A 144,179-nucleotide genomic window follows, 5' to 3' on the forward strand; every position below is an offset into this window, starting at 1 on the left:
GCAAGTTTTCCACTCATGGGCACGCAAGATGGTATCGATCATGCACTCAAATGTGGCGATGGTGGTTTCGCGGTTGGTAAACCAAAGCTTAGCTACGTCTGCCAATTAAAAGATAACGTAGGCGAGCTTAGAGTCGTTGTCCCACTTGTTGCTGGCGCTTACGCGTTCGTACAAGGAAAGCGAGTCTTCGACGTCTTGCTCACCACTGCCGCTGAAGATTGGTGGGTCCCGTTGGCGAGTAGTGCCGGGGCAGGTAGACGGGACAGCCGGTGGTGCTGGCTGGGCTGGAATGGGCTGGTTGGCGACTGCATCAGTCATGTTTCGTGGTAGTCTCTCGGGCAACTTGAGAGAGCGGAGCTCCAGGTCTGCTTAGGGATCTCAGCAGCCTCCACTAAATGTGATGACGTTTATTGAACCAGAGAAGTCGCAACGATGTCGCAACAAAAAATGGCCGAACGACAAGTCTGGCAAAGGCGGCCCAGGTTCTCGTGTAATCAGAGCACGGGGTTTTCAGTTCTCTTTGGAAGGCGCATAGGCGTTAGTGCGTATGCTCCACTACATGAGTAAGAAAGCGTTTTATAACAACAAAAGAACAACCAGGTGTCACACAATGCGAATAGGGTAACCAGTGGGTCATCCAATGTTCCAACCCCGTACAAAAGCTTGTTCTTGATCACCCATTGACTGTGGCACATGCGCACTTCAGGCAAAATTCGTTATCACCATTAGCTACTGAACGAACAATTGGCACAAACTTCTTTGCAAGTGTCTAGCGGATACCACACTTCTTAAAAGAACATTGAAGGATAGCATAGTGAATACCGGCCTAATATGCAGAACATATTATTATTCATGCCATAAGATGCTCCCAGCAAGTGAGCTTGCAGCAGTTACCCAAGGAATGTTTAAACAAGGTTCTGAAAGGCCGCTCTTCTAGCTTTTATATTGACTGTTCTGTGCCTTCCACGCATGTCTGGCGTTTTGTTTTTCTAGAGGCTGGCTTTGTAGAATCAAGTAGTGCATGTCACAAACAGTGAGCATCACTGTGCTTGCCACCAGACTTGTGTACAGCCATTATGTCTTATTCCTGCAGTCGTAGGTTTCATCTCGCTAGACGCCCGGATAGCTATTCTCTCTGCTATCCTTCACCATTCTTCAGAGAAGCGTGCTGTCCGCTACACACCTGCTAGCAATATTATGAAATATTTTTATGCAGTGGCTGAACATGATGTGTAATTCTGCTTGAAGTGCGTATGTGCCACAAGAGGCGCATACTCATAGGCGAACAAGAACAAGGTTTTTGCATTGGGTTGGATCATTGGACAACTCACTGTTTACGCAATTCTTTTGTTCGACGCGTGGTTGATCCTATGATGTTGAAAGCGCCTTATTACACACGTTAGCACGTTTCTTTTGCTGCATCAAGCCTGCCTAAAGCCAGTTTCGAAATGAGTTTCAATCGCCGTCATGGTTGAGTGTTAGAATACTCAGCTAACATGCAGTGAAACCGGGTTGGAATGTTATTGTGTATTGCTAAGTTTGTTCTTACTTATTGCAACATCGGTTGCGGATACCAGCGGCCGCGATGGCAACTATGGTGCCACGCGTAATCTCAAACCAGCTTTTGCTGTAAATAGAGTTCTTTGAAGCTGAGGTGGCATTTCTGTGGGTTTATCGTCAGATCTGCCGAACCTACAACTCTGATCACAGATCGCAGTCGTTCAACATGCTGCTCGAAGGTAGCAGGAAGAACCACAGCATCAAGGTAAACGAGGCTGGACTACCAGTTCAGTCTGGAGAACACACTGTTCATGATCCGCTGAAACTACCTGGTTTTCGACCATTCACCAATCGTGGGCGTGAGCCACAGATTCAACGTTCCCTTTCTACTACTTGCAGACATGGGCGGAAATAATTTTGGAGCTGAGGAGCGGAATTCGGCAATTTGTTATGATGGTTGATACTGGAAGCGCCCAATAATCAGATGACGAACTTTCGAGTGGAGTGAGAAGCTGTGGATATTTTAGTAACTGAGAGTAATTGGTGGTTGCTACGTGCTATTTTGACAATGACTATAGGGCTAACTAGGTAAAATATATAGGAATACTTAAGTTCACCTAATTAGATTTTACATTCACTGAGCCCTGATCTTCTATATTAGAACATGGTGCCATTTCTCCTGTATGTATATTGATATGTGGGACTTCACGCCCCAAAACCAACATATTATGATAGACGCTATAGTGGAGGGCTTCGGGAAATTCGACCGTTTGGGCTAATGCTTTATGCTCGCATGCTCGCATGCAAAGCGAGTGCTGAGAATAAATTGTCTTTGTGCCATTGGGGTTGTAGTAAAACAAAATAAACGAGAAACGAAAATCTGTCTTTGTTAAAAAATGCAGAGCTGAATGGGGTAATCATTATTCAGTCATTAGTCATGGACTTTATTCGTCAGGGGGGGGGGATGTATGACTAGGCGTCAACGTGTATGTCTTTATGAAAAACGGGGCTGAATTGTAACTGTCGAGAACCATTATTATTGTATAAGCTCACTTCTATCAATTACAGTAAGCACTAAACTACTTCTGTGAGGAAACGTTTCACTTTCGTGTTATACTGATTTCTACGAAGTAGGCAAGACCCATATAATTTCCTATTTATCGCATTCAATCTCACTGCTATTTGTTTGTCACTCAAGATTTGGTTAGACTCATTTTGGGATTTTTAAATCACCTGATGAAATATTTTATACCTTTCGGAAAATATATCTCTCTTTGGCACTTGTCGTTTGTGGAAATTTCGGTACCTTTCAAACATTCACGAATAATTACAGAACTCGTACTAGAATCAGTAGTCTATGTGTATTTGTATAGATAATTATAAAAAAAGTTGTAGGTGGCAAATTTCTTACATCTAGAATAACTTAGAAGCAATAAATGTAGATTTTGTTTTATGCTCGCATTTTTCGTTCCACATCTGCTAAGGTGGATTACAATACGCCAGAGCCATCACATCTTTTGAAAAAAAGAAATACACATAGGTAGAAAAAAACAAGAATGCTATTTGTAATTGTAAAAATATTATGACCTCTATTGCAACGTGCGCCTACGCTTAGAATAGCTTGCAAACTTAATACGGATATATTCATCAGCGTTGCTGTGGAGCCAAACTTAGAAGTCACTTTCCAAAGCTCTGTTCACCGTAACTATGACGCACAGCCGTGTAGGCATGAGGGATGTACAGGGAAATAGGAGGGGAGAGGCAATGGCAGGGGTGACCTCCTTAATCATCCAATGAGGGCCCGAGGTCTGCCAGCCACCTTCGAAAGGTAGACATGTCCTGTCCCTGTTTACTTTCTAAGGTTGTGGTCATGCATTCTTTCAAAACATCCTAAGCCGGAAAACCTCAATATTTCATTGAGAAATCTTCATGCTCTCACCTGTAACCCCAAAATGCCGGATATTACCGACAGACGGATTGTAACATCACTTCATCGCTAAATTATCGAATTTGAATCCATTGCGAATATGTATTTTTCTTTGAAAGTCGAGAAATCGTCAGTGCTGCGGTGAATATCAAAGTTTCCTTTCCGAATGCAGACCAATCTGAATGTGTGGAGACCTTTCAGGAGTTAAAGTTGGCGTCGTGTAGGAAAAAAAAACGTGTTCGTTTGATTTAGTTGTCGTTAAAGGTAAAAATACGAAACGCTGCTCAAGGCATTCGACAGCTCGCTCACGCGCACGAAAGAAATTTCTCTAAAGCGCCGTCTTTCAGAAATGTATGAATAACGACCACATTTAAAGGCTTACACAACACCACCACAATGGTTTTTTTTCTGGTTTTATGCTTTCGGCTTGAAAAATAAGGACCAAATATGCACTCTAAAAAAAGTACCTTCACTCTTTTTTGCAACGTCCATTACTCTTTACATGCAACTCCTTTGAAAGAAACTTGTTAGCTCTCTTTTGAAGAGTCACTCATGCCTTAACACTCGAAACGTAAGTTATCACGCCTTTGGCTGCATATATAATCGTAATATACGTCACCAAGGCAATTCGACAGAGCTCAATTTTTTTCAGTGGTTTCGGAAACGCATTCATTATGTTGTCACTTAAAGAAGGACGCTTTTTTATTATGCTTTGAGGGACATCAAAACGGAGATTGTACGTATGTGCGCTGCGATTTCTCGTATTGTAAACACAATCTAATTCAGAACCTGAGCAGCTTACGTTCCCGATAAGTGAAAAGAAGAGACGCTTAATAAGTATTTAACAACGTGCTCATAGCTATAGAAAACATCAGGGAAATTTCACGTAATGTTCATGTTGCTAAAATGCGAAAGAGTACGCTACATAGAACATTTTGTTGGCTAAAGACAAAGAAATGCATTATTCTCATGAAGTCTTGTTCACTATCGTAATTTCGTCTTGCACGTATGCATGTAAAATGTGGTGTATACCGTGTTAATGAACATTATATTCTGGCACATACCAATCGCGCTCTGTAAATTACGTTCGTTATGCCTATACGAAGCAAAGTATAATACAAATAAAATCATACAAAGGCCTCGAAAGCACATACAATATGCCATGTAAATCAAGACATACCCATAGGTACATCAATTTTCATGTCTTGTCCTGATTCTTTCCTCATAGACTCATGTTATGGCCAAATTTTGCATGCTATGGCTAATGTGAAAACGTAATTAAGTGGGCGCTAAGAGACAAAGGCCTTGTTACGTAAATCATGGCATCCATGCCGTCTATTTTAATATTTTCATGTTGGGAGCTTTAAATTGGTTTTGCTGTTCTGGGACAGCCTTGGTGGATAAGGCGGTACGGTGCTCTGCTGCTTACCCGCAGGTCGCGGGTGCGATTCTGGCCACGGCGGTTGCATTTTCGTGAAAGCAAAACGGTTCAGGGCCACGTGCTCTCGATTTCCAGGCTCGTTAAAGAATTTCCGGGGCTCTCCCCCACGGTGTCTCTCATTATCGACGTAAAACCTAAAATAATAATGATGTCTCTCCAGTTTTCGTACATATGACGCTAACCGAAAGGCTATCAAAGCAAGTCTTGAGCGGCTAGAGAGATAGATGCGCTTAAAGGAAAGCCGCTTCGAAAAAAAATGGGAACACTGATTGATTCAAAAACAAAATATAAAACGCTTCGCATTTCAATACGCCTGCACATGTGGAACTCAATACGGCAAGCTACGCAAGTGCAATCGCGACCAGAATGGCGGATTTATAGTGCCTGCGAGACGCGGCACAGGTTTTTTTTTACACGTATTTTCAGCAACAACTGTCAGTGTCAAGACCCACTTAAGCAAGATTCATTCCTGAATCCATGCAAGACAGAGCGTTGGTTTTTTTTGTGGAAGCCGTAAGCTTAAAATACGGGGCTTAGCAACAAGCCGGAACATCGTTCTCAAGGATTCTGGGCCGTTGCGAATCTCTTGACGACACCGCTTGCAAATGGAAATGATGCGTTCGAAGGGGATCATGATTTGGAGCTTGTGGCTGCTCTGTCCCATAGTGCTTGCTGATGATTCCGAGTTACATCCATGTTTTTCCATAATTTTTGGTAAGTACAGCCAGTTCTCTGTTGAAGTAGAACAAAAGATAAATAAACGAAGCGTTTGAATCTCGCAGGACTGATGCCACAGTTGATTGATGTGTGGGGTTTAACGTCCCTAAACCACCATATCATTATGAGAAACGCGGTAGTAGAGGGCTCCGCAAATTTTCACCACCTGGCGTTTTTTAACGTGCACCCAAATCTGAGCACACGGGCTTGCTGCATTTCCGCCTCCATCGGAAAGACAGCCACTACCGCCGGGATTCAACCCCGCGACCTGCGGGTCAGCAGTCAAGTGCCTTTGCCACTAGACCACCACGGTGAGGCTAATACCACAGATTGAACGAGAAGTTAACCTTCAAGTCTTAAACAAGCTAGTATCGTTCCCTCAAGTCTTAAACAAGCTAGTATTGTTTATGTCCTCTATAAATGTGAACTGCTGAATAATTTGAACGAAAAGTTAATCCTAAAGTCTGAAACAAGGTATTAATGTTTGGGGCCTCCAGAAATGCAAACTGCTGCATAATTTATTGCGATGGGTGGTAAAATGTAGAGTGCTAAAATAATCAATGAAACAGTCGAATACGCTTGAGCTTCGCCTTGAAGGGCAGAACGTGATAGCGTAATCTCCGTTCACGTGTTCTCCTCAATCACTAGTATAGCTTCGGTTGCTAGACGACCTCTCAACCAAGGGGAAATGAAAGTAGCGTTGGTGCACTTGACTTTGACTGTTTCAAAGTGTCCTGTGACACTTACTGCAAGTACAGTTTCGATGTGCCCAGAATGCGATAGTTATCTCTTTCGCGTATGGGCGAAATAACCACTAGACGTCTAGTAGGCAATGCATTTATTAGCACAGGTACGTGCTTGCTGTTACTGATAATGATGACTCATTACGCCTGCGAGCTTTAGAGTTGGTGGACATTTAATCCAACAAATCCTTGCGCAATTTACGTGCTTTAAAGCCTCGGGTTATTTCATGCTACTGGCACGCATGCATTAGGCACACTCGTCGGGGTACATGAAATTCTTGTAGGTGTTCTTTCTTGCAGCAGTTTAAGCCATCTGCATTTATATGTGATACATCAACTACTTGACAGCAAAAGGCCTGGTTTCAATCACCAATGTATCGAAAGATCTTTAAATATTTGTTCACATCTCTAAAGAGCATCTTGCTAGGAAGCGCGGCCACTATTACAAAGAACACACAACACAAGCGCTTAACTTCAACTAAACGTTTATTGCAAACGTCAGAGTTTATAAAGGGGGTAAAAAGAGAAAAAAAGAATAAAAAAATGGTAGACAACAAAAAGCACACGTGCCAGTCCCGTACATTACTATCCGTTATTGTCTATCCCCCCATCCAAAAAACATAGTTCTTTCCGCGTGAGCGAGATCGGGACAGAGATTTATTAGCCCGTTTGATAGTAGAAGCGGCTGAAATGACACGCGATGATTTTGATTTTGTTAGTGCACCCTTTATCTCGCTCACGCGGAAAGAGCTATGTTTTTGGATGGGGTGATAGATAATAACGGATAGTAATGTACGGGACTGGCACGTGTGCTTTTTGTTGTCTACCAGTTTTTATTCTTTTTTCTCTTTTCCCCTCCTTTATAAACTCTGACGTTTGCAATAAACGTTTAGTCGAAGTTAAGCGCTTGTGTTGTGCGTTCTTTGTAATAGTGGCTGCGCTTCCTAGCAAGAGGGATCCTCACCAACTGGTCTGATACAATTGTTTATTGTTCTAAAGAGCATTCGCTCACAGAGTGTGCTGATTTTGTGTTGACACCCAACGGCATCAACACCAACACTCTAAACATAAAAGGAGCTGTTAAACGCTATTCCATGAATACCTATGCCAAGTAGTCGGACAATAGGACTAGTGTCAGTGTTGCAAATAAGAAGTCATCATGGCTAGTTAAAGAAATAACGTGAACCTTGAATTAAACTTCAAGAAGTTGGAGAATGAGCGTAAAGATTTGCAGTGACACCATAGGGCGCATTCAACAGAAACGTGAAGTATGGCTTCTGAAATTTTTGCGAGCACAGATTCGAAACGAGACTTGATATTTTACTCTTTTTAGTGTAATCTAGCTATGAGTAACACTGACCTCTTTTTTTGTTTTCTACATGTGTAGCATGTTTATATTATTTATTTATTTAAACGTACTGCGGACAAATATTTCGGTCCTGGCAGGAGAGGAAACAGAGACATGAAGTGAATTGTAACAGCCCCAATAAAAAGCCTACATTCGTAATTTGAACGAATTTTTTACGGACCAAAAGCTTCATGCTTCCATAAAAAAACTTATTTTGCGAAGCGTGTCTGTGCAATCATTTGCGGTGTGCATCTGCCAATAGTAATGTGTAAATAGTCATGATTATCTACTTGCGAAAGTGCACTATCATGAAAGATACAGCTAGAAGTGATGGGAGCTTACTTCCTCATAACGATTAAGAGAACTGCTCTCTCAGAATTCAGCACCAACTACTCCACTCATAAATGGCCATAAGAGCAGTGTGTAGTACATACTAATCTTTTTTGAAGCATATTTTGAGACAAATTACAGTCATCTGCATAAATTTGAATTCTTACTTCCTGGAACATGACATCGACCAAGTCATTTACAGAGATTATAAGTAACAATCAAACCTGGAGACATTACTGGGTCCACTTGTATATTATGAAGTAGATAACTTTTGCTTCTATGCTTTCGAATGTACCGGATGTCGAATGAGGTGACGAAGGGACGCAAGCCAATTTGAGCTGTTCCGACGCGGTAGAGCTCAGAGAAAAACGGCGCGGTGAGACAATTGCGCTTCTCAGCCAAAGGTAAGCACACTTTTTGTCCAGTCGTTTCAAGTAGGAAGCATTATCCTAATCAGAACAGCTGTAGGACGGAACTAAAGAAGTTTGCATTTCTTTTCTAGTAAACATAATTTTTTCTTTCGGAATAGTGCGTTTTCTGCGGTGTAATAACCTAGAGAAACTTTATATCATTTTTCCTAACCGATTGATTCTATAGCTGATGGGAAGACAGAAATGTTTTCTATGCTATCAAGCGGGCACTTTCATTTGCTTCACTAAAACACACCATGTGGTTTATGTTTGTTGAATAGAGGTAAAGGCTTTATATACATAATGCTTCAGCAAGAAAACGTTCGTCTGACCAGTCTGAAGTTTCAGGAATCGGCACTCCGGAATATTCGTTAGCAGATAGAATGAAATATGAAAGAAAATGCTGCGACAATTTCATTTCTAAATGGCGTTGAGTATGAGCTAAGGCTTTGTGACGACCAAATTGGGCTTCGCTTTTCTGTCTGTGCCCAGAATGACAGAATGTTTTTGTCGATTCAGCGTATTCGAACCTTCAGTGTAACGTTTGCTCCTTGTTTATGCATTTTCACTGCAGTACTTATTCATTTGCTAGGTGCATCACAAAGTGTCGCATAAATGGAGAAGATCTGGTGAAGCGGACACGCAAGCAAATGTACTACGAACCCGGCTCTCTTAGGATCGCTTCACAGAAAAGGCTTGCACCAACCTGACAAAATCAAGAAGCCCTGCTGTTGCGAGCAGTCCTACGGAAGACTGAACATCAGAAGAGTGGCTTGCTGGGCGCTACGCGTCTTCAACTAGCGAAGTAATGCTCTAAGCCGCATAAAGCACGTCGGAATTTTTTAGCTGCCCTAAAACGTGGGCAATTCTTCAAATTGCCAAATGAAATTGCTCTAAATACCGACTATGGAGAAAAATCTTCAATATAAACTTGCTAGACCAGAGATAATTTTTTTTCAATCTGCGGTAACATAACTGCGCTTATTAACACGAGCACCGAAATTACCTAACAACTAGCCGAAAGCACGTTTTATGCCTCAAGATTCTATTCAATGCAGCCACATATTCACGGGAAGATGCACGAAGACGCTTTCAAAGAAGTAGCTGAGATGAGCATGACTTTGACCACGACGTTCAGGATAGGACCATGAACAGTAGCGCTGGGCCTACAACGGGACGACTTCTCGACACTCCCAACCTTCTGCAAGGTCTTTCTTTAATCGGCACCACACTGATCATCGCAGAATGTAGATGTTCATTTGCCTTCCTCTTACCACACCTACCTACCAGTGGCTAGGCGGAAGGACCTTCTGTTTCGTGCCGCCCACCTCACCCATCTCATGAACGCAGTTTTTCGCTTCGTTTGAGAGAATGTGCTTGGCAACCAGGTGTGGAAGCCACCCACTGCGTCCGTAGCCATCAGTGCCACTCTGCTTTTCTCCTTCTTTCTCCTTTCTATCTTTATTTGCCATTTCCCTTTCTCCTGCAATCTCTTCAGCGTTCTCTAATAAAAGGACAAAATACCAGTGGCCACATAACATACATACATGGTGTTTGACTCCACTTAAAGAAAGCGGAAGAGATGTACAGATATAATGTTTTCTTTCCGGCTGGCAACCATTTAGGCAGTGTTTACGCGGCTGTGGAGAGGAAGATCGATGGTGAGGAGCAGGGCAAGGGCATTGGACGGGCCAGGCACAGAGTCAAAGAGGTAACATGCGCCTTTGGGGATGTGCACGAAATCCCACTGAGCTGTGGAAAATGTTGCATCGGAAAAACCGGGCGTTGTGTAAATATTGGAATAATAGATCGCTTAGCTTCGCTAAAGGAACAACCATGCTATAACCTTTCTTCCCATTGCAGAAAATGTGGCTGCTTGCCCTTTTCAGTGGTACAACAGTAAAATCTAAATTCAGGAACAGGTTAAGGCGTGAAATCGAAGAGCCGTATTTTACCAACAAAGCCGGTGATGCGTGTGTCGCGTAACCTTCGCTGTTGTTAAGTACTACTGAGTTAGCTTTCCTAAAAGGACGACAATAAAACAATATTTGTTTCCTAATCATTTTTTCGATAACTGTTCAAGTAACCACGCAAATACACACACACGAAGTATAGGAAGATACAGGATACAACTGCTTGCCCAGGATCGCGTGCAGTCTCTGTCTGCTTCCTTACAATATATATATATATATATATATATATATATATATATATATATATATATATATATATATATATATATATATATATATATATATATATATATATATATATATATATATATATATATATATATATATATATATATATATATATATATATATATTGTCGCGGTGCAGCGCGAACCAAGGGCAGATGAACGCTGACAGAGCGACTCTCAGCAGCCAAACAGCAAGACTGCCTTCTTTTTCTTCAATCAGCCAGAGCTCCACTACCTGGTGTCCGCCAAATCCCCTTATTGTCGTTTTGGTCCACCAGTACACACGCGTCATTTGCCCCCCCTCCCCCCCCCCCTCTTAATGAGCATCGCCCCGATGCTAAACCAGTAGTGCAGTTTTTTTTCTGTTCTTTAAGAAGTGTCTTGCGCAGTCACTACCTTTCATAAGGCTTCATGCGCACAACGTGAACTAGTTCAGGACGGTGCTGGCGAAGCCTCGTACTATATGAACTGTCGGGGACGACCTCGTAGGTAGCATCACTCAGTCGTCGCAGTACTAGATATGGCCCAAAGTATCTCCTCAGGAGCTTTTCAGAGAGTCCTCGTTTCCGTATGGGCGTCCAAACCCATACTCTGTCGCCGGTCTCGTAAGCGACTGTTCTGCGGCGAGAATTGTAGCGGCTCGCGTCGTACTCTTGTTGTTGCTGGATTCGCAGGCGTGCTAGTTGCCTTGCTTCTTCCGCTCGTTCTGTAAACATCTCGGCGTCCGGTTCGATGTCGTGCCATTCGTGCGCTAGCATCGCATCTAACATGGTTCGTACTTCCCTTCCGTGAATTAGGCTGAACGGGGTCATCTGGGTTGTTTCTTGCTTGGCAGTGTTGTATGCAAACGTGATATATGGCAAGATTTCGTCCCAATTTTTGTGTTCGACGTCTACGTACATTGAAAGCATGTCTTCAATTGTTTTGTTCAGACGCTCTGTAAGCCCGCTCGTTTGCGGGTGGTAGGCGGTGGTCTTGCGATGGGTTGTTCCACTCAGCATGAGGACTTGTTCCAAAAGAGCTGCCGTAAATGCGGTTCCTCTGTCTGTGATTACGACGCTTGGTGCACCATGCCGCAGGACAACGTTCTCGATGAAAAATTGTGCCACCTCCGCTGCTGTACCTCTCTGGATAGCCTTTGTCTCAGCATAACGAGTAAGGTAATCAGTCGCGACAATAACCCAGCGGTTCCCAGCAGTAGAAGTAGGAAGTGGGCCCAAAATATCCATGCAAAGCTGGTCGAATGGTGTTCTTGGGACCTGCACGGGCTGCAGAAGGCCAGCTGGTTTAGTCGGTGGTGACTTCCGTCGCTGGCAGTCGAGGCAAGTACGAACATGGTGTTTTACGGCTACGGTCAGTCTTGGCCAGAAGTAGGGCTGCCGTACTCTGGCCAACGTTCTTGCGTAACCTAAGTGGCCTGAAGTCACCTCGTTGTGGCATGCTTCGAGTACTTCGGAGCGAAGGGCTGCTGGGATGACGAGCAAATACGCAGATCCTGTCGAAGAGAAGTTTCTTTTGTATAGCACTCCGCTCCGTAAGCAAATGATGACAGCGCTTTTACGAAAACAGTTGGTGCCTTCTGAGATCTTCCCTCCAGGTAATTAATTAAGGCAAGTAACTCAGGGTCGCCACGTTGTTGCTGTGCAATAGCGGTTGAGTCAAGCACACCGAGAAATGCTGTTTCCTCCTCATCGGATAGAGTTGCCGATTCAATGGGTGAGCGGGATAGACAGTCGGCGTCCATGTGGCGCTTTCCTGACTTGTGTACGACAGTCATGTCGTACTCCTGCAGCCTGAGACTCCAACGCGCTAATCTCCCGGTAGGATCTTTAAGATTTGTCAACCAACACAGTGAGTGGTGGTCGCTGATGACTTTGAAAGGGTGGCCGTATAAATACGGGCGAAATTTTGTGACCGCCCATACCACGGCGAGGCATACCTTCTCAGTCGTGGAGTAATTAGTCTCGGCGCGTGTTAGTGTTCGGCTTGCATAGGCGATTACTCTTTCTGTGTCCTCTTGCAGCTGCACAAGCACAGCTCCCAAACCAATATTGCTGGCATCCGTGTGTAGCATCGCTGGGGCTTTCTCATCAAAGTGGGCAAGCACTGGAGGCGTCTGTAGTCGCTGGCGGAGGTTCTTAAAAGCAGCTTCCTCTTCGTTGCTCCATTGGAAAGCAACGTCTTCTCTCGTGAGGCGGGTCAACGGTGATGCGATGCGTGCGAAGTTCGCGATGAATCGCCTATAATACGCACATAGTCCGAGGAATCGTCGGACAGCCTTCTTATCAGTCGGCACGGGGAACTATGCAACAGCTGCGATCTTTTCAGGATCAGGATGAACGCCTGCGTGACTGACAACGTGGCCAAGAAATTGCAGCTCTTCATAGCAAAAGTGGCATTTTTCAGGCTTCAACGTCAAGCCCGCAGACCGTATGGCTTGTAAAACTGCCTCAAGTCTTTTAAGGTGCTGGTCAAATGTTGCGGCAAAAACTACGACATCATCAAGGTATACCAAGCAGGTTTTCCACTTCAACCCAGAAAGTACGGGATCCATAAGTCTTTGAAAAGTAGCAGGCGCTGAACATAAACCAAAGGGCAAGACTTTAAATTCATATAAGCCATCTGGTGTCACAAAAGCAGTCTTCTCGCGGTCTCTTGGGTCTACCTCGATTTGCCAATACCCACTCCTCAAGTCCATCGATGAAAAGTAACGAACATGTCGAAGTCTGTCGAGAGAGTCATCTATACGAGGAAGTGGATACACATCTCTCTTTGTCACCTGATTGAGTTTTCGGTAATCTACACAGAAGCGCAGGCTGCCATCTTTTTTTTAACGAGGACTACAGGTGACGCCCAGGGGCTTTTTGAGGGCTGAATGACGTCATCTTCTAGCATTTTGTCGACTTGCTCTTGTATCACTTCGCGTTCCCTTGCAGCCACGCGATAGGGGTTTTGGTGAATTGGTCTCGCAATGCCCTCGGTAATTATACGATGCTTGGTTAGAGGTGTGCGGCCAACTCTTGATGTTGTCGAAAAGCAGTCTTTGAATTCGGCCAGTAGTTCAAAAAGCCTCTTTCTCTCGTTCTTAAGCAAAGTAGTGCTAACGTCAAGAACTGGTGTCGAATCAAGTTTTGGCGCCTCGTCGACTACTGCCAAGCAGCCTTCTGCGTCTGTGATATCGTCGAAGTAAGCGACGGCCATGTCTTTTGGAAGGTGCCGGCGCTCATCACTAAAATTTGTCAGAAGCAAGTGCGTGCGTCCAGTGGCGACACTGACGATACCTCTTGCGACGGAAATGCCGTGTGCGAAGAGGAGCGAGGTTATTCGGTCTGCTACTCCTTCGCCGTCAAACTGGACAGCGGCTGCCACAGAAACAAGCGTGCATGACCGAGGAGGGAGAACCACATCGTCATCAGTTAGACGCAATTGGTTTGGTCGCGCTTGTGTACAATCAGGTGTGCCCGAACTGTTGCGGAATGTAATCAAACTGTCTGGGATATTGAAGACGGCGCCGTACTCTCGTAAGAAGTCCATACCAATAATTAGATTCTTGCAGCATGCGGCGAGAACGACGAACGACGCAACAAAAGGAGAACCTTCTATGTCAATTCTCGCTGTGCATCTCCCAGAGGGCATCAATAACTGACCACCTGCCGTCCTTATTTTTAGGGCCTGTCCACGGTGTCTTCACTTTCTTGAGGCACATGGCGAGATCCTGACTGATGATAGAAAGGCGGCACCGGTGTCGACTAAGGCTGTTACTTTCTGGCCGTCAAGAAAAACACTCAGGTCAGCGGTCACAATGTCGTTGCTCTCACGTCTTGTCGGATTTAAAGCCTCGTGTAATGGGGGCTTTTCGTCGTCATCTTCGTGGCCTGCAACCTTACCCCCGGAGGTCGCCGCCCTCAGTTTCCCCGTCGCGGGCTGGGCGACCTTCATGCGTTAAGGTCCGAGGAGGTACGTCGGTGTGACGAAGGTGAATGAGCGGGAGAAGGAGAGCGGGATTGACGTCCCAAACCTGGCTGGCGGGTAGGTATTGCCTCCTCGTCAGAAGTACGGTATTCGTAAAAGTGAGAACGGGCTCCATGGAAAGAGGTGTCCTCCCGGCGTGGTGTGTATTCTTCGTTCGCACGTCGATCGTCAGACCATGTTCGAAGCGGGCGGAACGAATCATTGCGGTGCCAGCAATGACGGGCAATATGACCTGCACCTCCGCAGTTAAAGCATAGTGGACGTCGATCGATTGTGCGCCATGCGTCTGTTCTTCGGAGCGGTGGACGTCTGAGCCTCCCTTCTTGCGACGATGTCCATGGTGCTGCTGTGGACGCCTGGTGGTACGTCGGTTGGCTTGGCGGTCGGCTCAGGGTCTGCTCTTGCCGCGGTGACCAAGGGGCGGTCGGCACTGGGTGATATGGCGGCGATGTACCAGATGGTGAACGTCGCAGAGCATCGGCATAGCTCATGGGGCGGTGCTCGTCACCAGGACCAGCGGTAGAAAAGGCATGGTGGATTTCGTCGCGTACCAGTTCAGCGACGGACGCAACGGGGGTTTGAGCAACTGGATTCCGGAACTTTTGAAGTTCTTCGCGAACTATCTCCCTAATGAGGTCTCGCAGGGAGCTTTGATCCTCAGGTATGGCGGCAGCATTGATTGGGGCGCTGCTAGACATTCGATGATACTGCCTGCATCGTTGATGGAGCGCCCGCTCGATAGCCGTAGCCTCCTTGATAAAGTCAACTACGGTACTTGGAGGGTGGCGCAGTAGCCTGGCGAAAAGTTGCTCCTTAACGCCGCGCATGAGGTAGCTCAACTTCCTATCTTCAATCAAGTTTGGGTCAGCTCGACGAAAAAGACGAGTCATATCTTCAGCAAACATAGTAACGCTTTCGTTGGGTTTTTGAACCCGTAGCTCCAACAGCTGCTGCGCACGGTCGCGTCGATCGATATTGGTGAACGTATCGACAAGCTGTTGTCGGAAGTCGCCCCAAGTTAACAGACCGGCTTCTCTGTTCTCATACGAAATTTTCGCACCGCCGTCAAGGTAGAAATAGGCGCGCGAGAGCTTTTCTTGTTCAGACCACAGATTAATCTTGGCGACACGCTCGTAGTGCTCAAGCCAGTCGTCCACGTTCTCATGGGCGCCGCCACTAAAGTGATAGGGAACCAGCGGTTAAAAGATGGTTACCTGTGAAGGCTGTGTTGGCGGGGGGCCTTGGGGTGCCGGTTGCGGACTGGCGTTGGCCATTTGGAGAGGTAGTCGGCACTTGCGAGGTTCTGTAAAAGGCGTGAACTCTGGAGCGAGGCCTATCAGCCGCCGACTGAACTGGTGCACGGGAGTTGCAATGGGTGACAATGCGTCCGAGCTAGATGAACGGCTCCCAGTGGGAGTATGGAGCATTAGGTAGGGTTGCGTTTCAGCACTTCCACCAGTGTCGCGGTGCAGCGCGAACCAAGGGCAGATGAAAGTTGACAGAGCGACTCTCAGCAGCCAAACAGCAAGATTGCCTTCTTTTTCTTCAATCAGCCAGAGCTCCACTACCTGGTGTCCGCCAAATCCCCTTATTGTCGTTTTGGTCCACCAGTACACACGCGTCACAGCTTTCCTAAAAGGACGACAATAAAACAATATTTGTTTCCTAATCATTTTTTCGATAACTGTTCATGCAACCACGCAAATACACACACACGAAATATAGGAAGATACAGGATACAACTGCTTGCCCAGGATCGCGTGCAGTGTCTGTCTGCTTCCTTACAATATATACATGTTTATATATATATATATATATATATATATATATATATATATATAAGGGAGAGAAGTGAGAAGTGTATACCTAAGAACTCGTATTTCCGTGTTTTAACACAATATAAATGAGATAAAACAGACAGTAATGCCAAGGAATGTACAGGGGAAGTTATTAGAACCAATGGAATGTAAATAAGAAGAAAGAAGAAAGAAAAGTGGATGAAAAAATTACCAGCTGTGAGCAGGAATCGAACCCACGACCTTCGAATAACGCGTTCGATGCTCTAACCACTGAGCTATCACAGCGGCCGTCCCTCTATCCACTTTTTGGGGTTTATATGTGAATTTAGAAGTAGGAGTGACAGTCAGCGCCATCTATAAGCCAAACAACGAGTGTGAAAACACTCTTATTTGCATGTTTGGCGTCACGTAGCACGTGAACTTATTATGAGCGGGCAGCTGATTAATTGTCCCTCTTATACAACCTAACACACCAAGTCTGCCAGTACGAGACCCTCGTTCAATGAAAAAAGGGAGAGAAGTGTATACCTAAGGACTCGTATTTCCGTGTTTTAACACAATATTAATGAGATATAACAGACAGTAATGCCAAGGAATGTACAGGGGAAGTTATTAGAACCAGTGGAATGTAAATAAGAAGAAAGAAGAAAGAAAAGTGGATGAAAAAATTACCAGCTGTGAGCAGGAATCGAACCCACGACCTTCGAATAACGCGTTGGATGCTCTAACCACTGAGCTATCACAGCGGCCGTCCCTCTATCAACTTTTTGGGGTTTATATGTGAATTTAGAAGTAGGAGTGACAGTCAGCGCCATCTATAAGCCAAACATTGAGTGTGAAAACACTCTTATTCGCATGTTTGGCGTCACGTAGCACGTGAACTTATTATGAGCGGGCAGCTGATTAATTGTCCCTCTTATACAACCTAACACACCAAGTCTGCCAGTACGAGACCCTCGTTCAATGAAATAAGGGAGAGAAGTGTATACCTAAGGACTCGTATTTCCGTGTTTTAACACAATATTAATGAGATATAACAGACAGTAATGCCAAGGAATGTACAGGGGAAGTTAATAGAACCAATGGAATGTAAATAAGAAGAAAGAAGAAAGAAAAGTGGATGAAAAAATTACCAGCTGTGAGCAGGAATCGAACCCACGACCTTCGAATAACGCGTTCGATGCTCTAACCACTGAGCTATCACAGCGGCCGTCCCTCTATCCACTTTTTGGGGTTTATATGTGAATTTAGAAGTAGGAGTGACAGTCAGCGCCATCTATAAGCCAAACAACGAGTGTGAAAACACTCTTATTCGCATGTTTGGCGTCACGTAGCACGTGAACTTATTATTAGCGGGCAGCTGATTAATTGTCCCTCTTATACAACCTAACACACCAAGTCTGCCAGTACGAGACCCTCGTTCAATGAAATAAGGGAGAGAAGTGTATACCTAAGGACTCGTATTTCCGTGTTTTAACACAATATTAATGAGATATAACAGACAGTAATGCCAAGGAATGTACAGGGGAAGTTATTAGAACCAATGGAATGTAAATAAGAAGAAAGAAGAAAGAAAAGTGGATGAAAAAATTACCAGCTGTGAGCAGGAATCGAACCCACGACCTTCGAATAACGCGTTCGATGCTCTAACCACTGAGCTATCACAGCGGCCGTCCCTCTATCCACTTTTTGGGGTTTATATGTGAATTTAGAAGTAGGAGTGACAGTCAGCGCCATCTATAAGCCAAACAACGAGTGTGAAAACACTCTTATTCGCATGTTTGGCGTCACGTAGCACGTAAACTTATTATGAGCGGGCAGCTGATTAATTGTCCCTCTTATACAACCTAACACACCAAGTCTGCCAGTACGAGACCCTCGTTCAATGAAATAAGGGAGAGAAGTGTATACCTAAGGACTCGTATTTCCGTGTTTTAACACAATATTAATGAGATATAACACACAGTAATGCCAAGGAATGTACAGGGAAAGTTATTAGAACCAATGGAATGTAAATAAGAAAAAAGAAGAAAGAAAAGTGGATGAAAATTTACCAGCTGTGAGCAGGAATCGAACCCACGACCTTCGAATAACGCGTTCGATGCTCTAACCACTGAGCTATCACAGCGGCCGTCCCTCTATCCACTTTTTGGGGTTTATATGTGAATTTAGAAGTAGGAGTGACAGTCAGCGCCATCTATAAGCCAAACAACGAGTGTGAAAACACTCTTATTCGCATGTTTGGCGTCACGTAGCACGTGAACTTATTATGAGCGGGCAGCTGATTAATTGTCCCTCTTATACAACCTAACACACCAAGTCTGCCAGTACGAGACCCTCGTTCAATGAAATAAGGGAGAGAAGTGTATACCTAAGGACTCGTATTTCCGTGTTTTAACACAATAATAATGAGATATAACAGACAGTAATGCCAAGGAATGTACAGGGGAAGTTAATAGAACCAATGGAATGTAAATAGGAAGAAAGAAGAAAGAAAAGTGGATGAAACAATTACCAGCTGTGAGCAGGAATCGAACCCACGACCTTCGAATAACGCGTTCGATGCTCTAACCACTGAGCTATCACAGCGGCCGTCCCTCTATCCACTTTTTGGGGTTTATATGTGAATTTAGAAGTAGGAGTGACAGTCAGCGCCATCTAAGAGCCAAACAACGAGTGTGAAAACACTCTTATTCGCATGTTTGGCGTCACGTAGCACGTGAACTTATTATGAGCGGGCAGCTGATTAATTGTCCCTCTTATACAACCTAACACACCAAGTCTGCCAGTACGAGACCCTCGTTCAATGAAATAAGGGAGAGAAGTGTATACCTAAGGACTCGTATTTCCGTGTTTTAACACAATATTAATGAGGTATAACAGACAGTAATGCCAAGGAATGTACAGGGGAAGTTAATAGAACCAATGGAATGTAAATAAGAAGGAAGAAGAAAGAAAAGTGGATGAAACAATTACCAGCTGTGAGCAGGAATCGAACCCACGACCTTCGAATAACGCGTTCGATGCTCTAACCACTGAGCTATCACAGCGGCCATCCCTCTATCCACTTTTTGGGGTTTATATGTGAATTTAGAAGTAGGAGTGACAGTCAGCGCCATCTATGGGCCAAACAACGAGTGTGAAAACACTCTTATTCGCATGTTTGGCGTCACGTAGCACGTGAACTCATTATGAGCGGGCAGCTGATTAATTGTCCCTCTTATACAACCTAACACACCAAGTCTGCCAGTACGAGACCCTCGTTCAATGAAATAAGGGAGAGAAGTGTATACCTAAGGACTCGTATTTCCGTGTTTTAACACAATATTAATGAGATATAAAAGACAGTAATGCCAAGGAATGTACAGGGAAAGTTATTAGAACCAATGGAATGTAAATAGGAAGAAAGAAGAAAGAAAAGTGGATGAAACAATTACCAGCTGTGAGCAGGAATCGAACCCACGACCTTCGAATAACGCGTTCGATGCTCTAACCACTGAGCTATCACAGCGGCCATCCCTCTATCCACTTTTTGGGGTTTATATGTGAATTTAGAAGTAGGAGTGACAGTCAGCGCCATCTATGGGCCAAACAACGAGTGTGAAAACACTCTTATTCGCATGTTTGGCGTCACGTAGCACGTGAACTTATTATGAGCGGGCAGCTGATTAATTGTCCCTCTTATACAACCTAACACACCAAGTCTGCCAGTACGAGACCCTCGTTCAATGAAATAAGGGAGAGAAGTGTATACCTAAGGACTCGTATTTCCGTCTTTTAACACAATATTAATGAGATATAAAAGACAGTAATGCCAAGGAATGTACAGTGGAAGTTATTAGAACCAATGGAATGTAAATAAGAAGAAAGAAGAAAGAAAAGTGGATGAAAAAATTACCAGCTGTGAGCAGGAATCGAACCCACGACCTTCGAATAACGCGTTCGATGCTCTAACCACTGAGCTATCACAGCGGCCGTCCCTCTATCCACTTTTTGGGGTTTATATGTGAATTTAGAAGTAGGAGTGACAGTCAGCGCCATCTAAGAGCCAAACAACGAGTGTGAAAACACTCTTATTCGCATGTTTGGCGTCACGTAGCACGTGAACTTATTATGAGCGGGCAGCTGATTAATTGTCCCTCTTAAACAACCTAACACACCTAGTCTGCCAGTACGAGACCTTCGTTCAATGAAATAAGGGAGAGAAGTGTATACCTAAGGACTCGTATTTCCGTGTTTTAACACAATATTAATGAGATATAACAGACAGTAATGCCAAGGAATGTACAGGGGAAGTTATTAGAACCAATGGAATGTAAATAAGAAGAAAGAAGAAAGAAAAGTGGATGAAAAAATTACCAGCTGTGAGCAGGAATCGAACCCACGACCTTCGAATAACGCGTTCGATGCTCTAACCACTGAGCTATCACAGCGGCCGTCCCTCAATCCACTTTTTGGGGTTTATATGTGAATTTAGAAGTAGGAGTGACAGTCAGCGCCATCTATAAGCCAAACAACGAGTGTGAAAACACTCTTATTCGCATGTTTGGCGTCACGTAGCACGTGAACTTATTATGAGCGGGCAGCTGATTAATTGTCCCTCTTATACAACCTAACACACCAAGTCTGCCAGTACGAGACCCTCGTTCAATGAAATAACGCAGAGAAGTGTATACCTAAGAACTCGTATTTCCGTGTTTTAACACAATATTAATGAGATATAACAGACAGTAATGCCAAGGAATGTACAGGGGAAGTTATTAGAACCAATGGAATGTAAATAAGAAGAAAGAAGAAAGAAAAGTGGATGAAAAATTACCAGCTGTGAGCAGGAATCGAACCCACGACCTTCGAATAACGCGTTCGATGCTCTAACCACTGAGCTATCACAGCGGCCGTCCCTCTATCCACTTTTTGGGGTTTATATGTGAATTTAGAAGTAGGAGTGACAGTCAGCGCCATCTATAAGCCAAACAACGAGTGTGAAAACACTCTTATTTGCATGTTTGGCGTCACGTAGCACGTGAACTTATTATGAGCGGGCAGCTGATTAATTGTCCCTCTTATACAACCTAACACACCAAGTCTGCCAGTACGAGACCCTCGTTCAATGAAATAAGGGAGAGAAGTGTATACCTAAGGACTCGTATTTCCGTGTTTTAACACAATATAATGAGATATAACAGACAGTAATGCCAAGGAATGTACAGGGGAAGGTATTAGAACCAATGAAATGTAAATAAGAAGAAAGAAGAAAGAAAAGTGGATGAAAAAATTACCAGCTGTGAGCAGGAACCGAACCCACGACCTTCGAATAACGCGTTCGATGCTCTAACCACTGAGCTATCACAGCGGCCGTCCCTCTATCCACTTTTTGGGGTTTAGATGTGAATTTAGAAGTAGGAGTGACAGTCAGCGCCATCTATAAGCCAAACAACGAGTGTGAAAACACTCTTATTCGCATGTTTGGCGTCACGTAGCACGTATATATATATATATATATATATATATATATATATATATATATATATATATATATATATATGTATATATATATATATATATATATATATATATATATATATATATATATATATATATATATATATATATATATATATATATATATATGTCTGTTGCAATAAACTTTCAGTTGGTGGCGTGCGCTGTGTATATGTTGCTTACCTTCAGTGTTTCTTAGCTAAGATTGCTGAAGTAGCGTCTCTTCGTTTTTTCCTCCCCTTTTGTCAAATAATTAGGGGCATAGGGTTAATAGTGTTCCTACTAACAATTCATGCAAGTAGCTCTAAAGCTTCTAAAATCTTTTGCAGCATAAAGTGACAAAAATAGTTCACGAAACGCAGCTAAATTGTGAAAAAATTGGGATATGAAACATTAGCATCATGTCTTTACAGTTAATTCTGTTGTTATTGCAACCAATTTAGGACATCAGTGACAAAATCTCAAGCTGTAATTGAGGAATATACATAATTATCTTTTCATATAATAAAAGTAGGTGAATATAAAAAGATAAAAGTTGAAGTACTTCCTTCGAAAAAGTATCGCGACTTTCAATATTACGTGAAAAAGTGGCATTTAGTAATATTAAACGCGAAGCAATAGCATTCCCCCAGGTTCAGCGGTGAAGCCGATACAAGAAATGGATTGACTGCCGTTCTCTTGCCCCACCGCGATGGTCTAGTGGCTAAGGTACTCGGCTGCTGATCCGCAGGTCTCGGGTTCAAATCCCGGCTGTGGCGGCTGCATTTCCTATGGAGGCGGAAATGTTGTAGGCCCGTGGCCTCAGATTTGGGTGCACGTTAAAAAACCCCAGGTGGTCGAAATTTCCGGAGCCCTCCACTATGGCGTTTCTCATAATCATAGGATGGTTTTGGAACGTTAAACCTCACATATCAATCAATCAATCAATCAATCAATCAATCAATCAATCAAATCATGCCATTCTCTTCTGAGGCATGCGGAATAAGGGAGCGTCATTCTATCTGCGATCAACCGACTTTGTTGTGTGGGTGTGCGGCCCGAGCTTGAGGTATACCACGCATGACACAAATACATTATTGAGCGTGGAAGGACTACAACTGTGTCACCATGGTTTAGAACAGTGACGTGTTTCAGATCGTATGCTTGTGCTCATCAATGCTTCAATTTTGTTTTCTTCTTTGACTTTGGTTGCACTTTGATACGTCAAAATAATACCTAGACGCTACGTTTTTCACTATATCCACTATTACTTTTTTACATTCAGAACTTTATTCTCCTAATTTGACATAACCACTTAACTTCAGTAAATTTATTTTAAGTGATTTACCTTACCTAATGAGTGACCGAAACGATGTCCTTAATGAACTTAATGTGCTTGCGGTACAGGGAAATAAATTAAGAAATTATCAAGCTAATATCGGATTTTCTTGATTTCGAAAGAATTCGGGGACCTTTTTTGAACCACCTTAATATTTTCTGCTACTATCGTGGCCTTTGATTCTTCTGCTGCTGGAATACCAGTGTAATACATCCGTAATCTGCAGTTGAAACTCCCTTAAAAACAAGCTCCAACTGACGCTTTCTGTGGCGCAGGTAGCAGAATGGAGGAATGTGGGGAGCGCCTTGGTTTCACTTATAAATTGGGATATAACAACCAACATGTAAGTATGCCCTTTCGCTCACCTTCTACGTGATTTCAAGCAGTGTAAATGACAAAAATAAACCTTTAATTGCATGCAGAGTACCCAAGTAATTTGCACTGAGTGGCTCAGAACGCACTAGCAATGAGGCAGCTGCTGATGACTAAGAAAAAAAGCTAGGTGAGAGCAGCTATCACCAAAAGAAGTCTTTTTCTTATAACTATGCATTATAGCGCATAAAGAACATGCATACCTAGTACACGAGTGAACAAAAAAGTCTATGTTCAGAGGAAAAGGCATTGATTTAGATGGGAAAGAGCGCATTCGGCTGCGCGACAGATTTTTTCACATTAACATATGACGATAAAACACGCAGGATAACCTCGCAACTAGAGAAAAAAAAACACGGCGAGCGCTGGCTGTGCAAGGCTAGAATCAACACAAAGGTCTCTTTGGCTTCTTGTTTAGGATTGGTAAACGAAGAATACAAAAAAGGACGAGGACATAAAAAACAGGTTTCACTGAACCGCACACTGACGTATAACCGTATTCTATTTGAAAACAAGCATCCACACAAAATACACGTTACACATTATGTTTACGCCATCTTAACGAAATTCTTTTATGGCGTAACTAATCTATTACTTAGACAGTAATTGTAGGTTTGGAAACACATGCATGACCTAATCGGTCGATCAGGTCCATCTCAGTGATCTCGCTGTTTAAGTGATTCTCACTTCAACTACCAACCGAAAACTCATTGTGAAGAGGATCGCAATGGGTTATAACAAGACATGATCATTATACATAATATAATGCCTTGGTTTCGGTGGCGTTCATTTGAGGGAACACCTCAAGAAATGAACAGGCAGAGCACGGATCCACCCGATGATGATGATGCTGATGACACACGGTGACGATGAGGGCAGAAAGACAAACAGATGATGGTGATTTTGACCATGCAGGGGTGAGGAAGAAATAAATACTATATGCCCACACTAATTTCATCCCCCTCTCTCCTGGAAGTGGAAATCATGGCTGCAGTAGGTCAAAGTGACGAGGAAGGTCGTGCGAAGGGGGAAGAGTTTCATGCGAGAAACGTGGACAATCTTGGTGCTGCAGTAACGGCGATCTGTTGATGCGGCAAGTGATCTCACATGTTTATTGAGAAGCAAAGTCTGTTCCGAAACTATGTATGGCCCGATGAAGCGCAGTTGAAATTTGTCACAGAGACCAGGGGAGCGAATAGGTGTCAAAAGCAGCACCTCGTCACCAGGTCAAAAAGATACAACACAATGGGATGCGTCCAAAAGTATCTTCTACTTTTCCTCTTTCACTTCAAAGTTCATGAGAGCCTTATGACGAAACTGGGCCAGTCGGGAAGTATATTCTTCTCTAGAGAAAGAGAGAAAAAGCTTTATCCATGCAGGCTGAATGGATAGCCCTTCTTGGTTGGAGCCCTTAGTTCAGGGCTCCATAGAATTGCGCCAAACCACGCGCCAGCTGATTCAGCCGACGCTGCCCATTCGGCTCCGAGCTGGTCAGCACAGTCTTTCACGAGGAGTGTGTTAAGGAACAAGCCGGTAGTCTTGTGGTTGTGCACAGTTCTAGGTGCAGTATTACACCGTGGGCTTCGCTCCTCTATAAGGGCAGTAGAAGAGATATTGTGCGGGGTGGAAGAGATGAATGATATAGAAACAGGGTATTGAATCAATCTGAAGCTATCGCCAGACAAGCACGTCCTCTTGTTTGAGTTATTTGAGTGGTGGTAAGTCCATACGATTTTGTCGGCAATACTCTAGCGTGCTGGGTAACAATTCGTTTGCTGCATCGTCTAGTTTCAACAGCTCTTCCGATGGCGTCTGGTTTGTAACCTCTCTAGCTACCGCATTGGCGCGTTCATTGCGACGGGAGAGGCGTGTACAGATCTCCAAATGACCCGCACCCTGTGTAACAAAGTGGGATGTACAGATATCAGAATATGGTGGGTGTAGGGTGTGACGATTCCTTTCGCAGTATTCCAACAGGCAGTTTGTGAATCAGCAACAACAGTGATTGGTTTGTCCGGCGCTGGTATTTGTCAAGCCTGTATGATATCAAAGATGACAGCAGCCTCATCTGCTGTACTAGTGCCTATGGTTTTAAGCGTAGCCAATACCGTCATAGAAACAGTATTGTGCACTACAACAAGACAAAAGGCCTGTTTCTGTGGGTATAGAGCCGCATTAGTGCACAATACTGACATCAATTAACATTGCTTTTAAAAGGCAAGAAAGAAGTAAAAAAACAAATACCTGGAATACCTGTATTTTATCGTGGGACAAAAAGAAAAAAAATTCATTGAATATTCCCCGGCCCCATACCACAAGTATTCGATCATTCCAGTAAGTATAGGTGGCATGATGGTAGATAAAAATGGTGGACGAGACGGTGTTGAGGTGCGCATCTCAGGCAGCAAAGCTCGTCAGGCCCTTTAGTTTTGCTGCAGACCACACTTTCTCTTGCTAAAGAGACGCATAGATGTTTGAATGAAAACAAATCAGCACTTATCAGTACTCTGAAAACGAAATGCGTCGCAGATTTATCACCGTGTGCCAGGTTCGGAGAACAGCTGCGAGGGTAGAATGACCAAATAATGGACTTAAGTGAAAAATATATATATTGTTAGCATCATCACTCGTTCTATCTTTTCATCTGTACATACTCATCATCACCACTACAGTTTAGGTTGTGGGGCACATACTCGAGACAATAAAGAAGAATCTTGAGGGTACTGGACGCCATCTTACAATTGGTGGAGAGTGCTGCCCGGTTCCTGCGTCCTCTCGCGCTCTCGGACAACCGCAGCGTCTTCTAGAGCACATCCCTGGAGCTCCGTTCAGGCCGCCGCTTAAACGACCACGGTTCAGTAATGTCGCAAGCCGACCAGCCCAGCGCAGCAGCTGCGCCACCGCTCCCACCGCCAAGAAACCCTTTTCAACTGGTCACCAGCCCTCAAAAGGATCCTCCGCTGTTCGCAGGGCTTCTGGGTGAGGACGTGGAAGACTGGCTCGACGAGTATGACCACGTGAGTGCAATCAACAACTAGGATGAGCCTGCGAAACTCACCCACATTGCATTCTACTTGAGTAGCGTCGCAAAAACGTGCTTTTTGAACCACGCTAGAGATTTTTTGACGTGGCCCGCCTTTACGTGCCAGCTCCGCCAGATTTTCGCCAACCCTTAAGTGCGCTCAGATATCGCCAAGAAACGGCTTGGTGGACGCGTTCAACGCCCTGGCGAGTCTTACACTTCTTACATTGAAGATGTACTCGCCCTTTGCTGCCGCATCGACAACCTGATGGCGGAAAACGACCGTGTGCGCCACCTGCTAAAAGGCATTGCGACTGTCGCTTTTAACGCGCTCGTGGTGCAGAATACCCAGACCGTAGCCGGTGTTGTAGGTGCCTGTCAGCGCCTCGAGGAGCTTCAAACCACTCAGGTGCAACCTTATATGCCTGATCTCAGCTCGAGTCATGACACAACAGAACTGTGTGCATTGATCCGCTCTATCATCCGCGAGGAACTTCTTGCGCAGGCTTCACCTCGCCACCTTGATATTTGAACGACGCTACCTGCTACTAGTTTACGCGACGTCGTGAGGGAGGAACTGGTCTTGATCACAGGCACACCAGTTCTGAGCTCACATCCCGTGCCCATGCCAAGTTATGCTCACGTTGCTGCAATGACGCCTGCGCCCCACCAAAGCCTGGCCTCGATGACTGTCTTACCTGTTCTGAGTTCATATCCTGTGGCCATGCCAACTTACGCTCAGGTTGCTGCTAGGACATCTGCACCCCAGCACAGCCCAATGCAGCTACCAGCGCCCGAATGTGCATGGTTCGCTCAACTCGCTCGCACCGCAACCATCTTCCCAGCCTGACAACACCTGGCGTCCTACATGACCGACTTGGTTTTATTGCGGCATCTGTGGTCGTAATTCAAGGTTTTGCCGACGCCGTCAACAAGACGAAACACGAAGCTACGGTGACTATGAACGGGACGACTTCTACCCAACTGAACCACCCTATCACCGACTGTATGAGAACAGCACACACCGGTCGCCGTCTCCGCAGAACTTTGCTTCAGTTGGCAGTTTCCGCTTCTCACGTCGCCGCTCACCTTCAACGATGCGGCGTTCCTCCTCTCCCCTTCGACCTTCTACTTCGATTCCCGACCGCCAACTGGAAAACTAAACAGTGCAGCTTCGGGAGGGAAAGCTGCATCTTTCTAACTGCGTCAAACTCCTCCAGACCGCCCATCATATGTTTTATTGGTGTATGTTGAAGGTATACAGACATAGGTACTAGACGACACAGGCGCATCACTTTCCGTTATTGTGCAGACTTTTGTGTCCGCTTGAAAAAAGTTAGGAAGCCATACGGTGGCCCTCCCCTTCGTTGCGCAGATGGAGTCCCTATTCAGCCTTCAGGTGTTTGTACAGTCTGTGTTTTCATAAATGGTGTCCTTCACCACATTCGTTTTCTTGTACTTCCTTTGTGCACTCACACAGTAATTTTAGGATGGGACTTCCTTTCTTCGGCGTCAGCTTTCATATCGTGTCGTCAGCGAGTAATTAATATGTCAGCTACTGAGAGTTCATCTGATGTCGATCCATACAGCTTCCGTTTAGTTGCTGCCGCGGATTGTTTCATTTCGCCAGGAGATGAACGAATTCTCACGATCGCTTCGGATACTATTTAAAACGGTGACGTGTTGATTGCTTCATCAGTTCGCTCCAAACCTGCGGGGCTTAGCATTGCACCCGGCCTTGTGCGGTTAAACGACGGTAAGGCATTGGTCACCGCCTTGAACCCAACTTCTTCACCAGTGATGCTGCCCCAGGGCACTGCTATGAGGTGCTTCGCTGACAGCGAGCCTTTATCGCTGATTCCTCTTCACGCAGAAACACCACCTTTGTCTTCTAAAACCGATACCAAGGCAACCACTGCTGCTTTAAATGCTACTATAAGCCCTCACCTCACTGCTGAGCAAAAGAGAGACCTTTTAGACCTTTTCCAAAAGCAAAGCATTTCATTCGACGTACATTCCAAAGTTTCGGGCCGCACCTCTGTTGCAGAGCACAGCATCGAAACTGAAGGCAGCTTCATTGTGCGCCGCCGCCCATACCGTCTGTCTTCGGCGGAACGGCAAATGATTGAGGAAAACGTCGCCTACAGGCTCAAACGGGATCATATTCGACCTTCATCTAGCTCTTGGTCGTCTCCTGTGGTGTTGGTCCGGAAAAACGATGGCTGTGTCCGCTTTTGTGTTGATTACAGAGTGCTCAATAAGATAACGAAAAAAGATGTATATCCCTTGCCACGCATAGATGATGCCCTGGACTCCCTACAAGGCGCAAAATATTTATCGAGCCTTGATCTTCGATGCGGGTATTGGCAAATACCTATGCGCGAAGCAGACAAGGAGAAAACAGCGTTTGCAACGCCTGACGGGCTTTACGAGTTCAATGTCATGCCTTTTGGCTTATGCGACGCTCCAGCAACACTCGAGTGCATGATAGATACTGGCTTACGTGTCTGAAGTAGAAAACCTGCTTATGCTATTTTGACGACATCGTAATTTACTCTACTTTTCCTCAGCACCTTAAGCGTTTGGACGAAGTTCTTACGTGCATTTCGAACGCTGGGCTTCGGCTCAATACAAAGAAGTGTCACTTCGCCAGCAGGAGCATCAAAGTTTTGGGTCACCTTGTCAGCAAAGATGGCGTTCGACCCGACCCCGACAAGGTTGCTGCCGTAAATAATTTTCCACGTCCGGGCAATCAAAAACAATTGCGAAGTTTTGTGGGCCTGGCGTCTTACTTCCGCCGCTTTATCAGTCACTTTGCTGCCAATGCGGGGCCGTTACACAAGCTTCTGACGTTACACAAGACTGACGAGTGCGATTGTGCTTTCCAAGCCCTTAAACGTGCTTTGTCATCAGACCGCATCCTCCGTCATTTCGATGAGAGCGCACCTACTTTCCTTCACGCAGATGCCAGCGGCCACGGAATCGGTGCCGTCCTCCTCCAGCGTGACGACACTTCACGTGAGTGAGTAGTTGCGCATGCCAGCCGCACACTACCACCTGCAGAGCAGAACTACTCGATAACAGAGTAGGAATGTCTTGCTGTCGTTTGGGCCATCCAGAAGTTTCGACCTTATCTGTATGGATGCCACTTCACTGTCATTACCGACCACCATGCCCTATGCTGGTTGTCCTCGCTGAAGAATTTGTCTGGGCGACTCGGTCGCTGGATACTCTGTTTGCAAGAGTACACTTTTGACGTTGTTTGCAGGTCTGGCAAACAGCATCAGGATGCCGACGTTCTCTCTCGCTGCCCTCTGCCACTTTCATCTCCAACCACGCATTCTCGATGCCCCTCAGGTGATCAAGCGGCTTCCTCTGCACTCACGTTATCACCCCTGGCAGTTGCTGGCTCACTATCTTTAAACAGAAGCGCTCAGTTTGCCGCGTGCCAACGTGACGACCCATACTGTAACCGCATTATCGGGTACTTGAATGACTCGCCTTCTCCACCTAATTCCAGACTACGTCGTCAGGTACGGCAGTTCAAGCTAGACAACAGTGTCCTGCAGCGCTATACTTACAATGCGGATGGACATCGGTGGGTGCCAGTACTTCCCCGTTCACTGCGAAAACAAGTTCTCGAAGCACTCCACGACGACCCATCAGCTGGACACTTGGGATTTCAGAATACCTACAACCGCGTTAGAAGCCATTTTTTCTGGCCTGGTCTTTCTACCTTTGTGGCTAATTATGTCGCTTCTTGTGCACTGTGTCAACGCGAAAACGACCAACTTCTGCTCCTGCTGGATTATTACAACCCATTTCATGTCCCGATATACCTTTTGTCGTTGTCGGAATGGACCTCGTCGTACCACTTCCCGTAACGCCAGCGGGCCACCGCTGGATCGTCACAGCCGTCGACCACCTCACATGATACGCGCAGACCGCTCCTCTACGCACTAGCTCCGCCTCAGACGTTGTCCCCTTCTTTTAAGAATCCATTGTGTTGCGTCATGGTGCACCTTGCACGTTCTTGAGTGGCCGGGGCAAGGTCTTCATGTCGACAATTCTTGACGGAATTATAAAAACTTGTGGCACAGTTCGTAAGACCACATCCACTTACCACCCGCAGACAAATGGCCTCGCACAGCGATTCCACCGGACTCTAATCGACATGATATCCATGTACATCGGACCGAACCACGATAACTGGGACAAAATCTTGCCGTTCGTAACGTTTGCACACAACACCGCTGTTCAACGAACCACCGGGTATTCGCCTTTCTTCCTCGTCTGTGGTCGTGCGCCGACATTCACTATTGATGCCTCTGTCTTCAATGTAACGACAAAAACGTCCATGACTACGCCAGAAAACTTCGTTCCAGGCTCGCTGACGCACGGCAACGTGCTCAACTCAACACGGAGGCCAGTCAACTAGACCGCAAGCAACGCTATGACAGCTTTCGTCGAGACGTCACCTTCCGTCCTTGAGATGAAGTACTACTTTGGACGCCTGTTCGTACACCCGGCGTAAGGAAAGGACTTAAAGACGCCGAGGAACGTCAAACCAGAACTGAAGAAGACGAGCGGAGGGCAGGTGGCACGAAGGCGACAACAAGAAATGAAGAAGAAGAGAAGGCACGTGCGATTACGAGGCAACTGTGCGCCAATCAGCTGATTACCAGTGGTGGCCCTTAGAGGTGGCATGCCACGATTGGGCCACGTGCGACCATTACGTGACAGTAGGCTGTGTGGCTGGGGACGAGCCGGAGCAGCGACAGACGGGAGACAGCGGGCCGAAGCGTCGGACGCAGGCGATCCAGGTTCCGGGCAGGGAACGCGGCCATCCACGCTGCTGCCGTCCAACCACCAGCTGGGGCGGCATTGCCGGCACGAGTACTGCATCTCGGGGCGCGGCCTGGCCTGCTGTTCTCTTCCTTACCGAGGGCATCGCGGATCTCGGCGAGGCGTCTCCACGGTCAGCCGTTCGACACAGCGATGAACGTGGCCTGGCTAATGGTCACGGTTGCGTCGAGCATCGCGTCTCGGCGCACGCTCTTCGCTGGACGGGCTGGCCATTCCCCGCATGGAGCATCGCGTCTCCGATGCGGGTTGAGTGCTCAGTAGTTGCACCCATGCCAACAAGCGCCGGTGTCACCAGAGCGTCGCACACCGGCAAGGGACGAGCGAGACGTTCTGCCGAGCGAGACGCGGGCGTGTGCACGGAGGACCACGGAGCCGGGCGAGGTCCAGGGTGGCCGAGGATCCAGGTGCCAGGGGAGTTGCTGGCTGAATCGAGGATCGCCAGCGGTGCCGAGCCGTACCGAGAAACGTGCGAAAAAGAGCTCGAGGGTGGAGGCCAGGAAGGCAGAGGAAGCGGTGCGCCGCTCGAGAGGACGAGTTCCTGGCAGCGTTCCTGAGCCGGACGTGGGACCCGTACGTGTCGGCCAGGTCGAGCTCCGGTGTGTCGGTTCGAGGTCGAGTCCGTCGGCCTGTACAAGGTCCAAGGACGGGGCCTGCCGAACGGCTCCTGCCTGGGTGCAGTGGCCGGGAGCAGGTTCATGGGCGAGGCCTACCGGGTGTGGTCCTCGTGAGTCGTGGCCTGATCCTGGACCTCAGGAGTTGCGACCCTGACTGCTGGGTTGGCCACGACGTCAGCCTCAACGGCGCTGCACACGGTAGCGTATCCGTGCGTCGTCAGCCGTTCCACCCATGCCATGAAATAAAAAGTTCATGTTAATTCTTTCTCGTCCGCTATTAACAAACATAGTGACGAACGTCCCTTAACCATCACACCCGGATTGTGTGAAAAGTTTCGGTCACGCTTTGTCGGACCTTACGTTGTTAGTGAACGAACATCCCCTGTCAATTACCTTGTCACTTCCGTCGAGGGTTCCTCGGACCATCGTTACCGTGCATCTGAGATAGTTCACGTTTCACGCCTTAAACCCTTTGTTCGCCGTACCTTCCCCGCCCTAAGTCTCGGCCGGGCCGGCCGCTCAAGTGCGTGGGGAAAATAAGTGTGAGCATCTACTCGTTCCACCTTTTCATCTGTACATACTCATCATCACCACTCCAGTTTCGGTTGTGAGGCACATACTCGAGACAATAAAGAAGAGTCCTGAGGGTACTGGACGCCATATTACAATATATATGAACAAGGCAGAAGTGGAAACGCAACTTTGATCAAACGGAAGCAAAAAAATTATAAATAGAGAAAAGGTGATAAAATGAGGCAAATGAAGAAAGAAAAACGTGGTTGATCCATCTGGTAGAACAATGGGTAGAACACGAAAGTCAAAACGTCTCTCTATAAAGTAGTTGAGGGCCTACTGTACATTGACACAAGAAAGCTTATAGAATGTCTGTAGGTGTTCGACCACTAAATTTAAGCACCAATTTTTTTTCTGAATTCATCCACGTCGACACTTAACGATACATCTGCCGTAGAGTTACCTAAATTTAAGTAGAAGGCACCGTGGCACTGTGATCGTTCGGCGACCATCAGAAATATGAGTATTACATGAATTTCCGTAGCCTTCGTGCTAGCGGGAGGCGACTCCCACTTGTTACTTCCATTATTGCTGTATTTTGGTTTTCTTTCAAATAAAAAAAAATGGCAGCATATTCATGGAGATAATAATAGAGAGTGGGGCGAAGCATTCGTCCGTCCAATCGTTCTTGTTTCCGTCCGTCCATGCGTCTGTCTTTGTGACCGTCCATGCGTCCATCTGCCTCTCCGTGCATGCGTCTGTTTGTGCGTCCATCCCTGCGTTCGTCCATGCATCCGCCCCTGCTTCTGTTAATGCGTCCATCCATGCATCTGTCTGTGTGTCCATTCGTCTATCTATTCAACCCTCTAAGTACCACCATCTCGCATCTCTTCATCATATATTCTCCATATAGAAGCACTGACATCCAGTGGACATTCCAAGGACTAAACGAGAGTTGGCACACGCACGCTTTCTTACGGCTTGCGCTTCGGGTCTACTTCCCACCTTTAACCACCTCGAGTTCATGGTATATACTAGTTCACTGTATTCATGGCACTGCGGGACCACGCTCGTTAAACCTTTCTAAAACCAAGGCGGTTACGCCCAACGAGTATAACGTAGCAACCTTTTCCTGTCAGATAGTGCTCAACGTACATGGCAATGGCTGCTAATGAGAAATGAGAGACAGGAGAATTCGGCTTTTACTTCGTTACGGCTTGAGCTTCGTATCTACTTGCCTCCTTTACCCACCTCGAGTTCATTTATGGTATATACTAGTAGTTCATTGTATTCAAGGCACTGCGGCTTAACGCTCGCTAAACCTTTCTAAAACTAAGGAGGGTTACACCCAGCGAGTATAACGTAGCAACACTTTCTCGTCAGATAGAGCTCAATGTGCATGCCAATGGCGGCTAATGGGGATCGCAGCGTGCGCGTTAACTAAAAGCCGAATGCTCCTGTCAATCGTTCTCTATTAGCAGCCATTGGCATGTACATTAAGCCCTATTTCTTATTGTTTGACAACGCAAAGAAGAAATCTCTCACCAGCACCACCTTGGAGGTCAAAGTGTTATTCCTGTTAGAAGCTACAACGGCTACGAGGGACTAACAGGTGCCGTTATAAGGAGCTTCGCCCCTAAAAACAAACCATTGTGAAATACCTGAGCTGATTTGAAATGGTGACCCTTAGTGTGACGCTGAAGCATAACTGTCAAACATTTGCCAAATATTGTTTTGTGGTAAAGCAACTTCGAGCAACGCGAAGCCAAATAGAACACAAAGTACGAATGCAAGGTAAATCCATGTGCGACCAATAATTGCTACGCTCGCTAAAGCGCCATGCGTTTCAGCACCCATAGACACTAGCGCCAAAGTTCTTACTAGTATACATGTATATTTAGGAAACTCTATGACATCTCGATGCCAACTGCTAACGTCCATGTTTAACCGATCACGTATTTCTAATGCCTGGACACTCGCACCTGTTCCTTCGTGTTGGATTCTTGCCCAATGTGTGGGTGACCCAGGAGTCGTTCTCTGGACGGGGTCTGTGCCAAGCGCGTATGTTGATTTGTTAGGTGAGCCTCCCGGAGTCCCCTGTAAGAGTTTACAACTCCGAATGCGACAATTTTTGCGTTGGGAGTAGCTATTGGGTGATCTAGGGCTCTCTTGACAATTTTGCGAGAATGACGTTTGCGAGAGTGAATTTTTTGCGAGAGTGAATTTGACGAGAGTGAATTTTGCGTGAGTGAGAGTACTTCGTGGTGTAGATGTAGGAGTATGTCGTGCAAAGATTGCTTGTGCGTGAAGGTACACATAGAATCATCGAAAATGAGGCGCTCTTTGAAGAAGAGTGAAATAAGATCCCTGAAACAGTTTCTATTAGCTTTCCCGCATAAGAAGTAAGACAAATGGTTCTGACACTTTAACTGTAGATTGGTTTCCCTGACTTCGGAATAAAAGTTACTAAAGATGATTTCCAGTATAGTGGCAAGGGTGTTTTTTCGACAGGGATCACTTTACTATAATCGAGAAGCAACTGGTGCGCTGAATTGGGTAGGTTTGCTAGGATTTTGACGATTATTTTGTCGCGCCTGGGAATCACACCTCGCCTCATTTTGGCTAGAGGGGCCGAGTTAATGTAACCGGAACGTAGCATTCAATACCGAGTTCTTCCGGTTCCTAGCGATACGTGGAGCCTGCTGAGTGCAAAGATATTGGTCTTATAGTGAGAACGCTAGTTGTGTTGCGGAACCCGGGAAACGATGAAAAGGTCGGCGCACTTGTTTTGCTGTTTCGCCTCATGTTTGAGCGGGATAAATCAGACTCCGGAAGAGTTCTCATGAATTGCGGCCAGTCATTTGCCTGCCGGCAGTGTTACAGCGATCTAGTCGATGTGAGTCGGTGAGGTGGGTAGCGTACAAGGCCGCCTTCTGGGTGAGATTGAGTATCAGCATGCAGAGTTTGTGGTTGTGTTTTTGTCGGCGCCATCTCTTTCTGAGGCTGCGATGGGCCTCCAGAAGATGGAGACGGTTATCTAAATCTTGATGACTATCCGCGAGTTGTATTTTGGTTACGTGATTTTTTAGTGTTTTAAGCACAGAATGAGCCCACTGAGAATAACTGATATCTGATATGGGAGAGACAGGTGTACAAGAACTGCCTGAAAGCTTCCCAGTCTGGTATTTGAGCCTGTGTGATGGGGCGTTGTGGGGGTCGTGTCGCAAATGTAATGTTGAGAGTGCAGTGGTAACTATCGAGGGTTTCCTCAGCGTTGAAGAAGTCTGCGTGTCTGATGTTTCTCGTGAATGTTAAATAAGGGCAGGTGTCTTGGCTGACAGAGTTACCTAGGCAATTTATGATACTTGCCACCGTCTCGCTGATGCTTTAGTGTTCCTCAAAATTACCAGCGATGTTTGGTTTACACGAGTCGGTTGCGCAGAGTGTATTTGAGGAGTCATGCCCAGTGTGGAAGTCAGCTCCGCAAGTTTTCATCCACGCATAACTTCTTAGTGATAACCCCAAAGCCAGCTAGGGGCGTTGAAGGCGCCCACTATTAAAGGGGGTCGTGCCGTGTGAGCTTCAGTAACCTGCTGAGGATGACAGCGAATGTGATAATTTTGAGTTTATGCTTGCAACAAATATTGAGGTTGCGCACAGGGGGGTCGCTTTTGCGCAGAGGAAGAACCGTGACTATTGTGTGCGAGTACGGCATTGAAATGTCGAGGTCGACCTGTTGCATAGTCAAGGTTTTGTATACAACAAGGCAGGTGACTGGGTCCTATTAAAAATTGTTAAAGGTATTAAGATAGAGGCTGAAATAGGCCCGTCTGGCCCTAATCTTGAAGCCTCTATGGTTCCGGTGAAAAAAAGAGTAGCTGAGGCTTTAGAAGTGGCAATAGGGAGCAGTGATACGATGTGTCGCCATATTAAGAATTTGCAGTGGGTGGGAGGGACTCTATTTTTACGTCAGCGCCCTGTACAAGTAGGAGCTCGAAGTGTTCGGAGGTTTCAGCAGGGTCGCCGGCGTTTGAAAACTTGAAGGAATGGCTAAAGTCCTTCAGCGGACGAGCCGTTTGGCTTCGAGGGTTTATGCCGCGGAGCCAAGTTTCACTCTCACTCGTCACCAGTTGTGTGACCATGTTGGTAAGAGTTTTGGTTCTTCTGCTTATGGTGTTAAGTTGTGTCATCAAAGCAGTTATAGTATTTTGAATAGCCTAAAATTGTTCTTCAGTATTACAGGGCTCCCAGACGAATGAAATCGTGTACATGGCGTCGGTTCTAAAGCGGCAATGGTAATATTAGAGGGGGGTGAAGCTGGGGGGCTGGGGCACTACCATTCTTCAAGGCAGCAATTTCGGCTTGAAGCTGCGCGTTCTGTGCCCGCAGTGCAGTAAGCTTTTGTCTTTGCTCGAGGAATTAGGGGGAGAAGGCGGGGAAGGCGAAGCAAGAAGAGGATGACGAGGAGGTGGTCCTTGCCCCATTACTCGCATGAGAAGCTGTTTTTTTTGTCGGCCGCTTTTGGCCACCGGCATCAGTCAGAGGTGGGAAGTTCCCTTTTTCGAACACGGGGGCACTCTGGTCAGGTGTCTTGAATGACTTCTGCGGTAAGGTTGATGTGTTAGGTAGAGGTGGTGCTTGCCGACTGGTCCCTCCAGTAGCAGGGTTCTTGGTGGCTTGATTGATACCTCCCAGCTGACATCATTCTGTCATGACACCAAATGTATTATTGTTGACCGCTGCACTGAAGAACCGCGGCTGCCATGGATGCCCGCTCAACTGCTGCGAGCGGCCAAACCTAGCCTTGCAGGCCTGGGATCCAGTGAGGTGTCTTGTACCGCACACCAGACAAGATGGCTTGCATTGCTGCAGGGCCAACCTGACGCCAGAGGCCCCCAAAATTTGACAACAATGGCGCACAACAATGGCGCACAACAATGATCACTCGGGTGAGGTACAGCTCTACCCAGTACCCACCGTCGCGCAGCAGTAGCAGGCTAAAATGGTTCGTTTGTACTCACGGACTGGTGTCACAACGCTGTTGTAGTGCAAAAAACGCGGTACCCAGTGGCTTTCGAAAGATATAAGGGCCGCCTAAGTCTTGCCAAGCTTTTTGATGAAAGCGATGCTTTAATCACGCCAGTGTATCTTTGTTTTAAAAAGGTGGATGTCTCCTGCACATGCACCGTAATGACGCCACGGCACACTTCCCGATGGATCTTGGCGTGACCGATCATCGCTAACGAACCCTGTGATGTTTTGAGCGATAATTGTCTTGTGAAAAGGTTCGTAAAGTGGACGTCTTCAGCTGAGACAACAATGATATTGCAACGAAGATGCGCGAGCCTACGGGGCGCGGAAGAAGAAGAGTAGTGGAGCGGCGCTTGAACTGTGTGGTTGGGTGAACCGGACTAGGCCTGTCTCAGAAGTACGCTGCTCTTTCCCAACGCCATTTCACATAATCTGTAAATAAACTTAATCACTCGTAACAGTTTGGTGGAATGTGCAGGGTACATCGATCTGGACGACCCAGCTCTACCAATTTTTTGTCAGAGCAGACGATTGACAGGCTTGCCACCACAGCTACCAGACATGGAGGACGCGGGATCTGGCCATAACAACCTCATTGCTGATGATAAACACGCTCACCCGCCAGGACAAGCTCGCTGCGGCACGCCAGAACATTAACCAAGGACCTTTTTGGGGCAGCCGGATGCACATGTTGAGGATTGGCTCAAGCACTACCAAAGAGTGAGTCGCAGCCACCGCTGCGGCACTGCTAAGCACCCCGAGAACGTCGTGTTTTTTTTCTCGTCGGCACCGCATCCCTTTGGTTCGACAACCATGAGAGTGCATTGACCACATGCGACATTTTTGTGGACGAGCTGAAGATGCGTTTTGGTGATTCGACAGCTAAGGTCAAGCAGGTGGAGCAAACGCTTTCACGCAGAGCTCAGTTACTTGGTGAAACATGCACCACCTACATCAAGGCCATTTTGAAGCTTTGCGGAATCGTGAGTGCGACCATGTCGGACCAAGATAAGGTGGGTCATCTGCTTAAGGGAATCGCGGAAGACGTGTACGCTTTTCTTATCGTTAAGGAAGACCTACACACACCTTCCGACCTAAGGAGACACTGCCGAGCGTTTGAAGCGCTAAAGAGGAGGAGAGTCCGACCGAAATTCGTTCGTCTTGACAATGTGGCACGATTGCAAGTGTCAACCTTCCATTGCTGGACGACATCTCTTCTCTTATAGGACGAGTTGTTAAAGACGAACTTGCTCAACTGCAAGCTGTGGACACCACTGGTGTCTGCCATCAGTGTGCATTCTACTAATGGCCTCGTGAACCACCGGTACCTCGGATGCGTCAGAGCCACTTTGAGCCTCGCCCGGATTACACCAATCAGTTCGAACGAAGGAGTGAGTGGCCACTCGAAAACCAGGAACGCAGGCAAGCTGCATCACGGTGATTTACTCCTTGGCCGCCATTGCCCGCCTTTTATCCACAAACGAGGTCGTCTTCGCCGGGGATGACTGGACGCGACACCCGTACTTGCTACAACTGCGGGCTACCTGGACACATCGCCAGGTACTGCTACCGTCGCCAGCAGCGAGCTCCACGATTCAACGTGTGCACGCCCTATGTACCTGCTGGCGAGTCTCGACCATTTCAGGGCTCTTTCCAACGGCAACACGCAGCACATACTGACTTGCCTTGCTCCGACCACAGCGTTGCCCCACCACCCGCGCGCCAACAGCGATCCCCGTCTGCGCTTCGCCACTCGGAGACGCCACCACCACTAGAAAACTAACTGGTGCGACCGATGGAGGTGAGGCCGCAAAATCATTTTTCGCAAGACCTCCTTGTGTTGTAATGGTTTGGAACAAAGTGAGTGTTTTTGTAGACAATGTGAGTACTGTTGTACTAGTTGATACCGGTGCTGCCGTTTCCATAATAAGCATGTCTTTTAAAAATCGCTGTGGGACAAAAGTAATGCTTGCTTGGAATCGGAGTGCTACGTTCCGCGGCGTTGAAGGAGAAACGTTGAGCCCGGTTGGTGTTTGCACTGTTTTACTTTCTGTAGAAAATCAAACGTTTAGAGCGGAACTAACGGCGCTTGCACGTACGACCCTTGAGGTCATTCTATGTAATGATATTTTTGCGTGGATATCACTCAGGAATGTGGCGGTGGTGCGATTATTTTTAGTCCTGTGTTGACCTCTCCATGGACGAAAGATACCGTTGATGACAGCTCGGAAATGTTTTCCGTGTCTGAAGATGTCTGCTTGGCCCCGCATACCCCAATTTTTGTGCGCGTAAACTCTTCGCGTTCTTGTCCGGGTTCTTACTATGGTTTAGCCGAGCCGAACTTCAGTAACGGAGTTAAAAACGTTATTGTGCCTCGTTGCCTCGTGCTCACCGTCGATGGTTGGGCCGATTTGTGGACTGTGAATGTTTCCGCGCAGCCCATATCTCTGCCTGCAGGACTGAAATTGGCAAGCTTTGAAGAGCAAGGTACTCTTACCATACGGTCACTTCAACTGTCTTTGGATGTAAACAAACCCCACGCCAACTCGTACCCGGACTATTCTGCCAGCATTGACGACCTGATGAACAAGTCACTTCCTTCAACTGGACGGCTGCTGCTGCAGAAGGTGATCGCAGGCTACGCCTCAGTCTTTGACTTTGTCCAAGACGAGACGTCTACCGTTGCGCCACCGTCTTCACGTACGCAACACCGCATCTATACAGGCCAAGCACCATCAGTGCGTCAGAAGCCCTATTGTGTATCGCCTTCCGAAAGGAAAGTCATCGCTGAGCAAGGTGAAGATATGCTAAAAAAGGGCGTCATACAAGAATCGTGTAGCCTGTAGGCAGCTCCTCTCATACTAGTCAGGAAGAAGTATAGTTCATGGAGATTTTGCGTAGACTATTGTCGCCTAAATGTCATCACAAAAAGAAGACGTCTACCCTTTGCCACGTATAGACGATGCCGTTGATTGCCTGCATTCTGCCTTCTATTTTTCTTCTGTTGATTTGCGTTCTGGGTATTGCCAAAATCCTATGCATCCCTCAGATAAAGAGAAGACGGCCTTCGTAACACCGGAGGGTCTGTTTGAGTTTAACATTTTGCCCTTTGGTTTGTGCAATGCTCCAGTGACATTCGAGAGATTTAAGGATACAGTACTCCGTGGACTAAGATGTGATATTTGCATGTGCTATTTAGATGGCGTAATTATCTACGGCAAAACTTTTCAAGAGCATAACCACCGCTTGGCACTTGTATTTGAATGTTTACGCGAAGTTGGCCTCGTTTTAAACTCAAAGAAGTGCCATTTTGGAGAACTTCAAGCCCTCGTATTAGGCTTTTTCGTGGATAAAGAAGTGTATCACCAGACCCACAGAAGGCCGCAGTGGTTCGCAACTTTGAACAAGCACAAACATTGAAGGACCTGCGAAAATTTCTGGGTCTGTGCTCATATTTCCGCCAATTTATTTAGAACTTCACACAACTTGCCTCCCCACCGACGTCCCTTCTTCATAAAGACACACCGTACTTGTGGGATGATAAAATTGAGGCTGCATTTCAACAGCTGAAGATTTTATTTACTTCAGCACCAATCCTAAAGCCTTTTGATTCTGATGCTTTGACTGAACTTCATACTGATGCTAGGGGGCTAGGTGTTGGGGCTGTGCTGGTCCAACTCTGCAACAGCTGTCAGTACGTCATAGCGTATGCCAGTCGGACACTATCCAGAGCAGAGAAGAGCTACGCCATCACCGAGCTCGAGTGCTTAGCAGTCGTTTTCGCTATTCAGAAGTTTCGACCGTATCTAATGGCCACGAGTTCACAATAATGACCGATCATCACTCACTATGTTGGCTTGTGGGACTTCGTGACCAGTCTGGCCGGCTGGCTCGTTGGGCGTTGCAGCTCCAAGAGTACAGCTTTTCTGTGACCTATGGGAGCGGACGATGTCACAGAGATGCCGACTGCTTATGCCGCCTTCCTTCAGTACACACCATTGCTGACGAAGATGACATTGATGACTATTTAGTTTCTTTCTCGTCTGACTTCTCAGATACCAGCAGCTTTATACGTCAGCGACAGCGCGACCCTACCCTGAAACCCTTGCTCGAAGCTGCAAATAACTCCGCCGACAAGCACTTTACAATTTCAAATGGCTTGCTGTATAAGAGAAACTATTCAGCCGACGGCCTCCCGTTGCTTCTAGTGATGCCAGAAAGCCTGCGCCAAGTCGTTCTTCGTTCTGTGCACGATGACATACCATCCGGTCATCTCGGTTTTACACGTATGGTACATCGACTACGCGAGAGGTTCTACTGGCCGAAAATGTGGAAGACCACAAAACAGTAAGTCACCAGCTGCGCTATATGTCAGTGCTACAAGCGATCCACCACTGCCCCGGCAGGGTACTTACAGCCCATCCCAACACCGACATCCCCTTTTGAAAAAGTCGGCGTCGACTATCTCGGACCCCTTCCGGAGACCCCATCCACGCACCAATATGTTATAGTGTGTGTGGATTATTTAACTCAATATACGGAAACGGACGCACTGACATCGGCCACAGCACCCGCTGTTTATTCTTTTCTGTTACAATGGGTCATACTGCGTCACGGTGCTTCAGGGGTCGTCATCAGTGACCGTAAATGGCAATGTATCGCCGATGTGGTTGAAAAAATTTCGTGCCTCTGTGGCTCCTCTTGTCGCCACTCCACCCCTTACCATCCGCAAACTAACAGTCTCATTGAGAGAACAAATCGAACTTACCGTTCGTTACTTACGCGTATAACACCACCAAGCATGACGTTACTGAACATTTTCCCTTCTTTCTGCTTTACGCAGAAAATCCACGGAGTTTTCTGCACTCGCTATTGCCTTTCTCGCATCAGGAAGGTCTTTCCATCGCTCAGAAGTTGTGTCCTGCTGAAGAAGCGCATCAACTAGCGCGCCTTTGAACATTGTCTTCTCAAGAACACAGCAAGAGTCACTACGATACCAACCATATCCCCGTAGAGTTTTCTCCTGGTGACTATATATATACGTTTGGCTGTGGACCCTGTTCCTAGGAAAGTATTGTACCGGAAGTTTCTAGCAAACTATTCCGGCCAATTGGTGATAGTCACTCGTCTCAGTGACGTGAATTACGTTGTCGCCCGAGTAACAGCCAATAAACGGTGTTCATGCACTACGCAAATTGTTCACGTTGCCCGCCTCAAACAGTATCATCATAGGTTTATTGCGCGTGCCTACGGGGCGCGGAAGAAGAAGAAGAGTAGTGGAGTTGCGCTTGAACTGCGTGGTTGGATGAACCGGACCAGGCCTGTCTCAGAAGTGTGCTGCTCTTTTCCAGCGCTATTTCACCTCATCTGTAAATAAACACAATCACTCGTAACAATATTTTGTTCCTGATAGAATGACTTGTGGTTGCGTTCACATATAAGGTGAGCTTCCTAGTTCACCTGGTGGAAAGGTAGTATTCAGATCCACTGTGACCCGAGGATTTAGCATGATGATGAAGTCTTTCGTAGTAATGCCGGGCATAGCGTTAGGCCACTACAATACATGGGATGTCTTCTTCTCAGGTGGCCGCAGGTCATGAGATCGAATGCCAGCTGTGGCGGCTGCATTTTTGATGAAGGCAAAAATCCTGTGAGTCTGTGTGCTCAGATTTCAGTACACGTTAAAAAACCCCAGGTGGTCGATACTTCCAGAGCCCTGTACTACGTCGTCTCTCATAATTATATTGTGGTTTTGAACTCTACGCCCTAAATGTTGGACGAAATCTTCTCGGGTAAAAAGTTCGCGGACGTCGCCTTATTAGAGGCTGAAACTTTGGTAGCTTTAATTTGCTGGTGACAGTTGCGGAGGGCCACAACGGTGAACCTTCACTCATCCACAATATCCGTTAGTGGAACGGGCTTTTCGGGAATTTGAGTGGAAAAGTTTCACGCTAACATCATGGGTCCACATCTACAGAGAGCGGTAGCCGCCATATGTGGCTGCGGCTGCGGAGAAGTCCTGACGAAGTCAGCCTTAGGTTGAACGCTTGGTTGGGCGAGAGTAGCTTCCACGAGGTCTGGTCAACAAGTGTGCTTGAAATAGCCAAAATTTGACGCATCAGTATGAGAAAAGTCTCTTTTGGTGCAGAACGATGTTACGAAGATGATAGAATATATTTTGAGAAAGTGTAAAGCTGGATTCTACCCGTCCGCACGAAAATAACAAGAACTGGTGTGAAGCACGTCTGCTCTAGTCGTGCGCTCGTAGCATTATCCCAAGCCGGCAGAAATAAGTGCCGTGTAAGGGCATTGCCCTGATTTTCTGATTGTAGATCCAGTAAAAGCTCCTCTATGATCTAGAAGATCGGTAGGTTTCTGAGCCTTTTCTCCCGCCCAGGTCGCCAAGCTGCAACAGGTATCGTTTGATGTGCTTGCAATGTCCACTGAAAAATTTCCTTTCGTCTCTGACACGTTGTAACGATGCTCTCAGAGTCTATCATTAAGACATGGTCCCGTTTGGCCAAGAAAGTTGCTACAAGTCAAAGGCAGAGTAGATATTGTACTCTTTGTACAGTCAACAAAAATTGTTTTTAGGTCGTCACGGCACTTGCGCGTCATAGGGCCACACGCCCTATTAAATCTGCACAAAGCAGTTTATCTAGCGCAAAAAAAACCAAACGCAACACTTGAACCTTCAGCAATGCGTTTTAGGGGATGTTAAAAACCGTGGAGGTACGGAATAATGGCTACTTTATTCCTCTAAAAGAGAAATATCGTTGTTTGTGGTTTAGAAGGCCTTAGCGCTAGCTGAAAGTATATGAGAGGGATATGACGCAGCGTGAGATGGCAGTAAGTGATGACTCATTTCAAAATATCACCATTTATTGGATGTTGCGAGTGCAATGGGTGAATAGAAAGCACAAATACAAGCGAGTGCATGTGCCTGCACGAATGCTGCCACGCTGATTTGTATTTAATTCTATCCACAGCTACCAGTAATCGCTAATACAGTAATTTTTAGCACACGATAAAAATGCGGAGAACGATAGATCACACACCGGTGTGAAGAAACAGGTGCCAAAGTATTACAAGTTTCTCAACCTTGCCAATTGTAGGGTGATTATATCTGAAACTATGGCTGCGCAATGGTATGGCTTTCTTACAACCCGTAACTTGGATAGTGCTGAAGGCATTGGTGAGATGGAGTATAGACCCCATTATCGGCGAGGAGGATCCTCTGCTTTCTGGGCTGTTGCGCGGGAGTAGAAAAGCTGACGTCACAGCAGCTTCGGCTCTGCATTAAAGGAGGGGGGGGTCATGCATGTTGCCAACAGCCCAGCTGGGCTTATATTGACGCCCAAGAAGCCTTGGTTGAGAAGGTGTAAAGGTGGTGGTTTATTGACTAATTTGCCGGTGCTTAATTGATCCCCAGTGTAGTGCAATCACAGGGTTGGCTGTGCGTACGCTTCGGCGCAAGCGATAGCCAGAATACAATATTATAGTTGATGTCGGTAGATGGCATGGCGGCAAAATGTCTAGCCAAAGAAAAGTTGCCTGCTATAACTTCGAAGAATAAAGAGGTCATATCAGCAGGTTCTACACAAGCTTACGAAGCGCGAAAGTGATGCGAAATCGAAGATACGGCAGCCACCATCTATGTGCATAGTCTTTACAGAACCAGGGCACACCTCTCGCTGGGGATAAATAGGTTTACGAGTTTTACAAGGTAAATAAGTTTAGAACGTTTACAAATATGTTGATATTCATAAAGCTCTTGTTCGTTTTCATTGACTTTTTTCTGTATCTAGTTGCCCATTAGCAGCAATGTCGCTACAGAAAACACTAGCGCACAATGCATGCTTCGGCCATCCGTAGGTTTCACATTTGTGCAGCTGAAAACCTTCCCTATATTTTGGCTCCTTCCTACTATCTTTTTTTTGCGTCTATTGTAGTAAGTACTTACTTCACTTTTCTTACCATATAGCTACCACAGGTTCATAAACACCAAGAATGATGTGATGATGGCTACGTATACGCAGTTTGAATGATCCGACCTACCAGTACAATAAAAGCAGTAACATGACAAGCATTAAAAACTCAATACGCCGAGCATATTAAAAACGACATCAAAAAGCAATACACAGAGCAGGCTGATGAAAATCAGCGAGAAACATGCATTTCGTAGAACAGAAAATTGGGGCTAACATTCATAACAACTATTGACTGGCTGAACATACAACATAAGAAAGTGTTCACAATTCTGGACCTTGTTTGGTTTCGCCCTAAGCAGTAGTCAAATACCCACTTAAGTTTCGATGATGGCCATAATATTCAAGGTTATCAGGCCATGTATTTTTGTTTGTTTGCAGAAAATGGATTTCAGATGCACGGTACTTAATTGCGCTGCTCACAATCACGAACCTTCCCTAATTTCTCAATTATATGCACTTCGAAACGTTCATGTCATTCAAGTTCTATTCAATAAAGCACGATTCATTTTCCCCTAATCGTACTTTTTTTTCTTCAGGGCTACATGCTTTCACGGAGAGAAGAGAAGTTTGGCCAAAGTTGCTTTGAGAAAGTTTATGGAGACTGGAGCAGGAACTGCTTATGTGTGAAAAAAGTAAGTTCTATCACGTGCACCATCTATATTGGTCGGATGAGATGTACTCAGTATTGTAGACACACACACAAACACACACACACAAACACCCAAACACACTCACAACACACACACACACACACACACACACACAACTACATACAAATGACATTCAGCAAAACACAAGGATATTCACACTGGCATCCGTGTGGTGAACCTGTGGTATACTAGATGCGTACCTACAAAGATAGGGTGACTAGAAGGGTGTTTGCGAAAACCGAGTAATGGAAATTTCCAGAAATCGTAGCGCCACGCTTTCCCCTAGTTGATCGGGACTGGGGCATTATGGGAGAGCAGAGCGCCGGCGGTCAGAGCAGACGATGCTTTCCCGCTTTCACCTGCTTACATCGCGCACCGTGAGTGGTTTTGGCTGGTATAGGGAGCTGCTATTTTGAAGAAACGCTTATGCTGATAACTCTGACTTTCATTCACGCATACTAGACTGTATTTTTCGTCGCAAATAGCCATAAACTGAACATGGTGAATAAGGAAAGCGACGGACACACTTGCTCAGTTCTGGACTGTGATAACACGTGAAAGTCACTGGACGTTTGATTCCATGCTTACCCGCCACAGTGGTATCCTGACTAAGGCACTCGACTGTTAGCCCGCAGGTTACGGCGTTGAATCCCGGCCACGGTTGCCGCATATTCGACGGTGGCGATAATGCTTTAGGCCCGTGTGCTTAAATTTCTGGAGCCCTTCACTACGGCGTCTCTCGTAATCGCATAGTGAATTTAGAACCTTAACACCAACAATCATATTATTCGTTCATTTCTTGGTGCTACTTCATGGCTTCGATGTTTGTGATGCTGCAGCTAAGTTGGACCTTTGTCACCTGTGTCCTCATTGTGATTACGGGGCTGGGATTTTACACTTGCAGCTGACCCTGTAAATAACTACGAGTTTTTTTTATGAGAGACTTAGATGCCTCTTTAACAACTTAGGGGGTCCCTTATTTTATTTTTTATTTTATTTATATATACTGCAGCCCCTATTAGGGTTATTGCAGGAGTGGACATACAAATGATCAGGTGATAACAAGCAGAAACAAAAACATGAGCATATGGCACAAGTTTGTGGTTCATAGTACTACACAAGATACAGAATGAACAGAGCAAGAGCACAGAAAGCGAAAGAACATGGAAATATCTACTTAACACGCATGTGATATTGCACTAAGAAACTGCTCCAAAGGGAGCCCGCGGGTATCGCGGGTAGCAAGTTCCAAAGCTCAACAGTGAAGGGAAAAAAACTATACTTAAACAAATCAGTTTTGGGGTGAAGTGGCGTAATATTTAGCGCATGTTGACTCCTGGTGTGAACAGAGGGTGGTGTGGCAAACTGCAGATACCTGTGGAGCGAGGGCAAGCGCGGCGAATTAATCAAGGTGTACAGGAGCTTTAAGCATTCTGAATGACGCCTGGCAGATAAAGGAGTTAAACCATCATCATTCATCTACCTAAGACGATTCGGTGGCGAAAGCTATATTATTTTTCTTCTCAGTCGATGTACTGAGCCTACCACGCCAGTCTGTGACTGTCAGTAGAATTGTTTCGTGTTTGCAAACCTGTTTGGCATCGCGGCTGGTGAAGAGCACTGGTGTAGCTTGGGTGTGTGCTGGCGCTGGTGTGACTTGAAGGGGGCCAGTGACCCATTTGCACCGCCCGGCCGACGCACAGCCCGCCACGATTCACACCACCTTTTGAAAACTTGCTGGACATAACGATGTTTGCACTGCCTCCGAAATAGGAGCCACTGAAAAACTGATTTTGCATTGCCTCTATGATCAGACCACATTGCGCCAAGCTCGGATGTCATGCAATGAAGTGATCACAAGATAATTTGATGACGTCACGATTTCCCGCGATGTCTGACGTTCTATATGTTGTCATTACGTGATGGCTTTTTTCGAACACTCGACGTCGCCGACGTGGGACGCAAACGGTCGAGCTTCACGTTTGTTTTTAAACGGAAACCTTAGATAGCTCCCCAAAAATTGACCGTTTGTGTCCTTGGCGTTCTGCGGCATTGGCGTCAATAGGAATAACGCAAAAATCAGCGTGTGATTGCGTCACCATTCGACGGCATCGAGGTATCACGGATCACCAGAATGTGTAAGGTCATCATGTTTGTCCCATGATCATGTCATGAGAGGACACCGTCGCTTTGCACTGCTTCGTTATCGTGTGATCGACCCGCCAATTACGGAGGCCAAGCAGAACCAGGTGAGGTGCTAAAAATTTGGAATTACTGCAGTCATAAATCAATGCAAAGCCATTTTAGGTGCAGAAAACAATCGTAAGGATGGAGGGGAGGACCAATAAATTGACTGAACAAAAAGAAACAGACGGCTGTCACCTTCAGGTCGCCTTGGGTGAATGCGTAAAAAACCGTGCCATTTTTTTGCGCTGTTACGTAGAGTTTATTCTGCTGTTTACTGCATGGTTATGTTCAATTGCGTCTGATTTTTATTGACCATAAACCTAGAGGCCTCACGTATATTTGCTTTGCGGGTCTCTCTTCTTTCGTTTACCCGTGTCAAGGCAAACAGCGCTAGTTGTAGTTTCACGACTATTGATACAAAAGCTACACTCGTCATCAGTTCTTTTTTCACATTGTAAGCTTATGTAAGCACTGCTGTGGCCGTCTATTTCTTTCTCACACTTAAAGAGGCTTTCACCTTTGCTTTTAAAGTAATTCTGATCATTAACAGCCTTTCGCAGCAACGTTTCACTGGCTTAAACCGTCTATGCCCCGATAGTGAGTGCTTATTAACACCGCAGGAATGTTCATGCTGCGCAATTTTTCTTTCTGAATACGCCTGAGGTGAGTTCGTCAGATGTTTTGTCCTTGGGCCTTTTGGCAAAGGTGACAGGAATAGTTGTATGTTTTGGGCAGCATGGAGAGCCAGATGAATACAAACGACAAATTACTGAATTAGCATAATCATTAACTGTAAAGAAACAAAAGATCACAAGAGCTGAAACAGCGAAATAGAATATTGTGGGAATTATGCACACTGACACTCATACCGTTGTACATTTCTTCCAATAGTTAGCTAGTCATGACCTTTTGCGCAGTCAGGTACAAAACCCTCAAGTTAATTTCCAACTTACAGTTATGGAGATAGGAACAACGCGGAGACAGCAGGTTTTACACTGCTTGAAAGCAAACACTGCATTGAAAGTATCCGCTTTATGCGCGTGCTGGTGAACTGAACTGAACTGAACTTTATTTTGTTCTAAAAAGACAAGTCCCCCGAAGGGGGCTCATCCATGGGCCGCATCCACGACGGGACCGGGAGGTGGAGCTCGACGGCCAGGTCTTAGGCTCTCCGGACAGCCCGAAATCGATCTTCCTCTTTCGGACTTTTGAGGAGAGTGGTCCGCTGTTCCTCCGTGGCTGGAGATCCTCCAGCCGCGCACAGCATGGGGCATTGCCACAGCATATGTTGCAAATTGCATCTCGGGAGCCTACATCGAAGGCAGCCCGGCTTTATTTCACTAATGAAACATGAATGAGAGATAGGTGAAGAATAAGCACATGTTCGTAACAGACGTAAAGTGAGAGTTTGCGGTCTCGTTAGATGAGGATGAGGTAGAGGAAACTTTCCGCGCTCAAGGCGGTAGTTCTGACAAATTTCGTTGTACGTTAGGAGCGGGTCCCGCTGCCATGGCTCGCCCTTGGGCCTTGGGCCGCCCTACTCCTGGCGTGACGAGTAAGGTCTCGTGCCTGCGAGTGAGCTAGCTCGTCGGCGTTAGGGATGAGGGGGTGAGCATCATGGCCCACGTGGCCGGGGAAGCAGATAAAGTGTCTAGTATCGGCACACGTTTCACGCGAGAGCACGCGCGCTGCCTCTTTACAAACCAAGCCGGCGTGAATGGCCATAGCTGCGGCTTTGGAGACTGTGTAGACTGTTGTGCGATCCGTGCTCGCCAAGGCTAATGCTATAGTTACCTGTTCCGTGCGGTATGCTTCCGTGTTGGGAAGTGTTAGAGAAGTGAGGTATTCACCTTGTAGCGACGTAACGGCTGCTATGAAGTGCTTGAAATTAACGTATATAGTGGCGTCCATGAAAGCTACTCTATTGGACATTGCTGCAGCCGTTTTGAGGAGGGCAGCTGCTCTAGCCTTATGTCGGCCGAGGTTTTATTGCGGGTGCATGTTACGTGGGAGCGGCGAAACGATGAGGCATTCGCGAAGCTCTGACGGCAGCGTGCACTCTCTTTGGTTGATGATTGGAGAGCTTATTTTGAGGTACGCCAGGGGTTGACGTCCCGCCTCAGTTGAGGAGAGTCGAGCGATCTGGGCTAGCTTCTAGGCCTCAACAATCTCACTGAAAGTGTTATGAAGGCCTAGCGCCATAGGTTTCGGTGTGTTCGTTGGTATGAGGAGCACAAGTACTTGTTTGATACTCTTCCTAATGATCAGATTAAGCTTGTCCTCATCTCCTTTAGTCCAGGGGTGAGCTACGGCTACGTAATTGATGTGGCTCATGAGAAAAGCGTGGAAGAGACGCCGTAGATTTTCTCCTGATAGCCCACCTCGTTCGTTCGCAACGAGTTTGGTTAGTTTAGACGTCGAGTGTGCTTTAGTGGCTACGCGCTCTATGCTGAGTCCATTCCTGCCGTTCTCCTGCAGGATCATTCCTAGTATACGAACTGAGGTGACTTGTGGTATTTGCTTACCGTCTTCTGTGTATACAGATATGGGTGAGTTGGAGATCCATTTAGGGCCTAGTTCCGGCCTGTAAAGTGAAAGTTCAGATTTTTCGACCGATAGCCGTAAGCACATCTGTTGGAGGAAGGCCTGCATCTTGTCCACCGCCGTCTGTAGATTGCGCTCTATGGCCCCGTCGCTACCACCCCCACAGCAGATGGTAATATCTTCGGCGTAGAATGCGTGGCCCAGGCCATGGATTGAGCTCAATTTTCTTGAGAGAGCACTCAAAGCTAAGGTAAAGATAAATGGAGAGAGAACTGCTCCCTGCGGCGTGCCTCTGGGACCCAAGTTGTACGTCTTGGAAGCCAAACAGCCTAGTCTATTGGTGGCTTTCCAGTCTTTGAGAAACGAACGCACGTATGCATAGAAGCGGTTACCGGGTCCAGCGTCAGCAATCGCCTGTAGTATGTGCGAGTGCTTAACGTTGTCGCATGCCTTTTCTAGATCTAGTGCAAGCACGGCCCTGGTGTCCCTGAACTTGCCCGTTAAGATCTTGTGTTTCAGAATAAGCATGACGTCCTGTGTCGACATAGACGGGCGGAAACCTGTTTGATTAAAAGGAAGAAGGTGTTTCTCTTCCGGATGTTGCGTGGCTCGTTTGAGAATGACGTGCTCAGCCACCTTGCCTACACACGAGGTGAGGGAGATGGGCCTGAGTGAGCCAAGCTCAAGGGGTTTGCCCGGCTTAGGTATAAGCCCGACGGCGGCGTCGCGCCACTCGAGCGCGATTTCGTTGGATTCCCATACCTCGTTAATGTGTTTAGTGAGGAAGTCTATGTTCTCGTCCGCTAGATTTTTGAGTAGTTTGCTTGTGATCCCGTCTGGGCCAGGGGCTGATCTACAGTACAGCTCAGCGAGTACTGCCTGCACCTCCAGACTCGTGAAGGGAGAAACCAATGGGTCTTCTTCCGTGTGCATTGGAGGTGGGGGGTAATCCGTGTCTGAGCTCGATTCGGCAAAGAGGTATCGCTCCGTGAGCTTGTGTGTAACCTGTTCGTGAAGGGAGAAACCAATGGGTCTTCTTCCGTGTGCATTGGAGGTGGGGGCTAATCCGTGTCTGAGCTCGATTCGGCAAAGAGGTATCGCTCCATGAGCTCGTGTGTAATCTGTTCGTCCGTAAAATTTTCCTTGCGAAGCTTATGAATTAAGCAATCTATGGTGAATTGCTGATTGGATTTTGTGTGTTTGTCTCCCAACAGATGTTTAAGCAGGTTACATTTGGATCCTTTACTTATTTGGGCGCCTACTGAGTTGCATACCTCGTCCCATTTCTGTATAGCTATAATGCGACTGTGCTCTTCGATTCGCTTGTTGAGCTCCACGATCTTTTTGCGAAGACGGCGGTTGAGCTTTTGAGTTTTCCATTTTGCCCGTAGGGCTTGCTGCGCCTCGATGAGGTGAGCAAGTCGGCTATCCATGCGCTCTGCATCGCGAGTGGTTTCTATTTCTTTGGTCGCTCTCGTTACATCCTCTTGTAACCGAGCGAACAAATCTCGAACGGAGGTGTTGGTGTTGTCATCTTGCTTTCTAAGGGTGCGAAAATGATCCCAGTCGACTACCTTGAATTTACGCGGTGGTGGGCTGGATGCGATTAAGGTGGTGCTACAGATGTAGTGATCACTACATAGGTTGACCTGTGTGTTAATCCATGTAGCGTTGCGGATGTTTCGCACTAGTGCTAAGTCTAGAGTAATATCTCTTGTTACCGAGTTACCCGTGTGTGTAGGCAACGCGGGGTCTGTGAGTAGAGTGAGACAGTGGTGTGCTATCTGCATGGCAAGCACTTTGCCTTTCGAGTGGAGGTAACCGTAACCCCAATCGGGGTGCGCAGCGCTAAAATCGCGTGCAATCAATAGCGGGTTGTCGCCTGCTATTTTGCATGCCTTCTGAAAGAGAGCTATGAAGATTTGTCTGCTGTCGGCAGGTGAGCTGTATACTTCAAGAAGAAAGACCGACTGTTTGAGGTGCGCGTTCGGAATGAGTTCTATCAAGATGTGTTCGACCTGGTAGTCAGGACGAACTTCATGCTTAGTGTACGAGAAAGACTTTGCAATACAAGTTGCAATCCCTCGTTTACCCTTCTGAAAGATTGCCTCTATCAACGCCGACTAAATTTCAAGGTGGAAAGGCTGCCGCGGTGACGTCAGAGGGTGAGGGCCCAGTTACGCCGCGAACGCGGCGGAAACCCTGCGTTTCGTTCACGTTTTGGAGAACGAACGCTCCCGCTCTCGCAGCTGCTGCGGCTTGATTGGGCCGAATAAAAGATGTGGAAGAAAAAAAACGTCTTACTGAGCATGCTCAGTTGGGCAACTGGGCCCCCAACCTCTGACGTCACTGCGGTAGCCTTTGGGCCTTGAAATTTAGTCGGCGTTGACTCTATGTGGTATCGTCCCAATTCAGGATGCTCGATGAGCGTCTCCTGAAGGAGGAGGACAGAAGGGTTCTCAGCGTTTGAGCGCAGTAGTTGTTGTAAGGAAAGCTGAGGTAATTACATTGCCAAATGGTGAGATTGTTTGAGGTAGCCTTGAGTAATAATGAAATATTGGTCGGCCCTGCATCTGTTGATGCCGGTCAGCTTGGAGGATTTGTACTCGGGCTGTTATTTCAGTCATTTGAAGCTTCAGGGTGTTAATTTCGGACAGTATGTCAGAACGGAACTGTTCTAGCAGCACCGTCAGCTGTGCTATAATGCTCGACATCATTAGAGGTTCTTCGGCCTCTAGCGTGGGGTCTGCGCGCTTTTTCGCGCCGCGTGCTTGGTTAGAGGCAGTGGGAGGTTCGTTCGCGTTGCTCTCGCGTTGCTCTTGAGGCTGGGGCGTTTTAAGCAGCGTCTTGATATCAGAAAGCTCTTTGCGAAGAAAGTATTCTCGCGTTCTAAAGCTTGAATTTTGTCCGCTTCGGGCTGTGGCAATGATCTGGAGCACGTGTTGGCGCGGGTCTCACCTTTACCGGTGACCTTGTCTACCCAAATGAACTTGGTGTTATCTGGGGCCCGTGAGCTGTCCGGTGTGTCCTGGTCTTGTGGTTGAACTGCCCTTGTAGGTGTAGACTGGGTGTATGCTGAAAGCAGGAAGCTTGCAGCGGGCACCGGTGACGAACGGCTCTTGTTGCGACGTCGACGACGTTAACGACGGCGCCGCACGAGGTAGGGTACTCATTAGCGGCTCCGGCAGGTCCGGTCACCCGTTACGTGCACGCCTCCACACAGTGCAGACTTGGGGAAGAGCATACGTGGTCCGGTCCGGGAGGGCCATGACCGCACTGATCACACACCTTGTCGGTGGGGTGTGGGTAGACGTCTTGGTGGTGACCCACTCGGCAGCAGTTGCGGCAAGTGTCTATCAGGCGTTTGTAGGGAGTGCAGCGATACATGATCGGTCCACAGTAAACATAGTTCGGTACCTTGCGGCCATTGAACAGGATCACGACCAAGGATCAAGCACGTGGTGGTAGCTGGTTTTTACTGCTCTCAGCGTCTCAAGTGCAAACTTTCTTGCACGCAGAATATGAAACAGACAATTAGTATTCAAATATACAAAGTACAGTGGGGCTCGAACTCATTTATAAGGGTGGCATTTTGGAATTATCATTCACGAAGTGCATGGTCTTGCACTGCGTATTGTGCGGAAGCATATTACGAGTGACAAGTGACAGTCTCCGACATAAGGTACTAATAATGAAGCTGTATGGCCATACTGACAATAAAAGAAATAACAAAAACATCCGCTAAGCGGAAATCCGATAAACAAAGCACAGGGGACTCGCTGCGAAACCAGAGAAAATTTACCAAATCAATGGGCATTTTTGTGGTTGTGTGAGCAATTATTTTCTCAAGTCAATAATAAGTCAAGGATACCAGTGTTTCCTCACTACATGTTGCTCGGGGTGGTGCCTCTTGTAAGAGTGCAGATTGAAGCAGAGTTATGACGCACGACAATCGCGCAACGATGCGTTCGTAAGCCCGCACGCTGTAGGAAACAGTTTGAGCCAACACTACAGTGGCTAGAATAGGAAAGTGTGATGAGCGGCAAGCGGCGCCTACGGAGCGCCATGAAGCCTCTGCGAAGTAGTCGCGTGAGGGCGCGCGCAGTCGTTTATACGTTGCTTGCGCGTTTCTGACAGTTTCGTCGGGCGCGTTCGCCCTCGTTTCTTTTTGTGCGGTGGCGCTCCGACACCAATGCTTTTGTATGCACTCTCATGGCGTGAAAACAAAGTCATTGCTTTGTCCCAGGGTGCACTACAGGCCACAAGTTAGCTATAAAAAGCACGCATTGTTAAGGATGCATTGTTCGGCGTTTCAAAGAACGAAGCTCTGTTATCGCAGTGGTGGGGAGCAATGCTGTGCGCTGGCAAGCCGCTTCAAAAAAATTTGGCTGTGTGCGTGCTGTACATTGACGAGACGTGCTGAACTTCAAGCACACTGTGAATGGCGAACTTGTCCGTTGTCCGCATTGAAAGAGATAGGCATGCGAAGGATTCCCGTTCAGAGGAGAGGGTGAAGGTATATTGCAGCGCCCACATCCCAAATAAATCAGTGTATGAGGTAAACATTCTGCCCCCATTTTAGGGGACTAGAAAAGTGCCCCACCACCTTCTCAATGTATATAGCAGATTTAGTGCCCCCCCCCCTCCCAGCTAGGTGACTAGAAGAAGCTCCCACACTCTTTGCCCCCCACGGGCAGACGTCTCTGGGTAGGCCTTTCGGAGAAGCTCTTCGGATTTGTAGACACCCTTAAAACCACTTTTTTCCAAGTGATTAAGCTACAACTAGCTTCACAGTTGCAGCTCAGAAAAGCTAGTTTACTGTTTGCGAAAAAAAATATTTCAAACTGCGCTGCGCGCAACAAAGTCGAAGGCTCATCAATCCAGTGACTAAGTTCATTTCCGCGCACTCATTTGCGTTTTTACACAAAGACGCTCCACAAGGAGTGAGCATCTTCTCGTGAAAAAAGTACCTGACGCTCTGGCACGTCACCTGACCAAAGGAAACAATGTTCTTGGTGCGCTTGTGAACTATAAAATTGTTTTATGTTTAAAAAAAGGCGCGTGACCAATCATTAAGAATGCCAACACATAGTGAGTAACTACTCGGATACGCATTGTATGACCAGTGCACAGAAAACAAAATGTTTTCATCCAGAGACCCCTCGTGATTGTCGTCTCGGAGTTTTATTGTGCATTAGCCATAAGAATTATTGTATGAAACTCTATGGCCTTTGCAGAAGTAGCTATAAAGAGGTATGCATGTTACGGATAATGGGGTTTTATTTGCAAATTATTTCATAAGAAAATGACGGTTCACCATGGAAGGTCTTGCAAGCAATGACTCACAACTTAGCTATTGTTCCACTCCACATCAATAAATGTTTCACGTCGTCACGCGCTCACTTTTAGCACCCTGTCGATACTTCAGTTCAGTCGCGCACCCGCGTAGGCATCCTATAATTACAGAAGCTAATTACTATATTGGATCAGTCACCATTTGAGGCCATTCAAGAGCAACAAAATATATTTTAAATGCTTCACATTGCCCACGCGCATGGTTGATTCCCGTCTCTGCGCAGTGCATCGCCACCTTGGGTGACGTTGGATGGATGGATGAATTGATATGGCTGTACCCTTTAGATTGGGCGGTGGCTAACGCCACAAAGCCGTAATACTTAGTTAACCAAAAACTAGATTTATTTTTTTTCTTAAAATGGTGAGGTTGAGGACTCGTATTTGTAGTGAAGGGTTTCATTTTCCCTCGTGCCTTGACTTAAGCCACAAATCAAATAACCTCCTTCCAGGTAATTCTACCCACTTAAAGTCTATTTTGCCCTCCCTGTTCCTAAACACCAGTGATTTGAAAAACTCTGCGCCATCATTCTGAACTATAGGGTGAAGCCATTTATAGAACATTATCAAGTTTTCAGCAGTTTTCTCATCCTCTCCACATGCACTGCTTACCGTGTTTACCCCTTTGTGTTTGGCCCGATATGTCTTGGTTCGCAATATTCCCGTCCTGGCCTCAAACAATCAAGTACTACTCCGGGTATTATCATAAATCTTTTCCTCGGCAATTTTCTGCTTAAACGTTCGATAGATCTCTAGTGCGGACCTCTTAATCATGTCGGTTCTCTACATATTGGTCTCAGCTACCTTCACTATCTTCTTATCTTCTTAACCGATAATTCTTTTTGGTTTGACCCCCTGCTGTTTTCTAAGTATTTACCAGTCAATTTTCTAGTTCGCTTCCTGCATTTTGTATCGACATTCTTCATGAACCAGTAGCTGAATACCTTCCTAGCCCACTTCTCCTCACCCGTTTCTCTCAATCACTTCTCCAAATTTATCTTGCTGCTAGCTTCCCCACCCTAAAACGATGTCCATCCAATACCACCTTGTACCACCTGATTTGGTGTATTCTCGTGAGCTCCTAAGACAAGCCTACCAATTTCACGTTGCTTACTTTCTAATCTTGCTTTAACTTCTGATCTCAAGCACAAGACGACATTGCCGAACGTCAGGCCTGGAACCATGACCCCTTTCTATATTCTTCTCACACGATCATACCTATTGCATTTCTACAGTGCCTTGTTTTTCATCCCCGCTGCCTTCCTGTTACCTTTAGTCGTCACGTATATTTTGTGTTCCCTTAGGTTCTTGGCCCCATTGCGTATCCATACGCCCAGATATTTGTATTTATCTGTTATCTCTAGCGTTCCTGTATTGTAAGCTCACTATCTTCATTATCATTAAAAATCATGACTGCTGATTTTCTTTTACGGAATCTGAAATCTAACCTATCTCCCTCTTTACCACATATGTCCATCAATCTCGGCAAATCTTCCTTGTTGTTGGCCATTAGCACTATATCATCTGCGTACACAAATGCTGGTAGTGCTTGTTTCATGAGTTTTTCTTGTTTGACAAAAGAGATGTGGAAGCCCAGTCCACTTCCTTCTAATTTGGCCTCTAATCTTTGTAGGCACATCAAGAATAACGAGGGTGACAGGGGACACCCCTGCTTAAGCCCCCGTTTTACCTATGCAGGCTTGGATACCTAATTTTCCCACTTTATAACTGCCTTGTTAGCTTGATAGATATCTTTTAAAACATTAGCGTCTCCATCTTTCACACCTAGTGTGTCCAGTATTCCTCACAAGTCCTCTTGAACCACGCCATCGTACGCTTCCTTGATATCCAAAAATGCTAGCCACAGGGGTCTCTCTTTCCTTTTCTGATATTTCGATGCAATGCGACAGTGAGAACAGGTTGTCTTTCAACCTCCTGTGTTTTCGGAACCCATTCTGCAGTTATCCCAGCACCCCATCATCTATGTCTGCAGTTTTTTCTTCATAATCTGCATCGCCAGCCTGTAGACAACCGATGTCACTGTTATAAGACGGTAGTTGTTTATGTCTGCTTTGTCCCTCTTTCCTTTATAGATCATGCTCATCTTGCTAAGTTTCCGTCTATTGGGGACTTCAGCATCACTTAAAATTTTGCTCAATGCCTCTCTCAAAGCCTGTTAACATTTCGGACCGAATGTCTTTATCAGCATAATTGGAGCCATCTGGGCCTGTTGATGTACTACTAGGAACCCTTTTCTCAGCCATTTCCCACTCTGGTTGTAAAAATTCATGAAATCCATTTCCCACTCTCGTCGTGCAAAACCATTGTGCCACTTGATTTATCCTTCTCTATTGTGGTGCATAAAGCACTTCTTTGTTGAAACTTTTTTGTCACTCTTGTTCTTATATATTCAAGAGCTTCGTCCTCTTCCAGCCTAGCACCTTGAGCTGTAGATATAAACCTCTGCTATAGGCTCGTCTCCTTTCCTAGGAAGTTTAGAAGGTTCCAAAATTTCGCAGTTGCCTTTCTATCTTTTTTATGTACTTCTGCCAGCCACTGAGCTCCCTTTCTTTTGAACTTTTCATTGATCAGAAGGGATACATTTCTTCTACAGCTTAGAAAGATTTACAATTTTCTTTCAACATCATCTGTCGGTTCACCCCGCTGGTTAGCATGTCTGTGTTCCCTAGAGGCTTCCCGAAGTTTTGCTATGGCTCTCTTAACTTCCTCATCCCACCAACTCTTGCGTTTGTGTCTTCTTTTCCCGGCTTACCTGTCACGTGCCTTAGCAAGCTCTAGCTAAAACAGTCTATTAGATTCGTGTATGTCCACACTGTTTTACTAATCTGGGTGATTGCTTTCTCCCTTTGTTTAGTAGCTATTTCTATTTGCCTTTCTGATTAAAACTTTTCCTGTAGTTGCTCATCTTGTCTCCTTCCCACTTTCCCTGCTCTTCCAAAACTTAGCTTGATAGGTTTGTGATCACTACCTTGACTTCTGGAGCCACCTTCATCTATGTGCATTCCTCAGAGCTTATCATACTGTCTATGTGACATCAGTGCGTAATATTTCGTCGACAGCAGTTTTCCAAATTCCCATGCTATTTGCCCTTCACACTTCCCGGTAATTTTGCAAATGATAAAATCATGCCTTTCACATATATCCATGATCATTTTGCCTTTTGGGTCTGTATACTCATCCGAATCTTCTATGTGTGCATTCATATCTCCTTGTAAAATTATCTCACACTCTCCTCCTAACTCCTCAATTTCCTTTGATATACACTCTACCTTTGCCTGGTTTTCCTCTCTAGCCTTTGCTTCCGTCCACAAGTACACCAAACCCAGGAGTGTAATTTTCCCTGCCACTTTCCCTTTTAGCCATAAATGTTTCTTGCACTCCTGCTTGACCCTTTTCCAGTCTATACTATTATGAATGAATGCCCCAATACCACCCTGTTTCTGCTGCCTTCTGTTCTATTAAAAAATTCCCGCGCGTAGTCCGGATTGTTAGGAGGTTGTTCCATGTCCCTAAGACGTGTTTCTACAAAATTGTATACCCTCAGCCTCTGCTCCCTTAGCTCTTCTTCTATCTCTTCCCAATTCGGCCTGTTCCTGCGATCCTGCATGTTAATATACCCTATGTCCGACTTGCCTCGGCGCTCGTGGCTACGTCTATTTCTGCCCCAGACTCTACCTATCTTAGATACTGGTGCCACTTCGGAATCGTATCTGTCCATAACACCTGTCAAAAATCTCCCTGGTTGTTTTCCTCGTTACTAGCTATCTTGCATCCCGAAAGGCCCGCGTGCCCCCCAAAAAGCTACTGCGCGTCCTGCAAGTCGCCAACCCACCTCATGACCTAGCCGCTCATAGAAGTGTATTCTGTCTCGTTGAGAAGCACCCCAGCTAAGCACCTCTCTGTTTATTTCCACCACCTCAAAGCGTTTCTTGCTGGCGCTGGCACACGTGCAAACGTGTGCCAGTGCCACCTGCATGTTTCCTCTCAAGGCGTTACACGATAGCGGGCGCGTTCATCACACTTCCCTCTTCTAGCCACTGGGCCAACGCTTCCGCGAGCAGACGACACTCCGCCAGCGCTCCAGTTTACCACAGTGCTTGGTAGCCGCTGTAGAAGGGCATACGTCAATTTTTAGAGAGGTCCATTTTCGCCCTGCCTTTATGTGCCTGTTTGCACAATCCTGCCGCTAGGCCGCAATATAGCGCGACAGTCGGAGGCACAGTCTACTAGCGTAAGTAAAAGGGTGGTTTCGATCACTTGCGAAGATAGCTTGTTAGCTTCATCGGCGTCCAGTGGCATTTTAAGAGTTCTTTAGAGTGCCTCGAGAAAAACCGGGTCTACAAAACGAGAAAGGCGAAGCGATGGCGTCTTTGGCCGTGCGCTGCGATTCGTAGTACGAAGCATGCTCAGAAAATTAGTCACTTTCATTTGCACTGGTATGAAGATAGATTTGAAGTTTGCAAGCAGCACATCTGAAAAAACACGGGGATACAGAGGAGTTTTCCCATCTGCAAAAAACCTTTTTTTTTGATGAAAAGTGAGTGTACTGAACTCACCTAATAAGTGCTGCAACGCTAATTTCATGCGTGTGTCAAAGTTTCGTAGTGACATGCTTGGGCCAAAGTTTTTTTATTGCTTAAGTTAACCCTGCGGCCTCAATATGTTAGGAAAACTATCTCTTTGTAGCCCACTTAAAAAAACCTAGCCCATTTCTCTGATAAATCAATTCATCTGAACACTCTATTCCTTGTTTGGTTTTATTTCAAGCGTCGCATTTTCATTGGGTGCAAAGAAAAACGCTGTGATGCTAAGCTTGGTAATTGTACTGTGGGCTATGTAGTTACAGATGAATTTTAGGGGCGAAGCTTCCTAAGCAGTGGGTCGTGTGTCCTTGATGTATGTAGTAGGTAGCCACCTCTCGCATAGTTCTTGGAATGTCCGCTAGATGTTGGTACTTCTTTATAATGAATAATTCAATTCTGGCTGGCATGGTGGATGAACGTGTTTTGCTAGGGCTCCTGATCGACTGCGTCGATAGGTGTTTTTGTTTTGTTTCGAGCTTGATTATATTATTTAGAAGGCAGCAGTGTAACCTTTATGGCACCCAGTACATTGTACAGCATTAGGTTCAGTCAGTCACCTGGTATTTACTTGTTTTTGTGTGCGTGTATTTTCTTCTGCCATCACGTGGTGGGGGTGCACATACACCGAGCACGCAAAATTTAATAGTGGAGCTTAGGTTTTTTTAGAGCAGGGTTCATCGTACGCCAGGTTTTCTAATTATTCAGTGGGACAATTCAGCAGGACAACTGGTGTCAAAAAACATGGTTACAAGACTGTAAAACGTTCAGGATACGGGGTGTGTCTCAAAATGGAAGCTTGTGCGGACACGAATGCGGAGGAGGCTGACGAAAAGTGTAGGCAGTGTGAGGTTGAGAGAAAAATGGGAAAAATGGTGGTGGCTGAGAGGGAACTGCTAATGAGAGTCACCGGGCTGGAGACAGCGGTAGTGGCAGAGCAAGAAAAACGAGGGCTATGGGAGAAAGGCCCAGGTCATCCGAGGTGAACTAGCGAAGGTGAACAAAGGAGTAGCCGATGTAGAGAACGGTAGAGAACCGGGACCCAGAACTGCGGAGAAGAAAGTGAAAACAGGTTCGGAAAAAAAGAGATTCAACCCGTTGAATATTCACAAAATCCAGCTTCAGCGAAGTAGTGGTGTGGGTGCGAGGAGACAAAGCAGCTGGCGGTAAAAGCGCAAGTAACCTCCAGGTGCAGGACAACCTAGCGAAAAATTCGGAGCACGTAATAATTGCCAGAGACTCGTATATAAACCAATACGAAGAAGCATCAAAAGCTAGGGTTAGAGGCGACAAGAGGGTGTCAGTAGGGACGTTTCCAGGACATCAGCTGGAAGCAGTCATGAGGCAAGCGAGCGCTAAACTCACAACTAAAGCTAATGGGTGAAACCTCGTGATAATTGTGGGTGGTTTAACAGATGTCCTAAATGAAGAATCGGCAGGACTAGCGATCATGCTGGCGAAAGGGGTCGACGACATGCGCCCTTTTTCCTCAGGTACAGGTAGTGATATGCACGATACCGGAGGTACCCGTGCGTCAGGGTCACATGCAAAGAGCAGTTGTCAACACAAACAAAGAGATATAGGAAAGGAGTCAAAAGAAAGGCTTTGAGGTAAGAGAAATGAACAGACAGCTGCATAGATGGGGTGGTTTTCAACTACACAGAATTCACTTCGATAGAAGGCTAGGTCTTGAAATTGGTTGGCGACTTGCAGGACGCGCAGTAGCTTTTTTGGGGGAAACGTGGGCCCTTCAGGATACAGTATAGCTAGTAACGAGGAAAAACCCTAGGGGGACTTTTTTACAGCCGGTATAGACAGACACAATCCCGAAGTAGCACCAATATCTAAGACATGTAGAGTCCGTGGTAAAAATCGACGTAGGCACAAGGGCTACGCAAATCAGACGTAGGGTATATTCGCATGCAGGGACGCGAGAATAGGTTGAAGTGGGGAGAGATAGAAGGACAGCTAAGGTAGAAGAAGCTGACGATATTTTGGTTTGTAAAAATAAATCTTTAGGACATGAAACGACCACCTAGCCATTCGGACTCTGTATGAGAATATCGTAATAGAAGAGAAAGCAGCAGAAAAGGAGGTATCATTGGGACATTTATTCTTAAAGTACAGACTGCCAAAGGGTCAGGGAGGCATTCAGGAACAATTATGGCTAAAAGGGAGAGTGGCAGGGCAGATGACACTCCAGGGCTTTGTATACTTGGGAACAGGGGCAAAAGCCAGATAGGAAAACCTAGAAATGGGGCAGAGCATAAAAAGTGACATTGAAGAATTAGGAGAAGAATGTGAGGTAAATATATCAGGAGATATGAACGAACGGATAGAAGTATTGGAGGGATATACTGACCCAAGAGGCAAAATGCTAATGAATATGGGTGAACGGCATGATTTAATCATTTGCAACATTACCGAGAAGCACGAAGGGCAGATAACTTGGGAAGTGGGATGGCTGTAGTCGACTAAAGGTTATGCATTGATGTCACACAGAAGGTATGATCGGCTAAGCTTAGGTATTGATCACAAACGTATGAAGATGGTTTTTGAAAGAGAAATGAAAATGGGAAGGAGATATTGTGAACAACCACATGGCAATAATTATTAAGAAAGGCAAATAGAAATAGCAACTAAGGAGGTTGTGAAATTAATCACCGAGAATTCTAAAACAGTGAACGTACACAAATCTAACTCGATTTCTTGAGTTAGAGCTTGCTAAAGTATGAGTCAGATCAACCGAAAAAAGGAGACACAAACCCAAAAGCTGGTGGGATAAGGAAGTTTGGAGAGCCACAGTAAGACGTCAGGAAGCTTTCAGGGGACACAAATATGCTAAACAGGGGGGTAAACCGAAAGTTCATGCCAAAAGAAAATGTGGCAGCTTTCTGAGTTGCAGAAAGGAAGCTTGCAATCTGATCAGTTAAAAGATTAGAATAAAGGGGGGGCAATGAATGGCGGAAGTAAAACAAAACAGAAAGGCAGTTGCAAAGTTGTGGATTCATGTCAAGTCGCTGAGTAATGAGACAAGCATGGAACAGAGGTTTATAACTGCAGTTGCAGGGGTTCGACTAAAAAGAGCGTGAGGCAATAAAATATATATAGACAATAATGCAAGAAAAATATACACACAAAGAAAGCACTGCAAGCACCATACCAGATGAGGATAGACCAATCAGCACAGTGCCTACACGGCGACAGCGAGTGTGAAAAAGAGTAGAGAAGAGGGTTTTCTAATAGTACATCAAGAGGCCTTGACGGCGTTCTGATTATGTTATTAAAGAAACTAGAACCAAACTCTAAGCAAACATTAGGATAGGCAGCAAGAGAGCCAATAATGAATGATGAAGTCCCCAATCAGCGCAAACTAAGCGGGATGAGCATGATCTATAGAGGAAAGGGGAACAAAGCTGATTTAAACAACTACCAACGTATAACAGTGACATCAATAGTTTACAGGCTGGTGATGCAGATAGTAATTGAAAGACTACAGACATGGGCGGAGAATGAAGGGCTCGTAGGAGAACAACAAAATTGGTTGCGTAAACGAAGGAAGTTGGGGGAAATATGCTTTCATTGATGCAGTGAATTGAAGTAGCGAAATTGGAGCACAGGCCTTTGTGGCTGGCATTTCTAGATACCAATGGTGCTTACTATAGTGTCATTCAAGAAGACGTGAGAAATGCTAGATACAGTAGATGTGGAAGATGAAATAACTAATATTCCATAGAATATCTATAAAAGTAACAAGGTAGTTATAAAATGAGAACAACAACTATCCGAACCTATAGAAATACAACGCTGGCTTCGACAGGAATTTCTCTTGTGACCACTGTTATTTATGTTGTACCTACAAGAACAAGAAGCCGAATTGGAGGTGAGTCAACTCAGCTTCAGCCTCTTTTTCCCCAAGCAATAAAAATGCGTCGAACAGTCATTGCCAGCATTCATGTATGCACAATATTGCATGAATAACCGATAACAACGAAGATTTGTCGGGATTGATAGACAACTGCGGTAATGAGAAAGATTGCTCAGATTTGAAGTTCAACAGGGAAAAAATTGGCACTCATAACATTTAACAATAACAAAGGCAGTGAGCATAAGATACTGGAAGCCACGCTAGAAATAGTGGATAAATGGAAGTATTTGGGCGAATGAGTAAATAACGGAGCTGAGTACCTAAGGGAGCTCGTAAGATACGTAATGACTAAATGACTAAGGGTAACAAGATGACAGCTGTAATAAAAAATAGGGCACTGTAGAACTACAAGAGATATGTCATAGTGTGAGGGATTCGGAAAAACGTTATAGTCCCGGGTTTGACCTTCGGTGATGCAGTCTTGTGCATGAGATCAGAGGTTCAAGCAAGATTGTAAGTTAAACAACGTGGCACAAATAGACTTGCTATCGAATCACAAGGGAACACCCCCAATCAGGGGGTACAGGGTGACATGGAATGGGCATCGTTCGAGTGCAGGGAAGCTAGCAGCAAAATGGAATTTGAGGAGCAGTTGAAGAAATTGGGAGAGAAGCATTGGGCTAGCAAAGTTTTCAGCTACTTGTACATGAAGAATCTTGATATTAAATAGAAGAAGCGATCTCAGAAATTGTCCAACAAGTTTTAGACAACCACAGAATACGACGCCTACATGAAACGTCGGTTAAGGAGAAGGTGAAGTAAACAGAGAGGGACATGTGGAAGATTTAAATGCTTATTGAATCATCACTGGAAACCTACCAAACTTTCAAGCAGGAAATTACAAAAAAAAATATTCACGGTAAATCTCGGTGTTGTTCTCTGCTGTTAGATGTCAGAACGTGAGTACTGCTGACCAAAACGTACCGAGCCAAATACCAAGGCACAGACACGTTGTGTAGTGTGTGTAGAGACGAGGAGCAAACGGCTGAACATTTGATGATGTTCTTTAAAGGGCTCCACCCTATAGTCCAAGATGATGGCACGAAATTTTTCAAGGCATCGAGGTTTAGGGACAGTGAAAGAAAAATAGAGATTAACAGTAATAAATAACCAAGAGGAGGCTAAACGATTTGTGGCTACAATCGCGGAGCGAGTGAAATTCAATCCTGCAACACATGGTTATAGTACTTAGCTTTTTGGCTAGGTGGCGAGAGCCGCCAGCTGATGTAAAGGTCACAACTGGATACCTATATCCATCCTTCCAATATATGATGAAAAGATTTGAGATGGCGGTACTTGTAGTGTTCACAACATGGATGAACGGACGAAAAGACTTACATACATACATTCATTCATTCATACATACATACAGACATACGTACATACATACACACATACATAATACATACATACATACATACATCTACATACATACATACATACATACATACATACATACATACATACATACATACATACATACATACATACATACATACATACATACATACATACATACATACATACATACATACATACATACATACATACATACATACATACATACATACATACATACAGATGAACGGACGGATGTACAGTCTGATGGACAGACGGACGCGGCATGCGGACGGACAATTCAGGGTTTGCCGATAAAACCTTCTGAAGCTTCACTCCACTCATCATTCACTCTGGGGATATTCTTTTGCCATTAAGCTGCTCAAAGGTCAAAAATACCTGCATCGTGCTCCTAGAAAGCTCTGCAGAAGGACTGCGAATTATGAAAACTAGACAATTGGATGTTTGAAGATGTCCCCCCGTTCGAGTCACTATAAAGCTGGATACACAGGTAATGTAAACAGGCCTGCACATGTATTGCGCACAGTGAGCTTGTATTTAGGGACAGTAGGTAGCTTTTTGCAGCTCTCTAAGGAGCGTGCTGAAGAAACAGGCTGCGTGCAGCATCGAAGCGGTTGAAAATTTTGGTGGTCAACTTATTTTGCATCACTCTAGGGTGCATTTTTTAAAGGGGACATGACGCATCAGAAAGACGTGAGAACAAAATAAAGAATTTAGTGAATGCACAACAAAATAAAACATCCACTAATGTTTGCGGCACAATAAAATGATGCGAAAGAAATTTATTTGAAGTCATGACACTAATCCATGTCTCTTTTTCTCTGCGAGTTCGAGTGTAGTAGCTCCATGACGGCTCGATCTCAAGCGTATTGGAAGTTCAGGATTAAGTACATGGCAAAGAAGCAAATGAATGAGGTGACTCGCACTATCTAAGTACAATTATTAGCACTACGAGTACATTTATTTGTACTACGAGTAAACACAATTTATCCAATGTTATCGTCGTAAGCTAATCGTTGTTAGAAAGTACTTACAAACCTATATTGTGCCAGGTGGGAGGAGCTTTCTTTTTTCTCCTTAAACGTGTCGGCATAGCTTATGAATAAGACGGCAGTCGTGGTGGTCTGGTAATGATTGTGCTATACTGCTGGCCTACAGGTAGCGGTGTGGTATACCGGCCTTTGGCGGCCCCATTTTCAGTGAAAGTGGAGATGCCTCAGACCCATGGAGGTATTTTTCACAGTAGGCTAAACAACACCAGGCGGTCCGAATTCCCAGTACGCTCCACTACGGCGTATGTCTTATTACGTCATGAATTTGGAATGTCAAACTATAAAAATTGTCCTTACTATATTGAGAAAAAACATTTCGCTTTCACATGAAACCTGAAGGACACTTTGTAAATGCCAATGTGTGTTCGGTGAAAGCCTGTGCCCACTGAGACAAAGTCGGTCACAGTAGAACTCGATGCATGCGTCTCTCTTCTTGCATGATTGAAAAGATTGTGACCGGGCAACAGCCAAGACGCATGGTCGTGGGAGCCAGCTGGGTAACTCGATTGCTGCACCGAGACATCTGACTAATGAGCGTTGCCGAGTGCGCCGTTGTACCATCATTTGATTGCTGAGAGAGTTAAACACGAAGCAGCCTTAACACCATCAACCAGTCGAAATCATTCGAAGTCTTTCTGCTCTAGCATTTCATTTTTTAGGGGCGAAGCGCCCACAGGCGTGGGTCTGTCCCTCCTAGATCGTCGTGGTTCGTACCTGCCAAGGTCTCCCTCAGCAGGTGCCGACAGACAAACAGACGCACGGCCAGATTAATGGACGAATGCACTAAGGGACGCATCGACAGACGAACGCACGGACGAACACGTGGATGAACGGAAGCAAGAGCATTCGAATGAACGGACGGACAGACAGAAGCACAGACGCATGGACGGACGGATGGATGCTTCACCCTACTCATCATCATTCACTTCGTAGATATAGTGTGATTTTTTATTTTTTGCATTTCGTGTACGTTAGCCTAAAATTCAAATATTAGCGTGCCGAAACCCACACTGACCAAACCCAAACTGAACCTAGTGCAAATGCAAATACTCGTAGAGGAAGGGCATGCAAGCTTAAGGTGAGTGAATGGACGTATCCGCTCACTCCTAGAACATTAGTCCAACATGGCCCATGACAGAAGTACTGGTCGGATGTTATTGAGATTTCACACATTTATTTATGAAAAATAGACAACAAAACGGGTTACTTTCATTGGGTGTTACGGTTTTAGCCGAAGTTACGATTTTAGTTAGTGCAGTTTAGAAAGTACGCTGGGCTCTCGAGAGTACAATAGGAAAGCCGGTGTGATGCAAACTTTGATAGGCCCTTGCCGAACGAATATAAAAACTATCTTGGTTGCGTTTGCGTTTCTGTCAAAATTATTTCATTGCGTTCTGGCGTTGTTTTCCAAGTTTATTGCGAAAATATTGCCATGGAAAGAGTGTATTAGCAAGCTCAGCGGACGCCAGAGATCTCTTGATACTACTCTTAGGTAAAACATCGCACAGTGAGTGTCTTTCTGTAATGCGACTAAAGCACAACAGTCCACACGTAGGGAGCCTGTTAAAACGTACAGAACAATAGTAGACCTCGTACGGTTTGTCTGAAACCATTCCTATGAACTCGGCAAATGAGGCCTGGTACCCCTTTTCTTAAGAATGAAATGTCTGTAGTCACCCGCGACAAGGCCGTAGAGCTTAGCCCCTTCCATGCGATTTTTACAGCTGCTGAAGAGGGTTGGCAATGGCACTACAGTGGATGGCCACCTGGTTGCAGAGCATAGATGCTGTGTTGTCGTTAGGCAGCTAGGCTTTTCTCTTTGGCCTTTACGAAACAAACTTGCTTCCTGGTTAAAAACAGAAACCATATTCTCCACGTTGCTTTCGTTCCGTATTTTTTTATTGTTAGCAGAGAGCGTGAGAACTGTAGAGTGAGCTGTGAGAAGTGTAAAGTAAGTTTACCTTCGGAGGTGTAGTGAAGTATGGGTGTACTTGATGTACTACAGTGGGGCTTCGTGGGTGTCAAGGCGGTGATGCAAGAAACTTTGTGGGAGGACAGACTATTTACCGGTTTCTGTGCGCTGCCTCATAGATTGAACCAGCTAATTTGTTTAGATGAATGTTGTGTTTTCGGCTATATCAGGCTCAAGAGGCCGTGCCAGATGCCACTGTGAATATGCGAGAGGCTTCTTGTCACTTCTGACTTCAATAGAGAAACTTGGGAAGAGAACTGAAATGATGACTGTGCGAATGAATGTATCTAACGGTAAAACTATCGACTCTACACTTCTCACGCTGTGCAGGGATTAATTTCTCCTTTCTGAAGCGCAAGCGATCCATGCTTTATACATTCAAATTGTGAAACCTCATACAAGTTCAGAAAAAGGAGAAGAGACCACGCGCGTTTGAAGGGCTCTCGTTTTCCTAAAGCTTAACGACTCATAGAACCAAAAATTGAACCACGCTGATAAGCAAAGTGACGATTAAGTTGCTCCAACTTTTGGCGTCAAAATGGTTATGAGAAAGACCAGAATATCTCGCTATAAACTTTTTGTTCCCGGATAAAAAAGTGTACTTTGGAAAGTGAACTGCGCATTATTGCGTTAAATGCTTTCGGTTCAATCGTTCGTTAGAAAGCATGCTGTATCACATAATGAATGTCAGATTCTCTCCTGATGGTCAAAACATTTAGTAACCAATAAGTGGTTACAGAGAAGTTAGGTGAATAGCTTGAGACCATATTCCGCGTTGCAATGAAGCATTCAACTGCGAAGCCGTGCCTGGTACTGGAACTGCTTAGAGATAACGTATTAGGCACACATATTGTTGGTGGAGCGTCAGTTGTTGCAGTACCGGCTATATAGTTTTTTTAACTATACATGTCTGCTCCATCTTTGCAGGCATCATGTCGGGTATTGTTGATTGTAGTTGACCTCTCTACACTGATTGTAGTTTACGTTAAACTTCCAAGGGCTCTCATTTTCGCAAGCAGAAACGGTACGTTTAATCCTAGCGCTTCGGATGTTGGTAATTCTCCACCTTTTGTGAAAATGCAACTTTACACAACTGATAATGAAGAACACGTGCGGCAGTTGAATATAGGCCTTTGTGTGTTGTTTTGAACGTGTTGTTGTGCTGGCACAAATATCACCATCGTGAAATGAGGAAGGGAAAGGAAAAACACGTATTTGTATTTTGGTTCATAACTGCAGTCATATTCGCTACAGGACAAATTTTTATTAAATAGCTTATAAATGCATTGATAACCTTTTGTTGGATTTGCTTAGTACGACGCAAGATGGAAATCTGGAACGAACGTGTGCAGGACATCTACGAAATGTCAATAGAAGGAAGTTCGGTGGCTTCTACTTCGACTGCGACTCCAGTGCAGTCTGTGCAGTCAGCGGTATTGACTCAACCGCGTGATTTTGGTAGCTTCTGCTCTACAAAAGGCATTGATGCCGATGCCTGGATCGTGAAATGCAACAGTTTTGAAGCTTTCTAGTGCTGGGACCTTACATTGATACTCGCCAATGTTGCTTTCTATCTCGGTAGAACAGCAGGCACGTGGTTTCAAGCTCACGAAGCAGAGTTAATTAGTTGAGATGCTTGTAACATTATGTGGCATGGTCTATCACGGTAGGCCATCTCAGCACCACGGGCCTCTAGTCAAGATCTGTTTTGTCGAGCACAAACTTATGCCGAGTTGTATGTATCTTACGTAGTTAACGTTTTCACCCTTTGCCATCGTATCAGCACCAACATGACTCAGGAAAACAGTGCTATTCGTGTCCTCATATGCATTGCAGAAGACACTTTAGATCTGCTGGTGTCCAAGGACTGCTTGATTGTGGACGAAATTACGAAAGAATTTCGGTGATTCGTAGAACTGAAGAGCCATCGCATCGCCCAGCATTTCATGCAAGTTCAGAACATGGTCGCTACGTCATCCTGCGAGGACCTTGAGCTGCCATGCCATAAACAGCCCATCACAGAGAACAGGGTCTTCAATTTACGTCGAGATATTGAAACAGCGTCCCCTCTATCTTTACTGCCACAGTAATCCGATGATCTTCGAGCGATGATCTCAATAATTCAGAACGTTGTGAGAGAGCAGCTAGCCAACGTCAAACTGCAACCAGTATGTTAGCTCAAGAACATCGTGTCAATGCTCTCACAGTAGCTTCTCCTATGCTGAATCCGTTTTAGGAAAAAGAAACTTCGGCCGGCGCAGAGTGCTAAGTCATACTAACATAGCGATCAAATCGGTCACAAGCAAACCGTTCCCCTTCGACTGCAAACTCCCTTGGTCTCTTCGCCGTCATCTTTATGCGTCACTCGGGCAGGATTTTCAACAAACATTTTGCCACATGCGGGACCGAGTCCAGTGAAGAACGCGGGACTATAAGCCAATCTGTCTTCGCTGTCATAGCGGTGAACATCATTCTCACTATTGTGCTTCTCACACCTTCTAGCTTGGCTCGTTTTGTGGCTACCGACGTGACGACCACCAGCCCTCGCGGCATGTCTCCGTGATGATGTACCATACAGTGAGGCTCCTCCGACATCAGTCTAGCGCTTCAGTCGTCCACCATCCCCGCATGATCACCGCTCTTAGTCACCTCAGCCCCTTCGCAACTCGTCGCCCCGCCCGACTAGACGGCGATGCTCGGAAAACTGAACTTTAGAATTCCGAAAGTATACAAGTACAGTCTAGCTGAATCTCTCGAATATAGGCAACAAATCTTGGGAAAACTTCGCCGTAAGCTTATCGTTCAGGCACCAAATTTTCATTTGGTACACCTAGTCAACTAAATTGAATTTTCGATAAAATTTCCTTAGTACACAATTGTTGATTGCATTTATAAATGCGAAGTACTTCTTTGCGTGCTGCAGGCATTTTGAAACCCTATCTATCTATCTATCTATCTATCTATCTATCTATCTATCTATCTATCTATCTATCTATCTATCTATCTATCTATCTATCTATCTATCTATCTATCTATCTATCTATCTATCTATCTATCTATCCATCTATCTATCTATCTATCTATCTGTCTGTCTGTCTGTCTGTCTGTCTGTCTGTCTGTCTGTCTGTCTGTCTGTCTGTCTGTCTGTCTGTCCGTCCGTCCGTCCGTCCGTCCGTCTATCTATCTATCTATCTATCTATCTATCTATCTATCTATCTATCTATCTATCTATCTATCTATCTATCTATCTATCTATCTATCTATCTATCTATCTATCTATCTATCTATCTATCTATCTATCTATCTGTCTATCTATCTATCTATCTATCTATCTATTTATCTATCTATCTATCTATCTATCTATCTATCTATCTATCTATCTATCTATCTATCTATCTATCTATCTATCTATCTATCTATCTATCAAACCGACTACGTCTGTGTGCTCTTGTGGTCCCCCTCTTATATGTCTTGTGGTAAACCAAGGTTAGTATAAGAGAGCTAGGGGGCTTGACAAATATATATTACTAACTACTTATTGCATGAATGATGTCACAATCCCGTCGCGTACGTCATCAAACCCGCCCCAGCAGGCGTGTTACACATACGTGCTGGCGTGTATGTGCCACAGGTATGTGGGAGTAAACCACTGGTGATTAACAGTTTATACCTGGCCAAGAACACCGAGACCAGGCAGACGAAATCATCAGCGTTGACCCGACGATTGCAAAAAATAATTGTCAGGGTCTCAGCAGAAATCAAACCCCATCATTTATCAAGTATTCCACCTTTGAGCCACGCTAGGTTTCGGAGCTTTTTTTCAGATAGATCTTGTGGTAGTAAAACGTCAACTGTGGTTGCAGGGCTGGCTATTCAATTTTGTAAACATTGCATATGTACTCACATGTTGCAGCCGTCAGGTCGCGTTGATGTCAGATGTAGTTAGGGGCCGGTGAAGTTGGCTCATTTAGCGCTGTCCAGGGCTAACATGCTCGCGAGCACCAGCACTTCACGTGAGCATACCCCTTCTGGTGTTGCTGGTATTGTTGCTGTTGGCATACTTGTGCAGCTGTAAAGGATTTATGTAAAAAAAATGTGCGCCTGTCTACCATATGTCTGTGAGTGCATTTTTCACACATGGCGCCACCGCGTAACATTTCGCTCTATAAAAAATTACAACACAGTCACCTTATATGTGCAGTCTCCCTATGACATCGACTTTCGAGGTGCGTGAGATCTGTCATTTTTTTCAAGTATTTTAGCACTCAAGGGTCATAACTACTACTACTGCTGCTACTACTACTACTACTACTACTACTACTACTACTACTACTACTAATAATAATAATAATACAGACGTTGATAATAAATTTTTGTTAGCAGGGTTTTCTTCTCGCACTAATTCAGCGACGAAAAAATGCTATGACACGAACGTTCACTAATTTGTCCTTCGTAATTATGTCGGGGTTTTTATTTTATTACGGCCATTATCCAGCGATTGCGATGGGCTTCCGAAATTCTGTGTGGCACCATTCCTCGTCGTGAACTGTGCGGATGTCACGAAGCAGACGTATGACTTATTCGAAATCAATGGTTCATTCCTGCAGCACCTCGAACAACACAAATGTGTGACGTGGCCACCTACTTGGGCTGACTACGGCTTGCACTGTGAGCAAGGACACGCACGAGGGGAATTTAAGTGATGACAGTAACTCAATACTATCCTGATACTACTCGAATATTAAGGCCGATGTCAATACAGTGGTAGATTTGCGCAAAATGTGACATTAAACAAGTATTTCAATAAGGCGCAATAGAGAAGGCACGCTGAAATAAGTCTTTCTTGAGAAGCGAGTGTAGACAAAGTGAGTTTTCATTGAGTCATTGCTCGAAACGAGTGTCTGTGCTCAATGTATAGATGTCAAGCAGTTGTGCGACAAGAATGCTGAGCGGAAACATAACACTTCCGGGCATAACTAGGTGAGGGTAATGCATATTATAACATATTAAGACAAGGATAAAAACCAAACGAACGTGCTGTCTCTCTGCAGTTTTTTTTTTGCCTTTCGTGTTTTCTGAATGAGTGCGTCGATCCTGTGTGAGTGTTTGGAACCTATTTAGCACTCTTTCCTTCGAATAATAACTGTTCCTTGCAAAGGAAGCTAATGTATTGCTGTTGAAATGTTGTAATCACATCATCAAAACTTAAAGATTTCACTTCTTCTCTTTTCAGTTGACGTCGCTCTTCCTATGTTTTTGGGACTCGGATCCGGACAAGTCAAAGGTTCTGTAACCTCCAAACTTATTTTCCTAATATGTTTGTTTTATATTTGTCTGGTTTTCATCATTTCCCATGTGAATTAACGGTGGAGAAAATGTATTTTGCTTGCCAAGTATTCCGTATTATGCAAAGCAGTTAGTGTATTATGGAGTACCAGGCTTTAACAGCGCACGCACGCTTTCTACAAAAAAAAAGCCAGCAGGTCTGCGTTGGTTACGCAGCACGTTAACAGCGAAAGCTGGAAGAGCAACCTTTGAGACTCTTTTTTTAACACCCTTGGAGTAGCTGCTACAAGCACACATGCAGGGTACCCACTACACCATTACTCATTGTGTAATAGGCAGGCAATCACTATGCCATCCTTCGTCATTTTTCGAAGAAGCGTGTTATCGGCTAAACACTTGCAACCAATTTTGTGGCAGTGGAAATGGGTACGCGCCACAGTTATTAGGTGATGAAGAACGAACTGATATAATGTGTTTGAGCATTATAAGACCCAATGTTTGTAAAATTAGCATTTTGTGACGCCCGTTGTTCCTTTGCTCTTCTAAAAACTTTATTACTCATAATAACTCGATTCCATTTCTGATGTTAATTTAGCCTAAGGCAAGTTTGCGAACCAGTCACAAGCACAGGTGTGCCTCTGCGGTATAGAATACTGGGCTTGGACGTAGTGGACTATGTCCTTTACATTCTTTATTTGAGTTTTCATTTCCTATTTAGTGTGATAGTGGTTACGAACACCGGCGGCAGTGGTGGCGGACAACTATGGTGCCACCCGTGACCCATGTTGTGATCTCATAACAGCTTTCGCTGTAAACGTCTCATACGCTTAAAAACGCCAAAAATATTGAAAGCACTTGCCGTCCACCGAGAATATATGAAGTGGTTGCCTTGCGCTCTGTGGCTAGCCAACTTGAAATTGATTATGTATTTGCTTCAGATTCCCGTTGCCAAGCTGTAACAGTGAGGTAGGTATCCGTGCTGATTCGCACTATGTCCGAGAGCCGTCGACGCTGTGGTTTTAGTGAATGCGATGAGTGGTGTCTGAACTTCGCAGAACATAGACTATGTGCTTGCTAATGTTCTCACATGAGAGCGTTTACGCTGGGGTTCATAAAAGACTCCAGTAATTACTTCTGTCACGGAAATGGCTTCAAAATCTACACGATCATGAGACAAAAAAAAATCCGTCAACGGGACTACCATGGCCTAATTACACGCAAGAGCTACTACGTGCTTACATAAAAATTGCAATACGGAGGAATGTTACTGTTATAATGAGGCGTTTTAGAGTGGCACTCTTTTATAAAACAGGAGAGCAGTCACGACACCCCAAGTGGTAATGGCGGAACCAGCCTGAGTACCCGGCCAACCAAACGTCGTCTTTTTCGCCGACTGAGTCATACCCCCTGACCTTCTGAGTAGCATTCATCTTCTTCACTACATTTTCCTCCCCTCCGGAAAAGAGCCATCCTGGCGACTCATGGGCAGGAGACAATAGAGGGATCGTAATACGGTTTTAGGTGGTCTATGTGGACGGTCTCACGTCCACGGCGTCGTTGATCATGGGGCTGCTCAAGCGGCTCCACGATGTAATTAACGGGTGAAGTTTGTTTAACCACACGGTAAGGTCCGTCATACTTGTACATCAGTTTCGTTGAGAGACCAGGGCTGGTTGAAGGGATGTGAAGCCAGACAAGGTCATCCGATGCATAAGAAGCCGGAGGCGTCGGGCTATCGCGGTGGTGTTTCTGGCGTCGCTGTTCAGCACTTGTGAAGGAGCGGGCAAGCTGACGACACTCTTCCCCGTATTTAGTAGCTCGTCACATCGTCGTCGACTCAGCAACATCCGTGTGGTAAGGAAGGATGGTGTCTAGCGTGCAAGAGGGCTCGCGACCATAAAGGAGGAAATATGGCGAGAAACCAGTGATTGTCTGGACAGCAGTATTATGCGCGTAGGTTACAAAAGGGAGAATACTGTAACAATTGGTGTGATTGGTTGCGACGTACATTGACAGCATATCTCCTAATGTACGGTTGAATCTTTCTGTAATGCCATTTGTTTGAGGATGATATGCGGTGATGGTGCGATGATTGACTTGGCATTCCTTGAGAAGCTATTCGACAGCGTCCGACAAAAACACACGCCCTCGGTCACTCAGGAGTTCACGTGGTGCACCGTGACGTAAAATGATCTGATGCAGTATGAAACGACCGACGTCCCTGGCTGACACAGAAGAGAGTGGTGAAGTTTCTGCGTAGCGCGTAAGCTGATCGATAGCGACGTTTACCCAGCGATTTCCAGCCGGTGTAGCCGGAAGAGGTCCATATAGATCAATACCAACACGGTCAAATGGTCGGGCAGGACAAGGTAAGGGTTGTAGTGAAGCTGGAGAACTTGGAGTGGGATTCTTTCGGCGTTGACAAGCGAGACAAAAACGTACGTAGCGATGGACGAAGCGATACATTCCACGCCAGTAGTAGCGGTGGGACAGGCGGGTGTAGGTTTTTAACACTCCAGCATGGGCGCATTGTGGGTCGGCGTGAAAGGGGGCGCATAAGTCTGAGCGGAGACGTCTGGGAATGACTAGAAGCCATTGGCGTCCTTCGGAGAGATAATTACGACTGTATAGCAAACCATCTCTGATAACGAAGTGCTGCATTCGATGGCGCATACCTCTAGGGATATTTTGCGAGGGAGTTCGATTCAACAAGTTGATAAGTGAAGCGATCCAAGGATCTTTTCGTTGCTCCTGTGGCATGTCACTGACACTAAGTGCAGATACGTCGGGGGCAGGCGAAGACGGCGACTTGTCACTACATCGTAGAGGTGAACGGGACAAAGCGTCTGCGTCGGATTGTTTTCGGCCAGATCGGTAAACGACGTGGATGTCGTACTCTTGTAGCCGAAGCACCCAACGGGCAAGCCGGCTAGCGGGATCTTTTAACGAGGAGAGCCAACATAATGCATGATGATCTGTAACCACGCTGAATGGGCACCCGTAAAGATACGGTCGAAACTTGCCTATGGCCCATATGATGGCTAGACACTCTTTTTTCGGTGACTGAATAGTTCGCTTCTGCTTTTGTGAGTGCACGGCTGGCGTAAGAGACCACGTACTCATCAAACCCAGGTTTACGCTGGGCGAGCACAGCACCCAGGCCAACTCCGCTAGCATCCGTGTGTATTTCCGTCGGCGCAAGACGATCAAAATGTCACAGTATAGAAGGTGACGTAAGAAGGTGGCGGAGTGTGGCAAATTCATCATCACAAGCTGACGACCAACTAGAAAGGTCGTTGTTGCCGGCAAGAAGGTCAGTCAAGGGCGATATGATGGAGGCGAAGTTGCGAATAAAACGACGAAAATATGAACATAAACCGAGGAAGCTGCGAAGTTCTTTTAAGGTCTTCGGCTTGGGTAATTCGGCAACGGCACGGAGTTTCGTCGGATCCGGAAGAATGCCATCTCTAGATACAATATCGCCCAAAATTAGGAGTTGTCGAGCGCCGAAGCAGCACTTCTTCAAGTTGAGCTGTAGACCGGCGGCGGTGAGGCAAGTAAGCACTGTCTCGAGCCGCTGAAGATGCATTGAAAAGTCGCTTGAAAATATTACGGCATCGTCTAAATAGCACAGACATGTCTGCCATTCCAGGCCACGGAGGATGTTGTCGATCATGCGCTCGAAAGTGGCAGGCGCATTGCAGAGCCCAAATGGCATGACGTTAAATTCATATAAGCCATCAGGGGTAAAAAAGCCGTCTTGGGGCGATCAGCCTCAGCCATGGGAACCTGCCAATAACCTGAACTCAGATCTAGTGACGAGAAGAACTCCCCGCCTTGTAAGCAGTCAAGGGCATCGTCTATGCGAGGTAGCGAGTAAACATCTTTGCGCGTGATCTTATTCAACCGGTGGTAGTCGACGCAGAATCTTATTGAGCCATCCTTTTTCTTGGCTAGAACAACTGGGGAGGCCCACGGGCTGTTAGAGGGCTCAATAACACCTCGCTTCAACATGTCGTCAACTTGTTCCACGATTATGTGACGCTCAGATGCCGACACCCGATACGCACGCTGACGTAAAGGAGCGTGAAGGCCAGTGTCGATTTCGTGAGATACTGTGAAAGCACGGCCCAAAGTCAGTCGCTGGTGGTTGAAGCTGGCGCGGAAGCGCTCGAGGAGGGCGATGATGTCGGTGCGCTGCTGGGCCGTAAGGTTGGTGTCGATGCAGCGCGAAATTGCGTCGGTGAATGATGGGGAAGAGGATGACGCGCAGCAATCAACAGCATCAATAGGTAGCGTAATCGAGTGGTCAGGAACTACACGTGCATTCGAGGGATCAATGTCATCGGCAAAGCCCAGGCATTCTCCGCACAGTAACTTGGAAGGCGAGGGAAACGGATTTGATACATAAATTGCACTTGATCCATCGTGAATATTCAGAACGGCGAAAGGAATCAGGAAGCACTTGCGGCGAACAGCGGTTTCAGAAGGCGTAAAAAGAACAGTTGAGCCACTAGAGACGTGACAGGAAAGCGGAACTAGGGCGGACGAGAACGGGGGTATCGAAGTGTCGGCGGCAACGAAAACTTTTGCAGGTGAAAGGGACGAGTCGAGTGAAGCAGCGTCGCATAACGGCGGGAACTCCACTTCCGCGTGAGCACAGCCGATGACGGCATGATGAGTGCAGAGAAAGTCCCAGCCTAATATAATGTCATGGGAACACTGCGGGAGCACTACAAACTCGACGACATAAATATTGTCAGCAATAACGACACGTGCTGTGCATGCAGCAAAAGGGCGAATTTGTTGCTCGCTCGCAGTGCTTAAAACAAAGTCGTGTAGAGGCATTGTGACTTTTTTTAGTCGACGGCAAAGTTTTTCAGTCATCACAGACACTGCGGCGCCAGTATCGACCAATGCAAAAACAGGTGTATCTTCAACGGAGACAGCAACAACGTTGGACGGCGAAAAACAAGGTCTTGTTGAGTTCGAAAGAATCGCAGTTCTTGCCCCCGGAACTGTGGCTCCTAGTTTTCCTCAGGGACAGGGCGAGGTTAACGTAGCTTAGGGGAAAGGGAACGGCGTTGAGGTGAAGGCGACTGGTGTCTGTTGAAGTTCCGACGAGATGAAAATGTGTCCATGGTGGTAGTCTCGCCATATACAGCCGGCTCCGGTCGTGGGGAGAAATCATAATTGTTGGGCCTGACGTCGTCACGCAGGAAAAACTCACGCCGTCGACAAAATCGTGCCACGTGACCCGCAATTCCACAGGTGAAGCATATGGGGCGGTTTTCTTGAGTGCGCCAAGGGTTCTGAAAGCGTGGAGGTGGTAGTCGGGAGAAAGGACGGGCAGCCTGGTACATAGGCTCAGTCGGTACGACAAAGGGACACGTGGACGCGGGCGTTCGCGACAAAGAAACGTGGCCGTTCGCGACAGGTGGACGTCGGGTTCCGTTCAGTGCTTCGGCATAGGTCAATGGAGCAGCCACAGGTGGTGCGTGAGCTGTTGGTAGCGCCTCGGACACTTGCTCCTAGACTACTCGCTGTATTGATGGCGCTAAAGTAGAAGGGGCACCTTCGGAGGTATAGGGCACGAGAGACAACTGGCGTGCGACCTCCTCTCGAACAAATTTCTTGATCTCGAGAAGCAAAGTGGTGCGGGCTATAGAGCCAGCCAACGTTAAAGCGGAGATTGTTGCACATGGCGCGCTGGCACGACGAGTGGTGTCACGCTGTTTCCTGAGCTCATCATAGCTCTGACACAGTTGGATCACTTCCGCTACCGTTTGCGGGCTTTTGGCGACAAGCATCTTAAATGCGCCGTCAGTCTCGCCTTTCAAGATGTGTTTGATCTTCTCGGCTTCTGTCATGGCCGAGTTGACACGCCGGCAAAGGTCGACCACATCTTCTATATAACTGGTGTAATTCTCACCATTCTGCTGAGCCCTGGTACGCAACCGCTGTTCGGCCCGTAGTTTGCGAAGCGCTGGACGGCCAAACAAGTCCGCAAACGCCGTTCGGAAGGCCGACCAGGTGGGGAGGTCTCTCTCGTTAATACGGTACCACAGACTGGCGACGTCGGTCAAATAAAATTGGACGACAGTAAGCTTGTGCGCATCGTCCCACTTGTTGTGCTTGCTCACCCGGTCGTATTCGTCGAGCCAGTCTTCCACGTCTTTGTCATCGGTTCCACTGAAAGTAGGTGGATCGCGTTGCCGAAAGGAGCCAAGACAGACAGGAGCTGCAGTAGTTGGAGCCGAGGTGGCCGCCTGCTGATCGTCGTCCGTGGACATCGTGACAACTGGAGGCAACGTACGGTTTCGCAATTCCAGGATTAGGCGTTACCCAGCACCTCCACCAATTATAATGAGGCGTTTTAGAGTGGCACTCTTTTATAAAACAGGAGAGCGGTCCCGACACGTCAAGTGGTAATGGCGGAACTAGCCTGAGTACCAAGCGAACCTAACGTCGTCTTCTTCGCCGACTGAGTCATACCCCCTGCCCTTCTGAGTAGCATTCATCTTCTTCACTACACTGTTAACATCCCTTTATTTTTGTTTCTTAAAGCAAAAAATAAACACCTCTATGAAATTTTCTTCGCGGACTATCATAAAGGTTTTCTATCTAACGTCACTTGGAGGCTATTTTTAGGTGAAACACAATTTTTTAAAACAAGTGCTAAAAATGTTATCTGTGCATATTCTCAATGATGTGGCAATTTGTTTTCAAGATTTGAGGGAAAGCGGGCCTCAAGGCATTTTATATAAAGTTATACTTTCCAGTCATTCATACACAATTTCAGGGTGGTCACAAAAGGCTCGAGCTCATTCAGTAAAAATGGCTCACATTGAAGGTATTTCCTTCCTTTTCTTTGAAAACACGTAGCTGGCAGGTGCATTTGAGTTTCGAATAGTCGGCGCTTGCTGTACGACATTTAGATCACACAACGAAGACGAGGACCAAGGGACAGAGGACAATGCCGTGGTACCTATCTCTGTCCTCACCCTTTTTTGTACATTCTAATCATGACTCATTACCACAAGAATGGTTTAGTTGCACTTGTCCGTGTCTCTCCTGTCCTTGTTTTCTTTGTGCACCACCATAACTATACTATGCAAGCATGAACCAACTCGCCCAACAGCAAGTGTTATTCATTATGTTCACTCGCATGATGTCCATAAAATGTTTAAGCGATGTGATTAAAAAGTGTGCTATACGTGGTGCATTAGAGTTCGATATTCTGAAGCTCTACTTATTCGCCTATGCTGTCTTTTATATACTTATCGCGATACCACATTCACTCGAATGTAACGCGACCTTGATGGCTTAAACATAGGGGACTTGGACCCAGAAAAAAACAATAGTAAGTTTGAAATCGTATTCTAACGTGAGGGTCGATTCTCGGTGGCAAAAATCTCAACAAAAAAAGTTGTGTTACGTTTGAGTAAATGCGGCTTTTAATCCAAGCCACTCAAATTAACTTGTTTTTCCTTCCAGACGTTTCATAAGAGTGGCATCTACAACAGGGGCCAGCTAAAGCAAGTGGTCTATCGTTTAGGAGTAAGTTGTTCTTCAACACGAATGAGCATTGTCACAAATATGATATGAACCAGGCACAATATTGCCATGCGCACTCCTTTGCTTCTACATTTTACGCTGCCTGCCCATTGGAGCTGTATATACTGCCTTGTAGATACTTCTGGACCTGTATATACTGCCTTGTCGATGCCCTTAGGTATAATTACATCATTGACTTGGATCATGCCTCTGTCGACGCGTAAGTAAAGGATATGTCACCCCAGCCACTCCTAGAATCTTTAGCAACCCGTCCATGCCAGTTACCAAGAATAAGACAACACGGACTATGCAGAGACAAGGACTTGTGTTCCAGCTCAGTGAACAAGGAACGCGTATGCGTTTCCGAAACGTCTAATCATTTCTCCAGGCTTGGTCAGTGAACGTGTTTCATCTGATATACTGCCTTGCGCCCAACCAAGCTTGGATGTCTGGAACCATACCAGATTATTTTGAGATCATGACTCTCTTGAGCGGACAAATACGAAAAGCCAAGTTTGTTCTCGAACATAGACGGGCACGGGCGATAACGCTCGAATTTTCGAAGCCACGTGTATAGATGCCTGTTCACCTGGCCTTGCATCGGACTGGCTATGGGTAGCTGGCGCTTTAATCACCGATATCAGGGTTGTATGGTCTCGAAATGGTGAGCGAGCGCCACGTCACGCTCTTGGAGTGAACGGACACAGCAGACGCGGTTGGTACAAACCAAACATTACACACCCACATTTATTTAACTACTTTGAACAACGATATCGTCCACCGAAACGACACATCCGTCATTATCAACAACCTAGGACTTCTGTACACAATATGACGATACAATCCATGACAAACACACAATAACATGACAAACACAATAACACGACAAACGCACAATAACAGGATAAACACAATAACACACCTAAGGCGGCGTCATCGACGCTTGACTTACCACGAGGGCCCCCCGACGCGCGGCCCGCGGTTCCACGCGCTGAGTACCCACGCTAGAGACAACCGTTCGCGGCAACCGCCACGCGCAGAAGAGACTGGCTCAACTCTCGCCCGCCACCAAGGCTTGCTACCGCCAGGGGTCACTGCCGGCGCTACCACTGTAACAAACATGATTATGATACTGGTGCTCAACGCGAACAAAACGCCCTCTATCGCCCGGTGGTTATTACCCCTGAATTACGGCTTTGCGTAAGACACGTGCGCAACGCAGCGCAAGCAACTTTACAGGGGGTGTCAGCACCCCCACATCCCGCCAACTTTATTTCAAACCATATTCCGAAAAACAAAGAAGTTAGCTACACAAGCTCTAAAGAAAATGACATTACACGTTTCTTTATAACCGGACAATGCAGCAGTGTCCGGTTCGACTTCACCTCAGTACCAGTCCCGCAACAGCAATGTTGCCGTCGGCGCGACGAACCGTCACTCGCGCCGAGAACTCTTTCCGTTGCGAACAGCACTCACGAGGGTGCCGGACTGCAGGCTGTTGCGCAGGTCCCAGGCATCTCATTCACCCGACCTTACGACCGCATTCCTGGCCAGTGGCGCTGACGATGTGCAGAAGACAGCCAGCCATGAATTACAAAACTCACGCTGCGTACAACATTCCAAAAAAAAGCTTGTCGACCTTGTGGTATGATGGTCAGTACTGCTAGCTCATACGTCGGCAGTGGCCGATATGTCCAACAAAATAAAACGAAAATCCCTCTTTGCTGACTCGTGGATTGCAAGGTAATAAAAAGTGAGGGAAGCAGAGTGCTACACCTCAACGCCACAATCTTCCTGGTTGTGCCACGTGCGACAGGCGGCTGCTCAGAGCCTTGAGCTTAATGAGTCACTCGGCAACAACCGACATCCACCCAGCACCCAGTCTAGGCGCAGAAGAGGCAGCCGCGAGGAGACATCCACTCTGTGAGGTGGCCCTATCGCTCGCCGCACACAGCAGCTTACCGAGCGATCGGTGTCCACCGCCCGAGCGGTGTTACGACGCCCCTGCGTCGAGCAGCAATACCAAAAAGCAACGACGCCCGGCTCCTTGAGCTCAAAGATATAGAACAAGCTATTTACTGAAAATCAGACCCCCCACGAGGCTTCCAAACTCACTCGCTTCGGGCCTGGCCTACAAACCACGTGCTCTACGCTTTGCTCACCCCAAGATGCAGACCGCATGGCTCTCGTCCCACTGAACAACGTTTTTGAAAACCAACGACAACAACAAAAATCACTTGCGGGAAGAAAAAAAAAGGACTCAAAGTGCCGACAAACTCAACCACGCCACTACAACCTATCTCCTCGCTATCAACAAACCACAGCGCTGACGCTGGCAACGAGAGGTCCCCCTAGGCCTACTCTACCCTGGCTCTAACAAAAGCTTGCACCTAACCACGAAAACTGTCGTCCGATACTCCAAGAGCTCCACGTTGGGCAGGCAGCATAGGGTCTCGATATAGTGGCCACGCTCTTGGAGTGAACGGACACAGGAGACGTGGTCGGTATAAATCAAACAACATACATTTATTTAACTAATTTATAACCTCGACATCGTCCGCCGAATCGATATATCAATCGTAATTAACACGCTAGGTCATCTGTACGCAATATGACCATACACTTCATGACAAACATAATCACACGACAAACATACAGTAACAGGACAGACACAATAACACTGCTAAGGCGGTGTCGCGAATGCTTCACTTACCATGAGGGCCCCCCCGACGCGCGGCCCGTGGTGCCACGTGACGAAGACACGTGTATCCACACACAAACACACACACACACAAAAGCGTTTTTTTGTTTTTCTGACTTCGCGATTGGCGGCAATGTGCGGTCGCGCAAGTCCGCAAAAACATGGACTCCCAGCTCAAGCAGCGTCCAGTTAGAAAAGAGCTGAAGTGGACGAGCCACTGGAAGGCACTGGAGGGGACAACCAATTGCAAAGTTCCAAAGGTGTGTTGCAATTACCCCGGTTACGAAAAGGGAACCACTTGGTGACCTAACCGCTTGTCACTATAAGCTGGTCGTGGAGGGCGTTCAGGCGTGACGCGTTGACAATGTCACGCGTTCGACAGCGCTTGTCCAGAAACGGTACGAAGGCTTCGATGGAGTAGTTAGCTAAGCCGGGTGTACCCGTTGCGGCGCGTCAGTGCGTGGCTTTCTTGACGTGGCGCCACGCCCTCTCTCTTCGTGATCAAATCACCTTTACCAAGCTAAGATGCTATAGAGAAGGTAACCTCACATCATCACATGACGTTATGTCAAGGGACATGATTGTGACGTCACAATGACGTAAGAAGCTGCGGTGTTCAAAAGCGTTAAGAACATAGCATCCCATAGTGATTTTGGCATCATTCGTAGCCGACGCCACAAACGGAGGACATCAAAACTCGCGTGTGATAGGCATCTGAGGCTTTCGCCTTGAAATATTACGTTTATTTCATGCTCGCGTAGGAGTGTTGTTGGACGCACTGCTCTTCAGGATAGAGTTACCAAGCATCCTTATGAAGATTTACAGAGGTGACAGCATAGGAACCTTCCCTATATTGCCCCCACCTTTTTAAAGGGAATCGTGAGAAAATGCGAATGCATTGCATTGCGCCAATTACGGCGTTCCGCACGTGAGAACCCAGCTTTCGAAGAATAATGTTTTTCTTTTTTACGCGGCGCAGCTAATAGAGAAATTCCACCGGATTTACGTCACGAAAATGCGGTAGCGCTGTCTTGGTAGGCAAAAGGCGATCTGCCTACCGCATTTTATGCTGCGTTTTCAAGGGTGCATGTGGTGTTTCCGGTCAAGCAGCAACAAAAAAAATTGGCAGCACATCCACGGAGTGAATGATGGAGAGTAGGGCGAAGCATTCGTCCGTCCATTCGTGCTTGCTTCCGTCCGTCCATGCGTCCGTCTGTGTGACCGCCCATGGGTCCATCCGACCATCCGTGCGTGCGTCTGTTCGTGCGTCCGTCCCTGCGTTCGTCCATGCATCTACCCCGGCGTCCGTTCATGCGTCCATCCATGCATCTGTGTGTGTGTCCATTCGTCCATCTATTCAACACTCCAAGTACCACCATAGTGACAACCGCGTCAGACGAGGGACTTGAGCTTGTCTCGTTAGCTTCGTCGCCATCTGAAGAAGTTGCACCGTTGGTATTCACAAGGAGCTGTGCAGGAGTGCTAATGCGTCACCATTTTCTGTTGTCATTCTCAGCCGGCACACACTGATGCCGCCGCTTTGTTTGGGTCCGTGGAGCCGGAGTTTTGGGCGTCAAATATGCAGGCAGGTTGGGCAAGATTGTCGGGACTGCATCAGGGGCAAGTGTCGGCGTTCCCCTAGGAATTCGGACTTGAACACCATTGATAACATGTACATAGTCTCTCACAATGAAATGCGGTTCGAAATGTAACTCGCACACAGCACAATCGGCGTCAAGTGGCTTGTCAAGCCGATGGAGGTTCCGCTCCCAAAGAAGTCGTCGTTCTTCGTCTTTCGGGGCCTTAAAAAGCGATAACTTCCGACTTTGTTGCACACGCGGATATCCAGTTGTGCAACCTGGCGCGTAACAATGGTTTAGACGCTGCTTCTTCGTCATTTCGCGACTAAAACCGAGATGCTGGCCATGCCGCCGAGCCAGCCGAGTAAACCAAGTTGGTAGATTGGGCGATGGCAGCGCCGCCGCTACTTTCGCCACAAGTTGGGGATGGAGAAAGCAAGGGGAAAGCGTTTCGGTCGCGCCACTCAAAAGTTCTAGTACACTCTACCTTAGCGCTTACGGAGGAAGTTACGTGTGGACGTCGCTATAATTTTAACCATAATGTTGACATTGGCCTATCTGTGTTTACAAACATGGAATGGGTCTATAGCGCCGTTCGCTGCACTTGGTTTGTCTGTCGCGAGCAACGCGGTATGCGTTTTCGGCATGAGTAGCTTAGTGCACGGATATATATAAAAAAAAACTCCCAAGCATTTCCCCGAGGGCGAACATGGTTAAGTGCGAATGCACGGGGTGATGCTATGAGGGAGAGTGAAATTAAAATCTGTTGGCATTCGCTAGTGAGTTAATGTAAACACCACCGTGTGATCATATTGCGATTCCCAGGAATCATTAGACCCTCTCGGGAGATCTTGGTGAGTTTACGCGTATATGCGAGAGTAAATTTGCACTATAATGCTGTTTATGTCCGCGGCTCGCTTCGCCCGCTTGCGCTCGGCATCACGGGCCCTTCGCCGGACATCTTAAACGACACGTGCAATGCTCGCATTCGATTGCGTTGCACTAGTTGTTGGAGGTATCGCAGTCGAGGTTGATACCTGCGATGGATTCATACCTATGACGACTTGCTGATCCCGGAGCAGAGGGCGGAGCACGTGCAATCACGTGGTGTGTGACGTCGCTGCGCCGTTGCTACAGACGCTACTTCCGCTCCTCGCGCCGTTGCTAGGGGAGAGGTGGAGGCGCACCGCGAATGGTGGATTCAGGGTCGCTAATAAAGTGCATTCGCACTTAAAACGGCAGCATATTCACGAGGTGAATGATGGAGAATGGGGCGAAGCATCATGTCCGTCCTTTCGTTCTTGCTTCCGTCCGTCCATGCGTCCGTCTGTGTGACCGTACGTGCGTCCTCCCGCCCGTTAGGGCGTCCACACGTCCATCCCTGCGTCCATCCCTGCGTTCGTCTATGCATCCGCCCTTGCGTCCGTCCATGCGTCCATCTGTCTATTCCGTCCATGCGTTCATCTATTCGTCCATCCATGCATCTGTCTGTCTGTCCGTTCGTCCATCTAGTCAACACTCCAAGTACCACCATCTCGCATCTTTTTATCATATATGCGTCCGTCTGTGTGACCATCCGTGCGTCCATCCGCCCGTCCGTGCATGCGTCTTTTCGTGCGTCCGCATGTTCATCTGTGCGTCCGTCCATGCATCCATCCGTCCGTGAAGCCATCTTTGCGTCCGTCCATCTGTCTGCGTGTCCGTTCATCCACCTAGTCAACACTCCAAGTACCATCGTCTCGCATCTTTTCATCGTATATTCCGCATATAGAAGCACCGCCATCCAACGGACATTCCAAGGACTAAATTGGAGGTTAAAAACGCACACTTTCTTATGGCTTGCGCTTCGTGCCTACTTCCCTCCTTTAACCACCTCGGGTTCATGGTATATACTAGTTCACTGTATTCATGGCATTGCGGCCCAACGCTCGCTAAACCTTTCTAAAAGCAAGGAGGTAACGCCCAGCGGGTATAACCTAGCAACCCTTTCTTGTCGGATAGTGCTCAATGTACATACTTATGGCTGCTAATTGGTAATGAGATACAGAAGAATTCGGCTTTTAGTTGATGCGCACGCTGCGAATTTTTTTATTGTTCCACAACACACAAGAGAAATCTCTCACCGGCACCACCCTGCAGGTCAGAACGTGAGACTGGTTACGCACTACGACGAGTGACGAATGGGTGCTGCTTTGAGGAGCTTCGCCCCTAAAAACGCTTCACGAACGCTGGCAGCACAAACGCGTTTTAAACGCACTGCATTTAGGTGGTGTCAAGTCACATTCAAGTCAAGAAGGTGGAGAGTCCGGTTGCTATGGTTGAGTGAGCGAACAACTTTATTCAATTCCTGCAGGTTACTGGGCTGGGTTCCCACCTAGGAGCTGGTTGAAAGACCATGTCTCTCAGCAGCTTCTTTGGCCTGCTGGATCACCCAGAGTTGATTATCTTGTCCTGAGCAGAGCAGCGTGGTCCGCCAACGCTCCCGTAGGTCCTCATTGGAAGCCGCGTCTCTCATTTTGCCAATTAGTGCAGGACACTCCCAGAGAATATGCGCTAACGTGGCCCTATTACTCCAATACTTGCACGAATTGGTCATATACAAGTCGGGGTAAATGTGTTTCATAGTTATGGGATTAGTGTAGGTGCCTCTTTGTAATTGCCGCAATTGAATAGACTGGGCCCGGTTGAGCTTGGGGTGAGGCGGGGAGTATACCCGTCGTTGAAGTTTATATTGTTGGATAATGTCGTTGTATTTAGTAAGTCTATCCCCCCACTTCCACTCCTCCACAAGAGAGTCCGTACAGGTGGCGTCAACCACTGACGTTGCCCGGAACATGAGACCTTGAGCCACGTCATGCACCACCTCGTTAAGATGGACCTCCGTGTGATCGATGGGTGTGTGGGCGGAAAACCAGAGAATGCATGCAACTTGGTTGCCAGAGCGGGCTTTGGCTTTTGTAAGGACTTTCAGCGCCACTGAAGAAATCCTACAATTGGCGAAATTTAGGACTGCTGTTTGTGAATCACTGATAATATACTGGGCATCGGTATGAGCTATGGCGAGCGCGATAGCAACTTCCTCTGCTTTATCCGCGTGATTTGCATTGATTGATGCGCTGGTTATGCATTTTTGCGTATGGTCGACAACCACAGAAACAAAACGGCGATAGTTTTGATAGCGCGCTGCATCGACGAAGACCACCTTATTAATGCTTCCTTAAGTTCGGAGCATAATTTTGGCTCTACAGATTCTTCTACCTTTGTTGCGATCAGGGTGCATGTTCTTTGGCAATGGTAGTATCATGAGTCTAGTGCGGATTTCACCTGGTATGTCGCATTTGATACCATGCTGTGCGTGGTATGAAATGCCGAGACTGTCGAGAGTTCGGCGACCTGCTTTCGTATTGCTCAAGCGCTCATACTGTGAGATCTGTTGCGCTTCAATTATTTCTTCAATCGTGTTATGAAGGCCTAGTTTAAGAAGGAATTCCGTGCTGGTACTGTGCCGAAGCCCTAGCGCCTGTTTGTAAACTCGTCTGATGAATGCGTTGAGTTTAGCTCTTTCCGCCGCGAACCATCGATGGTAGTCAGCGGCATAAGTAATGTGGCTGAGCACGAAGGAGTGGATAAGCCGGAGAATACAACATTCCTTGATTCCCTGATGTTTATTACTTATTATTTTAATGAGTCGCACCGTTTGCACAACTTTGGATTATAATTTGCGGATTGTGTCACCATTTGTGCCTTTGCTTTCAACCAAAAGTCCTAAAGCCCGTATTTTATCGACTGTCGGTATGACGCGTCCATCAGCTGTCTTCAGGGAAATGTCTGTGTATGAGCTTGTTGGACTATGCTGTGTGGGTGGTCTGCCTCTGAGTTTGGGGCGGTATAAGAGAAGTTCGGACTTCTCCGCTGAACACGAAAGCGCTGTACCGCGTAGGTATTGTTCCACTACGTTTACCGCTTCTTGTAGCCGTTCTTCTATAGAACCATCGCTGCCATCACATACGCAGAGAGTAATATCGTCAGCATATATGCTGTGATGAAGCCCGGGAATCGTGGACAGTTTTGAGGGAAAACCGAGGAGAGCTAAGTTGAATAACATGGGAGGCATCACGGAGGCCTGTGGAGTGCCTGCACTTCCTATTGGTATCTCAGATGATGTGAGTGCGTCCACTTTTGACTACAGCTTGTCAGTTTGTTAGGAAGTGGCGAATATAGTTATAGGTTCGAATTCCGAGATTTCAGGCGTTAAAAAGTTGGAGTATTGTAATGTGTTTAACGTTATTGAATGCTTTCTTAAGATCTAAACCTAGTATAGCTTTGGTTGAGCAGATCGTCGTGTCTATGATTTGGTGCTTGAATTGAAGCATAGTGTCCTGGCATGAAAAACTTCTTCGGAAAGCTAACATAGTGCACAGTAGAACGTCATTGTCTTCAAGGTAATCTGTTAGTCGAGCTAAGAAGGCGTGCTCAATGAGTTTCCCTACGCAGGAAGTTCGAGAGATGGGTCTAAGGTTGTGAATGTTCAGTGGCTTCCCCGGTTCGGGGATGAGGATAATCTTGGCAACCTTCCATTGTGGGGGTAAACGTACTGTGGTCCAGCATGCGTTAATATATGTAGTCCGTAAGGTGACTGATAGATTCATCGTCTAGGTTACGTAATATCTTGTTCGTAATAGAGTCAAAAACAGGAGCCAACTTGGTATTAGGGTGGTGTCATCATCATCATCATCATCATCAGCCTGACTACGTCCACTGCAGGACAAAGGCCTCTCCCATCTTGCGCAAGTGAACCCGGTCCTGTGCTTGCCGCTACCAATTTATACCCGCAAACTTCTTAATCTCATCTGCCCACCTAACTTTCTATCTCCCCCTAACCCGCTTCCCTTCTCTGGGAATCCAGTTAGTTACCCTTAATGACCAGCGGTTATCCTGTCTACGCGCTATATGCCCGGCCCATGTCCCTGTCCTCTTCTTTATTTCAACTATGATATCCTTAACCCCCGTTTGCCCCCTAATCCACTCTGCTCTATTCTTGTCTCTTAAGGTTACACCTACCATTTTTCTTTCCATTGCTCGCTGCGTCATCCTCAATTTAAGCTGAACCCTCTTTGTAAGCCTCCAGGTTTCTGCTCCGTAGCTAAATACCGGCAAGATACAGCTGGTATATACCTTCCTCTTGAGGAATAGTGGCAATCTACCTGTCATAATATGAGAGTGCTTGCCGAATGTGCATGCCCACATTCACATGCATACGTCAAAAAAGGTGGTGTAGTACAGCGCAAATCTCTGCTTCCGAAAATTCGTCGTCAAGAGTTGCATTTGTCTGACCGGTATAATCTGGGTGTAGTGGAGGAGGTGCTTGGGAGATATGTGTTTGCGCTATCTCTCGCAAGAGGTTCTCCTCTATACCTGCGTATTCATGGATGAGCTCATTGATATGCTGATGGTAGACTGCGGATTCGAACCCGCGCCCTGCGGGACAGCAGCCGAGTACCTTAGCCACTAGACCACCGCGGCGAGGCACGGTAGACTGCTTTGTTGTTCTCAGGGCCTAATAGATGACGGAGAAGGGGCCATGTTTTTCCGAAACCTAATCGCTTGTCCATGGAGTTGAAAATGTCATGCCACTGTTGCTGGCTTAATTCTTTAGCATATGTTTCGATCTTTCTGTTCAGGAGCGCTATACGTTTTCGAAGGTTCCTGTTTAATTTACGGGTTTTCCACCTCTTTTGGAGTGATTGTCTCGCTTCCCACATATGTAGGAGTCGGTTATCAATCTCCTCAAGGTGCGCCTCTGGGGGCACTGTTTGTGTAGCGTGATCAATGTCCTGTCTTAAAATGTTGGCCCAATGCTCAATATCATCGATGGGTGAGTCATTATTTTCTCGTGACTTGCTGAACCTTGCCCAGTCGACTAGCTTATGTTGTTTTCCTGCAGGTTTGGGGGGAGGTCCTTTGATGTGGATATCAATGATGTAGTGGTCGCTACCTAGGCCCTCTAGTGTGTTACGCCATGTTTTTGTGGGTGCATGTTTGACGAATGTGAGATATGGTGTAGCGTCCTTGCTAGAACTGATGCTGGCACGGGTAGGCGCGCTTGGATTCGCGATGAGAGTTAAGCCTTCGTTTTGGGTGTCGAACCATAGATCGCGACCTTTTGGGTGAGCATAAGAATATCCCCAAGCTGTATATGAAGCATTAAAATCACCTCCTATTATAATAGAATTGGAACCAGCGATTTTGAGATCGCTTTCAAAGAGGCTGCCATACCTGTGTTTTTTGTGTTTAGGGTTACTGTATATGTTAAGTACGAAAAGACTAGCGTGTGTTTTGCGGTGTGGAATGAGTTCAATTAAAATGTTATCGATGTGCCTAATTTTGGTATCGTGTTGTATAACAGTATGGTTTCTGCGGACTAGGGATGTAAGGGTGGTAGTATCTCCAGTGGCACAGCCAATTGTGTGGTACCCTGCTAATTTGGCCGAACCACGCGGCTCCTGTGGAATAATAATATCTGGCTTGTTCTTATCACAGATATATTTGGTTAAAACAGCTTTCTTATTCGTGTAGCTTCGACAGTTCCACTGCCAACTGTTGTACGTAGGTTGGTTAGCTATGGTGAGGAGTGGGGGCTATAAATTTGACCGGCTGAATCAAACCGGTGGGTGGCGAATTGGGTTGCGATGGTTGAGTTTCGGCCGCCATTCCGTTCGATGGCTACGAGGAGGTCCACGACTCCACTGCTATCATTCTTTGGTTAAAGTGCTCATTTTGCTATTGTATTAATAGAGTACGCGTATCTACACAATCGGTGAGTGTAGGAATGAGGCGGGACATTGTGGACATCCACGCACCAAATTCTTTAACTGATTTCATCAAATCAACAAGAGTGGGAATGTTGATAGCAGTGGGTGTAGGTCCGTCCTGACTATTCGAGGTTTCCGCTTTGCGTTTAGAGGGAGGGGGTTGCCTCCTCCTCCATTTGTGCCAGAGGTGTTTCATTCATAATTTGTGGGGAGGGGGGTGTTTACTGGGTGTTGTTCTGAGTTCTTGAATTTATGACGCTCCTCTTTAAGCATGCGATTTTCCTCGCTTAAAGCGTTCATTTTCTGATTGCATTGACTAAGCATTTGTTTGAGTTGAACTATCTCTGACTCCAACTTTTTCAATGAGTTTGGACATGACATGCGGCCTCCTCAGACCTATGCTGTGTTCTCGCGACCACGTCTGCTCACCTCAATTCGTGTGGTCCTGGTGATCAGCTCCGTGACCAGGATCTGGATTTTGAATGGGTGCGGGATTTGGGCCGGCCCCGGCCTCGTTGTGGGGGAAGAGGAAGATTGTCCTGCTCATTTGCATCGTTGCTGCTGGTTGCAGGCTTAGGTGAAACTTGTTGTTGGCGCTCCTAGCAGCGACGGGTCACGATGTAAGGGGTCTTCTAGCGTGCCCTGCCGGTCCTGTGGGCCGTCTGGTGGTTGCTAGCGCAGAGTTCGCATGTTGGTGTACACTGGTGGTCTTCCGGGAGACTCGGCGCCCCGCATCTTCGACATATACGATCTTGGGGATTCAGACACACATCCGCGCGGTGTCCCAGTCTGCCGCAGTGATAACATGTATCGACTTGTTTTCGGTATAGGGTGCATCGCAGTAGAGCTCCACCGTAGTGCAGGTACGTCAATACCCTCAATCCCTCGAACCGCACGATCACTGCCGTTGTGTTACTCAGCCTTGTAGCAGCCAATGGCGTGGGATTTCGGGGTGTGACAACGCTGGCGGTGATGTCGCGGGCGCTATCTTCCAGGGTGATGCCGCATATTACGCCTTTGGAAGTATAGTCAGGCGCCGCGTCGCAGGCGCTGGTCTCACACGTGTTCTTGCCGACCGCGATGCGGGTTATACGTAGATATTTATCAGCATGTGCCTCGATGGGTGTACTCACGACGATGATATTTTGTTGTATATTAGGGCAGACCATGTCCTCATCTTGAGCTTCTTTCGGGATTGCTGCTGCTTGGTAGACGCTGGTCGCTATGCGGACAGCTCCGTGAGCAGCGATGCGCAGGCCCCCTCTTGGACGTATAATTATCTTGTAGTCGCCTCGAGGTAAATGGTGCATGCAACTTGCTTTGATGAGTGGTCGTAGACGCTGCTCGCCTTGTTTCTTGTTGTAGTGGCCATCTGCAGTCTCCACGCGGAGAGACAACGCTTGCCCGCGATTTGACTTCGGTGAGGCTACTGTCCTTCACCCTTCGTTTTCTTCGAGATCATGACTGGAGACCTCTTCACCATCCACGGTGACTTCCATCTTGTTAGAAAAATGTGGCGTTTAAGGCGCGTCGACCAGTGCTTTCTTGCTACCACCTATCTGCTCAGCAGCGTTCGTGGCAGCGGCAGCGGCGGCAGTCGTGCATGTGCGCGTCCTAGCCCTCTATCCGCAGGCTCCGATATTTAAATGGCTGTGCAGTAGACAAACCTTGACTTCCCACCTTGATTGCGGTGTCAGATGAGTCCTGGTGACGAGCTGGATCTTGTGGTACCAAATAATTGTGGGTATTCGGTGATTTTCACTGAAAAGTCATGCGTTGAAAGTAGAGCTGACGCGAACACGCGTCCGCTCGCTTCGACAATGCTGCTAGGGGTGAGTATAGAATAATATATGGGCTTTAACGTCCCAAAACCGCCATATGATTATGAGAGACGCCGAAGTGGAGGGCTGCAGAAATTTTGACCTCCTGGAGTTCTGTAACATGCACCCAAATTTGAGCACACGGGCCAACAGCATTTTCGTCTCCCTCGAAAATGCAGCTGCCGCAGCCGGGATTTGATCTTGTGACTTGCGGGTCAGCAGCCAAGTAGGACCACGGCGGGCAGGAGCAAGGATAAGCGCGCGCACCCACAGCTGTTGCTGATAGATTCCGACGCCGAAGCGTCACGTTGGGGGGGCTTTGGTTGCTCTTCCTATGGGAGAGGGCAGTAGACGGATGCCGATGAACGCCTGACATAGCCCGGCTACGGCTAAGAAATGCATTCGCATTTAAGGGTTGCGCCATCTCCCGCTAAATGTAACCATGTGTGAATGCGAAGCAGCGGCTGTTAACGCTTGCACTGGCGGGGACATTGACGCTAGCGCTCATCGCGGTGTTGCGTAAAAGCGGAACCTGGGGTGGCGCAAAGTACGCAGTGATGGACACGTGTTTTCTACTGGGGCTTGCTAATCGCTGCTAGTGGGCAATGAGAGACTGAAGTCTCCAAGTGAACGCTGTGCAAAATGACGGGGGAGCGCACCATTATCGTTTCATATAGACGCATAAGTTGCTTAGCATTTGAAAAGCACGTAAAAAGGTGGGACTTTCTCACGCGTTCCAAAACGGGTAACCACAACAAATAAATTGAAGTAAAAACAACGATCTTAGTAGCGGAGGCTGCGTCCTGTCTCAAATAGCTTCATATTGAAAATAAAGAGGAATCTTCTATATTTCATGGCGAAAATGCGGGTGCTGTTGTGGAACTACATTCACCGGCGGTCGATAGCGGTAGGATGGCCGTGATTTGGCTCGGTAGCCTTCGCTCCAATGCCAAAAAAAGTTGTCACCGAGTATAGCAGACGCTGCCTGCGTAGGCTTTTTGAGGTGAGAGAGGGTAGCGGAGGAGAGGAGAGAGGGTACGCGCACGCGCAATGGCGCGGCGGAATGCCTAGTAGAGGAGGAAGCAAGCATAGGCTAGCAGACACTCCATACGTCGTAGTTGGGAAGCGAGAGAAACGAGCTGACATGCATGCACAATGCAGGCGTTCACAACGTTGGGAAGGGTGCCTAGAGGAGAGAGAGGGGGGAGCGAGTGCAAGCAGGTGGTAGGAGACAAGTGGGAGAGTTACGGGCAGATGTTCGAGAGGTTGAAGAAGGAGAGTTGCGCATGCGTAGTGTAAATGCGAACACCGCCGAGGGACATAGGCCCGAGCAAGGGATATTCCACATATAAATGCTTAACAAATGCCCTTAGTTTCTTTTTTCTCAGAGTGCGCGGTAGTTGCAACACACAGTGGCTTGTGAGTCGCTGTCTGCCAGTTTTCTAGAATCTAGCGCTGCTCCTCTTGCATAGGGTATTTTAAGATGGCTTATTTGTTCATCGGACCTGAATATAAATATACGTTTAGCTTTTCAAATGAAAGTCAAGAATGCCTGAGCTAACAATGCGATTTTTTTTTCAGCAATGCCTCGTCGACGATTCATACAACTTTTAAAGCACGCCTGAAAAGAATAAGGAAGGTAAGATGATACTTGCTTAAGCACAGTGTATAAAAACAAGGTTCTCTCTCCTCTAGCGTATGAAATTGTGCAAATACCCGTATGATGCATTATGAACCCTACGTTGCGAAGGAGGCGGGGTATGTTTTTCGTCAAAGAATTCTCTCCCTTCGTGTTGAGCGGCAAGAATTTTATAATTTATGTGCAGAATACTAAGGCAGCTGCTCAGAACTCTTCTCTCCCCAATGAAAGAAAAAGAAAATATTATGATACCATATGCATCTTTAAACACAACTCGAGGGCGAAAATGATCTGTTTCTGAGCCACTTGTATTAATACTCCCCCCCTGGGGTTTGGAAGTTTTCTGCAAGTAGTGTGGCATTGAAGTCCCTCCAAGACCGGAGGCCTTGCTAGCTTTCTGCACCACACGTGCATCTTAACTGCCTCTGGTAAAAGCCTACCGCTAAGTGATGGTGCAAGCTTATATCGTGAAGTCACACTAACCCATGATCATGTCAGCCGTCTTGGCGTCTTGTGACGTCAAGCTAATGGCTTGTGTTGCCAAAACTTGAGTTCGTAAGATTCAACTCTGCCCCACTACAATTTTATGAATGCATATTTATGTACACATGCACGCATGGTAGGCCCCCTCTTGAAGGGGCGTAGGATTTCTCGGTCACAATATTGATTTCACGCAACCCTCCTGCTTGGGAAGTCCTATACGTAGCCAGCTGTATTTTCGGTTTGGTGTTTTCACACTCCGCTTAGCAGCTAAACAAAGCGGGAATTCAAGTGGACATGCGCCCTTCGCTACGGCCATTAACGCGTTCAAATGCTCTGCTTTGCACGTGCCTATAAGACTGGGTAGTTATCTTCCTGGCAACTGCACTAACATTTGCCAGCCCAGTAACCTGCCGTTAACAAACCTAGCACAATATCTCACTTGTAAGGCAAGAACTAGTATTTTTTAGTCATACACTTCTGAAATCGGCTGTTTTGTATTCATTCCAGCATTTGCGGTAAGTTCCTTCACCTTAGTCTTATCAACACACAACTATGAGTTCTCATTTCTTTGTTTTCAATTACAGCAAAATTTTAGCTTGTGATTGGTTTTCACTTTGTTAATGCTTACGTAAACTTGTAACATGTTTACTGGCTCACACTTGTTTTATTATGTAACGTCCCCTTGAAGCAACACTGATTCTGGAGCCAATTAGCTACAAGAATAAATAATGATAGAGTGGGTAACCTGCAGTGGTGCAGCTGTTCTTCTCCGTGCAGTGTAGTAGCCAAGAGGCCTATTTCAGTGTCTTTTTATGTAATTTTCTCCTTAAAGTAAATAGTGCGAATCGTTACACAATGAGGTGCGACTGCGCACGTCGATGTCGTGCAATAGTGATGAAAATTCATTTCGTAGGCTATGTTTGTAAGCCATGCTAATGTAGCTTCATTTATTCATTCAATAACTAGTGCTGGTAGTTTGAAAACAGATCAGCGCCGTAAAAATTTTGAAAAAAAAATTGGAAACGCACTTATTTTTTTTCTGGGTGATGAATCGAGATAGAACGAACAAGGCACCCAGGTAACCACAATTGATTTTGATCAAGTATGCTTTAGGTGAGGCTTTGGGCTAAAAAACAAGGCGCCAAAGGTATTTCTATTGAAAAGAATGTATTCTAAACATGATAAATACTTTTCCCGCCGAGAACCACTTCCCACCGATTCTGCGAATTCTTGACATTCAGCGCAGTTAGCGAAAACATGGTGCGCTGCCTAATCGTTACATTTTTTTCAACAAAGTTGACCCACTCATATGCAGCCAATTGGTATTTATATTAAACTTAACTGCAGTTAGAATTTTTGAAGTACTTTAAACACCCCGCACATTTGTCGTTTAAGAACGTATGTTGAGTATAACACGTTAATTCCAGACAAGGTGGTTGAAAGCCTCAGACATCTCATCTCATGGACATGCTAATGATGGAAGTGATGCCGTTTAAAAAGGAGTGCATGTGTGCTCTGTGTACGCTTAAGGGTAGTTGTCCGTGTGTGCAAATGTGTTCCTTTGGAAAAATTGCTGAAACAATCATTATCTTCAAAAATTATAATATTTTTTAAACATTTCTATTCTATTCGAAGCCACCTTGCGAAACAGAAAACGACCCCTCGTACGAGACGTCACGACATCGACAGATTGCACGGAGGCTATGGCAGCATGGAGGCTTGGGCGAGATCGATGGCACTAAAAGAAATAAACGCATTGTGAAAAACTTGATTTTTACGAGAGTTTCATTGGTGCGAGAAATGCACTTTCTGATCGGCGTATACCGTAGCCTCTATGCAGACAACAACGACTGATCAGTGTGTTATGCAAAGGCTGAAATCAGTGTTTCCTGCAAGGACTGCGACGAAACCCTCTTTTGTTGTAACATAACATGCTTTGTATGCCAGGCAAGCGTAACCTAGAGATAGTCAGTTGAGCCACGTGAGCATTGAGAGGGACTGTCACGTCTCGGGAAGCAAGTTTTACAGCTCTTTCTTCTACTTTCCTTCTATATTGACTTTATTTTGGTTTTCCTACTTTTTTATTTCTTCATATTCCAATCTAAATATTGGTGTGTTCTTTCCTTCTTTAAAATTTTCTTTCGGTATCATCTCAGTTTCTCTCTCTCTCTGTCTGTCCATTTTATATTTCTTCAACTGTTTTTCTTTCTCACTGTGGTTTTTCTTGTTCCCTCAACCACTACATTACAATGTTGTGGTGCCTAGACACACTCATTCTGTTGCCATGCCTGAATAGACGAGTGGTTGCGACAGTCGCTTGCATGCCGTTTGTATACCAGGTTGAAATCCTGCTGCGGCAAAAAATTCGGTTTCTTTTATTCATTTTACATGCGAAGAATTTCTCAGGGAAATTGCGTGACTGAGCGTATCTATCTATCTATCTATCTATCTATCTATCTATCTATCTATCTATCTATCTATCTATCTATCTATCTATCTATCTATCTATCTATCTATCTATCTATCTATCTATCTATCTATCTATCTATCTATCTATCTATCTATCTATCTATCTATCTATCTATCTATCTATCTATCTATCTATCTATCTATCTATCTATCTATCTATCTATCTATCTATCTATCTATCTATCTATCTATCTATCTATCTATCTATCTATCTATCTATCTATCTATCTATCTATTTATCTATCTATCTATCTATCTATCTATCTATTTATCTATCTATGGCATAAAATGACTTTATGGAGAACATACTTGACTAGTCATAACATGAAAATCATGATATGTATGTCATAAATGTCATGATTCACAATTCAAGGTCCTGCAGCGCTTGTGGTGGTTTCGTTCACATGACATGTTGCAAAACTGGTATGGTATGGCATGATTGCGTGGCGAACACAAGCGACTGACCTTAACATGGAAATCACGACACGCGTGTTATCTAACAACATGAATCAGCCACGCTCATGACGCGCTCCCGGCCGTTTCGCTACCGTCACATATACCAAATTTGGTATTACAGTACGTGAATTGATGACGAAGGTGTGTGACTGGTGCAAACATGATTATCGTGAAATGTGTGTCATGTACCATTATGAGTACATGCCACGCTCTTGATGCACTGGCGGCCGTTTCGCTAGCTTCACTCATATCAAATTTGGTATTACGGGACGTGCATGGATGACGAAAATATGATACTAGTGCAAACAACATAAACATGAGATGCCTGTCATGTAAGAACATGGCTACATGCTACGCTCATGATGCGCTAGTGGCCATTTTGTTAGCTTTAAATATGACAAGTTTGGTATTACGTGACGTCAATGGACCACGAATGTATGTGACTGGTACAAACTTGATAATCATGAGATGTGTGTCATATCAGGACATGAGTACATGCCACAGTCAAACCACCGATAGATTTCAATGTGACGCTGTGCGCGTACTCGCTGGCGTTCTTTTCGTCGCGTCACGCCGGCGTTGCCACGTCAGGAGGTGGTCTTGCCATATATTCGCAGGCACGCGCTTCGTTGCTTTGACGCATGCGCGTTTTAGCGCGTCCGGCGTACCTCCGTAACGAAAAGAGGGAGACGCAGGGTTGTCTGCGTAACGCATCGGTGCGAAATGCAGCATGTCGCATTTCGCGTTGGTTGCCATCGGGCCACAACGACGGATGCTGGTCGCGCCGGTCACGCTTGGCGTAGGACTATAGAGTTTGCTAACGCGTTTTGCTAACGTAGCGTCGCGGTACCCAGCGTGCACGTGCGTCAACGCTACATTGGAGTACGAAGACTGGTGAACACCGGCGACTAGCAGCTGTCGCGTGACCTTTCTTGACTGGAGACCAAAAAGCGACCGATAATCACACCGGCAGAAGCTGCATGCGAAAGACCGGAAATCACAAAAACAGAGAGTCACGTGCGGATCTCGTTATGAGCGAAAACTCTGAAGACCGGGACCGATCAGCTGATCGCCGCCAGCTGAGTGAGCGAAGCAACTTGATCGCGCCGCATTCATTGTTTTCGTCCGTTCTCGAACAGCATTCCCCAGAGCGTCAAGGAGTTCGATTCAAATGAAGAGCAAAAGAGTGTCATGACGCTGATGCGCTATTCTTATTTTCTGCATTACGACTCTTCCATGTCCACTTGCGGTTTCCTCGTTTGCGTTTCTAGTACCGATGCCATATCTCCTACTGCCTGGTCTGCAGCCTGCTTCTTCCCTAACTTTCCATTAAAGTCTCCCATCAGTATAGTATACTGTGTTTTTACCCTACTCATTGCCGATTCCACGTCTTCATGAAAGCTTTCAACTGAAGCGTCATCATGGCTGGATATAAATGCGTAAGCCTGTACCACCTTCATCCCTTCATCTTGTATCTCATATTCAGTTTAATTACGATACCTACCATTCTTTCATTTATGCTATAGTATTCCTCTATGTTGCCAGCTATGTTTCTGTGAATTAGAAACCACACTCTCTGTTCTCTTCTGTCAGCCGAACCCCGATAGCAAAGGACGTGCCCATTCTGTAGCGCTTTATAGACCTCATCTGTCCTCCTAACCTCACTGAGTCCCATTATATCCCATTTAACATCCTCTAGGCCCTCGAATAGGGCAGCTAGACTTCCCTCACTAGATAAGCTTCAAGCGTTAAACGTTGCCAAGTTCAGGTTCCAAATTAAACAAGACTTTATAATGAGTGTACACCCAGACATCGTGCAGGATGTGGAGGTGGTGGGCAAGGTATGATGCAATGGCCATAGAATGGTACGGTCTCAAATTTGCCTAGACTTGAAAAAGGAACCACAGAAACTGATACACAAGAAGCCAATCAATGAGCTAGCACTTAGAAGGAAAGTACAGGAATTCAGAGTCTCGCTTCAGAACAGGTACGTGGCTCTTAGTGAGGAGACCAAGCTTAGCGTAGATACAATGAGTGATAATCTGACGAGTACGATTACGGAGTGTGCAGTGGAAGTTGGAGGCGGGGTAGTTGGACAGGACACTGGCAAGCTTTCCCAGGAAACAAAGAATCTCATTAAGAAGCGTCTAATCATGTAAGTTTGAAGTACAACAGAAAAAAATCGAACTGGCAGAGCTTTCGAAGTTGATTAATAGGCGTAAAGTATGCGATGTAAGAAGGTATTACATGGAGAGAATTTAACATGCTCTGAAAAACGGAGGAAGCGTCAAAGCAGTGAAGAGGAAACTTGGAATAGGCAAAAGTCGGATGTATGCACTAAGGGACAAAGAAGGCAAAATAACTACCAATATGGATAGGATAGTTGAAATAGCGGAGGAGTTTTACAGAGATCTGTACAGTAGCCGAGACAACCACGACCCTAATACTATAAGAACTAGCAGTAACCCAGATGACACCCCACCAGTAATGATAGAAGTCAGAAAAGCTTCGGAGAGCATGCAAAGAGGCAAAGCTGCTGGAGAGGATCAGGTAACATCCCATCTGCTGAAGTATGGAGGGCAGATTGTGTTAGAAAACCAAGCCACCCTGTTTACGAGGTGTCTCCTGACGGGAAGAATACCAGAGTCTTAGTAAAATGCTAACATCATTTTAATACATAAGAATGGAGATGACAAGAAATCGAAGAATTACAGGCTGATCAGTTTGATTTCTGTAGTATACAAGCTATTTACAAAGATAATTGCTAGCAGTGTAAAGAAAACATTAGAGTTCAATCAACCAAAGGAACAAGCAGGATTTCGAACAGGCTTTTCAACAATCGACCACATTCATACTATCAATCAGGTAATAGCGAAATGCTCAGAATATAACCAAGCACTATACATAGCCTTCATAAATAACGAGAAGGCGTTTTATTCAGTAGAAATATGAGCCGTCATGCAGACACTGCGGAATCAGGGCGTATACGAAGCATATATAAACATGCTAGAAGAAATTCACAGGGGATAAACAATAGGGCTTCATAAAGAAAGCAACAGAATACCAATCAAGAAGGGTGTAAAGCCGGGGGACACAATCTCCTCATTGCTGTTTACCACGTCCTTACAGGAGGTTCTCAGAAGCCTATTATGGGAACCGTTAGGGATAAGAGTTAATGGAAAGTACCTTAGTAACCTGAGCTTCACCGATGGCATTGCATTGCTGAGTAACTCAGGGGACGAATTGCAACTCATGATTACGTAGTTTGACGAGGAGAGCGGAAAAGTGGGTATTAAAATTATTCTGCAGAAAACAAAAGTAATGTACAACAACCTCGGAAGAGAGCAGCACTTCGAGGTAGGTAATAGTGCTCTTCAAGTTGTGAAAGACTATGTCTACTTAGGGCAGGTAATAACCGCTGAGCCGAACCACGAGATTTAAGTAACTAGAAGAATAAGAATCAGGTGGAGCATATTTGGCAAGCATTCTCAAATTACGACAGGTAGATTGCCACTATCCCACAAGAGGAAGGTATATAACAGCTGCTTCTTGCCGGTACTTAGCTACGGAGCAGAAACCTGGAGACTTAGAAGGAGGGTTCAGCTTAAAATGAGGACGACGCAGCGAGCAATGGAAAGAAAATTGTAGGTGTAACCTTAAGAGACAAGAAGAGAGCAGAGGGGATTAGGGAACAAACGGGGGTTAGGATATCATAGTTGAAATCAAGAAGAAAAATGGACATGGGCCGGGCATGTAGCGCGTAGACAGGATAACCGCTGCTCATTAGGGCTAACTAACTGGATTCCCAGAGAAGGCAAGCGGGTTAGGGAGAGACAGAAAGTTACGTGGGCAGATGAGATTAATAGGCTTGCGGGTATAACTTGGCAGCAGCAAGCACAGGACCAATTTAACTGGCGGAACATGGGATTGGCCTTTGTCCCGCAGTGGACGTAAGCAGGCTGATGATGATGATAATGCGCTATGCCATGGTTTCATCGCTGGCAGCACACATGCCCCCCAAAAATTGGCAGATTTCATGACAGTGGGAATCCATGATATGCAAAGCTCAAATGAAGAAGGTTGATAGGCCACTTTCAAATCACCACAACGTTAAAAGGTAGAGATAAATTATGCCATACACGACTTCCGTGTCATGATTAATATGATTGGATATGTCATTTACCTTCTTCATCTATTCACGTTACGTGATGCCATATTTAGTATATGTGGAGCTAGCGAAACGGCCACAAGCACGCTTTGAGCGTGCAATGTTGTTATGTTCTGATATGAAACGCATCTCATGATTATCATGTTTGCACCAGTCATATACCTTCGTCATTCATTGACGTCATGTACCACCAAAGTCGGTATATGTGGAGCGAGCAAAACTGCCGCGAGCGCACCATGAAGGGCCCAAAATACTCCCATGTAGCGTTAATACGCACGCGCGGTGGGCACAGCGACACTACGTCAGCAAAACGCGAGCCCTCTATAGTCCTATAGTATGTAGTCATGTTGTTACATGACACGCATCTCATGTTTATTATGTTTGCACCAGTCTCATACCTTTGTCATCTATTCACATCCCGTAATACCAAATTTCGTATACGTGAAGCTAGCGAAACGGCCACCAGCACATCATGAGCGTGGCATTGAGTCATGTTGTTACATGACACGCATCTCATGGTTTTCATGTTTGCACCAGTCAGATACCTTCGTCATTCATTCACGTACCGTAATACCAAATTTGGTATATGTGACGCTAGCGGAAAAGCAGTGAGCGCATCACGAGCTTGGCATGTAGTCATGTTGTGACATGACAGTCATGTCATGATTTTCATGTTAGGGTCTGTCGCTTGTGTTCATCATGCAATAATGTCATACCATACCAGTTTCGCAACATTTCATGGGAACGAAACCACTGCAATAGCAACAAGACCATGAAATGTATATCATGACCTTCATGACATACGTGTTATGATCTTCATGTAACGACTAGTCAAACATGCTCATCATATAGCCATGTTATGCCACACCAAGTTCGCTATCGATACCATTATCGAAATGGCCAGGAGAGCTAAAAGTCGTAGGCGGCTAGATAGATAGATAGATACATAGATCATCATCATCATCATCATCATCATCATCATCAGCGCGACTATGTCCACTGCAGGACAAAGGCCTCTCCGATGTTCCGCCAGATAACCCGGTCCTGTGCTTGCTGCTGCCAATTTATACCCGCAAACTTTCTAATCTCATTTTCCCACCTAACCTTCTGTCTCCCCCTAACTCACTTTCCTTCTCTGGGAATCCAGTTAGTTACCCTTAACGACCAGCGGTTATCCTGTCTACGCGCTACATGCCCGGCCCATGTCCATATCTTCTTATTGATTTCAGCTAAGATATCCTTAACCCCAGTTCATTCCCTAGTTCACTCTGCTCTCTTCTTGTCTTTCATATCCTTAACCCCCGTTCATTCCTCAGTTCACTCTGCTCTCTTCTTGGCTTTCAAGGTTATACCTACCATTTTTCTTTCCATTGCTCGCTGCGTCGTCCTCAATTTAAGCTGAACCCTCTTTGTAAGTCTCCAGGTTTCTGCTCCGTAGTTAAGTACCGGCAAGATACAGCTGTTATATACCTTTCTCTTGAGGGATAGTGGCAATTTACCTGTCATAATTTGAGAGTGCTTGCCAAATGTGCTCCACCCCATTCTTATTCTTCTAGTTACTTCAATCTCGTGGTTCGGCTCCGTGGTTATTACCTGCCCTAAGTAGACATAGTCTTTTACAACTTGAAGTGCACTATTACCTATCTCGAAGCGCTGCTCTTTTCCGAGGTTGTTGTGCATTACTTTCGTTTTGTGCAGATTCATTTTGAGACCCACCTTTCTGCTCCCTTTGTCTAACTCCGTAATCATGAGTTGCAATTCGTCCCCTGAGTTATTCAGCAATGCAATGTCATCGGCGAAGCGCAGGTTTCTAAGGTACTCTTAAATAACTCTTATCCCTAACTGTTCCCATTCTAGGCTTCTGAAAACCTCCTGTAAGCACACGGTAAATAGCATTGGGGAGATTGTGTCCCCCTGCCTTATACCCTTCTTGATTGGTATTCTGTTGCTTTTTTATGAAGCACTATGGTAACAGTTGATCCCCTGTAGATTTCTTCCAGGATGTTTAAATATACTTCATCGACGCACTGATTTCGCAGTGTCTGCATGACGGCTGATATTTCTACTGAAACAAACGCGTCCTCGTAATCTATGTATAGTGGTTATAGATAGTGGTTATAGATATAGTGGTTATACATAGTGGGCTATGTATAGTGGTTGGTTATATTCTGAGCATTTTTCTAATACCTGATTGATAGTATGAATGTGGTCGATTGTGGAGTAGCGTGTTCGAAATCCTGCTTGTTTCTTTGGTTGATTGAATTCTAACGTTTTCTTTACTCTGTTAGCAATTACTTTTGTCAATAGCTTGTATACTACAGAGAGCAAGCTAATCGGCCTGTAATTCTTCAAGTCCTTGTCATGTCCTTTCTTATGTATTAAGATGATGTTAGCGTTCTTCCAAGACCCTGGTGCTCTTCCCGTCAAGAGACACCTCGTAAACAGGGGGGCTAGTTTTTCTAACACAATCTTTCCTCCATCTTTCAGCAGATCTGATGTTACCTGATCCTCACCAGAAGCTTTGCCTCTTTGCATGCTCTCCAAAGCTTTTCTGACTTCTTCTATTATTATTGGTGGGGTGTCATCTGGGTTACTGCTAGTTCTTATAGTATTAAAGTCGTGGTTATACCGGCTACTCTACAGATCTCTGTAAAACTCCTCCGCTATTATAACTATCCTATCTATATTGGTTGTTATTTCGTCTTCTTTGTCCCTTAGTGCATACATCCGATTTTTGCTTATCCCAAGTTTTCTCTTCACTGCTTTGACGCTTCCTCCATTTTTCAGAGCGTGTTCAATTCTATCCATGTTATACCTTCTTACGTCGGATACCTCACGCCTGATAATCAACTTCGAAAGCTCTGCCAGTTCTATTTTGTCTGTTGTACTTGAGACTTTCATGATTTGACGCTTCTTAATGAGAGTCTTCGTTTCCTGGGAAAGCTTGCCAGTTTCCTGTCTAACTACCCTTCCTCGAACTTCCACTGCACACTCCGTAATGATACTCGTCAGATTATCATTCATTGTATCTATGCTAAGGTTGGTTTCCTCACTAAGAGCCGAGTACTTGTTCTGAAGGGAGGCTCTGAATTTTTGTACTTTCCTTCTCAGTGCTAGATCATTGATTGGCGTATGCGTATCAGTTTCTGTCGTTCCTTTCTTAAGTCTAGGTGAATTCGAGACCGTACCATTTTATCCCTATCGGAAAAATTGCCATGGTGGATACTGGAAAACATGGTGGGAGTAGTGGAAATAATAGTGGGCATGGTGGAAATAATAGTGGGCATGGTGGAAATTATGATGGCTATGGTGGGACGTAGTGGAAAATATGGTGGTTATGCTGGGACATACTGGGTGGTATGGTGTACAGATGATGGGTAAAGTGGAAATGATGGTGGAAAGCAAAGGCTAGATAATGGGCAATAATGGGACACTCTGCCCAGCATTGCGATAATGCTGGGAAGCCCTAAGCATATGGTGGGTGGTGCTTACTATGGTGGGCTACATGGTGTACCAAGTTGAGAAACTCTTCCCACCATTGCGATAATGCTGGGAAGCACTAAGCAGATGATGGGTGCTGCTTGTTATGGTGGGCCACATGGTGTACCAAGCTGAGAAGCTCTGCCCACCATCGCGATAATGCTGGGAAGCAGTAAGCAGATGATGGGTGGGCTGATAATGCTGTGCAATTTATATAATGTACAAAGCTGGGATCTGTACACTACATGTTCTACCACCATGATTTCCACCAAAGGTTAGGCCTACTGACCGAGCCCGTACAATTGTGTTATCCGTGTTTCCGGGTTTCAGAATACATGATTACGACGATTGAGTATGACAATACAGCGCAGCCATATGGCATCAATTAACCTAAGTGAAGCATTTTTCATTGTGTATGGTGTCCGCTCAAGAAACAACAAACATCGATGCAACGCGATTAAAGCACTCCCAGAGAACGTAATTAAGTGTCTTTTTACCGACAGCCACCGGTCACACTCGCCGGCACTTCTCTAGCTTTTTTACGAGAACTCAGACGTGGCAATTCGTGTGCTTGGTGAACCAATATGATAGCGTAATGTTTCCGGCACACTGCATTCGTTTCGGCCAAGCCGTTATGTAGTTGTTGCTTTAGCGAAAGAGCTACAGCATTGCACTGGCGCGACCGCCCCCTACATTGCGCGAAAAGCATCCCAATACTCAATCAAATAAATTAGGCGGGCGTATCTATGAAGTGAGCTTAGAAGCGTCATAAAGCGTGAACAGATGTCGCCCTTTACAACGAGCGCGAAACGGATATTAAACTTGGCAGACTCCGCCGGTAAACTGTCGCTGCTCCCCAGTCCACTTGATTTTTTTTCTTGAAGTTGTGAATTGCAAAAAAATAGCACTAGTGTCATTAACATAGTGGCAATTGTTACAGGCCACAGTTGCTTGTGTTTATAAATGTGCAATATTTAGTAGCAGGTGTAGATCTTGTCTATGTTGTGTACACAACAAACATAACCAAGTTGAACCTTAAGTTTGTATGGCAACTAAGTATTTAACACGCAAACGACCTCATGTTGGTGTGGCGCAGTGGTTAGCGTCTTCGAATGGGAATTCGCAGGTTGCACGTTCGATCCTCCGTGGCGCCTTGTTTTTTTTTACGGGACAGGTGTTTTTATACCGTTTTTATAGAATTCTTTTTTATTTTTTGTGGCAGCTCGTCACGGTGATTCTGACGTCATTTCGGGCTCAAGTGTTGCCGGCACTGCAGCACCCACCATACCCACTATGCGCCATAGTGGGCGTTTCCCACCATTCACCCACTACATTAATCCACTATAATGGTGGGTGGTGGTTTCCACCATGCCCACCATTCGTTTTTTTCCGATAAGGTGGTCACTACATCGTACCTTGTCAACCACTTTCACATCCTGCACAATGCCTGGTTGTGCACTCATTATAAAGTCAATTTTGTTCTTATTATCGCCATTAGGGCTCCTCCATGTCCATTTGCGGTTTCCTCGTTTACGGTAGAAGGTATTCAAAATCCGTAAGTAATTGCGTTCTGCGAATTTTCTAGTAGCTCTCCCCTGGCGTTTCTAGTACCGATGCCATAATCTTCTACCGCCTGGTCTCCAGCCTGCTTCTTCCCTACCTTTGCATGAAAGTCTCCCATCAGTATTGTATACGGTGTTTTTACCTTACTCATTGCCGATTCCACGTCTTCATAGAAGCTTTCAACTGAAGCGTCATCATGGCTGGATGTAGGCGCGTAAGTATGTACCACGTTCATCTTGTATCTCTTATTCAGTTTAATTACAAACCTACCACCCTTTCATTTATGCTATAGTATTCCTCTATGTTGCCAGCTTTGTTTCTGTGAATTAGGAACCCCACTCCCAGTTCTCTTCTGTCAGCCAAGCCCTGATAGCAAAGGACGTGCCCATTTTGTAGCACCATATGGACCTCATCTGTCCTCCTAACCTCACTGAGCCCTATTATATCTCATTTAACACTCTCTAGCTCCTCGATTAGTACAGCTAGACTTCCCTCACTAGATAAGGTTCTAGCGTTAAACGTTGCCATGTTCAGGTTCCAATGGCGGCCTGTCCGGATCCAGAGATTCTTAGCACCCTCTGCTGCGTTGCAGATCTGACCACCACCGTGGTCACTTGCTTCGCAGCTGCTGGGGACTGAGGGCCGTTAGTTGTTTGACGTATGCATGTGGGAGGTAGTGGCCAGATACTGCACCAGGGTGGCCAATCCTTCTCTGGTGAGGGAGTGCGTTCCCGGTGGTGGTTACTAGTGAGGCCGCACCCCAGGCCTCGTAATGCAGTTTCATCACTACGCGGATTTTTTTATCCGGTTGGGAACTGCGCGGCGCCTGGATTTAAACAACGGACCTTTTGCATGCGAGGCGGATGCTCTAACCACTACGCCTTCGCTGCTCCACATAAAATTGACTCCCACAATGCTGGGGATCTGCTAGAATTTATTGGTGGTAGACAAGTTGCCATTTCCCACACTACTGAGATGGACGTTTACCTGTATAATGCAGTTGAAAGTTAGCAAAAAAAGAACTGTTGCGATTGGCTTTTAGGATTATTTAGCTTTTAAAAGATCTAAGAAGATCCGGATCACCATTTGGCTTCATATAGAAAGGAGTCTAAAAAAGAAGTCTAAAGTGCGAATGCTGGACTTGCTTGACCCGTAATCTTCAGCTCGTGCGATTTCTCGGACACTCAGCGGTCCGACTGTAGAGGTTCTTCTTGTTGATGTGTTTCCAATTAAACGGTTTATCCACGTTGTTACTGCAAGAAGGCGCGAGTACCGGCTGAAGTCTCTTACCTTCAATAATGCTTGTTGCTGTGAAAGGGTCACGACACAAGCAGCCTCGGGTACCTATTCCTCAGTAGGTGTTTCGAGCCTTGTAGTTCTTGTGTCAGGTTCCCAGGTGTGCTTGGGATGAGAGAGCCGGGGAGGACCTTTCCACCCCAGAGATGAACGCAAAATCGTGACTTCCGTGACACCTCTTGTAAGCAGATCAGCCCGATTTTTCTCGCTTTTGCAGTGCTGTCTCACGTAGCCCACTGTGTGCTGCTGTATTTCTGCGACTTGGTTTCTGACATACACCTCGCGATGTCCTGTATCTTGTGATACCCAGTGGATGCCAATCTGGGAGTCAGTCGAAAAGAATGATCTTGTGTTTAGTAAAGATGGAATGCTCTTGATGTAGTTGTAGATGCGGGGGCTGCTGTAAGACAGGCAAGCAGCTCCAAACGAGGCAGAGATTGAACTTTTAGTGGTGGGATTAGTCCCTTGCTCATGAGAAGATGTGTACTGCGTTCTTGCGAGTGCTGCGATTAAGTACATACGTAGACAGCTGCACCGTACGCCCGCAGGCTGGCATCCGGGAAGACGTGTAGCTGAGTAGTTCTGATTAGATAACCTAGCGCCCCCTTGACTTGTCAAGGTAGGCGAACCTCGTTTAGCATCGGGAGCTCGGCACACCAGGTGTTCCATGCTGAGTGCTGTTCTTGTGGCAGTGGACAATCCTAAGCACGCTTTAGTTTCCAGAGATTTCGGAAAATCAGTTTAGCTTGAAGAGTGAATGGCATAAGAGAGCAGAGGATCGTACAAGCTTGCGAATGCTTGAAGCGTTTTTCGTTTCGTAGTAGGCATAGTCGACAGTAACTTAAGGACGTTGTCGGTGCTCACAATAACTGAGTCATCGTTTCTTTCCCATAAGAGCCCAAGTACCTTCATTGTATGTGGATCACCACCGTCATTTTCCAATGATAACGGATCTGTTCGGAACTGTTCTCCTAGCAAGGAGCTGCTTGATGCCCACTTACGAATCTCCATTCTGGCGTCTGCTAGGATGGTTTTTGCTTCTGAGTAAATTTGTTGGGCTGTCTGCAGGTTGTCCGGACCAACCACTAAATTGTCGACGTAAAATGACTGTCTGAGACACTCCAGCTGTTTCGGGGAATCGCTTTTCAAAGCGTTGGAAATGGTGATGCAACGTTGCTGCGAGCAGAAAAGGGCTCGATTTTGTGCCGAAGGGCACGCGGGTGATTCGCCAGTGAACAATTGGTGAAATGGGTCATGTTTCGTAGGAAGATGATCGACCCATAGGGAGCACAGTGCGTCCTTATCGTCTGGGCGAATGCTAATCTGAAGGTAGGCCTTCTTGATGTCAACTATCATGATGATTGGATGCATTTTGAATTTGAGTAGGAGCTTAAGTAAGTCGGCGTCCATGTTAGGCCCCTTCATGAGCACATTGTTCAGGGATGGTTGATCGGGAGCTTGAGATTGCGCGTCGAAGATGACTTGCAGCTTGGTGGTGACGGCATCCCGACGAATTACTCCGTGATGTGGCATGTACGTGTTGGGCTTGGGTGCAAGATCTTTGTCCGGAACTTGTTCCGCATGGTAGTCGTTGAAGTATGCCTTGATGGTGTCGTCATAATGAGCCAAAAGATCTGGTTGCTGTTGAAAGCGGCTTAGCTGCATTAGGAGCCGCTGTTTGGCGATGATATAGAGTGAAATCTCGGTATAACAAACTTCAGGGGACTGCGGAAATTTGTTCGTTGTTTCGAAAGGTCGTTATAGTGAAAGCTCTAAAATTAACCATAAATGCTTATTTTGCACGAATCAAAACGACTTACCTTTACAACGGTGGGTCCTTGAAATCGTTTTTCACGAGAAAAAAATGCACAAGTAAACACCAAAAAATGCACGTTTACTTTAAAGAAGTCTGTGATTCTTTTATTGATGCGAGCAGCCCAAATTTTGCAGCGCGAAGGCCTCCAGCTCACCACAATCCTGTGGTGCGACTTGGTTCTTTGGTCACAACAGCCTGCTTTTTGCTTTCACGTTGCCGAAGAATATCCATTGCCTCGCTAAGCAAAAAGTGCTTCCTCTTCTTCGTCGCAAGCAGAGATGAACTCATTTGTAGTATCACCGCAGCGCGAACGCTGACTTGCTTTGCGGACGCGATAAGTAATCACATAAAGGGATGAACACGACTGAAAAAACAAGGTATCCAAAGAAAAACTCGAAGTGTCACGACTGTCATCGCCTCTTTCGAAGTAAAAAAAAGTGCTAGGAAAGAAAATTCCTCGCGTTTCGTTTTCTGCTCTCTCGCTGTCTCAGGTTTTCCGCGCCCATGCTTCCTGCTCCGCAACTCCCACTTCGCCTCGCTGACTTTGCCCTCCCATGTTGCCCTCACCTCTGCGCTCGCTTGTAAACCTGCAGCGTCGGCGTTTCAACAAAAAGAAAGAAAAGAAAGTCGTCCTTTCGCTTTGTCCTCTGCTTGTGTACTGCTCTGGTATTCACGAGGGATTTCAGAACGTAAGTTTGTGGTACTGAGGCGTTGTTAATATATAGCGGAACTAAATTAACGCTAGTTATTCTGAAAAGTTTGGTATGCTGAAGTACGTAGTAGTGAAATAATTTTACATTGAATCTATTAGCAGTCAGCGCGGGATTTTTTAAAAAATTGTTAATCTGAAAAGTTTGTTAATGTGGGGTTTTTTCTACCGAGATTTTATTGTAGTTGCTCTGCCCATTGTCTAAACCGGGCTCCTGAATAAGGAGAGGAACTTCGTAGCATTCTCCTACTTTGGAAATGCCCCTTTCGAATAGTTCGAGGACCATGCTGCTGCCTTAGCTGCTGTCAGGATCATCCTGAATTCCGAGAGAGTCCAGTCGCCAAAAGTTAGTGATTCCCGCCTCCAAGTTGGCATCACGTTTGGAGGCGCCTTCGATAGCAATAAAGGGGAAGGTTGCACGCGCGCCCGATCCTTGGGTTAGCTTGCATAGGGAACCCTGTAGAACTCCGATCCTATTAGTACACTTATGTCATCCTCGCGTAATGTCATCGCGTCTGGACGTGCATTGGCGGGGAGCATACCTTTCTATACCATGGTTACGATTTCGCCGTCGGATGGCAGAATTGTCCCCGGGCTGATTTCTGGTATCGCCAAAGCTTCTATTGTCTCGTTGCTGCTGTGTTGGCTCCGCAACGTCACGTCAATGCAACGCACTCACAGGTGAAAGTCGCGGGCCGTTTCGTTTGACCGAAGGTAAACAAGGTGAGGCGCTCAGTGCCTCGAACAGGACATTTCAAATTTCGAGCAATGTCCTGAAGAATGAACAAACGCTGACTTCCTGTGTCGAGCAGGAACCGAAGCAGAACTGTTTCGCCGGTGTAATAGCCCATGCTCTGCCAGTGTGCAGCAGTACGAGCGTCAAACCAGCGCCGGCAGTTGAGACGGACGTCACAGGAAAATTGAGTGGTTGTAGACGCTGGTGCAGAATCTTGTCGCACCGGCGTGTTCTTGGCATGCTGTGAGTGGTTCGCTCCATTTTTAATGTCGCACAGAGATGTTAGGTGTTGTCCCGTGCATCAGCGGCCTTGCAGGGTTCTGGCAGAGCGGCAATCATTGGTGAAATGGTTGCGTTTACCGCAGCGAAAACGTAGCTTCTCTTCGTGAAGCCTCTTCTGGATCTTTTCCAGAGGAAAACCGTTTGGAGAAATCCTGAAGGGTGTGTTCGGGAGAGGTGCACAGGACACGCAGGGATGCGAGTATGGGGATTGAAGTTCAGCTGAAAAGGCTCCAGCAGAGGGCAAGGGCGGCTGACGGATCAGCAAGTCTCGCTGCGGAGGCCTCCGGCTTGTAGCTGATATCGGTTGCTGGAGACCGCTTTCCTCCTGTACCTCTACTTGTACTTTGATAAAACTCAGGAGGTCTTTCACTCGTGACTGGGCTTCCCGAGATGCTGTGGCGTTCTCAGTTAGCATGGCTTTTTTTTGCCGTTGGCGACATGGTATACCGAGGTCCGGAAGTAATGCCTTTAAGAGATCACGCCACAGCATGGTGGCATACTCACCTGGAGATACTCCGAGACATTCGAGGGCGTTGATGCGGAATGTGGGTTCATCATGTAGATTTCTTAACAAAGTTACGCCTGCGGAACTTTGGACTGGTGCGATTGACAGCAAACTGTCGAGATGGTCGTCGACTAGCATGTCGTGACAACCGAAGCGGTCTGACAGGATCTGAATAGCGACGTCATAGTTCACTTCGGCCAGGCGAATACCTTGAATGGCTGCCTTCGCTGCCCCAGTCAGGTATGTCAATAGGTAGCGGAACTTGTAAATTTTCGGTATCCAGTCCTCGTTGTGTATACTGGCTTGAAACTGGTCCCAAAATTTTTGCCAGTCGCGTCGTTCGTCTTAGAAACTTGGTATGTGCATGCAGCTTGGGCAGTGCGAGGCGAGACGGCGTTGTGGGAGTCGGAAAGCCTGGCGAAGGTAAGGTTGCGGTTTGCTGCGATGTGCCAATCAGGGGGTCACCGAGTGAAGTGGTTGTGACGTCGACGTATGCGGGTGGGATTGGCGACTTTGGCTTGGTTACGCGTCGAGCCCTTCCTTTAGCGCAGATGACCCGATCTTCCTATTCGCTTGCGGTGGTCAAGTCTATCTCAAGGTCCTTACCGTGTAGCGTATCTTGAATAATCTTGTCGAAGGTGATGAGGTGGGCGTGTTTCGCCACAATGATGTCGACGAGCTCCTGGAGCCTGTGAGCAGGGGTCGTCGAGTCTGCCAGTAGCGTGTCGAGAGTCTATATTGCCTTGGTGATGGCTGTCCGGTAGAAGCCACGCTGTACTCGGAGTTGATGTATTGTCGAAAGTCGGGGGGCCAGACTACCGGGTGGGTTTCAGCACCAGAACGAAGTGTGAGAAAAGAAGGGGACCCGGACCCAATCTTTTAGCTGTGTTGAAGGTCGAAGGATCAACTGAGCGAGCCAGCACCCATGGCTCGTGCCCGCTGCCCCTTTTTTCTTCTTTATTTACAACAATCCCAATATTAGTGACACATCTGGTTTTATAGTATTCAGTTTCTCTGTTTTTCTTATGTATAATACAAAAAAAGCTATAAATATGCACAAGTACAACTTTGTGATTTTGTAATAAACTGTTGCACTTAAGTTGTGCCACTATCTTGAGGACTAGACTTTGGGGTTGTTCAGTGTTGCTTCTACATTATTTTTGGCACACAAAGCTTCCGAAGTATTCTGCCAGTCTAGTTACACAGTTTAAACTTTCGTGTACTGTAGTAGTCAAGATACAAGGAAGCCAAAACCTGTTATGCGTACCACTACTGTACACAGCAATAGAGCAGTTGGAAAATTTAAAAGGAAAGTGAGGAATCTGTGCATATGCCTTTAGATGGAGTGTTTACAAGATATGAAAATGAAGAAGCAGTATATATTAAAGTAAAAAAAACCATGAGGTACAAGTTTGTTACAAGACCAATTATTTTTAGACTCCTTTCTATCTGAAGATAGATAGATACGCTCAAAGTCACTGAAGTTCGCTAAGAAATGCTTCGCATTAAAAACAATTGGCAGCATATCCATGGAGTGATTCATGGAGAGAGGGGCGAAGCATCCGTCCGTTCATTCGTTCTTGCTTCCATCCGTCCATGCGCCCGTCTGTGTGACCGTCCATGCGTCCATCCACCCATGCCTGCGTGCGTCTGTTCGTGCGTCCGTCCCTATGTTCATCCATGCATCCACCCCTGCGTCCGTCCATGCGTCCCTCCATGCATCTGTCTGTGTGTCCATTCGTCCATCTGTTCAAAACGCCAAGTACAACCATCTCGCATCTTTTCATCATATACTCCCCATATAGAAGCACCGCCATTCAGCGCACATTCCAAGAACTAAACGTGAGGTTGCACACACACACTTCTTACGGCTTGCGCTTTGCGTCTGCTTCCCACCTTCAACCACCTCAAGTTCATGTCATATTAGTCCACTGTAATAATGGCACTTGGGCCCAACGCTCGCTAAACCTTTCTAAAACCAAGGAGGTTACGCCCAGCGAGTATAACGTAGCAACCTTTTCCTGTCAGATAGTGCTCAATGTACATGGCAATGGCTGCTAATGGCAAATGAGAGACAGGAGAATTCGGCTTTCACTTCCTTACGGCTTGAGCTTCGTATCTATTTGCCTCCTTTACCCACCTCGAGTTCATTCATGGTATATACTAGTAGTTCATTGCGTTCATGGCACTGCGGGTAAACGCTCGCTAAACCTTTCTGAAACTAAGGAGGGTTACACCCAGCGAGTATAACGTAGCAACCCTTTCTTGTGATATAGTGCTCAATGTACATGCCAATGGCTGCTAATAGGGATTGCAGCGTGCGCGTTAACTAAAAGCCGAATGTTCCTGTGTCTCATTCCCTATTAGCAGCCATTGACATGTACATTTAGCACTATTTTTATTGATCAACAACGCACACAAGAAATCTCTCACCGGCACCATCTTGGAAGTCAAAATGTTATACTTTTTACATACTACAATGGCTACGAGGGACGCACAGGTGTTGCTATAAGGAGCTTCGCCCCTAAAAAGCCGGTGGTGGGAGCTACTGTCCCTTCGATCGGGTGAGTTGGCAGTCCATGCAAGCCGCCTACCTCAGCAGCTGCGCTCAGAAGACGTAGATTATTTTCTGGAGTCGTACGTATTCAGAAACACTCTTCAATTTATCTTGACTGGCAACAGCCTCCAATGTAGGACAGACGCATTTCGAACACGGTGCCTTAAAGCGTAGTCAAGGCATGAAGTACAAACGCGTTGCAAACGTGCTGCATTTAAGGCGGTGACAAGTCAAGTTCAAGAGAAAAAACGATTGTGAACACGGGGCAAAAATAGTGCACTATTTATTTTCTCTTTACTTTGATGGTTTTTATCTTCTTCCGAATGCCATCACGTAAATTGGACACATTGCTTGAGCTGCTGCGCCCCGCCATTTCCTAGCCAAGTATTTTGTGGTGACCATGGTGCCACAGACGCAGAGGAACGCACTCGTTTGTATCTGACGGCAGGAGGCCAGCAAAATGAAATACCACAAACAACAATTCAGCATCGCTGATTGGTTCCAGCAGCTTTGCGACTGCAGTCGCACGACTGAAAAATCGGTCAGAAAACAACTAGCCAATGCAGTCGCTTTGCGACTGTTTGCGACCAGTCGGAAATGGTCGTGCGACGGCTGCTAGTCGCCGGTGCACACCAGCCTTCATAGGCTCGTCTTGATGCGCGCGTGACCGTTTTGCTAACTCCACATATACCAAATTTAGCGTTACGTGACGTCAATAATTTACGAAACATGTGACTGATGCAAACATGATAATCCTGACACGCGTGCCATCTAAGAACATGACAAATATACCACGCTCATAGCGTGCTCGCGGCCGTTTCGCTAGCTCCACATATACTAAATTTTATATCACGTGACGTGAAAGATGAGGAAGGGAAACGACACATCCAAACATGATAATCATTACACGGAACTCTTGTACAGCATTCCACCTCCACCTCGTGACGTTGTGCTGATTTTAAAGTTACATATCAATATTTGTCACTCGTGCTTCGCATATCATCGACTCCCTCTGTGCATGGGATCTGCCAAGTTTTTTTTTCTTGTAGGCTTCTGTGCTGCCAGGGCTGACACCATGGCATAGCGCATCAGCGCCATGACAATCTCTTATTCTTCACCTGAATAGAATTCCTTCGCGCTGCTGGGAACGCTGTGCGACACGAGTCGAAAATAATAAATGCGGCACGCTTGGTTTGCTCCGCTCACTCAGCTGGCAGCCATCAGCTGATCGCCGCCTGTCTCCAGAGTTCTCGCTGATAACGAGATGCGGACGTGACTCCTGGGTTTTGCGACTTCCACTCACTCGCATGCAGCCTCTGCCGGTGTGAACATCAGTCGCTTTTTGGTCGTCTGCTGCTAGTCGCCGGCGTGCATGAGTCTTAAGGTTAGACTAAAGCGAAACGCTGAGCGCCTGATGTCTCGCCTATGCTTAGCCATGATATTTCTTAGGGTGAGCGTAAGCGAACAACTCAGCGTCACATAGCCGTTTCAGAATGGGATCATGATCGAGTCTGCGTTTGGAAATCATAGCACCTAAGAGATTTTGTTAGACCCTTCGAAAAACGGTTTTTCTCGAATACTCTATTTCTCGGTCATTCGGGGTCATTATTGCAAACACTACATAAAAGGCGTCTGAAATGTGACGTCTGAAACGTGCAAAATAGAAAAATCTATTGATCTTGTACTTTGTGGAATTCGATGTCATGCAAAGCATTCGGTAAGAAGTGGCCTCTACAACATTTCTTTACTCATTTGAGTCGACCGCTGCGGGCGCGACCGACTCTTTTCTGCCTTTTCAAGAGTGGGTATAATGCATGCAGTAGCTAGCATTTTTCAGCACAAACGTGTTTCGAACTTTTGCTGAAGGCCTTAACTCTTTAAGGAAAGCATTATTTAAAGAAGCACCTTAGAGAGGAGTAAGGTCCTAGCATGCCCGTCACCCACCCCTAAGTTTACAGTAGTGATCGTAGGAGTATTAGGCGCGTAGACTAGATTGACTGTGAATGCCAAAGGGGTATCCAATGGAGGTCTGTCACGCGTATATCCTGAAGCCTGGTTCGCTCGTCGGGCGTTGTGAAATGAACCATAGAGGCTGATGGTAGCAAACGAAAACTCCCACTTCATTACACAAAAATCACAAAACAAAACAACAACAAAAACAAGCACACGTTGAAAAACAAAGAAAAGGAGATGTCTTAATGACGCGCGTTTCAGCGTCCGATTCCGTTCGCGTTCTCTAGTTCTCACGCTAACAGTTGGGGCGTGGCCTCCGGTCCACTGGGAGTCCCTCACAGGTGTGATGACACGCCATATTTATGCTCAATGGTGGCGAGGATGTTGAAGAACCACTACAGCTGTAGCTACAGTGGTTTGTCGCCGAGGCAGGTGCTCGGACGGGATACACTGCAGACCAGGGTCAGCGAAGGTTCCGGGGCTGCTCACCGAGGTAGGTGCTCGGGCGGGAAACTACAGCCCATGATTGGTGGTGGTTCCGGGGCTGCTCGCCGAGGTCGGTGCTCGGGCGGGAAACTGCAGCCCAGGATCCGCGGCTGCCCTGTCAGCTGCTCGCCGAGTCAGGTGCTCGGGCGAGAAACTGCCGTCCAGGATCAGCGGTTGCTCCGTGAGCAGCTCACAGAGTCAGGTGCTCGGGCGAGATTCATTGCCGTCCAGGGGCAGCGGTACTTCCTTGCGCTGGTCGCCGAGTCAGGTGCTCGGGCGGGAGCCTGGAGCGAAACCCAGTCCGAACTTCCGCAGCCCTTGGCGCCTCCAACGCCACCTCCCGGCTCTCACGTTCCTCACTCGCCCTGCGCCCTCTTCGTTTTCCTCTTCTTCACCCTCATTCCAGCATTTTAAATTACCTGTGCAAGACAACTTCTTTCTCTTCCTCCTTTGTTCATCTTGTCACTCTTGACAATGGCCCCCGATTTTTTGAGTTTTCGCTCCACGAAAACTGTCATCCCCACTAGCACCATACACTTCACTGTACAACACAACACTTCCCTGCACGACACAGCACTTCACTTCACGGCACATCTCGGTCCCTTCACCACACAACACTTCTTTTCACGGCACATCACGTCACTGCACGGCATACTTAAATCCACAGTGGTACCACTAGACTTGCCTACACTAAACACACACATCCATCTTCGTGAGTCACAGTCACACTTCACGCTCATCCCACCTCAGCAATGAAACAATGATACTAAGTATGTGTCTGCACAGAGTTTACTCTGTGGGACACTGGTTTTATAGGTCCTACAATGTCCACTGCGACTCTTTGAAAAAGTTGCTCAATAATAGGCGTAGTCTTCAAAGGTACCTTCGAGAGAAAACTTTTGGTGTGGTTCTCTGACATGTGTCACAAGATCGCACAAACCTTTTAATGTCGCTTTGCATGCACGGCCAAAAAGACTCTTCAGCGACCCTGCTAGTTGTCTTTCTTACTCCCTGATGGCCAGCCATAATAGGGTCATGTGCCAAGTCTAGAACAGCCCTTCGTAATCTCACCGGCAGTGCTAACTGTCTCTTTTCCCCTCCCTCATGGGTCTTTACTATTCTGTACAGCAGGCCTGAAAGCTTCTCAAACTTATGCACGACCCGATTCCTCTTACAATAGATCCATTTGTACTGAATCTCAAAACACCGCCACATTGTACTGTCCGCTTCCTGCATTCTCCCCATTTCTGCTGCAGTTATGTCCATGGCTGCTACTGAGTTGTTCTCCTTGATGCCCTCCTTTTCCTTTTCACTCTTGTTCCTCGTTGCTTTCTCCAAGGCATAAGCGGAATATTCCCTGGTATGCTGATCACATCTCTCGTCAAGTTCATCCATGACCTTATGAGGTTGGAACTCCGCACCCTCAGCGCGCGTTGCAGTAGGCAATCTCCAGAGGGGATCCGGCTCGTCAACTCCTCTGACTCCTGGCATATTACCGAGAATTACGTCATAAAGAGGGTCTTTGACACATCGGGCTTCAATCCAACCGCAGTAATACGGCGACCAAATCAGTACCCTAGCAAATGGCATCCGCCGTACTGTTCCATCAGCCAACCAAACCAACTTTTCTGTACCCGTGATATCCATTTCTGGCACCATGGAGTCTCGTACAAGTACAAAGTTGGAGCCCATGTCTCGAAGTACCGACATTTACGTCCGTGCAACATCCCCACGACCACTGGCATAACCTCTTCGGCTTCTCTCGCCTTGACAGATGCCGTAACAGCACTTGTCTTATCCTTGTCCTCCTAGTCACGTTGTTTTTCCCTGTCAGCATCAGCAGAGCTTTCATCTGCAACCATGCAAGCCGTTTTATTTCCTGACAGATCACGACAGGTTTCTGTTGTGTGCCCACGCTTTCCGCACAGGTCGCATTACGACGATGAACTGTGAGTGCGACCCGCGGCACAATTTGCTGCTCTATGCCCAGTCTTGTCACAGAAGTAGCATTTGATTGCACTCCGGGTTCGCTCTTTCTCCTCTAAACCTTTTTAATCTTGGGCTTTCCCTAGATTCCTTTGACCATGAGCTTCCAAATAACGGTCGGCGTGTTAGGACAACTCAGCCACCGTCTTAAAGTTCCGCTCCTTTAGAAATATTGCCACTCCCTTGTGACACGATGCCAGGAATCGTTCCGCAATCATGCTATTTTTTAGATCCTCGGACGATCTCTCTATGTTAGCCATCTCCAACCACCGGTCGAAGTAATTGGAGATTCGAGCAGCGAACTGCTGGCCTGTCTCATTTTCCTGAGGTTGCGAGCTCCGAAATTTCTCTCGGGAACCTTTGGCAGTTAATCTGAAGCGTTGGAGCAGAGCCCTTTTGAGCTTGTCGTAATTTAGCGCATTCGCTGCTGGCATCCAACTAAAAACAGCCAATGCCTCTCCCGCAAGGCACATGCTCAATCGAGTCGCCCAATAAGTCACCTTCCAGCCTTGTCCTATCGCTATCCTCTCGAATCGCTGTATATAAGCGTCGAGGTCATCTCGCCTTTCGTGAAAAGGTGCGATTAACTTACGCGGACTCACTTTTGGTGGCTGGGGTACTATCTATGACCTATCTGGCACTTCGACACTAGTGCATGCGTGCAAATGCATTTTTTTTCAGGGAGCTCCTTTTCCAGCACCAAGTTTTTATAAGTTCCCTCGTCTGCGGCTTTCGCTCTCCCTTCAGCGGCTTTCGCTCCCTCTTCATCTTCTTTCGCGGTCTCTCATGCCTCTGGACGCTCTTCACGTAATCTTTTCTGTTCCCCATGATAGAGTGTCATTATAGCCTCAGCCGATAATATCGCAGCACTACCGGCTGCCATCAAGCGTTCCAGATCCATTTCACGGCTCCCGACAGACCTAGGCATGTGACGAAGTTACGTGGATCCTGGCAGGCTCGCCATTGTTACGCGTATGAGCTGAAGCCTAGTTCGCTCGTCGGGCGTTGTGAAATGAACCTTAGAGGCTGATGGTACCAAACGAAAACTCCCACTTCATTAACATCAAAATCACAAAACGAAACAACAACAAAAACACGCACAGGTTGAAAAACAAAGAAAAGGAGATGTCCTAATGACGCGTGTTTCAACGTCCGATTCCGTTTGCGTTCTCTAGCTCTCGCGCTTACAGTTGTGGCGTGGCCTCCGGTTCGCTGGGAGTCCCTCTCATGTGTGATGACACGCCATATCGATGCTAAATGGTGGCGACGATGTTGAAGAACCACTACAGTGGTAGCTCCAGTGGTTTCTCACCGAGGCAAGTGCTCGGGCGGGATACACTGCTGACCAGGGTCGGCGGTGGTTCCGGGTCTGCTCGCCGCGGTCGATGCTCGGGCGGGAAACTGCAGCCCAGGATCGGCGGTGGTTCCGGGGCTGCTCACCGAGGTCGGTGCTCGGGCGGGAAACTGCAGCCCAGGATCCGCGGTTGTTCTGTGAGGCGCTCGCTGAGTCAGGTGCTCTGGCGGGAAACTGGCGTCCAGCATCAGCGGTTGCTCCGTGAGCTGCTCGCCGAGTTTGGTGATCGGGCGAGAACCATTGCCGTCCAGGGGCAGCGGTACTTCCTTGCGCTGCTTGCCGAGTCAGGTGCTCGGGCGGGAGCCTGGAGCGAGACCTAGTCCGAACTTCCGCAGCCCTTGGCCCCTCAAACGCCACCTCCCGGCTCTCACGTTCCTCACTCGCCCTGCGCCCTCTTCTTTTTCCTCTTCTTCATCCTCATTCCAGCATTTTAATTTACCTGTGCAAGACAACTTCTTTCCCTTGCTACTTTCTTCATCTTGTCATTCTTGACAAGGTCCGACGTCATGGCGGTACTCACATTAGAGCATGAGAATCAGATTTATTGAACTGAAGTGCATGCTATGGTGCAATCATGTCCCTATATTAACAGGTTGGTTTGACCATACACCTCTGGGCCGTGAAATGGTTTCCCATTTCTTGGTGAGTCAGAGCGCTCTATGTGGAGTGTTATTAGCATTATTTTATCCGACAGTGAAAATGGCATTCACAGCTGACTTTGACGCTATAGGACATCATCACATGGTTTTTCTCTCATAAGCTGCTCTAAGCACTGCCGTATCTCTGTGGTAGAATACTTGTGTGCCACCCACAATGCGTGGGTTCCATGCTGGTCGTAAAATCAACTTTTCACCTTTCCATTCTTCCGTCTTGCCTTTCTTCTAAAACACTTACGAAGCTTGCTATGCAATTTTGCCCTACAAGCACAATAGCAGCTTTCCACTGAACGAGACGTGTGAGTATGTTCTGCGTGGAACTTGAGGAAAGGCTTCGAAGGCGTACGCATTGACTATCTTCCGCAGTAAAGAAAATGACGTGCAGAAAGTATTTGTTATGCACTACTGCCCTCCAGTGCAAATTTTGGTATGTGGCGAGTTAAAGATATGACTTCCAAAGCGGCCGCACGTAGGTGGTTAGACATACAGACAGACAGACAGACAGACAGACAGACAGACAGACAGACAGACAGACAGATAGATAGATAGATAGATAGATAGATAGATAGATAGATAGATAGATAGATAGATAGAAAGATAGACAGACAGATAGATAGATAGATAGATAGATATAAACAGGGATGAATCACAACTCATGATTATGGAGTTAGACAAGGAGGGCAGAAAGGTGGGTCATAAACGTAATTAGCAGAAAACGAAAGCACTGTACAACAACCTCGTAAGAGACCAGCACTTCCAGATAGGTAATAGTGCACTTCAAGTTGTAAAAGGCTATGTCTACTTAGGGCAGGTAATAACCGCGGAGTCGAACCATGAGATTGAAGTAACTAGAAGAATAAGAATGGGTGGAGCACATTTGGCAAGCACTCTAAAAGTATGACAGGTAGATTACCACTGTCCCTGAAGAAGAAGGTATTTAACAGCAGTATCTTGCCAGTACGTTGCTACGGAGCAGAAATATGAAGATTTACAAAGAGAGTTCAGCTTAAATTGAGGACGACGCAGCGAGCCATGGAAAGAAAAATGGTAGGTGGAACCTTAAAAGACAAGTAGAGAGCAGAGTGGATTAGGGAACGAATGGGGGTTAAGTATATCATTTAGTTCAAATCAAGAAGAGTAAGTATACGTGGGCCGGGCAGGTATCGCGTAGACAGGATAACCACGGGGAATTAAGGGTAACTAACTGAAACTACAGAGAAGGCAAGTGGGTTAGGGAGAGACAGAATGTTATCAATGTCCTAAATGGACATTGAAATGACTTAAATGACAAAAATGAACATGCAATGAACATGCATTGACATAAATGACCTAAATAGACAAGCAAAGTGCTCATTGCTTCGTGTTTAGGGCATTTCTTAGTTGTACCCTGTTCGCAAACCTTAAGACAAAGTAGTTCAACAATCATGCATGGCAGCGGTAGGGCCATGACATGAAACGGCCATGACACAATGTATATGATAGAATGAATGATGATGCCAAGACAACAAATGTGCTACCTTAAAATAAAAGCTGTAGGTCCGTGATCGTGACGTCCACGTCAAAATTCGATGTGTTCGCAACTGCATTGCCGAAATGCGTCACGGTTACGCAGTCATCGATTATATTTGAGGAAGTTTCACCTAAGAAACCATATTTTTACTAACGTAAAGTGGCACTCTCGTAGCAGCTACAGGAGCTAATCGACTATGTCGCGTTCTTCAAACCATTTTTTCAAGGGGCACAGAAAACAAATTATCATACAAACACACAGAAAACCTTTTTTTATGAAAACCACTCACGAAACTTCCCACGAATAATGTCGTAAACAAATAGCATTAGAAAGTTTGACCTGGTAGCTCACGTCCTGCTTTAGGCGTCGGAAAGTATGAAGTTTTTAGATGATCCTTCAGGCGCTATGTCACAGAAATGCGCTATAGATGAGAGTGCATCAGTGCTGGAATGAATACCTCGTAAAAACGCTCGTTTAATGAAATCAAATAAACAATAGAACAAAATTGCAGCGTATCAAATTATCGTGTGAAAGCCTGGTGTCGTAAGCGTAAAAACTATAGCTCCTTAAAACTAGCAAGAAGGTTATGCATTACATTAGACTTTATGGAAAGCTATATTGGAAGAAAAGTCACAGAATCCAGCAAGCACCACTCCGTAAACATTAAAACAGCAATGAGCTTATTGCAAGCACCTTTGGCGTGCATAGCGAAGCTGATTTTCGTAATCTTCTGCATTGTGCTTATCCGCTACCTACAAAAACTCGCTCCACCTCTATTATTGCTTGTGCATTCGTTGCACATTGAACGTAGCTAGCACAATGTGCAACCAGCAGCGTTCCAAAAAGAAGCGTTGTGTTAGTTATCTCTACCCTCCTACAGACTGATGAAGTCAGGATGACCTTGTGGTGCATTAGTTGCGCTTACGACATCTGGCGTTTGGCGCCGTTTTTGACGTGATGGCCACGAGTAATTGCGTCTTACTCTCCTCGAAGCTCCTTTCGCACACGTAAAACGCCCGGCCGAGTGAAAATCAATATAAAAGGCGAAATTTTATTGCGTTGTTTTACAAAACAAGCGTACACGAACAAGTGCATTCATATTCTAAGCGGCTAGTGATGTGTATAATGAAAAAAAGCAAGAATCAGCAAATATTTTCAGGAGAAAACATTTGTGAAAGTATATTACTTGAGCGATAAGTAGGCTATCACATTGAAAGGACTATGCTAAAAAACAGCGAAGATGTAATGACGAGGAACACGGAAAATATACATCAGAACATTTTAAGAATAAGTCAAAGATCCAGAAAATTCCAGTTTGAAAGAAATATCGTTCGCAAGTATGGTTGATGTCAAGAAGGAATTTTCTCCACAGCTTTGCACCATAAAGCAGATTAGCTTTCCCCACACGCATTTGAACGTAATCAAAGGTATCATAACCGATGCTTGCTGCCCGTTCTTAGTTCAGTGACAGGAACTTAGATATAGTGCAGAGAAGCGTGTGTATGAGTTTATTATTTTACACTGCACAGGAAAACATTGTAGTTGCGTGCGTTTTTAAATGGCAGTATACGTACGCAGTCTCCAAATATGTTTTCAGAGAGATAATGAACCGTGGAAGAAATAACCACGCGCACAGCTCATTTTGGTAATCACAGAAAAAAAGATAATGGTCGAAAGCATTAGAGCTTGAGCTGGAGAGTAGAGCCCAATATGAAATCTAACAGGAACTGCAGCATGGAGCTTTAAAATGCCTCAACGGCAGGTACGGTTCTCGGGACTCTTGATGTTGCTGTTTCACATATTGAGCTTTATTGGACCCTTATGCTAACAACGTTAAATCAAACGACTTTTATTTCATTTAAAACACAAAATGGCAATAAATTATATATTTTCTTTTGCCCATTCCTTCACCTACACCAGCTTCGCCTATATATATAATGCTACAGGGTACTAACAGCTACTTTCTTCTCCACGCTCCTTGTTTATTTAAAGCAAATAAATGCTGTACTGAAGACAGGGTCATTACAGCAAGGTATCTATCTGAACGTCCATTTGACATCCAAAGAAACAAATGTTCATGGCAATATTCTGGCTTCTTAGCATTCTGATGTTGTCACTATGTCACAGGTCCCGATAATTAGGGAGGTGATCGCCGGGCTGATTCCCAGGGCCGAAGTATCGGCCCACAAAACTGCACCACGAAAGCGTGGACAATTTATAAGTGGTCCTATTGGTGCGCCAGCGGATGCCGGCTGTGGTCCAAAAAACGAGTCAGAGCCGAGAGTTGATAAACAAAACAAAATCATGTTCTCAAATATGGCAGATCAAACGATACACAAATTTGGACACTAAATATTTGAACACGATATGCCACCAATCAAACAACGTACTACACAGTACAATCAGCCACACTCGAAACAACGCACACAGCAACAATGCGCGCTACAATGCAATCACATGCATCGAACAACCAAGACACTTAAAAACTAAGGACTTTGAAAACTTCTTCAGTCCAAAGTCCTTGGAACAAAGTCTGAATGATACTCTTTCAAGAATTACTCACTCAACGTCCAGCGCTGTTGTCGTCCCGCTGCCCCCGAAATTTCTCTTCCAGGAAACCTCGCGTCTTCAATTGGCCACTCTCCAAGCACTGAACTTCTTCGCCGGTAACACGTCGGCTTTCCACGCGCAGCTGTTGAAACGCGTCTTCGCTCGCTCGCGGTAGAAACACTCTTCTGCTTGTAGCACGAGTCTTCACCCCTCAGATAGAAATCCTCTTCATTACCTGCTTTGTCACTGAGGGCAGAAGCCTTCGCCTACACGGCGGAATGACGCTAGGCACACTAGCGCAAAACTTTCATTTCCTGCCTACGCACACGGGCCAAACCTTTCTTATTCTCCTGTTTTGGCAATGAGGACAAACCCTTCGCCGACACGGCGGAACACCCTAGGCACGCTGGCGCAATCTTTTTTCTTCTCCTGATCTTCTCCGCTGCTCGCTTAAATACCTTTCACACTGGATTCCAGAAAATTCTAATCGTTTCGTTGGCGCGATGCACAGCCAAGGCTGGGGAAAAGGCTAGACGTTTCGAAAGTCGTCTGCGACATGTGACGCAACTCTGCATCACCACGCCTCTTTCCTTCGATATATTTCCAGGGCTTGCTCGGCGGCCGATGTGAGGAGGTTGGTCGGGGAAACTACGCTATCGAGGGGGAGAGATGGCGCACCCAGGGAGTCCTTGGATGCTTGTTTTCTTCTTTATTGTTGACATTGAGGCACCCCTCCCGCACCCGACACCGTCACCGCCGCCAGAACTTGGTGGCGCGCTCCCTTTCTGGGCGCTCGTTTGTGACACACTATTGCGAGTATTTGGACCCGAGCAATCAATCATCGCGTAAGCTATTTCTCTTTCGCATCACGCAGAAGATAAATTGTACGTACCTCTAGGCGCATTTTGCGCGGTCTTGCATTCACATTTAGTGCCTTCGCCTTCGGTAACCAAGTGTTTGCGCCAGCGAAAATCATGGCCCATCGTTGAGTAATTTAGCTTGTAAGACCAAGCTTTTCGAGGCAAATATAGAGCATCCATGAAGACATCGACGTGTGGGCCACGTTTTCTGGGTGAAGTAGCGAGTGTTTTGTGCTGCCCTTTTATCAGCATCATCAACCCGACTACGCCAACTGCAGGACAAACACATCTGCCATGTTCCGCCAGTCAACTCGGTCCTTTGCTTGCTGCTGCCGTTGTATACCCGCAAACTTTTTTATCTCATATCCCTACCTAATATTCTGTCGCCCCCTCAACCGCTTACCTTCTCTTGGAGCGCAGTCTGTGATCCTTAATGGGCAGCGGTTATCTTGCGTTTGCTCTACTTGCCTCGTTCAAGACCAATACTTTTTCTTGATTTCGAATGTGATGTCCTCAACACTCGTTTGTTACGTGATCCACTCTGCTCTCTTCTTGTCCCTTAGGGTTAGGCCTACCATTTTCTTCTCCATTGCTCGCTCCCTCGCCTTCAACTTAAGTTGAACTGTTTGTGTAGTTCTTGAGAATTCTTCTCAGTAGGTAAGTACCGGTAAGATGCTGCTGTGGTTCACCTTCCTCTTGAGACGCCATTACCCAGCGACAGACCCGAAGTTCAAAATGTTCGAACATAATGCCACATCTAATTAGCATTTCTAGCGAGAAAAAAAGGCACATGTGATACAAAACACCAGGCCTGTGCCCAAGGCGCAGCTTAGTCAGGAGAGAGCTGCAAGTTATTACTTGCAAGATATTTGTTATGCCGTAAATCTTGTTTTTGTCAAATTACGAGCCGCCGACATCGCCGTTATTCGCCAGTCTGTGCAGAAGAGAGTTACCCGCAAGACGTCTGTCTACAATCATTGTGTGCGCTTTGTTGATACTGTGGCTGATGGCGACGATGAACTATGGTGGAACCATTTTTAATGGAGTTAAAGCATTGGAGGCCCCACAAGTTACGTAAATCGCACTTGAGACTCGCGTTCGTGTAATTAGTCTCCTACCACGCTATATTGAATGCATTAACATGATATATATATATATATATATATATATATATATATATATATATATATATATATATAAATATATACATATATATATATATATATATATATGAGATATAACAGACAGTAATGCCAAGGAATGTACAGGGGAAGTTATTAACATTAATGGAATGTAAATAAGAAGAAAGAAAAGTGGATGAAAAAATTACCAACTGTAAGCAGGAATCGAACCTACGACCTTCGAATTACGCGTTCGATGCTCTAACCACTGAGCTATTACAGCGGCACTCCCTCCATCCACTTTTTTTGGGTTTATCTGTGAATTTTAGAAGTAGGAGCGACAGTCAGCGCCATCTATAAGCCAAACAACGAGTGTGAAAACACTCTTATGCGCATGTTTGGCGTCACGTAGCACGTGAACTTATTATGAGCGGGCAGCTGATTAATTGTCTCTCTTATACAACCTAAACACACCAAGTCTGCCAGTACGAGACCCTCGTTCAATGAAATAAGGGAAAGAAGTGTATACCTAAGGGCTCGTTTTCCGTGTTTTTAACACAATAATAATGAGATATAACAGACAGTAATGCCAAGGAATGTACAGGGGAAGTTATTAACATTAATGGAATGTAAATAAGAAGAAAGAAAAGTGGATGAAAAAATTACCAACTGTAAGCAGGAATCGAACCTACGACCTTCGAATTACGCGTTCGATGCTCTAACCACTGAGCTATTACAGCGGCACTCCCTCCATCCACTTTTTTTGGGTTTATCTGTGAATTTTAGAAGTAGGAGCGACAGTCAGCGCCATCTATAAGCCAAACAACGAGTGTGAAAACACTCTTATGCGCATGTTTGGCGTCACGTAGCACGTGAACTTATTATGAGCGGGCAGCTGATTAATTGTCCCTCTTATACAACCTAAACACACCAAGTCTGCCAGTACGAGACCCTCGTTCAATGAAATAAGGGAAAGAAGTGTATACCTAAGGGCTCGTTTTCCGTGTTTTTAACACAATAATAATGAGATATAACAGACAGTAATGCCAAGGAATGTACAGAGAAGTTATTAACATTAATGGAATGTAAATAAGAAGAAAGAAAAGTGGATGAAAAAATTACCAACTGTAAGCAGGAATCGAACCTACGACCTTCGAATTACGCGTTCGATGCTCTAACCACTGAGCTATTACAGCGGCACTCCCTCCATCCACTTTTTTTGGGTTTATCTGTGAATTTTAGAAGTAGGAGCGACAGTCAGCGCCATCTATAAGCCAAACAACGAGTGTGAAAACACTCTTATGCGCATGTTTGGCGTCACGTAGCACGTGAACTTATTATGAGCGGGCAGCTGATTAATTGTCCCTCTTATACAACCTAAACACACCAAGTCTGCCAGTACGAGACCCTCGTTCAATGAAATAAGGGAAAGAAGTGTATACCTAAGGGCTCGTTTTCCGTGTTTTTAACAGAATAATAATGAGATATAACAGACAGTAATGCCAAGTAATGCCTACTTCTAAAATTCACAGATAAACCCAAAAAAAGTGAATGGAGGGAGTGCCGCTGTAATAGCTCAGTGGTTAGAGCATCGAACGCGTAAATCGAAGGTCGTAGGTTCGATTCCTGCTTACAGTTGGTAATATTTTCATCCACTTTTCTTTCTTCTTATTTACATTCCATTAATGTTAATAACTTCCCCTGTACATTCCTTGGCATTACTGTCTGTTATATCTCATTATTATTGTGTTAAAAACACGGAAAACGAGCCCTTAGGTATACACTTCTTTCCCTTATTTCATTGAACGAGGGTCTCGTACTGGCAGACTTGGTGCGTTTAGGTTGTATAAGAGGGACAATTAATCAGCTGCCCGCTCATAATAAGTTCACGTGCTACGTGACGCCAAACATGCGCATAAGAGTGTTTTCACACTCGTTGTTTGGCTTATAGATGGCGCTGACTGTCGCTCCTACTTCTAAAATTCACAGATAAACCCAAAAAAAGTGGATGGAGGGAGTGCCGCTGTAATAGCTCAGTGGTTAGAGCATCGAACGCGTAATTCGAAGGTCGTAGGTTCGATTCCTGCTTACAGTTGGTAATTTTTTCATCCACTGTTCTTTCTTCTTATTTACATTCCATTAATGTTAATAACTTCCCCTGTACATTCCTTGGCATTACTGTCTGTTATATCTCATTATTATTGTGTGAAAAACACGGAAAACGAGCCCTTAGGTATACACTTCTTTCCCTTATTTCATTGAACGAGGGTCTCGTACTGGCAGACTTGGTGTGTTTAGGTTGTATAAGAGGGACAATTAATCAGCTGCCCGCTCATAATAAGTTCACGTGCTACGTGACGCCAAACATGCGCATAAGAGTGTTTTCACACTCGTTGTTTGGCTTATAGATGGCGCTGACTGTCGCTCCTACTTCTAAAATTCACAGATAAACCCAAAAAAAGTGGATGGAGGGAGTGCCGCTGTAATAGCTCAGTGGTTAGAGCATCGAACGCGTAACTCGAAGGTCGTAGGTTCGATTCCTGCTTACAGTTCGTAATTTTTTCATCCACTTTTCTTTCTTCTTATTTACATTCCATTAATGTTAATAACTTCCCCTGTACATTCCTTGGCATTACTGTCTGCTATATCTCATTATTATTGTGTTAAAAACACAGAAAACGAGCCCTTAGGTATACACTTCTTTCCCTTATTTCATTGAACGAGGGTCTCGTACTGGCAGACTTGGTGTGTTTAGGTTGTATAAGAGGGACAATTAATCAGCTGCCCGCTCATAATAAGTTCACGTGCTACGTGACGCCAAACATGCGCATAAGAGTGTTTTCACACTCGTTGTTTGGCTTATAGATGGCGCTGACTGTCGCTCCTACTTCTAAAATTCACAGATAAACCCAAAAAAAGTGGATGGAGGGAGTGCCGCTGTAATAGCTCAGTGGTTAGAGCATCGAACGCGTAATTCGAAGGTCGTAGGTTCGATTCCTGCTTACAGTTGGTAATTTTTTCATCCACTTTTCTTTCTTCTTATTTACATTCCATTAATGTTAATAACTTCCCCTGTACATTCCTTGGCATTACTGTCTGTTATATCTCATTATTATTGTGTTAAAAACACGGAAAACGAGCCCTTAGGTATACACTTCTTTCCCTTATTTCATTGAACGAGGGTCTCGTACTGGCAGACTTGGTGTGTTTAGGTTGTATAAGAGGGACAATTAATCAGCTGCCCGCTCATAATAAGTTCACGTGCTACGTGACGCCAAACATGCGCATAAGAGTGTTTTCACACTCGTTGTTTGGCTTATAGATGGCGCTGACTGTCGCTCCTACTTCTAAAATTCACAGATAAACCCAAAAAAAGTGGATGGAGGGAGTGCCGCTGTAATAGCTCAGTGGTTAGAGCATCGAACGCGTAATTCGAAGGTCGTAGGTTCGATTCCTGCTTACAGTTGGTAATTTTTTCATCCACTGTTCTGTCTTCTTATTTACATTCCATTAATGTTAATAACTTCCCCTGTACATTCCTTGGCATTACTGTCTGTTATATCTCATTATTATTGTGTGAAAAACACGGAAAACGAGCCCTTAGGTATACACTTCTTTCCCTTATTTCATTGAACGAGGGTCTCGTACTGGCAGACTTGGTGTGTTTAGGTTGTATAAGAGGGACAATTAATCAGCTGCCCGCTCATAATAAGTTCACGTGCTACGTGACGCCAAACATGCGCATAAGAGTGTTTTCACACTCGTTGTTTGGCTTATAGATGGCGCTGACTGTCGCTCCTACTTCTAAAATTCACAGATAAACCCAAAAAAAGTGGATGGAGGGAGTGCCGCTGTAATAGCTCAGTGGTTAGAGCATCGAACGCGTAACTCGAAGGTCGTAGGTTCGATTCCTGCTTACAGTTCGTAATTTTTTCATCCACTTTTCTTTCTTCTTATTTACATTCCATTAATGTTAATAACTTCCCCTGTACATTCCTTGGCATTACTGTCTGCTATATCTCATTATTATTGTGTTAAAAACACAGAAAACGAGCCCTTAGGTATACACTTCTTTCCCTTATTTCATTGAACGAGGGTCTCGTACTGGCAGACTTGGTGTGTTTAGGTTGTATAAGAGGGACAATTAATCAGCTGCCCGCTCATAATAAGTTCACGTGCTACGTGACGCCAAACATGCGCATAAGAGTGTTTTCACACTCGTTGTTTGGCTTATAGATGGCGCTGACTGTCGCTCCTACTTCTAAAATTCACAGATGAACCCAAAAAAAGTGGATGGAGGGAGTGCCGCTGTAATAGCTCAGTGGTTAGAGCATCGAACGCGTAATTCGAAGGTCGTAGGTTCGATTCCTGCTTACAGTTGGTAATTTTTTCATCCACTTTTCTTTCTTCTTATTTACATTCCATTAATGTTAATAACTTCCCCTGTACATTCCTTGGCATTACTGTCTGTTATATCTCATTATTATTGTGTTAAAAACACGGAAAACGAGCCCTTAGGTATACACTTCTTTCCCTTATTTCATTGAACGAGGGTCTCGTACTGGCAGACTTGGTGTGTTTAGGTTGTATAAGAGGGACAATTAATCAGCTGCCCGCTCATAATAAGTTCACGTGCTACGTGACGCCAAACATGCGCATAAGAGTGTTTTCACACTCGTTGTTTGGCTTATAGATGGCGCTGACTGTCGCTCCTACTTCTAAAATTCACAGATAAACCCAAAAAAAGTGGATGGAGGGAGTGCCGCTGTAATAGCTCAGTGGTTAGAGCATCGAACGCGTAATTCGAAGGTCGTAGGTTCGATTCCTGCTTACAGTTGGTAATTTTTTCATCCACTTTTCTTTCTTCTTATTTACATTCCATTAATGTTAATAACTTCCCCTGTACATTCCTTGGCATTACTGTCTGTTATATCTCATTATTATTGTGTTAAAAACACGGAAAACGAGCCCTTAGGTATACACTTCTTTCCCTTATTTCATTGAACGAGGGTCTCGTACTGGCAGACTTGGTGTGTTTAGGTTGTATAAGAGGGACAATTAATCAGCTGCCCGCTCATAATAAGTTCACGTGCTACGTGACGCCAAACATGCGCATAAGAGTGTTTTCACACTCGTTGTTTGGCTTATAGATGGCGCTGACTGTCGCTCCTACTTCTAAAATTCACAGATAAACCCAAAAAAGTGGATGGAGGGAGTGCCGCTGTAATAGCTCAATGGTTAGAGCATCGAACGCGTAATTCGAAGGTCGTAGGTTCGATTCCTGCTTACAGTTGGTAATTTTTTCATCCACTTTTCTTTCTTCTTATTTACATTCCATTAATGTTAATAACTTCCCCTGTACGTTCCTTGGCATTACTGTCTGTTATATCTCATTATTATTGTGTTAAAAACACGGAAAACGAGCCCTTAGGTATACACTTCTTTCCCTTATTTCATTGAACGAGGGTCTCGTACTGGCAGACTTGGTGTGTTTAGGTTGTATAAGAGGGACAATTAATCAGCTGCCCGCTCATAATAAGTTCACGTGCTACGTGACGCCAAACATGCGCATAAGAGTGTTTTCACACTCGTTGTTTGGCTTATAGATGGCGCTGACTGTCGCTCCTACTTCTAAAATTCACAGATAAACCCAAAAAAAGTGGATGGAGGGAGTGCCGCTGTAATAGCTCAGTGGTTAGAGCATCGAACGCGTAATTCGAAGGTCGTAGGTTCGATTCCTGCTTACAGTTGGTAATTTTTTCATCCACTTTTCTTTCTTCTTATTTACATTCCATTAATGTTAATAACTTCCCCTGTACGTTCCTTGGCATTACTGTCTGTTATATCTCATTATTATGGTGTTAAAAACACGGAAAACGAGCCCTTAGGTATACACTTCTTTCCCTTATTTCATTGAACGAGGGTCTCGTACTGGCAGACTTGGTGTGTTTAGGTTGTATAAGAGGGACAATTAATCAGCTGCCCGCTCATAATAAGTTCACGTGCTACGTGACGCCAAACATGCGCATAAGAGTGTTTTCACACTCGTTGTTTGGCTTATAGATGGCGCTGACTGTCGCTCCTACTTCTAAAATTCACAGATAAACCCAAAAAAAGTGGATGGAGGGAGTGCCGCTGTAATAGCTCAGTGGTTAGAGCATCGAACGCGTAATTCGAAGGTCGTAGGTTCAATTCCTGCTTACAGTTGGTAATTTTTTCATCCACTTTTCTTTCTTCTTATTTACATTCCATTAATGTTAATAACTTCCCCTGTACATTCCTTGGCATTACTGTCTGTTATATCTCATTATTATTGTGTTAAAAACACGGAAAACGAGCCCTTAGGTATACACTTCTTTCCCTTATTTCATTGAACGAGGGTCTCGTACTGGCAGACTTGGTGTGTTTAGGTTGTATAAGAGGGACAATTAATCAGCTGCCCGCTCATAATAAGTTCACGTGCTACGTGACGCCAAACATGCGCATAAGAGTGTTTTCACACTCGTTGTTTGGCTTATAGATGGCGCTGACTGTCGCTCCTACTTCTAAAATTCACAGATAAACCCAAAAAAGTGGATGGAGGGAGTGCCGCTGTAATAGCTCAGTGGTTAGAGCATCGAACGCGTAATTCGAAGGTCGTAGGTTCGATTCCTGCTTACAGTTGGTAATTTTTTCATCCACTGTTCTGTCTTCTTATTTACATTCCATTAATGTTAATAACTTCCCCTGTACATTCCTTGGCATTACTGTCTGTTATATCTCATTATTATTGTGTGAAAAACACGGAAAACGAGCCCTTAGGTATACACTTCTTTCCCTTATTTCATTGAACGAGGGTCTCGTACTGGCAGACTTGGTGTGTTTAGGTTGTATAAGAGGGACAATTAATCAGCTGCCCGCTCATAATAAGTTCACGTGCTACGTGACGCCAAACATGCGCATAAGAGTGTTTTCACACTCGTTGTTTGGCTTATAGATGGCGCTGACTGTCGCTCCTACTTCTAAAATTCACAGATAAACCCAAAAAAAGTGGATGGAGGGAGTGCCGCTGTAATAGCTCAGTGGTTAGAGCATCGAACGCGTAACTCGAAGGTCGTAGGTTCGATTCCTGCTTACAGTTCGTAATTTTTTCATCCACTTTTCTTTCTTCTTATTTACATTCCATTAATGTTAATAACTTCCCCTGTACATTCCTTGGCATTACTGTCTGCTATATCTCATTATTATTGTGTTAAAAACACAGAAAACGAGCCCTTAGGTATACACTTCTTTCCCTTATTTCATTGAACGAGGGTCTCGTACTGGCAGACTTGGTGTGTTTAGGTTGTATAAGAGGGACAATTAATCAGCTGCCCGCTCATAATAAGTTCACGTGCTACGTGACGCCAAACATGCGCATAAGAGTGTTTTCACACTCGTTGTTTGGCTTATAGATGGCGCTGACTCCTATTTCTAAAATTCACAGATAAACCCAAAAAAAGTGGATGGAGGGAGTGCCGCTGTAATAGCTCAGTGGTTAGAGCATCGAACGCGTAATTCGAAGGTCGTAGGTTCTAATCCTGCTTACAGTTGGTAATTTTTTCATCCACTTTTCTTTCTTCTTATTTACATTCCATTAATGTTAATAACTTCCCCTGTACATTCCTTGGCATTACTGTCTGTTATATCTCATTATTATTGTGTTAAAAACACGGAAAACGAGCCCTTAGGTATACACTTCTTTCCCTTATTTCATTGATTGAGGGTCTCGTACTGGCAGACTTGGTGTGTTTAGGTTGTATAAGAGGGACAATTAATCAGCTGCCCGCTCATAATAAGTTCACGTGCTACGTGACGCCAAACATGCGCATAAGAGTGTTTTCACACTCGTTGTTTGGCTTATAGATGGCGCTGACTGTCGCTCCTACTTCTAAAATTCACAGATAAACCCAAAAAAAGTGGATGGAGGGAGTGCCGCTGTAATAGCTCAGTGGTTAGAGCATCGAACGCGTAATTCGAAGGTCGTAGGTTCGATTCCTGCTTACAGTTGGTAATTTTTTCATCCACTTTTCTTTCTTCTTATTTACATTCCATTAATGTTAATAACTTCCCCTGTACGTTCCTTGGCATTACTGTCTGTTATATCTCATTATTATGGTGTTAAAAACACGGAAAACGAGCCCTTAGGTATACACTTCTTTCCCTTATTTCATTGAACGAGGGTCTCGTACTGGCAGACTTGGTGTGTTTAGGTTGTATAAGAGGGACAATTAATCAGCTGCCCGCTCATAATAAGTTCACGTGCTACGTGACGCCAAACATGCGCATAAGAGTGTTTTCACACTCGTTGTTTGGCTTATAGATGGCGCTGACTCCTATTTCTAAAATTCACAGATAAACCCAAAAAAAGTGGATGGAGGGAGTGCCGCTGTAATAGCTCAGTGGTTAGAGCATCGAACGCGTAATTCGAAGGTCGTAGGTTCGATTCCTGCTTACAGTTGGTAATTTTTTCATCCACTTTTCTTTCTTCTTATTTACATTCCATTAATGTTAATAACTTCCCCTGTACATTCCTTGGCATTACTGTCTGTTATATCTCATTATTATTGTGTTAAAAACACGGAAAACGAGCCCTTAGGTATACACTTCTTTCCCTTATTTCATTGAACGAGGGTCTCGTACTGGCAGACTTGGTGTGTTTAGGTTGTATAAGAGGGACAATTAATCAGCTGCCCGCTCATAATAAGTTCACGTGCTACGTGACGCCAAACATGCGCATAAGAGTGTTTTCACACTCGTTGTTTGGCTTATAGATGGCGCTGACTGTCGCTCCTACTTCTAAAATTCACAGATAAACCCAAAAAAAGTGGATGGAGGGAGTGCCGCTGTAATAGCTCAGTGGTTAGAGCATCGAACGCGTAATTCGAAGGTCGTAGGTTCGATTCCTGCTTACAGTTGGTAATTTTTTCATCCACTTTTCTTTCTTCTTATTTACATTCCATTAATGTTAATAACTTCCCCTGTACGTTCCTTGGCATTACTGTCTGTTATATCTCATTATTATGGTGTTAAAAACACGGAAAACGAGCCCTAAGGTATACACTTCTTTCCCTTATTTCATTGAACGAGGGTCTCGTACTGGCAGACTTGGTGTGTTTAGGTTGTATAAGAGGGACAATTAATCAGCTGCCCGCTCATAATAAGTTCACGTGCTACGTGACGCCAAACATGCGCATAAGAGTGTTTTCACACTCGTTGTTTGGCTTATAGATGGCGCTGACTGTCGCTCCTACTTCTAAAATTCACAGATAAACCCAAAAAAAGTGGATGGAGGGAGTGCCGCTGTAATAGCTCAGTGGTTAGAGCATCGAACGCGTAATTCGAAGGTCGTAGGTTCGATTCCTGCTTACAGTTGGTAATTTTTTCATCCACTTTTCTTTCTTCTTATTTACATTCCATTAATGTTAATAACTTCCCCTGTACATTCCTTGGCATTACTGTCTGTTATATCTCAGTATTATTGTGTTAAAAACACGGAAAACGAGCCCTTAGGTATACACTTCTTTCCCTTATTTCATTGAACGAGGGTCTCGTACTGGCAGACTTGGTGTGTTTAGGTTGTATAAGAGGGACAATTAATCAGCTGCCCGCTCATAATAAGTTCACGTGCTACGTGACGCCAAACATGCGCATAAGAGTGTTTTCACACTCGTTGTTTGGCTTATAGATGGCGCTGACTGTCGCTCCTACTTCTAAAATTCACAGATAAACCCAAAAAAAGTGGATGGAGGGAGTGCCGCTGTAATAGCTCAGTGGTTAGAGCATCGAACGCGTAATTCGAAGGTCGTAGGTTCGATTCCTGCTTACAGTTGGTAATTTTTTCATCCACTTTTCTTTCTTCTTATTTACATTCCATTAATGTTAATAACTTCCCCTGTACATTCCTTGGCATTACTGTCTGTTATATCTCATTATTATTGTGTTAAAAACACGGAAAACGAGCCCTTAGGTATACACTTCTTTCCCTTATATATATATATATATATATATATATATATATATATATATATATATATATATATATATAATTGTATTGAGCTCCCGGGAAAAGTGATCCTGAGGGCCTTATCAGTTTCTTTGGCAATAATACAGGCATGCTGGCTTGGTGCCACTACGCTATAAATGATCACAATTTTTATATTTAGGAAAGCATTCAATATGCCGTTCTTTGTAACTCTGTGTCACTTGCGACACACCTGTAAAGCAATATATGTAGTTGGTTGATGCTATGGCTGATAAGAATGAGCGTTTATGGATGTGCCTTTTGTAATGTTTTGGGAGCTTTCAGTGACCCATTAGTTATACATTTCGCATTGTGTTACAGCTGTTTAAGCAGTTTGAATTGTATGAGACCTAGGTATTATTTTACTGTTGTTTCATGATTTTCACTTTATTTTTTATTTAAGGATACTCTCCTTCCGGTAATAGATATCTGCTAGAGTGGGTTTAAAAAGTACAAACATTGTGATACGTACTAATAAAAAGTTTACACTACATTTACATCGTTACAATGATAACAACAAGGCTTTGTAGTATTTATCGACCTATATGGTAAATAATGCAAAAAGGTAACGCAATATAACTGTCACAGTTTCATAAACACGCTGCAATGAAGCATAACTCGAAAAAGAAGACAAAGATATGATACAACAATGATAAATGTATCAGCTTATAACATAAAAATAAAGCACAAAGGTCAGAAAGACAACGACAAATTCAATATTCATATCAGCGCTAACGTGTATATGGTAGCATGGCTTGGCCAGCAAATTCCGCAAACCGAATAGCACGCGCAAAGAACAATCTTGAATATAAACGCATTGTTGGAGCAGAATAATTTTAGGAGTGTGAGGGGGTACTTGGGACGGTTTTTCCGGAACTGCCGTAGGAAATCTAGGCATTCGTATCTATTTTAGTTTTGTGATGCACGATGAGGTACAACAATTTGAGTCGGAAGAGCATTGCACGACTAAGCTCTCATAGCATTTGCGTAGGCGAGTCAATGCGTCTATATCTAATATAGATAAAACGCGCGTCATTTGGTCGCACAGCGTCAATGGCAGCTATGTGGTTTTGAATGAATGGAAACCATGCCATACACGCATATTCTAAGAGAGGGCGTATGGTCGTCTCATTACCCAAAAGCTTGGCTTCTCTGGTAGAGTACAACATAACCCACTTTAGAACATTTCGCATTGTTTTCGCATTACATTGCTTGTGACGTATTTTACACGCGCCGACTATCCTAAATCGCATGATATGACGACACCCGAATACTCATGCTCAGTGACGGTGCTGAAGATGATAATATAAGAGCCGTAAGAAAAAAAAAAACATACGGTAACGGCGTTTATTTCTCACAAGAAGAGTGTATAGGGTCTCTTTGCGAAGACGTTTCTAGCACCGATATAGCTCTGTGATGCCACGTAGAAGGTGAATGTTTGAGCACTGTACCATTCTCTTAATTTTTTTTTCATCAGCAGGATATTGGATTCATGCACCGGCAGCTGCGCTGGACAACTACAGCTTCAAAAACGGCCATTGTTGTGACCTCATAACAGATTTCGCTGTAATATCGTTCTATGTTTCTGTGCCTCGACGAATTCCTAATGCAACATGTATACGATGCACTTCTTCAGCACCGTGGAAGAGATATATTTCACTTACAATGCGGTTGTTACGAACACTGAACGCGAACAAATCGCGATGTAGTTAAGTAGTCTTGGATGTTCGTGATTGAACAGCTCTTTCACTTCATCGAAAGTCCAAATCATCCGTCAATATTTGAGTTATTAAAACTGAATAAATGTTGTTATTCTTGATTATTGCTGAAAATAAAATAAGAGTGCTAAACTGCAACGAAAACATATTCGTCATTCCTAAAAAGCACCATAATTTAACCAATGGCTAATGAAATCTTTACATCTATGCTATATTCAGGCGACTATGGTTTAGTTACAATTTATACGCTATGAACCCAACGTAAGTACCAAGTGGACGCTACGTTGCTCGATGATAAAAAGTTTTCAGCGACAAGCAGCCGCCTCGTAACTTAGAGGCATTACTACCCATTAGCTAATAAAAGTGTGGAACACTGTGATAAAACCTATTTCGTGATTGGGTGAAACCTGTCCATCATTTCCTACTATTATCGATTGAGGTAGGCAATGTCGTCAAATAGGGCTACTTAGCGCTCTAACGTATTCTTCTGAGACAGCAGAGCTAATGAGTCTGGTCCGCGTTCTCAAAGAAAAAGAGAATGCAGGAATCTTTGCTAGCACTTATCGGCTGCAATACGGAGGGTTGGATAAAAGATGGACACAAAACATTCGTTACAAAGCTCGACTCATTGTGATGGGTAGGAGCTGCGATGGGCATTGGAGAGTTCTTGTCAGACGGAAAATCTTTGAAGGATCGTCACTAGACCCAACACACAAGCAAGTTTGACAAAACCTCAAGAAAATAACATTGTGCCTTGGAAAACAAGCCGCATTTATAAACTGTCCCCAGAAGTTTTTCAGTAAATTCGGACTCATTCATACCTCATGAGTGATGATTCAGAGATGAGGCACAGCTTTCTCTTTTTTTATATCAATCCTACTCGAGAATGGGCACAATAAGGACTCAAAGTAACTTAAAAATGGTGCAACGTTGTTTTTGTGAACGTGCATTCGCCGGCAATGGATGACGCCTGGCGTTCCTCTGTTCCGTGTCACAAACCCAACTACTGAACGCTGTTACGAAGCGCGCCTCCGATGACGTTACGAAGGGCGCCACGAATTTCGCCGCTGCCAAGGCCACTGGCCGTGCCGACCACGAAGGGACTCGAAGCAACGAGAGGCTTCTCTGACACATAGGTCTACTGCTGGCGACGCGCCGCAGGGCTTTTTTATAGGATGGGGTGGATCCTTTGAGTAACCAAGTGTCCAACCAGAAGCGCCGCTGGCCGTGATGTCGGAATCTTCCGATGGGGCCCACCGCTGCGCATGGTTGCACCAAGGCCGAGGGACGTTGCAACGTATTGCGTAAGACTCGCCAGACTGGAAGGCGCCGATTGCTGCGCGTGGTTACAGCCAAGGACTAGTGACGTTCCCACGCATTGCGTAAGGCTCGCCAAACTGGAAGGCACGGATAGCTTAAACGAAATCGCGGGCTGAGGGAGCTGACGGTGCGTTGCGTGACAGACCGGCGCCGCCGCTTGACCACGTCGTTGAGTTGATCGCGTCAGACGAGCTCGATTGCTGGCCTTGACACAGATTGCCTTTTGCAGAGGCATTGACGTTCGGTGTGGGCTCGCAAGCGTAACAGCACCCCCGCCGCCAGACAATGCGCCGGAAAAACGAGCTGTTTCCACGTGGCTCGGATGTCGGGCGCGCTAATCCGGCAGGTCTCTCCAGGTTCGCCTCCAGGGCCATGAGGAGAATGCAGCGCCAGACTTCGTTCCGTGAACACATCCCATTCTTGAGGACGGATCCCAGCTCCACTGGCTTGTCGCCACAACTTGCCGGCCAGATTCGCTCGTCTCTTCTAATGATTTTTGGTCTCAGCACTTTTCGATGGTTTTGCAGCTCGCAAGAACGGTTCGACAACAGACAACACACGACACAAGCAAGTGTCCTTGGTTACCCGACAAAACACCAGACAAAGTATAGTACAACATCTACCTAGCTACGTGTCTATCGGAATTTCGTTCCCTCTACATCAAGAAGCACATGTGGGACACAAGGCTCCTAATATGAGAACTCATATTTTTACACGTACAACAACGTAACGAAATAGAATACAACATAAAGTTGGCCCTTTGAGATAACTCTGGACGAGAACGCTCAGCTAAGGCCGTGATGAGGACAAAATTTTGCCCCGAATCGCCAGCGAGAAACGAAAACGTGGAGAAGGTACTAAATAAAACGCACGGCTCAATGCGTCCGCATTAGCGTTTAGCTTTCCTTTTTTGGAGCGAACGTCAAAATTGGGCTGTTGGAGTATCATGCTCCACCTCAGTAACCAGTCACATTTAGGCGACATGTTATTTAACCAAGTTAGAGGAAAGTGGTTAGTTTCAACCACAAACCTTGAACCGGAGGCATAACAGGCTAGATTTTGAAAGGCCCACACGAGGCAGGCACATTTCTTTTCAGACGCACTGTATGTCTATTCCCTGTCGCTGAGTTTTCGACTTAAATACAAAACTGGCCTTTCGTTACCAGCACTGTATTCCTGGCAAAATAGCTTCCATATCGCGATCACTCGCGTCGCATTGAATCACAAAGCTCTTAGAGAAATCGGGTGCCATGAGAACAGGCTGTTTTCTTAGGGCCTGTTTCAGCTGGCAAGGCGCATTCACCTTTTTTGAGTCCCATACTACTTTAACCCGCTCGGACTTTTGAAGTGCGTCAGTTAGAGGGCTGGCAATGCTAGAGTAGTTTTGCGCGTAATGCTGATAGTATCCAGCTAGGCCAAAGAATACCCTTATCAAAGATTTTGTGGT

At 45.8% G+C, this 144,179-nt stretch overlaps 2 protein-coding genes across 2 annotated transcripts; one reads left to right on the forward strand and one right to left on the reverse strand.

Annotated features, from left to right (window-relative positions):
• Positions 1-5,510: 5,510 nt before the first annotated feature.
• On the forward strand, positions 5,511-98,855 carry LOC142814042 (uncharacterized). Its single transcript, XM_075891985.1, has 7 exons — positions 5,511-5,582; positions 23,483-23,550; positions 46,153-46,248; positions 74,495-74,545; positions 82,045-82,107; positions 96,599-96,656; positions 98,775-98,855. Exons 2-6 carry the CDS (start codon positions 23,491-23,493, stop codon positions 96,629-96,631), a joined length of 303 nt encoding a protein of 100 aa, XP_075748100.1. The 5' UTR covers positions 5,511-5,582; positions 23,483-23,490; the 3' UTR covers positions 96,632-96,656; positions 98,775-98,855.
• A 12,457-nt stretch (positions 98,856-111,312) lies between these two features.
• LOC142814429 (uncharacterized) lies at positions 111,313-112,236 on the reverse strand. The gene has a single exon (XM_075893188.1). It carries the CDS (start codon positions 112,234-112,236, stop codon positions 111,313-111,315), a length of 924 nt encoding a protein of 307 aa, XP_075749303.1.
• Between the last annotated feature and the right edge of the window lie 31,943 nt (positions 112,237-144,179).

The sequence above is a fragment of the Rhipicephalus microplus genome, chromosome 4 (assembly GCF_043290135.1).
Source record: "Rhipicephalus microplus isolate Deutch F79 chromosome 4, USDA_Rmic, whole genome shotgun sequence".
NCBI classification, from domain to species: domain Eukaryota; kingdom Metazoa; phylum Arthropoda; class Arachnida; order Ixodida; family Ixodidae; genus Rhipicephalus; species Rhipicephalus microplus.

Excerpts from the sequence above, each read along its gene's own strand:
- LOC142814042 (XM_075891985.1), top strand. The coding sequence starts at position 23,491 with ATGGAGGAATGTGGGGAGCGCCTTGGTTTCACTTATAAATTGGGATAT. Across the intron at positions 46,249-74,494 it reads ACTGCTTATGTGTGAAAAAA|TTGACGTCGCTCTTCCTATG; the intron begins GTAAGTTCTATC and ends TTCTCTTTTCAG. Across the intron at positions 82,108-96,598 it reads AAGTGGTCTATCGTTTAGGA|CAATGCCTCGTCGACGATTC; the intron begins GTAAGTTGTTCT and ends TTTTTTTTTCAG.
- LOC142814429 (XM_075893188.1), bottom strand. The coding sequence starts at position 112,236 with ATGCAGCTAAGCCGCTTTCAACAGCAACCAGATCTTTTGGCTCATTAT.